This window comes from Heteronotia binoei, chromosome 15, assembly GCF_032191835.1.
Source record: "Heteronotia binoei isolate CCM8104 ecotype False Entrance Well chromosome 15, APGP_CSIRO_Hbin_v1, whole genome shotgun sequence".
Taxonomy (NCBI): Eukaryota; Metazoa; Chordata; class Lepidosauria; order Squamata; family Gekkonidae; genus Heteronotia; species Heteronotia binoei.
The window spans coordinates 13,640,661-13,755,194 of record NC_083237.1 but is presented as its reverse complement, the minus strand read 5'-3'; the positions used below and the strand labels follow the sequence as shown (position 1 = coordinate 13,755,194).

General features: G+C 43.4%; 4 protein-coding genes and 1 pseudogene across 4 annotated transcripts; all 5 read right to left on the bottom strand.

The window, feature by feature from the left end:
- Positions 1–5,681: 5,681 nt before the first annotated feature.
- Positions 5,682–18,972, bottom strand: LOC132583080 (vomeronasal type-2 receptor 26-like). Its single transcript, XM_060254745.1, has 5 exons — positions 18,806–18,972; positions 18,013–18,304; positions 11,601–12,446; positions 6,993–7,119; positions 5,682–6,583 (listed from the first exon to the last, which is right to left on the bottom strand). The coding sequence occupies exons 1-5, from the start codon at positions 18,970–18,972 to the stop codon at positions 5,682–5,684; spliced, it is 2,334 nt and encodes a 777-aa protein (XP_060110728.1).
- A 7,514-nt stretch (positions 18,973–26,486) lies between these two features.
- On the bottom strand, positions 26,487–38,495 carry LOC132583079 (extracellular calcium-sensing receptor-like). Its single transcript, XM_060254743.1, has 5 exons — positions 38,296–38,495; positions 34,979–35,270; positions 32,371–33,216; positions 27,802–27,928; positions 26,487–27,388 (listed from the first exon to the last, which is right to left on the bottom strand). Exons 1-5 carry the CDS (start codon positions 38,493–38,495, stop codon positions 26,487–26,489), a joined length of 2,367 nt encoding a protein of 788 aa, XP_060110726.1.
- Positions 38,496–43,146: 4,651 nt separating this feature from the next.
- LOC132583078 (vomeronasal type-2 receptor 26-like) lies at positions 43,147–71,540 on the bottom strand. The gene is made up of 7 exons (XM_060254742.1): positions 71,340–71,540; positions 52,068–52,246; positions 51,278–51,455; positions 48,675–49,520; positions 45,579–45,806; positions 44,462–44,588; positions 43,147–44,048 (listed from the first exon to the last, which is right to left on the bottom strand). Exons 1-7 carry the CDS (start codon positions 71,538–71,540, stop codon positions 43,147–43,149), a joined length of 2,661 nt encoding a protein of 886 aa, XP_060110725.1.
- Positions 71,541–73,872: 2,332 nt separating this feature from the next.
- On the bottom strand, positions 73,873–87,038 carry LOC132583077 (vomeronasal type-2 receptor 26-like; annotated as a pseudogene).
- A 5,231-nt stretch (positions 87,039–92,269) lies between these two features.
- Positions 92,270–109,044, bottom strand: LOC132583075 (vomeronasal type-2 receptor 26-like). Its single transcript, XM_060254741.1, has 6 exons — positions 108,878–109,044; positions 107,665–107,842; positions 105,758–106,603; positions 103,181–103,408; positions 93,579–93,705; positions 92,270–93,171 (listed from the first exon to the last, which is right to left on the bottom strand). Exons 1-6 carry the CDS (start codon positions 109,042–109,044, stop codon positions 92,270–92,272), a joined length of 2,448 nt encoding a protein of 815 aa, XP_060110724.1.
- Between the last annotated feature and the right edge of the window lie 5,490 nt (positions 109,045–114,534).

The window sequence follows — 114,534 nt, the reverse complement described above, 5'->3', positions numbered from 1 at the left end:
TGTTCAGGGTTTCTCCCAATAGCTGCTAGTAAATTCTGTGCTGGAGAGTGATTATGGTACAAAACCAAGGAAGTCTCTTTTGTGCTGATGTTGTCACCATAGAGATGCCCGGCTCATCCTTACAACCAGCAGGAGACAACCAGCAGCAACATGAGAGGATGGCTGTTAACCAACAGTTTTACTACAGAGTTTCCGCCAGTTCCTAGAGAGGCTTGATGTCACTTCCAGATTTTACTGAAAGTGATGCCATGCTGTTAGCTAACATTCTTATTTTATATTTTCTCTTGTCATTTTTAGTGGAACCGTATGTAACTACCACAGAGAGAAAAAGTTTCTTTCTGGGTGAAATCTTTTGCTTGCACATTGAGGTGTGTGTGGAGAATGGAAACTGATCATTTGTTCCAAACTCTATGCCCTCCCCACCCATGTCAGGAAGCATCCCTACAGTAAGGGAAAAGAGCCAGACTTTGAGCATAAATGCTAGCAGCATATTAGAACTGCAAAAGTGTGTGTTCCGGGGGGGGGGGTCAACACAGGTGACTAGGTCCTCTTCCCCCCCCCCCCGGCATTCTGCCTGCCCTACAGACTAAGAGAAGAGAAGGAAGCAGAAGTCTTCCCTCCTTCCCCTGGGAAATTAAAGAGCAAACAAATTCACACAAAGCCATGTATAGTTATAAAGCTATGTCTTTGGGGAAAGGAAGATTGAAGACAAAGGATTAGATTATAAAACCAGGAATCCAGCATCATTTTAAGAATGCAGATTTTTTTTTTCATTTATTCATCCTTCATTAGCCTCTCTTTGTTCATATCAGGTTCTCAACACAATAATGCAACACTTGGGACAAAAGATGCAGCCCAGTAACTAGGGTGGCCAGACCATCCCGGTCACCCGGGAAAGTCCCGGTTCTGGCCCCCAATTCCCGGCTCCCGGGCTGGCTATACCGGGACCATTAGAGGTCCCGGTTTAGCCAGCCAGAGAGCCGGAGGGCCGCGCGTGCGGGCGGGGAAGGCGGCAAGTGAGGGAGGGAGCATCCCTGCGTGTGCGCAGGGCGATTGTGGCGGGCTCTGCGCATGCGCGGGGACGCTCCCTCCCTCACTCACCGCCTTCCCCGCCCGCGTGCGGGGCCCGGCGGCGGTGGCGGAAACCGGGGAGGCGGCGGAGAGGCCGGCGCTGGTCACTGGAGGGCCTCCAGCGACCAGCGCCGGCCTCTCCGCCGCCTCCCCGGCCTCTCCGCCGCCTCCCCGGCCTCTCCGCCGCCTCCCCGGCCTCTCCGCCGCCTCCCCGGCCTCTCCGCCGCCTCCCCGGTCTCTCCGCCACCACCGCCGGGCCCCGCGCGCGGGCCTCCACCCGCCCTGGAAGCAGGTAAGCAGGGCAGGCAGGGATGGAGGGGGCTGAAAGCGGTGGGGGGGGCGGCTGGCGGGAGGGGGCGGCCTGCCTTCCTTCCTTCCTTCCTTCCTCCCTCCCTCCTTCCCTCCCTCCTTCCTTCCTCCCTCCTTCCTTCCTTCCTTCCTCCCTCCTTCCCTCCCTCCCTCCCTCCCTCCCTCCTTCCTTCCTTCCTTCCTCCCTCCTTCCCTCCCTCCCTCCTTCCTTTCTTCCTTCCTTTCTTCCTTCCCTCCTTCCCTCCCTCCTCCCTTCCTTCCTTCCTTCCTTCCTTCCCTCCCTCCCTCCTTCCTTCCTTTCTTCCTTCCCTCCTTCCCTCCCTCCTCCCTTCCTTCCCTCCCTCCCTCCTTTCTTCTTCCTTCCTTCCTTTCTTCCCTCCTTCCTTCCCTCCCTCCCTCCTCCCTTTCTTCTCTCCCTCCCTCCCTCCTCCCTTCCTTCCCTCCCTCTTTCCCTCCCTCCTCCCTCCCTCCCTCCCTCCCTCCCTTCCTTCCTTCCTTCCTTCCTTCCTTCCTTCCTTCCTTCCTTCCTTCCCTCCCTCCCTCCCTCCCTCCCTCCTTCCTTCCTTCCTTCCTTCCTTCCTTCCTTCCTTCCTTCCTTCCTTCCTTCCTTCCGTGGCTCTCAAATATCCGATGTTCATGTCTTGCGGCTCTCAAACATCTGACCTTTATTCTGTGTTGCTCTTTTGTTAAGCAACTGTGGCCACCCCTGGAGTAGACAATACTGACTTTGGTGGACCCAAGCACTTATTCAGTGTAAGGGAGCTTTGTGTTTGTGTCTTCTGGTGCAATTTTGTTCTCAAATCCTGTATTTACTTCATCAGTATATGGGATAAGGCACTTTCTCAACTGTGCTGCATAATGCAGCCTATTTATTTTGTCCTGTTTGCTCTGTTGGCTCTATCTGCGCCACCTTCATCACTTTCAGGGTGTGGATCCCCCAGTGGGGTGGTCTCCCGACTCCCTCCGCCGGCTGTTTCTGATAGCCCTGTGCCCCCTCTTTCATTTGATATGTGTCCCGTGCAGGTGCCACCCTCCCACCGGGAGATGCCGCAAAATGAGCCCCTTGAGGCTTATGGCGGCAGGGCTCGGGGGAAGCGAGCTAGACTGCTGTTCTTTGAGGGGTTATAGAGTGTTTCGAGCCCGTCCCTGTGGCATCGGTCCCATTGTTGTGGGGCCCAGGGGGCCAGCGCAGCGGCATGCCGAAGCAGCCTGTCACTAATAACACAGGTCGAGATGCAGGACAGGAACCCAGAAGTGACTGACAGGCTGCTTCAGCGGGCCGCTGTGCCGGCCCCCTGGGCCCCACAACGATGGGACCGATGCCACAGGGACGGGCTCGAAACACTCTATAACCCCTCAAAAGAACAGCAGTCTAGCTCGCTTCCCCCGAGCCCTGCCACCATAAGCGGGAGGGTGGCACCTGCACCTGCACGGGACACATATCAAATGAAAGAGGGGGCGCAGGGCTATCAGAAACAGCCAGCGGAGGGAGTCGGGAGACCACCCCACTGAGGGATCCACACCCCGAAAGTGATGAAGGTGGCGCATTATGCAGCACAGTCTCACTGGACTCTCACTGGAATCTGACTGGCTTCTCAGCGTGGAACCCGTTCTCTCTAGTCTTCTCACTTTGAAAAAAGTAAAAAAAGAGTTTTATTTAACTTTATTTCCCCCTTTCCCTCTCTATAAATAATCTTGGTGTTTCCGGTGGTGATATTTGGGGGATTTTTGGGGACGTCACAGGAAGTGCTGTGAAGTCACTTTCTGTTTCCGGCAGTGGCATTTGGGGGAAATGATGTCATTTGGGGGAAATGATGTCACAGGAAGTGATGTCACTTCCTGCTTCCGACAGGTGGCGCGGGGGAATGATGTCACAGGAAGTGATGTCACTTCCTGTTTCCGGTGGTGGCATGCCGTCACCAGAAGTGACGTCACCGGAAGTGACGTCACTTCCTGTTTCTGGCGGCGCACGCACTCCGCGCATGCGCACACACATTCCTTCCCCCCTCAAGGTGTCCCTGGCTGGCCTGCAGAAATTATGGCCACCCTACCAGTAACCCCAGCACTGGAGGGTGAAATAGAGAAAATCTCCACAACTACCATGTATTTCCCCTTGGTGCCCAAGTAGGTTGAAACAAAGGACACCCAGATATTACAAAAGACCAACATTCTAAAGGTAACTTGGCTTCATTGAATCTGTCAGGTATTTTCCTGGCTAGGAAAGCCACAGTGAAGCTGACAATGGCCAGGAAGCCTATGTAGCCTAGGACACAGAAGAACTTGGTGACTGACCCATCATTACATTCCAGTACAATTTCTTCAGTCATTGAATGCATGTCAGAATCTGGGAATGGAGGAGAGGTTGCTAACAACACAGTGCAAATCATGCCTTGAGCAAGGGAGCAGGAGATAACTGTGGAGCTGGCCAGTCTTTTCCCCACCCATTTTCTCATTCTTGATCCTTAATTGATCACCATGAAAGCTACAGTGATTGTTTTGGCCAATAGGCAAGAAATGGCAACTGAGTAGATGATGCACAGACCTTAAATCTCTACTACCTGGCATTACATTTTATGACACACATGGCCCAGCCCAACAAGGTCTCATTTATGTGAGATCTGGCCCTCATAAAGAATGAATTTGACAACCCTGGTTTAAAAGTTAATGAGTGGCATCCTTGTGTTTCTCCTTCATTCCCATCTTGAGTTCCAGCACCTCTTTTTCCAAAATAAAGCGCTAATATTATTGTTGTTGTTGTTGTTGTTCTTAGCAGCAGTATATCATCATCAAATTTATAAACAACCTTCCACCAAATGGCAGTGTACATCATATCAAATATACAACAGATTAAAATACAATAAATAATAGATAATTAGTAGCAAATAAAATCAGTACACATCCTCCAGATAATCAATGGCAGACACAGGACTTTTTTTGTAGCAGGAACTCCTTTGCATATTAGGCTACACATCCCTGATGTAGCCAATCCTCCAAGAGCTTACAGGGCTCTTCTTACAGGTCCTACTGTAAGCTCTTGAAGGATTGGCTACATCAGGGGAGTTTAGCCTAATATGCAAAGGAGTTCCTGCAACAACAAAAAGCCCAGGGCATACATAAGATTTCACTCCCTCCATAGGGCAGATTGCAGACCAAGTATGGTGAAGGCCATGATAAAGGCAATTGCTGTTCTCAAGAGGAACCTAGAGGAACATCTCTGTTTTATATGCCCTGTGGAACTGAACTAGGTCCTGCAGGTCATGGATGTCATTGGGCAGAGAGTTCCACCAGGCCAAGGTCAGTGGCATAAGAGGCTACTCATTTCATCCTGAAATCTAATCAACATGAATAGCAAATTGAAGAAGCAAGAGGAAAATTAGAACACTGCACGTACACAGTTTAGTAAATGTACCACCATACATGGAGAAGAATTGAAATCTCAGGGCTACCTCACCTAAGAACCCAGATACCACCTAAAAACCCAGATACCACCACCACCACCCCTATGAATAGAAGGGCTCACAATAGAACCTTCCAGTTTAGCCTTTCAATCTATCATGAAATATATGACGCATAGCTTTACAACATATTTCCCTGAAAGAGCTATACACATCAACAGAAGCATAATGAAGTTGATGTCGAAGCAACACCAGCCTTTAAAACAAATGAAAGCTGATATTCACAAATGTGACAGAGTAAATAACATAGTGCAGTGAATATAATAACTATGGCAGCAAAACAATAAAATATGGAATTTTAAAATTAAAACCCATTTTATGTAATTCCAACCCAGGATCAAAAAATTCAGACACTGGGTCCAGGGTACATTTTCTACAAACCCAATGGAAGGCTCAAGTATGCAGACATCTTTGAAAATACAGTAACAGTGATAGCAAGAGTGATAACAACAACAAAAATGACAACAATAATAATAGCAAGATGCACAACTGTAATACCTGAAAGATCACCAAGGCCTTGAAACACCGTGTTCCGAAAGCTTGGAGACCATCTTGAGAGTTGGTAGTCAAAGTCAAAATTTGGATTTATCAAAGTCAAAGATTGAAGAAAGGGAAAGAAGCAGTCAAATTGTCAGAGAAGATGAAGTGAAGAAGTTCTGTGAGTGGAAGAGAAGAAAAGAAAGTGAGCTGCCATGGAAAGGGAATGAGCAAAACCTAAAGAATAGAGGACAAATGAAAGTAGGTTGGTTGGAGAGTGGGAGGGAGGGAGAGAAAAAATCAGAGAAAGATGAGGATATGCAATCCTTGAATTACAACTTAGAACAACAGAGATAGAAAAGCTTAATTTTATTGGTTTCGGTTAATTAAATGCTCCCTCCTATTTAAGTCAGGTCTACAAACAATAATAAAGCATTTTGGGGAAAATATACAACTCAGCAGCCCACTGCTTGAGGCCAGGATGGAGAAGATCTCCACAGCCACCATGAATTTCCCCTTGGTGCTTAAGTAAGTTGGAACAAAGGACAGCCAGACACTGCAAAAGACCAACATGCTGAAGGTGATGAATTTGGCTTCATTGAAACTGTCAGGTAAGTGCCTGGCTAAGAAAGCAATGGTGAAGCTCACAATGGCCAGAAAGCCCATGTAGCCCAAAACACAATAAAACATGGTCACTGATCCTTCATTACATTCCACAATGATTTCTCCAGTTACTGAGTGAGCATCAATATCTGGGAATGGGGGACATGTTACTAGCCACACAGTGCAAATTGTGGCTTGAACTACAGAGCAGAATACAACTATGGAGGCTGTCACTCTTTCCCCCATCCACTTCCTCATCCTTGACCCCGGTGTGGTGGCCTTGAAAGCTACAATCACAGTGATGGTTTTGGCTAACACACAAGAAATTGCCACGGAGAAGATCATGCCAAAAGCCGTTTGTCGAAGGAGACAGGTCACCTTGTGAGGCTGGTCAATAAATAGCAAAGCACAAAGGAAGGAAAGCAGAAGAGAGATGAGGATAGCATAGGTGAGGTTCCGGTTATTGGCTTTGACTATGGGAGTGTTCCGGTTCTTGATGAAGATCCCAAGCACCAAAGCTGTGATGAAAGAAAAGGAAAGGGCCAAAATGGACAGACTGAACCCCAAAGGTTCTTCATAAAACAGGAAGCTTAACACTTTGGGAAGGCATAATTTTTGTTCTTGATTTGGATAATGATCTTCTGGACATTGAAAACAGTCATCCATATCTGAAAAAGAAAAAGAAAAAAAAATGCAGTCATTGGGCTGACATATTAATTTGAATGAGTGCTGCTAAATCAAATGATGACAGACCAATCTGCATTTTTCTCCAGGAGTTACACTTACAGAATACTACTAATCTGGAACTGTGAAATTTAGGGACAACTCTGACAAATGGATGGTCAACCAAATGGAAGGAGTCTACTCATTCCTGATATCAAAATACAGGGGTCAGGAGGACTACTTCTATTTTGTCTTGATGTGCTGCTATTAGTTTTATTCTTTCCGTCATTGTGCACATAACCACACACCTAACAATGATTGAATCACACTGTATAATCTCACCAACAATTACCACCGTTACTTTATTTTTTTTAATGAAGGTCAATAGACTTTGAAGAATGCATGCCGCCTTACCCTTGTGGTTGGAAATCATCCCAACAGGGCACGGAAGACAATCATAGCAGCAAAATGGCTTTCCTTCTATCTCTCTCCTACCATAACCAGCACTGCACTTGTCATTACATATGGAAAGTGGGGGTGTCTGTCCAAAAATTCAAGAGGAGAATTTCATTGTATGTTTTTGACTTCATCCAGCATTATATTCTTTAAAATAGATTTCATAGGATTTTGGCACCATTTTTTAGCATTAGATGCCATGTGTTAATATTGTTTGATGCTGTTTATTTTCTGATTGTGCTTTGATGTATTGCTTCAACAAGTTCTGCCCTCAACATGGTTGCCGGGGTTCCTCTTGGTAAGACCAAACATATCTCATCAATTTTTGTTGGATTATTTCCAGATTTCTGAATGTACGCTCTTTCTGTGCCCACATCTCAATACCATACAGAAAATGAAGGCTAACTTTGTAAACAGAGCCCATACTGCCTATGAGCTCCAAACTGATAATGGCTGCTCGTACCTGGGAATTTCCATTTAAGAAGACTTTATTAGTTCTTTTTTTACTCTTCCTGCTGCTGAACAAACTGAAATAACAACAAAATTGCCTTGGCTTAAATCAAAACTTTTAGGGACCAAGAAAACTTCATTGACAGACATTAACATGCCATCTAGAGACTGAAAAATTTGCAACAAATACTAAGCAGTGAGTTACACCAAATTCAAGGGTTCTTTCTGCATACCTTCAATGTCTTGCCTGGTATGAATCTAGAGTTAAAAATTATCAAAGGAACATATTTCATCTAACTCAAAGAATACAAACTCTGACATATTTCACTGTCTTAAACAACCAAAGCACTCTTTGAAGAAATGAAATGATAAACCCTAAAATTTACATGCTCCACACCTGTTTAAAGGCCTGAGGCCATATAATGGCTTCTTCACAGATGGTGAACATTTTTCCTATGGATGGTTGGGGGATTATGTTCCCAACTTTGATGTGCAGAAAAGACTGGTTTGGGAATGTGACCCAGTTGATGATATCATATCCAGCTATTATTTCCCCATTTTGATCAAAGGAGATCATCTCTCCAGCACTGTTGTTAAATGAGATGCCTCTCAGGAAGTGGTGGAGCTGAAGAAAGAAATAAAGAAAGAAAGAAAGAAAGAAAGAAAGAAAGAAAGAAAGAAAGAAAGAAAGAAAGAAAGAAAGAAAGAAAGAAAGAAAGAAAGAAAGAAAGAAAGAAAGAAAGAAAGAAAGAAAGAAAGAAAGAAAGAAAGAAAGAAAGAAAGTAAGTGTCAGACACTGGAGAACTTTAATGTGATATTATGCTGAATTAGATTAAACTGTAACGTGCCTCTTGACATGACTAACCCCATTTTGAGCATTGGCTACTAACCATGAGACAGAGACCTTGCATATCAAACAGCTCTACAGATGTTACTAATTCCCACTGTGAATTCCTCTACATAGTACTAACAAAAGCAACAGTTCTTTGAAGATAGCATGCCTCAAGGAAAGCCAGCAGGGCTCCTCCGTGAAAAGAGGAACCACAAGCGATAAGGAGGGGAGAAGGTGTCTCTTCAGAAGAAGCTAAACTATATTTATTTATTTATTTGATTTATATCCCGCCCTACCCCACCAAGGCGGGCTCAGGGCAGCTCACAATACAAAGATTCTAACATAAAATTCAATTTAAATATAATAACAATTTACATAATTAAGAAATTAAAACATTAAAAACATTAAAAGCAGTGCATCCGTCAACAACGTGCAATCCAAGCACTTACTTCAGTTTTTGGTACTTTAGAGGTTTGGTGCCGGTCAGTTATAGGCCAAGTGGAAGAGGACTGTCTTACAGGCCCTGCAGAATTGTTCGATATCCCGCAGGGCCCTGACCTCTTCTGGTAACTGGTTCCACCAGCAAGGGGCTGTTATTGAGAAGGCCCTATCCCTGGTTGACTTCAACCGGGCCTCCTTAGGTCCGGGGATTACGAGCAGATTTTGGGAGCCAGATCGCAGTACTCTCTGGGGAACATATGGGAAGAGACGGTCCCTAAGGTAGGCAGGTCCTAGACCATATAGGGCTTTAAAGGTAATAACCAGCACCTTGTACCAGACTCGGTATATTATCGGCAGCCAGTGCAGTCCCCGAAGGCCCGGCTGAATGTGCTCCCCTCTAGCAGCGGCGTTCTGCACTAGCTGCAACTTCCGGGTTCAGCACAGGGGCAGCCCCATGTAGAGGGTATTACAGTAATCCAACCTTGAGGTGACCGTTGCATGGATCACTGTTGCTAGATCGTCCCGCTCCAGGAAGGGAGCCAACTGCCTCGCCCGCCTAAGATGAAAGAATGCGGACTTAGCAGTAGCTGCTACCTGAGCCTCCATAGATAAGGCAGGCTCAAGTAGTACCCCCAAGCTCCTGACCCTGTGTGCCATTGTCAATGGCACACCGTCAAGGGCTGGAAGGGGAATTTCCCCCCCTAGACCATGGCGACCCAAGCAAAGGACCTCTGTCTTCGCTAGATTAAGTTTCAGCCTACTCAGCCTGAGCCATCTAGCTTGTAATGCCTGGTCCAGGTTTTCTGGGACACAGTCGGGCCAGCCGTCCATGAGTAGATAGAGCTGGGTGTCATCAGCGTACTGGTGACAACCCAGCCCATGCCTCCGGGCAATCTGGGCAAGGGGGAACATGTAGATATTAAATAACATTGGGGAGAGAACTGCCCCCTGAGGCACCCCACAATCCAGCGCGCGCCTCTGGGACAGCTCATCCCCAACTGCCACCCTTTGTCCCCGACCATCGAGGAACTAGGAGAGCCACTGTAAGGCCAACCCCCGAATCTCCACGTCGGCAAGACGGCAAGACAACAGCTGGTGGTCGACCGTATCGAATGCCACCAATAGGTCCAACAACACCAGCACCACCGAGCCGCCTCGATCCAGATGCCGCTGGAGGTCATCCATCAGGGCGACCAGCACCGTCTCCGTCCCATGACCTGGACAGAAACCAGACTGATGGGAGTCAAGAACGGAAGCATCCTCCAGAAAGCTCTGCAACTGCAACGCCACTGCCCTCTCAATGAGTTTACCCAAGAAGGGTAAATTCGAAACCGGCCGATAGTGTGTCAATTCGGCCGGGTCTAAAGTTGGTTTCTTCAGTAGAGGGCGGACCACAGCCTCTTTCAGAGGTGCTGGAAAATGCCCTTCCATCAGGGATCTGTTTATGATATCCCATACAGGATATCTGAGCTCCCTCTGGCAAGCTTTAATAAGCCAGGAGGGGCAAGGGTCCAGATTGCAAGTTGTAGGGCGAGCAGATGCGAGAATCCTGTCAACTTCCTCCAGACTGAGAGCGCTGAAACCATCCAGGACACACTCTGAAGACAGGCATGGAGCCTCAGGTTCCCATACTGTCACCAATATGGCGGGAAAGTCGTGGCGGAGCGATGCGACCTTATCTGCAAAAAAGTTTGCAAAAGCCTCACAGCCAATCTCCAATTCTTTAGAATTTGGTCTGCCTTGTGGCAGAGTTGTAAGGGTCTGAATTGTATTGAACAGTTGTGCTGGGCACGAAGTTGCAGATGCAATCTTAGCCGCAAAGTATGCTTTCTTTGTGGCCTTGACTGCCATCTCATAGGACTTCATCACTTCTCTATAAGATGTTCTAATCGCTTCGTCTCGAGTATGCCGCCATTGCCTCTCTAGCCATCTGAGTCCACGCTTTAATTGCCGAAACTCCTGGTTATACCAGGGTGCTGACTTTCGGCGGGGGCACAGAGGACGTCTAGGTGCGATCTCATCGATGGCCCTGGAGAGCCTGTCATTCCAAGACTCTACCAGGTCATTTAAGGAATTGCCAGGGAGCCAGGGATCCCGAAGAGCTGTCAGGAACCGTTCTGGGTCCATCTGACTCCGCGGGCGAGCTAAAATACGCTCGCCGCCTAAACATATTTCTGAAGAAATTCCATTAAGAGAAGCACACAGAAATATTTTATTTAATTATTTCTGTGTCTTCTACAGGTTGTCCTTTGTATTCCTGAAATGTTTACATAATCGCCCCTAAGAAACTAGTCATCGCGCCAGAGAAGCAGGCTTCTACAAGAAAATTATATTGGAAACAAACCCATTGAAAAGTTTTCAAGCTGCCAGAACAACAGACTTCCAATAGAAGCAGTGATGTGCCCAATGAAGCATCTGATAGAGAGCCAAATTAAGCACTGAGATCTCTTGTATTAGACTGATCAACATATCAATGGATATTATACTATGATGCACAGAAAAATCCTGAAAGTATAGCTGCTTTATTTATCCATACATTTCCTTTTCCCATGGCTCAAGGCAGTTTACAAATCCCAACATAGGACATGCAAAATATAATGCCCCCTCTAATAACCACTTATATCCAAAATGTCTGCAAATGAGAACCCATTTAAACACTAGCAAATGAAATCTTTGTGCAAGGCATCCCAAAAACCTCTAGAAAGAGCCTCCTCAGGATGACTGTTCCATACGATGGAATCTGTGGTCGGAAAGTATGTGCTCCTATTGATATTGAGAGAGCTGCTTTAATTGAAGGAAAAGTCAAATGCTGGATCTTAACCTAAGTGTGCTCAGATCCTTACCTGCCACAGCTGATTCAGAAGAACCCTTGGCTCATGTTTCATACGGGATAAACGCATAGCATCCAAAGCATGCACCACTGCATAGACAGCATTGTAGATGCTATAGCTGTGGCCTGTCATACTCATTTCAAAAACCGATCCAGGAACAGTTTCCAGTTTCTCCTCCCCTGTGCAGACCTTCTCATTGGTGTTGTCTGCCATCATTTTGGGGAATAAGCAGTTAAAGGTCTGTTGCCAGAAATCCAGGATAAAGCCATCTTCCTTTTCTGAGGTTGGGCTTCTCATCTGAAGGAACTTCTGGAATCCTAAGAGCTCCTTGGAGTGACTTGCAAAGGATATGGCACCATGGAGGAAATGGATGTCCCTATTTCTTTGGATGGGGAGAGAAGTGAAAGCCATCTGAGCTGTCAGAATCCAGACTTTACCTTTTGTCTTCATTGACAGGCCCTCAAAATCTGAAAGATCGAGCAACATTCTCAAAACAATCATGGTGTCACTTTCACCATATACGAGCACAACATTTGTTGAGCTTCTCATGATAATGCTGCCTATTTTACGGATGCTGATTTCCGTTTCATCAATCTGCGTGGAAAATGATAATATGGGGGTTCGTTCTATAAAGTCAAAGCAGATGCCACTTTGGGCAAAGATGGGAAGTACATTCTGAACAAACTGCTCCGCATATTCATTAATCTCATTTTGAGAGATCACTCCAACCCAAGTCCACTTGAAATGGATCAATAACTGGAGAATCCCAACATGCTGAAGGGCTTCATTTGGAAATGTCTGGTAGAAGAAAACTGCCTTATCTCTGTGAATTAGCATTGGAGCACAGCCATATGTGAGCTAAAGAAATACAGAAAAGAGGAGATGAGAAAGGAAAGAGATTTCCGAAATGAAATGTTTGCAGGTATGTCTGTTATTGTGGTAGCTCCAGATGTTTTACTGTCTTCTCATAAACATTACCTGAGATCCTAGACAGATTCCATTTTGAGTATTCAGCATGCATTTCCAGCGATGGAACTGGGAAGATTCTTCCAGTTACAGCCTGCTATCCTCTCAAGTGGGCTCAAGCGGGTTAAAAGATCACACAAAAATATCTTGACAATAAACACTATCAAGTTCATGCAATATCTTAAAATCAGCAAGTTAAAACTTAAAATTTAGTACCAGAAAACCAGAGTGAAAGTTTACACGGTAGCTATGCTAGGAATGGTGTTGTTGAATGTGTTGAAATTGTCTCCAGGGGTCTTTTTGCCCCTTTGTAAGGAGGAGGAGCGGGCATGGCATTATGGGAGGTGAGGGCAGAGCAGGCATGCCTTAACGGCTGCCTCCGCTTCTACCTCCCAGTCTTCGCCTCATGCTCGGCCCACCCTCCCACTTTTGAGGCAGTGTAGGCAATAGCTGGTTGCTCTTAATTTATAGGGGACCGGATAGAAATTTTTTCACCTCTTCCTGTTTGGCTGTTGGAAGTGGTGTTTTTTGCCTACCTCACACTGCTTGTAGAAGAGATTGTGGAATTGGCTAGGGTGTGGCTGGTTTAAGTAGGCTGGTCACTTTCAGGTTGGCTGGGTTTTTTGCCTAACTTCCATTATGCAGCTCGGTGAGCACCAATAGCACCCCAGTTTTGGGGCACGGGGTTTAGATAAATTATTCCTGGCCTGTGCAGACTAGTTGAGTGATGAAGTGGACTGCCTCGGGCTTGTATGGATTGATCCGCCCTTCAGCCGTGCAGATGGGGGCTGGAATTCCAGGACATACACTTTGCTAGGCCGGCCGGGTAAGAGCCATGCATTTTGGCTATACCTAGGGGCAGGGTGGCTTGCCCGTCATGCAGCAGGGGAGGGGTATTTCGTCCCCTGATCCTGCCGTGCTGCCTGTTATGTTTATAGCCCTTGTTGTTAATTTAATAATAAAGAAAGTGGCTTTTAGTTACCCAAACCCTTGTATCCGACTCTTCTTTCCATCTATTGGGGGGGGGGGCAATTGATTCTGGGGCTTGAAGTACTATTTCTACATTTCTTTGTAGTGTCGTGAATATTACAGCTCTCAGAGATCTCTTTCACACTGTTGTTTCCTTATGCTTTTTATTTGTTGCTGCCTCATATTTTTCTCATGCAATGTAGTAATTGTGGGAACAGGACTTTCAGACAGAATGTAAATCCAGTTTATAGGTGGCTACAAATTGCCGTTTTCAGACCATAGAGAAGTTTCCTGATCCAAACACTTTTCTATGTTTTTCCTAAGAAGTCTAGGATTTTTTGTTCTCTCCATGATAACCCACCACACTCTACTGAGCTTACCATTTGAAAACACACTTGTTTCCAAGCCCGTCTGGAGAAGGAGGCACCAGAGGATAAATCGGTAGCAAGGGCTGATAGCCCAGGGGAGATTAACCAGGGAACTGGGGCCGTAGGAGTGAAACCCTCCTTGCCTACAAACTTAATTCAATTTTCAGGGAGGACAAATGAAGTGAGCCCCACCTTGGAAAAGGATTGCCACTATGGATCTTGTCCCCATTTGTCAGGTAATCCTGAGGTCATCAAGCAAAAGGCTAAAGAAGGACTGAAGAATCATAGCCACAATGGATGTGTATTCCAGGACGTCAGTGGGGCCCTGGATGCAATAGAGACAGATTGACTGATCCCTAGTCAACAGAAAGAGAGTCTGACATTCCACTCTCTCTCAGTAATATCATGGAACATCATGGGATGGGCGGCTAGATCTAGGGAACCAGATGCCAAAAATCTTGAGAAAATATGATGTTATACTCCTCCAGGAGACCTGGTCCTTAGATTCTTTGACTCTGGATGGATAGAACATATTTGAAGCGCAGGCTGAGCCGTCGATGAGAGGTAGAGCCAAGGGAGGACTAGGAATATTGATATCGACAGCTCTGAGAGTCCAAGTCATTCAACCACCTCTCTATATTCGAATGGCAATGGCTCTGATCCTCAAATTTAAAGAAATTGACTGTTTGATTTTGAATGTCTATATCCCTCCCACTAAAACCAAAGCCCATACAGAGCTTGCCTGGAGAGATCTGGAGACCTATATGGAGGAGTTATTCAGGACATACCCGACAGCACATGTCATAGTGGGAGGTGATTTTAATGCTAGATTGGGAAAGGATGACAAGACTTTAAATAGGGGACACGATGTCTGTCTTCAGTATCCCGAGTTGCCCTATCTGCCCCATGAAAGATTATCTAAAGATTAACTTTGCGGGCCGTCTATTAGCTCGTATGGCTATGGTCTTGGACCTAAAAATTTTAAATGGTTCCCATACTAACGACCACCCTGGGGAATACACTTACTGGTCTGGAACAAGGTTAAGCGTAATTGATTACATCCTTGTTTCAGGGAACCTAGTGCCATGTGTTGAATCATTCAAGATGGCTACCTACTGTGGCAGCGATCACATTCCTCTTACCCTGAATATTGTAATCCCCAGTCTTCACCCCCGCATTGAGGATCATTTCCTGAGGAATAACGAATTTGGGGGGCAACATGTTAGGATTAAATGGGACGACCAAAAGAAGAAATATATGCAGGAATTTCTTGAGCAAGAGCACATATCTAAATTAGCAAATGACATCAGGCTTTCGGAGGAGGGGGGAGAGATCATCAAATTATATGAGGATCTCATTCGGCATTTCCAATCTCCATTAGAAGGGCAAATATCTAGTTCAGTAAGGAGGGGAGGGAAGAACAACGGTTGGTTTGATAATGAATGCTTGATGGCAAAGAAGGAGTTTAGTAAAATCTATTTGAGATATAGGGCGGATCCAGAGGCAGTTAACAGAAAACAATTAAAACAACAGAAATCTAGATATAAAAAGTTAATTGTTAGGAAGAAGAAAGAGGCAAAAGAATTAGCGTGGCTACAGCTGGGACAGGCCGTCAAATTCAAAAATCCGTCATTATTCTGGAAGTTGATAAATAGCGGTTCTGGTAGACTCTCCTCACAGGTTACTAATACCATTCTTCCAGAAGTATGGGAAAACTATTATATGGCACTGTATGGGACATCAGATGAGGTGGTTTCCCCCCCCGGAAGATTGTCAGGAACTGCCAGAGTGGCCTCCGGTTGAGCCTTCAGAAATAAAATCTTTAATTGGAGCCCTGAAGCCTAATAAAGCTCCAGGACTTGACTTAATCCCGGCTGAATTAATTAAAGAAAATGCTGACTGGTGGGCTCCAGTACTTGCCAAATTATTCACTGAAATAGACAGGACAGCGAGGGTACCTACGGGCTGGGATACTGGAATTATTGTACCTATTCATAAGAAAGGAGATAGAAATGACCCAAATAACTATAGACCCATCAGTCTCTTAAGTATCCTAAACAAATTATATGCCAGCCATCTTAAAGAGAAACTGTGGGAGTGGATTGAGTGTAATAACATCCTGAGAGAAGAACAGGCTGGGTTTAGACCGGGTTGTTCCACTCTGGATCATTGTGTAGTATTAGACCATCTTATTTCCAAATATTCCTCTAACAGCACCTCTGCCCTATACGCTGCCTTTATAGACTTTAAATCTGCCTTTGATATGGTTCAGAGGGACATACGGTGGGAAAAATTGAGAGGGATGGGAATTGATCAGAGGCTACTGGCATTGATAAAAGCATTATATAGGAATACCAAGATCAGGACAAGGATAAATCCGAAGGGACATCTCACGAAAGCCATTAAAGAAGGGAAGGGAGTTAAGCAAGGTTGCATCTTGGCGCCACTTTTGTTCAACCTCTTTATAAACGATCTGGGGGAACATTTAAGTGGTCCAGAGGTGCATGCTCCAAAGATTGCAAATAGGCATATCCCGCTCCTGCTATATGCGGATGATGCAGTGCTGGTCTCTAGGACCCCAATTGGGCTAAAGAGAGCAATGAAAATTCTTGTGCTTTACTGCCAAGCTAATCAGGTTGAAATAAATTATTCAAAATCCAAAATTTTAGCCTTTGCAAATAGACCCAAGGTACATCATTGGAAGATAAATGATAGGGCTATTGAACAGACACGCTGCTTTAAGTACCTAGGGGTAGTCTTTCAGGCCTCAGGGGCCAGGAAGGCACATGTGGAATATGTTACAACAAGTGCAGCAAAAAGTTCAGGAGCCATAGAGAAATTCTATTGGACCTCCGGGGGGCAGAACATGGCGGCTGCAGTTAAGGTCTTTAAGGCCAAGGCCCTCGCCCAAATTCTATATGGGGCACCCTTGAGTATAACATCATATCAGCATCTCTGGTATTTAGCGGAGAAAGTGCAATCAAAGTACCTTAGGCATATACTACAAGTCCCTCCATGTGCTTCCAACTCATTTATCAGAGTAGAAACGGGTATGGTCACTGTGAAAGCAAGACTGTGGATTGCTGCTATTCTTTACTGGTATAAACTAATGACTCAGCCCACCAGTTTGGCGGGGCTGATAGCAAGAGACGCGTTTGTGCCTCCAAGGATTAGAGAAACGGAGTCCAAGTTGGGTTATTATGGACTATCTAAACAATATTTGCTCAACATGGAGTACAATCTGGTTAAACCCTTTCTTAAACAGAGAATCTTGGATGTCGAAAGACAGCATGATTTGAATCAGCTTAAAGGTTATTTACCAGGAATAGAGGAGCTACATAAAATAACACCGATGCCATACTTGCGTAATCTTGATAAAGTTGAGTATAGGAGAGCATTTACCCTTCTCAGACTTGATATGTTACCATCAGCTATTATTGAAGGCAGATACACAGGACAACCATACGAGGAAAGATTGTGTATTTGTGGGGACAAGAAACCGGAAGATAGGGAACATGTATTATTCCAGTGTAAATTATATCAGTGTATTAGGTCCGACTATATACTCCCGATCTGTTCCAGTGTCCCTGGGAGAAATATTAGATATCAGCTAGACAAATTATTGGCGGATAGGAATAAAAGAACCACTTTATGTGTGGCAAAATTTGCTTCGCGAGCTATAAGTCTCTGGAAGCAATTCCTAAGGGAAATATCCAACTGAATGCCTTGGCTATGGAACCTAACTAGTATTCTGGAGGGAAATTATATCATACTGTGTATGATTTATTCTGATTATTGTTTTACCTGAAAGTATTTTATTAAGTTATTTGTATTTAATTTGACTGGTCTATGACCGCATTAAACTTGACTGACACACTTGTTTCCTTCTGAAATCACAAAACAAATCTTACAAATCTACCAATGTCTTTAATACTTGCCATGACTGGAATGTTGATTGTTCATTAGCCCACTTATTTCAATGTAGAAATGGACAAATATAGTTTTCCACACCCCTGATTCATGAATTAACCCTCAAACAACATACAGGATGGGTTTTAAATTTCAGTCATATCTCTTCAAACTAAAAAATTGCATCACAGATGTAGAGGTTTGTATCATACCTGTGGGACCTTGTAGGCTGATAGGATGGTGGCCATGTGGACACAGGTTTCAGATTGAGGTCCACCAATAACTGCTACTAGATCATGTTTGGTGTTGCAGCTGTAGTTAGGGATGAATTTGCCCTGTGTGGAAACCATTTCCATGGAGGATTGATAGGTCCTGCTTACACTGAAATAGTCATTATAGATGTGGAAGCCAAGGGTGAAATTGGGCAGAATCTGGGGGTTTTCATTCACCTCCCTAACAGCAAACACCAAGGCCAGGATATGCTGGTAGAGATGAGTCATTACTCTGCAATGAGAGTAACATGCTCTATCACCATATGCACTTCAAAATAGGATACCTGCTGCATTTTAATGCTGTGCGTGTTTTCAAAATATCTTGCACTAAAAAAGATTGCTTGGGATGCTTGAAGTAATACTATCACACAAAGCAAACTTATGGTGTCTCCTAATGAAGAGGAATATTAATCTGAAAGACAACCCCCCCCCCCCGCTGCATATTATCAGAAGCATTTACAGAGAGGCATAACATTGACAAAAGAGTTGGAGATGTTTGCTGGATTTGGGGGGTACTGTTAGAGTCTTTTGCATTTTAGACAAAGGCCAATGAGAAATTGTCCTTTAGATGAGAAGACAGTTGAACCAAAAGACATGTAAGTTGTCTTCCTATGGGAAGAAAGGAACAGACATACCTCACAGCCCTGAAGCTAAAACCAATCAACAGTATCAAGGCTATTATGTGGACAAGATATATTATTTGGATTTTTTCTTTTTAAAAAAAACTTCTTACATAAGGTCATCAAAGTTATCATTAGAAGGAAGTTTTTCAAAGGTTATTTCCCTGAACCAAATGTAGATCTGAGACAAAATCGCAGCAATAATGTGCTCTCCTGGTTGATAATACTGGTGAAGAATAGAAGGAGGATCACTAGTGGTGTTGCAATCAGCAATTCTCATCTTGGACAACACCTGAGGCAGGAGGACTCAAATTAACATAGCAGATACCACCATCTGGCAAGAAAAACTGCCTTTCAGATCCAGGTTCCTCTGTTCCCACGGTATAATTCAAGCTTCCCTGATTTCTACAGCCTTGTGAGGAATGACCCTTCTCATAGAGTGAGCATACTGGGTAAAAAAAAAAAGTTCAAAGAAAGAACAGTGCTCAGTTTGCTGGAGTCCAACTTCTGGTTCTAAAAGGAACAAGACTATGGGAAAAGCTCTTGTCTTTGTAATATTTTTTGTGATCACTGGCATGCTCTAGGGACAGGGAAGAAATAGAAGAAGTCAAGGTCAATAGGATAATTAGAGGGAAGGGCAACTCTAGTATAGTATTATAATTTCTCTGCAACATTGACTGAGAAAGTAACATGATAATCATGTTGTTGACTGAGAAAGTAACATGATAATCATGTTGCCGCAGAAATTTTGTTGGATCTTTCTTAGGGGGATAACAAAAGAAAAGTGGCGTCATCCGTCTGTTTGTATTCCAAAGTGGAACCCTTAGCAATGCTACATCCATCTGAGCCCATTGATTTTTCTACATTCAGAATGTATAATGCTGATTCATATTTCATTGAGGGGTGGTCATAGCCAATGGACAATGGTGGTGACAGCTGCCCTGAGCCCTACATAGGGGAACCCCCTGACTGTGTATGTCCCCCAATTGGGGAAGATGAAGAGTCGGCTCCTAGGAACCCTCATATTTGCTCTCCCCTATAATATAATTCTCCGGACAGTCTGTCATAGGTTCACCTAATCACCCATTGGCTGAGCTGCCTGTCACTGGCTGAGCTGCAACTCCACCCTCAAGCCATTGGCTGAGCTGCTTGTTGCTCAATCTTAATGGAAAGCAACTCCCAACGCCCAGTCCCAGGTCAGACAAGGATTGAGCCATGGCTTCACAGCAGAGAGAAAGAAGCCCTCCCTCATTTGGCTAAGGAAAGGAGGAGGAGAGAAAGTTGACTGAGGGCTCCTTCCTCTCCTTCTCTGGAAGGGAAGCAGCCAGAGACAGGGGAGAAAATATTGTCCTGGTGCAACAGACCAGATACACAGAGAGAGGGAGAGATAGGGAGGGAAAGTGAGAGACCGGGAGACTGAAGTCCTGTGCTTAAGACCAACAACATTACCAGAGAGAGAGAGTTGATCTGAAAGATTTATTTATTTTATTTATTAATCAGATTTATGTCCCGCCCTCCCCCGACAGGCTCAGGGCGGCTAACAACAGTTTAAAAACATTAGCAATTTACAACATATTAAAATTAAATATATAAAAACATTTCCATACATATTAAAAATCTGAAATGGCAAGCTCCTGATTTCCATTATATTAATTCAGTGAGATTGTCGTTGCTGAAGATATCACTAAAGGCCTCTGAAGGAGAACTCATTGGGGCCAGTCCTGACTAGGACTGCCAGTTCCAGGTTGGTGGGAAATTCCTGGAAATTTCTGGTGTGGTTTGAGGAGGGAATAGGAATTAGGGCTTCCGAGTGGGGTCTGCTAGACCCAGTTTCTTGCTGTGGAAGCTGACTGGATGATTTTGGATCACACAGACTTTCAGCAACCCTATCTCACAGGGTTGTTGTGCAGAAAGAGGGGGAAAAAAGAATGATGTAAGCTGCCTTGGCTCCCCCGCCACACACACACACACACACTGTGGAGAAAGACTGTTCTTTTCCTATGTAGAAGCTGCAGGGTGGGATGAGATGATCAAAAGTTGAAGTCAGAGGGGGAGGTAGAGGGAAAGAAATAGGGTTACCAACTCCATGTTAGGAAATTCCTGGAAATTTAATTTACTTCTATAGTAAAAATCGATTCACAAAACGCATTATTTAGTGTACTGTTGACGCAAACGATAAGTCGTTTTGACATGGACTCTCACCGTAAAGGCCACATTAGTCTCAAATTCGAATGTGTTAATTATTAACAACATCAACAAACGTCATCATCATCATCATCATTTGATTTGTATACTGTCCTCCCCCCACAATGGAGCTGGAAGCTGACATGCAGATCAGCAATCAAATGTTAGTCAATATAAAATGATATATATAAAAATGTCTACACTTGTATGAGATCCACAACACATATCGCATCAGAGTAATGCCATTGCAGCAATGGCATTGCTTTATGCCCCCCTCAGAATTTCACAGGTTGCCAGCTTCTGACGAACCTAGATGGAAGGAAGAAGAAAAAAATCCACTATATGTAAACCTTGAGTTACAATCTAAAGCAGAGATAGAAAAAAAATTATTTGTTTCAATTTCTTAAATGCTCCCTCTTATTTAGGTCAGGCCTACACACAATGATAAAGCATTTGGGAGAAAATATACAACTCAGCAGCCCGCCGCTTGAGGCCAGGATGGAGATCTCCACAGGAACCATAAATTTCTCTTTGGTACTCAGATAGGCTGGAACAAAAGACAGGCAGACACTGCAAAAGACCAACATGCTGAAGATGATGGATTTGGCTTCATTGAAACTATCAGGTAAGTGCCTGGCTAGCAAAGCAATGGTGAAACTCATGATGGCCAGAAAGCCCATGTAGCCCAAGACACAATAAAACATGGTCACTGATTCTTCGTTACATTCTGAAATGATTTTTCCCATTACAGAATGTGCATCAAAATTTGGGAATGGGGGACATGTTACTAGTCACACAGTGCAAATTGTGACTTGAACAATGGAGCAGAAGACAACTATGGAGGCTGTCACTCTTTCCCCCATCCACTTCCTCATCCTTGACCTTGGTATGGTGGCCTTGAAAGCTATAATCACAGTGATGGTTTTGGCCAACGCACAAGAAATTGCCATGGAGAAGATCATGCCAAAAGCAGTTTGTCAAAGAAACAGGTCACCTTGTGAGACTGGCCAATGAATAGCAAAGCACAAAAGAAGGCGAGCAGAAGAGAGGTGAGGATAGCATAGGTGAGGTTCCGGTTATTGGCTTTGACTATGGGAGTGTTCCGGTTCTTGATGAAGATCCCAAGCATCAAAACTGTGATGAAAGAAAAGGAAAGGGCCAAAACAGACAAGACTGATCCCCAAAAGTCCTTCATAAAACAGGAAGCTTTTCAGTTTGGGAAGGCATAATTTTTGTTCTTGGTTTGGATAATGATCTTCAGGACACTGAAAACAGTCATTCATATCTGAAAAAGAATTTTATAAACAGATGCAGTCATTGGACTTCTGTTAATTTGAATTGGTACTGCTAAATCAAATGATGGCAGACCAATCTGCATTTTTCTCAAGGAGTCACACCTACGAAATACCAATAATCTGGAACTGTGACATTAGCGACTACTGTGACAAATGGATGCTCAGCCAAATGGAAGGAGTCTTCTCACTCTTGATATCGAAATACAGGGGCTAGGACTACTTCTATTTTGTCTTGATTTGTTGATATCTGTTTTATTCTTTCAGTCAATTGAGGCGTTGTGCACATAACCGCACACCTAACATGGATTGAATCACATTGTATAATTTCACTGCCAATTACTACTGTTACTTTATTTTTTTAATGTGAGTCAATAGACTTTGAAGAATGCATGCCGCCTTACCCTTGTGGTTGGAAATCATCCCAACAGGGCACGGAAGACAATCATAGCAGCAAAATGGCTTTCCTTCTATCTCTCTCCTACCATAACCAGCACTGCACTTGTCATTACATATGGAAAGTGGGGGTGTCTGTCCAAAAATTCAAGAAGAGAATTTCATTGTATGTTTTTGAATACTGTCACACTGGGGTTTTTTTGGTCATGTTAAGAAACATGTTGCTGTTTAAACAGCATAAGGAACTAATCTGGGCAACACAATTCATCAGAAAATTTGAACCTTCACATTTACTGGAGATGCCCATACAATAAAAGATTCTTAGACAATATACAACTGTCCTCAAGGCTTAATCCAGTGCTATATTCTTTGAAATAGATTTCACAGAATTTTGGCAACATTTTTTAGTATTAGGTGCCATCAGTTTTGTTCAATGCAGTTTATTTCTGATTGTTCTTTCACATAGGGTTGCCAAGTTCAGTTCAAGAAATATCTGAGGACTCTGGGGGTGGAGCCAGAAGACATTGGGGTGGAGTCTGGACCAAGGGTGTGACAAGCATAATTGAACTCCAAGGGAGTTCTAGACATCACATTTAAAGGGACAGCACACCTTTTAAATGCCTTCCTTCCATAAAAAATAATGAAGGATCGGGGCACCTTCTTTTGAGGTTCATAGAATTCGACCCCCTGGTCCAATCTTTTTGAAACTTGGGGGGTATTTTGGAGAGAGGCACTAGATTCTATACTGAAAATTTGGTGCCTCTACCTCAAAAAACAGCCCCCCCCCCAGAGTCCTAGATACCTCCAGATGAATTCCCCATTATATCCTATGAGAATCTATCTACACATAGGGAATAATGAAGTGCCCAGAAGACATTTCCCTCCTCCCCATTTCTGGCGACTCTGGATTGGCATCTCTGCTCACAAGTTGCTGCCAGCTTCTTCAAAGTAACACAGACAAACCATCCCAAGAGGAAGTCTTTCAATCGGAGACTGAAGTCTCCCGAGGTGAAAAGTCACGTGGTGGCTGTAAGGGGGGGGCTCCCCCCCACCAGCCAGCTGACTGGGGCGGGAAGGAGTCTGGGAAAGCGGAAGAACCCCCGCTGGGACCCGGGGATTGGTAAGCCTACCTTCACAAGTTTCTCTTATCACAGTTTAAGTTCTCGCTTGGATGCTGGTTTGGCAACTTAATGAATATTATGGATTGGTGTTCTGTTTTGCAATTTTTGTCCTGAGCGTATCTAACTGTGCAGTCCTGAGGTCCACATCCAAGAGGGCTCAGGGACTTGTGTGAATGTTCAAGCAGTGAGGGAGTGTTTCAACAATATATCTCGGAGTTACACCAGTTTATGCCAGACTTTAAGTGCTGGATCAAAAATTTGCAGGTGCTAAACTAAGCAATGAAGCTGCTTTGGCAACATAGAAAAGAATAACACTGAGGTCATAGCAGGAGGCAATTGGCTCTCTAAGCTTCTCTAACCTGAGAACAACGTGTTCGTTTTCGCACTCACCTTCCGCCGGCGCGACCCCCCTCTTCACCGCGCAGGATCTGCGCGGATTTCGCACTAAACGCTGCGGAGCAGCCAGAAAAGCCGGAAGCTCCCGTCGCAAAAGCCGCGCAAACGCCAAACTGCTTTTTGGCGGTTTCAGTTTGAGCGGCTTTTGTGCCGGGAGCTTCTGGCTTTTCTGGCTGCTCCACAGCGTTTAGTGCGAAGTCCGCACAGATCCTACGCGGTGAAGAGGGGGGTCGCGCCGGCGGAAGGTGAGTGCGAAAACGACCCATATGAAACTTGTAGTAAAGTTGTACTCGCAAAAGTTGAGGTTTTACCTATAGGCACCCACCCAATGGGAAAATCCAAGCAACACCCTTATTGCTGTGGTCCTACCCACAGGCCCCAGAACAATTCAGAATGCTGATGCCTCTGGTCTTTCACAGACCCTTTTCTAGACACTGAGACTTAGGGAATACAGCATTGCACTAGAGTGTTGAGGAAAGCACAGAGAAGGCACCTTACATCAGTGAGGGACCATTTAGCAATAATACCCAAATGATGACAAGTGCCTAACGCATCTTGGTTCACAACACTACAGTTACCTCAGCTCTGGAAACACATATAATGCCTCTGCACCCAAAGTGTGGCAAGGCACTGTATCCTGACAGGTAAGTAAAAGTCAGGGTTCATCAGCCTCAGAATGGAAGGCTGTAACTGCTCATCCCTCTGGGTACTGCCTCAATAATGCATAGGCCTATATCCAAGGGTGTGTGTGTATTAAGACAAGTGACAGCTTGTCTGACAAACTCTACAATCAGAAAATGGATGATACTAAGGCAGAAAGCGGAAGAGCTGGCAACCTGGTAAGGATGCTGGCAACCCCATAAGAAGCTGTAAGTATGGTTCTTTATCAGGATGCCTATGTCCTAGAATCATAGAGTTGGAAGGAAACTCCAGGGTCATCTTGTCCATCCCCTGAACAATGCAGGAAATTTGCAAATACGTCCCCCTATGTCCTTCCAGGTGAGAGACACACAGCTTTCAACTGGAATTGGGAATGACTGGCACCTACTTTACCGGCCAAATACGTATGGAAGCCTATTTCCTTTTAGGATGGTTTGTTGTGCAATATGCTAACAAGCAATGCCTTTGCTATGGTGGACTCTTGCAACTGAAGCTATGCTACAGCCAGCAGGCTCTTTGGTTTGTGCTGACAAGATCAGGGTAGCTTGGGCTATCCAGGGCAGGGCAGACTGGTAGTGAGAAGTGATGCATTTTCACTAAGCATTGAGTTACCCCAGATTTAAATTCAAGGAAGCTTTCTTCAATTTTCAGCATCTTGCATGGTATGAATCTGGGGCTGAAAATTATCAATGGAACATATTTCATTTAATTCATAGAATGCAGACTCTCACATATTTCGCTTCCTACTCCAAACAATTCACTTTTTGAAGAAAAGAAATTATAAAACCCTAAACTCCATGTGTTTTACACCTGTTTAAATGTCTCAGGCCATACAATGGCTTATTTATAGATGGTGAACAGTTTTCCAGTGGGTGTTTGGGGGATTATGTTCCCAATTTTGACTTGCAGAAAGGACTGGTTTGGAAATGCGACCCAGTTGAGAATATCCCCATTATTTCCCCATCTTGATCAGAAGAGATCTTCTCCCCAGCACTGTTGTTAAATGAGATGCTTCTCAGGAAGTGGTGGAAGAAAGAAAGAAAGAAAGAAAGAAAGAAAGAAAGAAAGAAAGAAAGAAAGAAAGAAAGAAAGAAAGAAAGAAAGAAAGAAAGAAAGAAAGAAAGAAAGAAAGAAAGAAAGAAAGAAAGAAAGAAAGAAAGAAATGTGGTATGTTTTGAGATATATATATATCACATAAAGTAAACCACAAACTTTCAAAGAAGGGAGAGCTGGGAAGGAAGTAGTTTTAACTGTTGTTAGCCACCCTGAGCTCATTAGGGGAGGGCAGGATATAAATGCAATAAAATAAATAAATGAATGAATGAATCATTTTAATATCTTCCTGCTAGGGCAGAAGATCTCCCATCCCCAATTCTCATTGCATACCGATACGCCTACGGCCACCAGGGAAAAAAAGAAAAAAATTAAAATCACCATCAGTCTGATAGAATTACATCACTTCCAAGGAAACCAAGAGGTGACATCATACCGTTTTACAAAACACTGGAAATTCTAGGGTTTCATCATAGATATTTGGTGATTCCTACAGTGGATCAAAGTTACTTCTAGGTTTCCCATGGAAATGAAATAATGCCATTGCAGTGATGGCATCGCTTTATGACCCCAACCTTGATTTTTGCTGGTTGCCAGTTCCCAATAACCCTAGATGGAAGCAATCAAAATAATTTCACTCTAGGCAAACCTTGAATTACAAGCTAAAACAAGAGAGATAGAAACCCATAATTTTATTTGTTTCTGTTTATTAAATGCTCCCTCTTATTTAGGTCAGGCCTACACACAATGATAAAACATTTTGGGAAAAATATAAAACTCAGCAACCCACTGCTTGAGGCCAGGATGGAGAAGATCTCCACAGCCACCATGAATTTCCCTTTGGTGCTTAAGTAAGTTGGAACAAAGGACAGCCAAACACTGCAAAAGACCAACATGCTGAAGGTGATGAACTTGGCTTCATTGAAACTGTCAGGTAAGTGCCTGGCTAGAAAAGCAATGGTGAAGCTCATGATGGACAGAAAGCCCATGTAGCCCAAGATACAATAAAACATGGTCACTGATCCTTCATTACATTCCACAATGATTTCCCCTGTTACTGAATATGCATCAAAATCTGGGAATGGGGGATAGGTTACTAGCCACACAATGCAAATTGTGGCTTGAACAACAGAACAGAAGACAATTATGGAGGTTGTCACTCTTTCCCCCATCCACTTCCTCATCCTTGATCCCGGTATGGTGGCCTTGAAAGCTACAATCACAGTGATGGTTTTGGTCAACACACAAGAAATTGCCACAGAGAAGATCATGCCAAAAGCCATTTGTCGAAGGAGACAGGTCACCTTTTGAGGCTGGCCAATGAATAGCAAAGCACAAAGGAAGGAGAGTAGAAGAGAGATGAGGATAGCGTAGGTGAGGTTTCGGTTATTAGCTTTGACTATGGGAGTGTTCCGGTTCTTGATGAAGATCCCAAGCACCAAAGCTGTGATGAAAGAAAAGGAAAGGGCCAAAATGGACAGACTGAACCCCAAAGGTTCTTCATAAGACAGGAAGCTTATCACTTTGGGAAGGCATAATTTTTGTTCTTGGCTTGGATAATGACCTTCTGGACATTGAAAACACTCATCCGTATCTGAAAAAGAAAAAATGATTTCTATAAAGTGATACAATTTGTCTGCATCTCATTTAGCAGCACTAATTCAAATTAATATGGCAGTCATATTAGGTGATGGCAGGCAAACCTGCATTCTTCTCAAACTACATCTACAAAATATCACTAATCTCGAATTGTAAAATTTTGGGGACTACTGCAACAAAAAAGAAGCTCAACCAAATGGATGGCATCTACTCACTCATGATATTGCTGCTTTTATTTTGTATTGCTCTTTAGCTATTTGTTTTTTTGTCCTTCTATCAAGTGTGGCACTGAGCATATCACTACACACCTAACAATCATTGAATCAAACTGCATAATCCCACCACGAATTATACCTGTTACATTATTCTTTAAATGAGGGCCAATAATCTTTAAAGAATGTTGCTTACCCTTCTGGTTGGAAATCTTCCCCAGAGGGCATGGAAGACAATCATAGCAGCAAAATGGCTTTCCTTCTCTCTCTCTCCTGCCATAACCAGGACTGCATTTGTCATTACATATGGAGAGTGGAGGCATCTGTCAAAAAATTCAAGAGGAGAATTTCATTATATGTTTTTGAATGCTGTCACACAATGGTTTTTTAAAATGCTAAGAAACATATTGCTATGCAAACGCCCTAAGGAACTAATCTGGACAACTCAAGAGATAATTTGAACTTCCACATTCACTGGGGATGACCATTAGACAAAATACATATATCCTCATGACTTCATCCATCACTGTATTCTTTGAAATAGGTTTCACAGCATTTGGGCACCATGTTTTATTATCATTAGATGCCATATGTTAGTATTGTTTGATACTGTTTATTTTCTAATTGTGCTTTGATGTGTTGCTTGATCAAGTTCTGCCTTAACTTGGCTGCTGGAGTCCATTTTGGAAAGACCAAACACATCTCATCAATTTTTTAGATTATTTCCAAATTTCTGAGTGTTGGCTCTTTCCATCCCCACATCTCAATAATTTTTAAAAAGGTAGTCCCTGTACAAGCACCAGTCATTTCTTTACCACTCTGCACCATGGGGCTTTTCCACATCTCAATACCATACAGCAAATGAAGACTAACTTTGGAAACAATGAGCTCATACAGTTTATGAGCTCCAAACTGATAATGGCTGCTGATATCTGGAAATTTCAATGAGAAGGCCTTGTTAGTTCTTTTTTTACTTTTCCTGCTGCTGAACAAGCTGCAATAACAACAAAATTGGCTTGGCTTAGATCAAAACGTTGAGGGATCAAGAAAACATCATTGACTTAGACATTAATATGCCATCCAGAGGCTGATAAGTCTGCAACAAATACTAAGCAGTGAGTTACACTAAATTCAAGGGTTCTTTCTGCAACCTTCAGCGTCTTGCCTGATATGAACCTACAGTTGAAAATTATCAAAGGCATGGATTCATCTAAAAGAATGCAAACTCTGACATATTTCACTGTCTAAATCAACCAAAACACTTTTTGAGAAAAGAAATGATAAGATCTAAAATTTACATGCTTCACACCTGCTGAAAGGTCTGAGGCCATACAATGGCTTCTTCATAGATGGTGACCTCTACTTCTGTAGGTGTTTGGGGGATTATGTTCCCAACTTTGACTTGCAGAAAGGACTGGTTTGGAATGTGACCCAGTTGATAATATCATATCCAGCTATTATTTCCCCATCTTTATCAAAAGAGATCTTCTCCCCAGCACTATTGTTAAATGAGATGCTCTCAGGAAGTGGTGTAGCTGATGAAGAAAGAAAGAAGAAGAAAGAAAGAAAGAAAGAAAGAAAGAAAGAAAGAAAGAAGAAAGAAAGAAAGAAGGAAAGAAAGAAAGAAAGAAAGAAAGAAGAAGAAAGAAAGAAAGATAAGAAAGAAAGAAAGAAAGAAAGAAAGGAAGGAAGGAAGGAAGGAAGGAAGGAAGGAAGGAGATTTAATATTTCGAATACTGAAATATGAAATACTGTTGTTGGTCTCTTAAAAAGCCTTGTGCATGGATATAATTATAGCATTAGCAACAGCTGTTAGGGGGGGAAAAGGCTTGGTTAGTGACATTTTCTAGCCATTCTACTCTTTTTCTGCAATAAGTGTATATTGTTCAAATGGCTCTTTCAACCCTGCGGAGGAATCCTATGGAAGTGGATTATTTATATGGTAGAAGGGAGATGTTCACCAAACAGGAGTCTTTTTCAAATGAAAACTTCTTGTCTCCCTTGAGTAAAGTCCTCTGCCATGGAAAATTACTTGTGAAGAAGAGGGAAAACATAGGGGTCCATCTACATTTCAATGCCACCAACAGTGAATTATCCTCCACCACAGGGAGCCTTCTGTGGATAAAAGAGGCACTTCTGCTGGTTGAAGGCTCCCAGTGTAGGCGGAAAATTCCTCTTTTGCTATAATTTGTCTGTGGTCATTCCATCCAGTCCATTATTCTTTAATAGCACCAAGATCCACTTCACTTGAAGACTTTTTGAATTCCATATGTAACAGCCATCAATTCAGAACATATAGGGCGTTTTTGCACTGACCTTCAAGTGGCGCGACACCCTCTTCACACCGGAGGATCTGCCCGGATTTCGCACAAGAAGCGCCGGCGCACCCAAAAGAGCCGGCTACTTCCGTCGCGAAACCCGCTCAAACGTTTTCCTGCTTCTTGGCGGTTTCCGTTTGAGCAGGTTTCGCGACGGAAGTAGCCGGCTCTTTGGGTGCGCAGGCGCTTCTTGTGCGAAATCCGGGCAGATCCTCCGGTGTGAAGAGGGTGGTCGCGATACTTGAAGGTCAGTGCGAAAACGCCCATAGTGATCCCTGCAAGGGACTTTCAAGGCAAGTGAGAAGCAGAGGCAATTCACCATTGCCTTCTTCTGCAGGATCTTCCTTAGTGGTCTTCCATCCAAGTATCAACACTGCTTAGTTTCTGGTCAGGTCAGGCTATACCATGCCATTCCACTTCTAAATTCTTGGATTAGCAAATTCCAAAATATCTATAAATTGTGACCTTCTGGAAATGTCACTTTGGTCACTTAGATGACTTGAAACACTTACCACAAAGTACAGGGGAGTTACAACAAAACCCCAAACATGTACTGAATTGGGGGAAATAGATGAATTATTGATTCAATAGAAGTAATGGAGACCCAGCTCCACTGACTATGCATATCCAGAAGAGCCAAAATACATTTCTGAACAAATTCCATTAAGAGAAGCACAACAGAAATATTCTGTTCCATGATGTCTGCATCTTATTCAGGATGCCCTTTGTATTCCTGAAATACAGGCATTCCAACAGAAAATGATATTTGAAAAAAAAAATACGTATTAAAAGTTACTAAGCTGCTAGAACTACAGACTTGCTAAAGAAGCAGTGATGTACCTATTGTAGAGTCTGATAGACAGCCCAAATAAGCACTGAGATCTCTTGTATTAGACTGGATCCACATATGAATGGATATTGTACTAACATCGTACAGGAAAATGATGAAGGTGGAATATTAAGGTATAATTTTATTATCGAGTTAGTCAGTCAGTCAAAGTTTATTATATATATAGCCATTGGCATTTACAAAACAAACAGAATTCAATTTATGTATCCATACATTTCCTTTTTCCATGGCTCAAGTAGGGTTGCCTAGTGCAATTCAGAAATATCTGGAAACTTTGGGGGCAGAGCCAGGAACAAGGGTGTGACAAGCATAAATGAACTCCAAGGGAGTTCTGGTCATCACATTTAAAGGGACAGCACACCTTTTTAAATGTCTTTCTTCCATAGGAAATAATGAAGGATAGGGGCACCTTCTTTGGGAGCTCATAGAACTGGACCCCCTGGTCCAATCATTTTGAACTTGGAGGTATTTTGAGAGGCACTAGATACTATACAGAAAACTTGGTGCCTCTACCTCAAAAAATAGCCTCCCCCAGATCCCCCGAAACCTCTAGATCAATTCCCCATTATACCCTATGAGAAATATTTCACATAGGGAATAATGACGACGTTTCCCTCTCCTCCACACACACCCCTTCTCGCAAATCTGATGTAGGGGATTGGCTCTCTACTCACCAGCCAGCTTCTTCACAGTAACAAAGACACAGACACAGGCACAGAAAGTTGAAGCCTTTCACCACCTCTGGAGGTGCAAAGGCACATGGTCCTTTGGGGCGGGGCAGGAAGCAGCCTGGGAAAGCTCCGGCTGCTGCGATGGAGCTGGGTGGGAAGGGGAGGGGCAAGGAGAAGCTGCTGCAATCGGAGGTGAGAAGGGAAGGGAGGAGGAGAAGCATCAGGGATCGGTGGAAAGGGGAGAGGAGAAGCTGCTGGGTTCTAGGCTGCGTAGGAAGGGCCGCCATTCCTCTCGCTTTCTGGATTTTTGCCAAGCGGGGGGAGGAGGCTCCAAATCGGGGGTCCCCTGCCCAGGCGGGGGATTTGGGAAGCCTAGGCTCAAGGCAGTTTACAAATTCCCCAATATAGGACATGCAAAATACAATACCCCCTCTAATAACCCCTTATCTGCAAAATGCCTGCGAACAGTAACCTATTTAAAGCACTTATTATTTATTACTTTAAATATCTATTCTGCCCTCTCTGCAAGCGGACTCAGGGCTAACAACATTCATATTTACAAGTTAAAACTAATAAAACATAATTACAATTTAAAACCATTTTGTGGTGCTGTACCATTACAATATAAGCAAGCTCTTTTTTCTGATGGTGATCATATAGTAACTCTATAATGATGTGGGGTGGCAGTTTTCTCCTGGTTAGATATCAAAGGCCTGTTGGAACAGTTCGGTCTTACAGGCCCTGCAGATGAAATGGTTCCGCAGGGCATCCCAAAAACTTCTAGAAATATCCTCCTCAGGGTGACTTTTCCACCGGATGGAATCTGTGATTGATAAGTATGTGCTCTCATTGATGCAATCAGAGCTGTCTTAAATGAGGGAAGAGTCAGTTGCTGGATCTTAACCTAAGTGTGCTCAGATCCTTACCTGCCACAGCTGATTCAGGAGTACTCTTGGCTCATGTTTCATATGGGATAAATGCATAGCATCCAAAGCATGCACCACTGCATAGACAGCATTGTAGATGCTATAGCTGTGGCCTGTCATGCTCAATTCAAAAACTGATTCTGGAACCGTTTCCAGTTTCTCCTCTCCTGTGCAGACCTTCTCATTGGTGTTGTCTGCCATGGTCTTGGGGAATAAGCAGTTAAAGGTCTGTTGCCAGAAATCCAGGATAAAACCATCTTCCTTTTCTGAGGTTGGGCTTCTCATCTGAAGGAACTTCTGGAATCCTAAGAGCTCCTTGGAGTGACTTGCAAAGGATATCGCACCATGGAGGAAATGGATGTCCCTATTTCTTTGGATGGGGAGAGAAGTGAAAGCCATCTGAGCTGTCAGAATCCAGACTTTACCTTTTGTCTTCATTGACAGGCCCTCAAAATCTGAAAGATCGAGCAACATTCTCAAAACAATCATGGTGTCACTTTCACCATATACGAGCACAACATTTGTTGAGCTTCTCATGATAATGCTGCCTATTTTACGGATGCTGATTTCCGTTTCATCAGTCTGCGTGGAAAATGATAATATGGGGGTTCGTTCTATAAAGTCAAAGCAGATGCCACTTTGGGCAAAGATGGGAAGTACATTCTGAACAAAATGCTCTGCATATTCATTAATCTCATTTTGAGAGATCACTCCAACCCAAGTCCACTTGAAATGGATCAATAACTGGAGAATCCCAGCATGCTGAAGGGCTTCATTTGGAAATGTCTGGTAGAAGAAAACTGCCTTATCTCTGTGAATTAGCATTGGAGCACAGCCATATGTGAGCTAAAGAAATACAGAAAAGAGGAGATGAGAAAGGAAAGAGATTTCCAAAGTGAAATGTTTGCAGGTATGTCTGTTATTGTGGTAGCTCCAGATGTTTTACTGTCTTCTCACAAACATTACCTGAGATCCTAGACAGATTCCATTTTGAGTATTCAGCATGCATTTCCAGCAATGGAACTGGGAAGATTCTTCCAGTTATAACCTGCTATCCTCTCAAGTGGGCTCAAGTGGGTTAAAAGATCACACAAAAATATCTTGACAATAAAAACTGTCAAGTTCATGCAATATATTAAAATCAGCGAGTTAAAACTTAAAATTTAGTACCAGAAAACCAGAGTGAAAGTTTACACGGTAGCTATGCTAGGAATGGTGTTGTTGAATGTGTTGAAATTGGAAATTGCAGCTCCCAACCGGAGGCAGGCTGCACAGCCTTGTCTCCAGGGGCCTTTTTGCCCCTTCGTAAGGAGAGGAGCGGGCATGGAATTATGGGAGGTGAGGGCAGAGCAGGCACGCCTTAACGGCTGCCTCCGCTTCTACCTCCCAGTCTTCGCCTCATGCTCGGCCCACCCTCCCATCTTTGAGGCAGTGTAGGCAATAGCTGGTTGCTCTTAATTTATAGGGGAGGGGATAGGAATGTTTTCATCTCGTCCTGTTTGGCTGTTGGAAGTGGTGTTTTTTGCCTATTTCATACGGCTTGTAGAAGGGATTCTGGAATTGGCTAGGGTGCGGCTGGTTTAAGTAGGCTGGTCACTTTCAGGTTGGCTGGGTTTTTTGCCTAACTTCCGCTATGCACCTTGGTGAGCACCAATAGCACCCCAGGTTTGGGGCACGGGGTCTAGATAAATTATTCCTGGCCCGTGCAGACTAGTTGAGTGATAAAGTGGACTGCCTCAGGTTTGCGCGGATTGATCCGCCCTACAGCTGTGCGGATGGGGGCTGGAACTCCAGGACATAAACTTTGCTAGGCCGGCCAGGTATGAGCCATGCATTTTGGCTATACCTAGGGGCAGGGTGGCTTGCCCGTCATGTGGCAGGGGAGGGGTATTTCATCCCCTGGTCCTGCCATGCTGCCTGTTATGTTTATTGCCCTTGCCGTTAATTTAATAATAAAGAAAGTGGCATTTAGTTACCCAAACCCTTGTATCCATCTCTTCTTTCCGTCTATGCGGGGGGGGGGGGGGGGAATTGATTCTGGGGCTTGAAGTACTATTTCTACATTTCTTTGTAGTGTCGTGAATATTACAGCTCTCAGAGATCTCTTTCACACTGTTGTTTCTTTATGCTTTTTATTTGTTGCTGCCTCATATTTTTCTCATGCAATGTAGTAATTGTGGGAACAGGACTTTCAGACAGAATGTAAATCCAGTTTATAGGTGGCTACAAATTGCCATTTTCAGACTATGGAGAAGTTTCCTGATCCAAACACTTTTCTATGTTCTTCCTAAGAAGTCTAGGATTTTTTGTTCTCTCCATGATAACCCACCACACTCTACTGAGCTTCCAATTGAAAACACACTTGTTTCCTTCTGAAATCACAAAACAAATCTTACAAATCTACCAATGTCTTTAATACTTGCCATGACTGGAATGTTGATTGTTCATTAGCCCATCTATTTCAATGTAGAAATGGACAAATATAGATTCCCACCCCCCTGATTCATGAATTAACCCTCAAGTAACATACAGGATAGGCTTTTTAAATTTCAGTCATATCTCTTCAAACTAAAAAATTGCATCTCAGATGTAGAGGTTTGTATCATACCTGTGGGACCTTGTAGGCTGATAGGATGGTGGCCATGTGGACACAGGTTTCAGATTGAGGTCCACCAATAACTGCTACTAGATCATGTTTGGTGTTGCACCTGTAGTTAGGGATGAATTTGCCCTGTGTGGAAACCATTTCCATGGAGGATTGATAGGTCCTGCTTACACTGAAATAGTCATTATAGATGTGGAAGCCCAGGGTGATATTGGGCAGAATCTGGGGGTTTTCATTCACCTCCCTAACAGCAAACACCAAGGCCAGGATATGCTGGTAGAGATGAGTCATTACTCTGCAATGAGAGTAACATGCTTTATCACCATATGCACTTCAAAATAGGATACCTGCTGCATTTTAATGCTGTGCGTGTTTTCAAAATATCTTGCACTAAAACAGATTGCTTGGGATGCTTGAAGTAATACTATCACACAAAGCAAACTTATGGTGTCTCCTAATGAAGAGGAATATTAATCTGGAAGACAACCCCCCCCCCCCCCGCTGCATATTAACAGAAGCATTTACAGAGAGGCATAACATTGACAAAAGAGTTGGAGATGTTTGCTGGATTTGGGGGGTACTGTTAGAGTCTTTTGCATTTTAGACAAAGGCCAATGAGAAATTGTCCTTTAGATGAGAAGACAGTTGAACCAAAGGACATGTAAGTTATCTTCCTATGGGAAGAAAGGAACAGACATACCTCACAGCCCTGAAGCTAAAACCAATCAACAGTATCAAGGCTATTATGTGAATAAGATATATTTTTGGATTTTTTTTAAAAAAAAACCTCTTACATAAGGTCATCAAAGTTAACATTAGAAGGAAGTTTTTCAAAGGTTATTTCCCCGAACCAAATGTAGATCTGAGACAAAATCGCAGCAATAACATGCTCTCCTGGTTGATAATACTGGTGAAGAATAGAAGGAGCATCACTAGTGGCGTTGCAATCAGCAATACTCATCTTGGACAACACCTGAGGCAGGAGGACTCAGATTAACGTAGCAGATCCCACCATCTGGCAGGAAAAACTGCCTTTCAGATCCAGGTTCCTCTGTTCCCACGGTATAATTCAAGCTTCCCTGAGTTCTACAGCCTTGTGAGGAATGACCCTTCTCATAGAGTGAGCATACTGGGTAAAAAAAAAAAAGCTTCAAAGAAAGAACAGTGCTCAGTTTGATGGAGTCCAACCTCTGGTTCTAAAAGGAACAAGACTATGGGAAAAGCTCTTGTCTTTGTAATATTTTTTGTGATCACTGGCATGCTCTAGGGACAGGGAAGAAATAGAAGAAATCAAGGTAAATAGGATAATTAGAGAGAAGGGCAACTCTAGTATAGTATTATAATTTCTCTGCAACATTGACTGAGAAAGTAACATGATAATCAGGTTGTTGACTGAGAAAGTAACATGATAATCATGTTGCCACAGAAATTTTGTTGGATCTTTCTTAGGGGGATAACAAAAGAAAAGTGGCGTCATCTGTCTGTTTGTATTCCAAAGTGGAACCTTTAGCAATGCTACATCCATCTGAGCCCATTGATTTTTCTACATTCAGAATGTATATTGCTGCTTCGAATTTCATTGAGGGGTGGTCATAGCCAATGGACAATGGTGGTGACAGCTGCCCTGAGCCCTACATAGGGGAGCCCCTGACTGTGTATGTCGCCCAATTGGGGAAGTTGAAGAGTCGGCTCCTAGGAACCCTCATATTTGCTCTGCCCTATAATATAATTCTCCAGACAGACTGTCATAGGTTCACTTAATCTCCCATTTGCTGAGCTGCCTGTCACTGGCTGAGCTGTAACTCGAGCCATTGGCTGAGCTACCTGTTGCTCAATCACAATGGAAAGCAACTCCCAACGCCCAGTCCCAGGTCAGACAAGGATTGAGCCATGGCTTCGCAGCAGAGAGAAAGAAGCCCTCCCTCATTTGGTTGAGGAAAGGAGGAGGAGAGAAAGTTGTCTGAGGGCGCCTTCCTCTCCTTCTCTGGAAGGGAAGCAGCCAGAGACAGGGGAGAAAATATTGTCCTGGTGCAGCAGACCAGATACACAGAGAGAGGGAGAGATAGGGAGGGAAAGTGAGAGACCGGGAGACTGAAGTCCTGTGCTTAAGACCAACAACATTATCAGAGAGAGAGAGTTGATCTGAAAGATTTAATTTATTTATTTATTTATTTATCATATTTATGTCCCGCCCTCCCCCGACAGGCACAGGGTGGCTAACAACAGTTTTAAAACATTTGCAATTTACAACATATTAAAATTAAATATATAAAAACATTTCCATACATATTAAAAATCTGAAATGGCAAGCTCCTGATTTCCATTATCTTAATTCAGTGAGATTGTCGTTGCTGAAGATATCACTAAAAGCCTCTGAAGGAGAACTCATTGGGGCCAGTCCTGACTAGGACTGCCAGTTCCAGGTTGGTGGGAAATTCCTAGAAATTTCTGGTGTGGTTTGAGGAGGGAATAGGAGTTAGGGCTTCTGAGTGGGATCTGCTAGACCCAGTTTCTTGCTGTGGAAGCTGAATGGATGATTTTGGATCACTCACAGACTTTCAGCCTAGCCTACCTCACAGGGTTGTTGTGCAGAAAGAGGCGGAAAGGAGAATGATGTAAGCTGCTTTGGCTCCCACAAACACACACACACACACACACTGTGGAGAAAGACTATTCTTTTCCTATGTAGAAGCTGCAGGGTGGGATGAGATGATCAAAAGTTGAAGTCAGAGGGGGAGGTAGAGGGAAAGAAATAGGGTTACCAACTCCATGTTAGGAAATTCCAGGAGATTTAATTTACTTCTATAGTAAAAATCGATTCACAAAACGCATTATTTAGTGTACTGTCAACGCAAACGATATGTCGTTTTGACATGGACTCTCACCGTAAAGGCCACATCAGTCTCATTCTAATGTGGTAATTATTAACAACATCATCAATCTTCATCATCATTTGATTTATATACTGTCCTCCTCCCACAACGAAGTTGGAAGCTGACATGCAGATCAGCAATCAAATGTTAGTCAATATAAAATGATATATAAAAAAATGTCTACACTTGTATGAGATCCACAACACATATCGCATGCAGCAATGGCATTGCTTTATGCCCCCCTCAGAATTTCACAGGTTGCCAGCTTCTGACGAAACTAGATGGAAGCAGGAAGAAAAAAATCCACTATATGTAAACCTGAGTTACAATCTAAAACAGAGATAGAAAAAAAATTATTTGTTTCAGTTTCTTAAATGCTCCCTCTTATTTAGGTCAGGCCTACACACAATGATAAAGAGTTTGGGAGAAAATATACAACTCAGCCACCTGCCACTTGAGGCCTGGATGGAGATCTCCACAGCCACCATAAATTTCTCTTTGGTGCTCAGATAGGTTGGTACAAAGGACAGGCAGACACTGCAAAAGAGCAACATGTTGAAGATGATGGATTTGGCTTCATTGAAACTATCAGGTAAGTGCCTGGCTAGCAAAGCAATGGTGAAACTCATGATGGCCAGAAAGCCCATGTAGCCCAAGACACAATAAAACATGGGCACTGATTCTTCATTACATTCTGAAATGATTTCTCCCATTACAGAATGTGAATCAAAATTTGGGAATGGGGGACATGTTACTAGTCACACAGTGCAAATTGTGACTTGAACAATGGAGCAGAAGACAACTATGGAGACTGTCACTCTTTCCCCCATCCACTTCCTCATCTTTGACACCGGTATGGTGGCCTTGAAAGCTACACTCACAGTGATGGTTTTGGCCAACACACAAGAAATTGCCATGGAGAATATCATGCCAAAAGCAGTTTGTCAAAGAGACAGGTCACCTTGTGAGACTGGCCAATGAATAGCAAAGCACAAAGGAAGGCGAGCAGAAGAGAGGTGAGGATAGCATAGGTGAGGTTCCAGTTATTGGCTTTAACTATGGGAGTGTTCCGGTTCTTGATGAAGATCCGAAGCATCAAAACTGTGATGAAAGAAAATGAAAGGGCCAAAACAGACAAGACTGATCCCCAAAGGTCCTTTATAAGACAGGAAGCTTTTCAGTTTGGGAAGGCATAATTTTTGTTCTTGGTTTAGATAATGATCTTCAGGACACGGAAAACAGTCATCCATATCGGAAAAAGATTTTTATAAACCGATGCAGTCATCAAATGATGGCAGACCAATCTGCATTTTTCTCAAAGAGTCACACCTACGAAATACCAATAATCTGGAACTGTGACATTAGCGACTACTGTGACAAATGAATGCTCAGCCAAATGGAAGGAGTCTTCTCACTCTTGATATCGAAATACAGGGGCTAGGACTACTTCTGTTTTGTCTTGATTTGTTGATATCTATTTTATTCTTTCAGTCAATTGAGGCGTTGTGCACATAACCGCACACCTAACATTTATTGAATCAAACTGTATAATCTCACTGCCAATTACTACTTTTACTTTATTTTTTTAATGTGAGTCAATAGACTTTGAAGAATGCATGCCGCCTTACCCTTGTGGTTGGAAATCATCCCAACAGGGCGCGGAAGACAATCATAGCAGCAAAATGGCTTTTCTTCTATCTCTCTCTTACCATAACCAGCACTGCACTTGTCATTACATATGGAAAGTGGGGGTGTCTGTCCAAAAATTCAAGAGGAGAATTTCATTGTATGTTTTTGAATACTGTCACACTGATTTTTTTTTTTGTCATGTTAAGAAACATGTTGCTGTTTAAACAGCATAAGGAACTAATCTGGGCAACACAATTCATCAGAAAATTTGAACCTTCACATTTACTGGAGATGCCCATACAATAAAAGATTCTTAGACAATATACATCTGTCCTCAAGGCTTAATCCAGTGCTATATTCTTTGAAATAGATTTCACAGAATTTTGGCAACGTTTTTTAGCATTAGGTGCCATCAGTTTTGTTCAATGCTGTTTATTTCTGATTGTTTTTTCACATAGGGTTGCCAAGTTCAGTTCAAGAAATATCTGAGGACTCTGGTGGTGGAGCCAGAAGACATTGGGGTGGAGTCTGGACCAAGGGTGTCACAAGCATAATTGAACTCCAAGGGAGTTCTGGCCATCACATTTAAAGGGACAGCACACCTTTTAAATGCCTTCCTTCCATAAAAAATAATGAAGGATAGGGGCACCTTCTTTTGAGGTTCATAGAATTCGACCCCCTGGTCCAATCTTTTTGAAACTTGGGGGGTATTTTGGAGAGAGGAACTAGATTCTATACTGAAAATTTGGTGCCTCTACCTCAAAAAACAGCCACCCCAGAGCCCTCGATACCTCCAGATCAATTCCCCATTATATCCTATGAATCTATCTACACATATGGAATAATGAAGTGCCCAGAAGACATCTCCATCCTCCCCATTTCTGGTGACTCTGGATTGGCACCTCTGCTCACAAGTTGCTGCCAACTTCTTCAAAGTAACACAGACACACCATCCCAAGAGGAAGTCTTTCAATCGGAGACTGAAGTCGCCAGAGGTGAAAAGTCACATGGTGGCTGTAAGGGGGGGGCTCCCCCCCACCAGCCAGCTGACTGGGGCGGGAAGGAGTTTGGGAAAGTGGAAGAACCCCCGCTGGGACCCGGGGATTGGTAAGCCTACTTTCACATGTTTCCCTTATCACAGTTTAAGTTCTCGCTTGGATGCTGGTTTGGCAACTTAATAAATATTATGGATTGGTGTTCTGTTTTGCAATTTTTGTCCTGAGTGTATCTACCTGTGCAGTCCTGAGGTCCACATCCAAGAGGGCTCAGGGACTTGCGTGAATGTTCAAGCAGTGAGGGAGTGTTTCAACAATATATCTCGGAGTTACACCAGTTTATGCCAGACTTTAAGTGCTGGATCAAAAATTTGCAGGTGCTAAACTAAGCAATGAAGCTGCTTTGGCAACATAGAAAGGAATAACACTGAGGACATAGCAGGAGGCAATTGACTCTCTAAGCTTCACTAACCTGAGAACACCATATGAAACTTGTAGTAAAGTTGTACTCGCAAAAGTTGAGGTTTTACCTATAGGCACCCACCCAATGGGAAAATCCAAGCAACACCCTTATTGCTGTGGTCCTACCCACAGGCCCCAGAACAGTTCAGAATGCTGATGCCTCTGGTCTTTCACAGACCCTTTTCTAGACACTTAGACTTAGGGAATACAGCATTGCACTAGAGTGTTGAGGAAAGCACAGAGAAGGCACCTTACATCAGTGAGGGACCATTTAGCAATAATACCCAAATGATGTCAAGTGCCTAACGCATCTTGGTTCACAACACTACAGTTACCTCAGCTCTGGAAACACATATAATGCCTCTGCACCCAAAGTGTGGCAAGGCACTGTATCCTGACAGGTAAGTAAAAGTCAGGGTTCATCAGCCTCAGAATGGAAGGCTTTAACTGCTCATCCCTCTGGGTACTGCCTCAATAATGCATAGGCCTATATCCAAGGGTGTGTGTGTATTAAGACAAGTGACAGCTTGTCTGACAAACTCTACATCAGAAAATGGATGATACTAAGGCAGAAAGCGGAAGAGCTGGCAACCTGGTAAGGATGCTGGCAACCCCATAAGAAGCTGTAAGTATGGTTCTTTACCAGGATGCCTATGTCCTAGAATCATAGAGTTGGAAGGGAACTCCAGGGTCATCTTGTCCATCCGCTGAACAATGCAGGAAATTCACAAATACGTCCCCCTATGTCCTTCCAGGTGAGAGACACACAGCTTTCAACTGGAATTGGGAATGACTGGCACCTACTTTACTGGCCAAATACGTATGGAAGCCTATTTCCTTTCAGGATGGTTTGTTGTGCAATATGCTAACAAGCAATGCCTTTGCTATGGTGGACTCTTGCAACTGAAGCTATGCTACAGCCAGCAGGCTCTTTGGTTTGTGCTGACAAGATCAGGGTAGCTTGGGCTATCCAGGGCAGGGCAGACTGGTAGTGAGAAGTGATGCATTTTCACTAAGCATTGAGTTACCCCAGATTTAAATTCAAGGAAGCTTTCTTCAATTTTCAGCATCTTGCCTGGTATGAATCTGGGGCTGAAAATTATCAAAGGAACATATTTCATTTAATTCATAGAATGCAGAATCTCACATATTTCGCTTCTAGTCCAAACAATTCACTTTTTGAAGAAAAGAAATTATAAAACCCTAAACTCCATGTGTTTTACACCTGTTTAAATGTCTCAGGCCATACAATGGCTTCTTTATAGATGGTGAACAGTTTTCCAGTGGGTGTTTGGGGAATTATGTTCCCAATTTTGACTTGCAGAAAGGACTGGTTTGGAAATGCGACCCAGTTGAGAATATCCCCATTATTTCCCCATCTTGATCAGAAGAGATCTTCTCCCCAGCACTGTTGTTAAATGAGATGCTTCTCAGGAAGTGGTGGAAGAAAGAAAGAAAGAAAGAAAGAAAGAAAGAAAGAAAGAAAGAAAGAAAGAAAGAAAGAAAGAAAGAAAGAAAGAAAGAAAGAAAGAAAGAAAGAAAGAAAGAAAGAAAGAAAGAAAGAAAGAAAGAAAGAAAGAAAGAAAGAAAGAAAGAAAGAAAGAAAGAAAGAAATGTGGTATGTTTTGAGATATATATATATCACATAAAGTAAACCACAAACTTTCAAAGAAGGGAGAGCTGGGAAGGAAGTAGTTTTAACTGTTGTTAGCCACCCTGAGCTCATTAGGGGAGGGCAGGATATAAATGCAATAAAATAAATGAATGAAGGAATGAATGAATGAATGAATGAATCATTTTAATATCTTCCTGCTAGGGCAGAAGATCTCCCATCCCCAATTCTCATTGCATACCGATACGCCTACGGCCACCAGGGAAAAAAAGAAAAAAATTAAAATCACCATCAGTCTGATAGAATTACATCACTTCCAAGGAAACCAAGAGGTGACATCATACCGTTTTACAAAACACTGGAAATTCTAGGGTTTCATCATAGATATTTGGTGATTCCTACAGTGGATTAAAGTTACTTCTAGGTTTCCCATGGAAATGAAATAATGCCATTGCAGTGATGGCATCGTTTTATGACCCCAACCTTGATTTTTGCTGGTTGCCAGTTCCCAATAACCCTAGATGGAAGCAATCAAAATAATTTCACTCTAGGCAAACCTTGAATTACAAGCTAAAACAACAGAGATAGAAACCCATAATTTTATTTGTTTCTGTTTATTAAATGCTCCCTCTTATTTAGGTCAGGCCTACACACAATGATAAAACATTTTGGGAAAAATATAAAACTCAGCAACCCACTGCTTGAGGCCAGGATGGAGAAGATCTCCACAGCCACCATGAATTTCCCTTTGGTGCTTAAGTAAGTTGGAACAAAGGACAGCCAAACACTGCAAAAGACCAACATGCTGAAGGTGATGAACTTGGCTTCATTGAAACTGTCAGGTAAGTGCCTGGCTAGAAAAGCAATGGTGAAGCTCATGATGGACAGAAAGCCCATGTAACCCAAGATACAATAAAACATGGTAACTGATCCTTCATTACATTCCACAATGATTTCCCCTATTACTGAATATGCATCAAAATCTGGGAATGGGGGATAGGTTACTAGCCACACAATGCAAATTGTGGCTTGAACAACAGAACAGAAGACAATTATGGAGGTTGTCACTCTTTCCCCCATCCACTTCCTCATCCTTGATCCCGGTATGGTGGCCTTGAAAGCTACAATCACAGTGATGGTTTTGGTCAACACACAAGAAATTGCCACAGAGAAGATCATGCCAAAAGCCATTTGTCGAAGGAGACAGGTCACCTTTTGAGGCTGGCCAATGAATAGCAAAGCACAAAGGAAGGAGAGTAGAAGAGAGATGAGGATAGCATAGGTGAGGTTTCGGTTATTAGCTTTGACTATGGGAGTGTTCCGGTTCTTGATGAAGATCCCAAGCACCAAAGTTGTGATGAAAGAAAAGGAAAGGACCAAAATGGAAAGACTGAACCCCAAAGGTTCTTCATAAGACAGGAAGCTTATCACTTTGGGAAGGCATAATTTTTGCTCTTGGCTTGGATAATGACCTTCTGGACATTGAAAACACTCATCCGTATCTGAAAAAGAAAAAATGATTTCTATAAAGTGATACAATTTGTCTGCATCTCATTTAGCAGCACTAATTCAAATTAATATGGCAGTCATATTAGGTGATGGCAGGCAAACCTGCATTCTTCTCAAACTACATCTACAAAATATCACTAATCTCGAATTGTAAAATTTTGGGGACTACTGCAACAAAAAAGAAGCTCAACCAAATGGATGGCATCTACTCACTCATGATATTGCTGCTTTTATTTTGTATTGCTCTTTAGCTATTTGTTTTTTTGTCCTTCTATCAAGTGTGGCACTGAGCATATCACTACACACCTAACAATCATTGAATCAAACTGCATAATCCCACCACGAATTATACCTGTTACATTATTCTTTAAATGAGGGCCAATAATCTTTAAAGAATGTTGCTTACCCTTCTGGTTGGAAATCTTCCCCAGAGGGCATGGAAGACAATCATAGCAGCAAAATGGCTTTCCTTCTATCTCTCTCCTGCCGTAACCAGGACTGCATTTGTCATTACATATGGAGAGTGGAGGCATCTGTCAAAAAATTCAAGAGGAGAATTTCATTACATGTTTTTGAATGCTGTCACACAATGATTTTTTAAAATGCTAAGAAACATATTGCTATGCAAACGCCCTAAGGAACTAATCTGGACAACGCAAGAGATAATTTGAACTTCCACATTCACTGGGGATGACCATTAGACAAAATACATATATCCTCATGACTTCATCCATCACTGTATTCTTTGAAATAGGTTTCACAGCATTTGGGCACCATTTTTTAGCATTAGATGCCATATGTTAGTATTGTTTGATACTGTTTATTTTCTAATTGTGCTTTGATGTGTTGCTTGATCAAGTTCTGCCCTTAACTTGGCTGCTGGAGTCCATTTTGGAAAGACCAAACACATCTCATCAATTTTTTAGATTATTTCCAAATTTCTGAGTGTTGGCTCTTTCCATCCCCACATCTCAATAATTTTTTAAAAAGGTAGTCCCCTGTACAAGCACCAGTCATTTCTTTACCACTGTGCACCATGGGGCTTTTCCACATCTCAATACCATACAGCAAATGAAGACTAACTTTGGAAACAATGAGCTCATACAGTTTATGAGCTCCAAACTGATAATGGCTGCTGATATCTGGAAATTTCCAATGAAGAAGGCCTTGTTTGTTCTTTTTTTACTTTTCCTGCTGCTGAACAAGCTGCAATAACAACAAAATTGGCTTGGCTTAGATCAAAACGTTGAGGGATCAAGAAAACATCATTGACTTAGACATTAATATGCCATCCAGAGGCTGATAAGTCTGCAACAAATACTAAGCAGTGAGTTACACTAAATTCAAGGGTTCTTTCTGCATACCTTCAGCGTCTTGCCTGATATGAACCTACAGTTGAAAATTATCAAAGGCATGGATTTCATCTAAAAGAATGCAAACTCTGACATATTTCACTGTCTAAATCAACCAAAACACTTTTTGAGAAAAGAAATGATAAGATCTAAAATTTACATGCTTCACACCTGCTGAAAGGTCTGAGGCCATACAATGGCTTCTTCATAGATGGTGAACTCTTCTTCTGTAGGTGTTTGGGGGATTATGTTCCCAACTTTGACTTGCAGAAAGGACTGGTTTGGGAATGTGACCCAGTTGATAATATCATATCCAGCTATTATTTCCCCATCTTTATCAAAAGAGATCTTCTCCCCAGCACTATTGTTAAATGAGATGCTTCTCAGGAAGTGGTGTAGCTGATGAAAGAAAGAAAGGAAGGAAGGAAGGAAGGAAGGAAGGAAGGAAGGAAGGAAGGAAGGAAGGAAGGAAGGAAGGAAGGAAGGAAGGAAGGAAGGAAGGAAGGAAGGAAGGAAGGAAGGAAGGAAGGAAGGAGATTTAATATTTTGAATACTGAAATATGAAATACTGTTGTTGGTCTCTTAAAAAGCCTTGTGCATGGATATAATTATAGCATTAGCAACAGCTGTTAGGGGGGAAAAGGCTTGGTTAGTGACATTTTCTAGCCATTCTACTCTTTTTCTGCAATAAGTGTATATTGGTTCAAATGGCTCTTTCAACCCTGCGGAGGAATCCTATGGAAGTGGATTATTTATATGGTAGAAGGGAGATGTTCACCAAACAGGAGTCTTTTTCAAATGGAAAACTTCTTGTCTCCCTTGAATAAAGTCCCTCTGCCATGGAAAATTACTTGTGAAGAAGAGGGAAACATAGGGGTCCATCTACATTTCAATGCCACCAACAGTGAAATTATCCTCCACCACAGGGAGCCTTCTGTGGATAAAAGAGGCACTTCTGCTGGTTGAAGGCTCCCAGTGTAGGCGGAAAATTCCTCTATTGCTATAATTTGTCTGTGGTCATTCCATCCAGTCCATTATTCTTTAATAGCACCAAGATCCACTTCACTTGAAGACTTTTTGAATTCCATATGTAACAGCCATCAATTCAGAACATATAGTGATCCCTGCAAGGGACTTTCAAGGCAAGTGAGAAGCAGAGGCAATTCACCATTGCCTTCTTCTGCAGGATCTTCCTTAGTGGTCTTTCATCCAAGTATCAACACTGCTTAGTTTGTGGTCAGGTCAGGCTATACCATGCCATTCCACTTCTAAATTCTTGAATTAGCAAATTCCAAAATATCTATAAATTGTGACCTTCTGGAAATGTCACTTTGGTCACTTAGATGACTTGAAACACTTACCACAAAGTACAGGGGAGTTACAACAAAACCCCAAACATGTACTGAATTGGGGGAAATAGATGAATTATTGATTCAATAGAAATAATGGAGACCCAGCTCCACTGACTATGCATATCCAGAAGAAGCCAAAATACATTTCTGAACAAATTCCATTAAGAGAAGCACAACAGAAATATTCTGTTCCATGATGTCTGCATCTTATTCAGGATGCCCTTTGTATTCCTGAAATACAGGCATTCCAACAGAAAATGATATTTGAAAAAAAATACGTATTAAAAGTTACTAAGCTGCTAGAACTACAGACTTGCTAAAGAAGCAGTGATGTGCCTATTGTAGAGTCTGATAGACAGCCCAAATAAGCACTGAGATCTCTTGTATTAGACTGGATCCACATATGAATGGATATTGTACTAACATCGTACAGGAAAATGATGAAGGTAGAATATTAAGGTATAATTTTATTATCGAGTTAGTCAGTCAGCATTTACAAAACAAAACAGAATTCAATTTATGTATCCATACATTTCCTTTCCCCATGGCTCAAGTAGGGTTGCCTAGTGCAATTCAAGAAATATCTGGAAACTTTGGGGGCAGAGCCAGGAACAAGGGTGTGACAAGCATAAATGAACTCCAAGGGAGTTCTGGTCATCACATTTAAAGGGACAGCACACCTTTTTAAATGTCTTTCTTCCATAGGAAATAATGAAGGATAGGGGCACCTTCTTTGGGAGCTCATAGAACTGGACCCCCTGGTCCAATCATTTTGAAACTTGGAGGGTATTTTGGGGAGAGGCACTAGATACTATACTGAAAATTTGGTGCCTCTACCTCAAAACATAGCTCCCCCAGAGCCCCCGAAACCTCCAGATCAATTCCCCATTATACCCTATGAGAAATATTTCACATAGGGAATAATGACGACGTTTCCCTCTCCTCCACACACACCCCTTCTCGCAAATCTGATGTAGGGGATTGGCTCTCTACTCACCAGCCAGCTTCTTCACAGTAACAAAGACACAGACACAGGCACAGAAAGTTGAAGCCTTTCACCACCTCCGGAGGTGCAAAGGCACATGGTCCTTTGGGGCGGGGCAGGAAGCAGCCTAGGAAAGCTCCGGCTGCTGCGATGGAGCTGGGTGGGAAGGGCAAGGAGAAGCTGCTGCAATCAGAGGTGAGAAGGGAAGGGAGGAGGAGAAGCATCAGGGATCGGTGGAAAGGGGAGAGGAGAAGCTGCTGGGTTCTAGGCTGCGTGGGAAGGGCTGCCATTCCTCTCGCTTTCTGGATTTTTGCCAAGCGGGGGGAGGAGGCTCCAAATCGGGGGTCCCCTGCCCAGGCGGGGGATTTGGGAAGCCTAGGCTCAAGGCAGTTTACAAATTCCCCAATATAGGACATGCAAAATACAATACCCTCTCTAATAACCCCTTATCTGCAAAATGCCTGCGAACAGTAACCTATTTAAAGCACTTATTATTTATTACTTTAAATATCTATTCCGCCCTCTCTGCAAGCGGACTCAGGGCTAACAACATTCATATTTACAAGTTAAAACTAATAAAACATAATTACGATTTAAAACCATTTTGTGGTGCTGTACCATTACAATATAAGCGAGCTCTTTTTTTCTGATGGTGATCATATAGTAACTCTATAATGATGTGGGGTGGCAGTTTTCTCCTGGTCAGATATCAAAGGCCTGTTGGAACAGTTCAGTCTTACAGGCCCTGCAAATGAAATGGTTCCGCAGGGCATCCCAAAAACTTCTAGAAATATCCTCCTCAGGGTGACTTTTCCACCGGATGGAATCTGTGATTGATAAGTATGTGCTCTCATTGATGCAATCAGAGCTGTCTTAAATGAGGGAAGAGTCAGTTGCTGGATCTTAACCTAAGTGTGCTCAGATCCTTACCTGCCACAGCTGATTCAGGAGTACTCTTGGCTCATGTTTCATATGGGATAAACGCATAGCATCCAAAGCATGCACCACTGCATAGACAGCATTGTAGATGCTATAGCTGTGGCCTGTCATACTCATTTCAAAAACCGATCCAGGAACAGTTTCCAGTTTCTCCTCTCCTGTGCAGACCTTCTCATTGGTGTTGTCTGCCATGGTCTTGGGGAATAAGCAGTTAAAGGTCTGTTGCCAGAAATCCAGGATAAAACCATCTTCCTTTTCTGAGGTTGGGCTTCTCATCTGAAGGAACTTCTGGAATCCTAAGAGCTCCTTGGAGTGACTTGCAAAGGATATCGCACCATGGAGGAAATGGATGTCCCTATTTCTTTGGATGGGGAGAGAAGTGAAAGCCATCTGAGCTGTCAGAATCCAGACTTTACCTTTTGTCTTCATTGACAGGCCCTCAAAATCTGAAAGATCGAGCAACATTCTCAAAACAATCATGGTGTCACTTTCACCATATACGAGCACAACATTTGTTGAGCTTCTCATGATAATGCTGCCTATTTTAGTGATGCTGATTTCCGTTTCATCAGTCTGCGTGGAAAATGATAATATGGGGGTTCGTTCTATAAAGTCAAAGCAGATGCCACTTTGGGCAAAGATGGGAAGTACATTCTGAACAAAATGCTCTGCATATTCATTAATCTCATTTTGAGAGATCACTCCAACCCAGGTCCATTTGAAATGGATCAATAACTGGAGAATCCCAACATGCTGAAGGGCTTCATTTGGAAATGTCTGGTAGAAGAAAACTGCCTTATCTCTGTGAATTAGCATTGGAGCACAGCCATATGTGAGCTAAAGAAATACAGAAAAGAGGAGATGAGAAAGGAAAGAGATTTCCAAAGTGAAATGTTTGCAGGTATGTCTGTTATTGTGGTAGCTCCAGATGTTTTATTGTCTTCTCACAAACATTACCTGAGATCCTAGACAGATTCCATTTTGAGTATTCAGCATGCATTTCCAGCAATGGAACTGGGAAGATTCTTCCAGTTACAACCTGCTATCCTCTCAAGTGGGCTCAAGTGGGTTAAAAGATCACACAAAAATATCTTGACAATAAAAACTGTCAAGTTCATGCAATATATTAAAATCAGCGAGTTAAAACTTAAAATTTAGTACCAGAAAACCAGAGTGAAAGTTTACACGGTAGCTATGCTAGGAATGGTGTTGTTGAATGTGTTGAAATTGGAAATTGCAGCTCCCAACCGGAGGCAGGCTGCACAGCCTTGTCTCCAGGGGCCTTTTTGCCCCTTCGTAAGGAGAGGAGCGGGCATGGAATTATGGGAGGTGAGGGCAGAGCAGGCACGCCTTAACGGCTGCCTCCGCTTCTACCTCCCAGTCTTCGCCTCATGCTCGGCCCACCCTCCCATTTTTGAGGCAATGTAGGCAATAGCTGGTTGCTCTTAATTTATAGGGGAGGGGATAGGAATGTTTTCATCTCGTCCTGTTTGGCTGTTGGAAGTGGTGTTTTTTGCCTACCTCATATGGCTTGTAGAAGGGATTCTGGAATTGGCTAGGGTGCGGCTGGTTTAAGTAGGCTGGTCACTTTCAGGTTGGCTGGGTTTTTTGCCTAACTTCCGCTATGCAGCTTGGTGAGCACCAATAGCACCCCAGGTTTGGGGCACGGGGTCTAGATAAATTATTCCTGGCCTGTGCAGACTACTTGAGTGATAAAGTGGACTGCCTCGGGTTTGTGCGGATTGATCCGCCCTTCAGCTGTGCGGATGGGGGCTGGAACCCCAGGATATAAACTTTGCTAGGCCGGCCAGGTATGACCCATGCATTTTGGCTATACCTAGGGGCAGGGTGGCTTGCCCGTCATGCAGCAGGGGAGGGGTATTTCATCCCCTGGTCCTGCCATGCTGCCTGTTATGTTTATAGTCTTTGCTGTTAATTTAATAATAAAGAAAGTGGCATTTAGTTACCCAAACCCTTGTATCCATCTCTTCTTTCCGTCTATGCGGGGGGGGGGGGGAATTGATTCTGGGGCTTGAAGTACTATTTCTACATTTCTTTGTAGTGTCGTGAATATTACAGCTCTCAGAGATCTCTTTCACACTGTTGTTTCTTTATGCTTTTTATTTGTTGCTGCCTCATATTTTTCTCATGCAATGTAGTAATTGTGGGAACAGGACTTTCAGACAGAATGTAAATCCAGTTTATAGGTGGCTACAAATTGCCATTTTCAGACTATGGAGAAGTTTCCTGATCCAAACACTTTTCTATGTTCTTCCTAAGAAGTCTAGGATTTTTTGTTCTCTCCATGATAACCCACCACACTCTACTGAGCTTCCAATTGAAAACACACTTGTTTCCTTCTGAAATCACAAAACAAATCTTACAAATCTACCAATGTCTTTAATACTTGCCATGACTGGAATGTTGATTGTTCATTAGCCCACCTATTTCAATGTACAAATGGACAAATATAGTTTTCCACACCCCTGATTCATGAATTAACCCTCAAGCAACATACAGGATGGGTTTTAAATTTCAGTCATATCTCTTCAAACTAAAAAAATGCATCACAGATGTAGAGGTTTGTATCATACCTGTGGGACCTTGTAGGCTGATAGGATGGTGGCCATGTGGACACAGGTTTCAGATTGAGGTCCACCAATAACTGCTACTAGATCATGTTTGGTGTTGCACCTGTAGTTAGGGATGAATTTGCCCTGTGTGGAAACCATTTCCATGGAGGATTGATAGGTCCTGCTTACACTGAAATAGTCATTATAGATGTGGAAGCCCAGGGTGATATTGGGCAGAATCTGGGGGTTTTCATTCACCTCCCTAACAGCAAACACCAAGGCCAGGATATGCTGGTAGAGATGAGTCATTACTCTGCAATGAGAGTAACATGCTTTATCACCATATGCACTTCAAAATAGGATACCTGCTGCATTTTAATGCTGTGCGTGTTTTCAAAATATCTTGCACTAAAAAAGATTGCTTGGGATGCTTGAAGTAATACTATCACACAAAGCAAACTTATGGTGTCTCCTAATGAAGAGGAATATTAATCTGGAAGACAACCCCCACCCCCCGCCGCATATTAACAAAAGCATTTACAGAGAGGCATAACATTGACAAAAGAGTTGGAGATGTTTGCTGGATTTGGGGGGTACTGTTAGAGTCTTTTGCATTTTAGACAAAGGCCAATGAGAAATTGTCCTTTAGATGAGAAGACAGTTGAACCAAAGGACATGTAAGTTATCTTCCTATGGGAAGAAAGGAACAGACATACCTCACAGCCCTGAAGCTAAAACCAATCAACAGTATCAAGGCTATTATGTGAATAAGATATATTTTTGGATTTTTTTTAAAAAAAAAACCTCTTACATAAGGTCATCAAAGTTATCATTAGAAGGAAGTTTTTCAAAGGTTATTTCCCCGAACCAAATGTAGATCTGAGACAAAATCGCAGCAATAACATGCTCTCCTGGTTGATAATACTGGTGAAGAATAGAAGGAGCATCACTAGTGGCGTTGCAATCAGCAATACTCATCTTGGACAACACCTGAGGCAGGAGGACTCAGATTAACATAGCAGATCCCACCATCTGGCAGGAAAAACTGCCTTTCAGATCCAGGTTCCTCTGTTCCCACGGTATAATTCAAGCTTCCCTGAGTTCTACAGCCTTGTGAGGAATGACCCTTCTCATAGAGTGAGCATACTGGGTTAAAAAAAGCTTCAAAGAAAGAACAGTGCTCAGTTTGATGGAGTCCAACCTCTGGTTCTAAAAGGAACAAGACTATGGGAAAAGCTCTTGTCCTTGTAATATTTTTTGTGATCACTGGCATGCTCTAGGGACAGGGAAGAAATAGAAGAAATCAAGGTCAATAGGATAATTAGAGAGAAGGGCAACTCTAGTATAGTATTATAATTTCTCTGCAACATTGACTGAGAAAGTAACATGATAATCATGTTGTTGACTGAGAAAGTAACATGATAATCATGTTGCCGCAGAAATTTTGTTGGATCTTTCTTAGGGGGATAACAAAAGAAAAGTGGCGTCATCCGTCTGTTTGTATTCCAAAGTGGAACCCTTAGCAATGCTGCATCCATCTGAGCCCATTCATTTTTCCACATTCAGATTGTATAATGCTGCTTCAAATTTCATTGAGGGGTGGTCATAGCCAATGGACAATGGTGGTGACAGCTGCCCTGAGCCCTACATAGGGGAGCTCCTGACTGTGTATGTCCCCCAATTGGGGAAGATGAAGAGTCGGCTCTCCTAGGAACCCTCATATTTGCTCTCCCCTATAATATAATTCTCCGGACAGACTGTCATAGGTTCACCTAATCTCCCATTGACTGAGCTGCCTGTCACTGGCTGAGCTACCTGTTGCTCAATCTCAATGGAAAGCAACTCCCAACGCCCAGTCCCAGGTCAGACAAGGACTGAGCCATGGCTTCGCAGCAGAGAGAAAGAAGCCCTCCCTCATTTGGTTGAGGAAAGGAGGAGGAGAGAAAGTTGACTGAGGGCTCCTTTCTCTCCTTCTCTGGAAGGGAAGCAGCCAGAGACAGGGGAGAAAATATTGTCCTGGTGCAGCAGACCAGATACAGAGAGAGGGAGAGATAGGGAGCGGAAGTGAGAGACCGGGAGACTGAAGTCCTGTGCTTAAGACCAACAACATTATCAGAGAGAGAGAGTTGATCTGAAAGATTTATTTATTTTATTTATTTATTTATTAATCATATTTATGTCCCGCCCTCCCCCGACAGGCTCAGGGTGGCTAACAACAGTTTTAAAACATTAGCAGTTTACAACATATTAAAATTAAATATATAAAAACATTTCCATACATATTAAAAATCTGAAAAGGCAAGCTCCTGATTTCCATTATATTAATTCAGTGAGATTGTCGTTGCTGAAGATATCACTAAAGGCCTCTGAAGGAGAACTCATTGAGGCCAGTCCTGACTAGGACTGCCAGTTCCAGGTTGGTGGGAAATTCCTAGAAATTTCTGGTGTGGTTTGAGGAGGGAATAGGAGTTAGGGCTTCTGAGTGGGATCTGCTAGACCCAGGTTCTTGCTGTGGAAGCTGAATGGATGATTTTGGATCACTCACAGACTTTCAGCCTAGCCTACCTCACAGGGTTGTTGTGCAGAAAGAGGCAGAAAGGAGAATGATGTAAGCTGCTTGGCTCCCCCCCCACACACACACACACACACAATGTGGAGAAAGACTATTCTTTTCCTATGTAGAAGCTGCAGGGTGGGATGAGATGATCAAAAGTTGAAGTTAGAGGAGGAGATAGAGGGAAAGAAATAGGGTTACCAACTCCATATTAGGAAATTCCTTGAGATTTAATTTACTCATATAGTAAAAATCGATTCACAAAACGCATTATTTAGTGTACTGTCGACACAAACGATATGTCATTTTGACATGGACTCTCACCGTAAAGGCCACATCAGTCTTATTCTAATGTGTTAATTATTAACAACATCATCAATCGTCACCATCATTTGATTTATATACTGTCCTCCTCCCACAACAAAGTTGGAAGCTGACATGCAGATCAGCAATCAAATGTTAGTCAATTTAAAATGATATATATAAAAATGTCTACACTTGTATGAGATCCACAACACATATCGCATCAGAGTAATGCCATTGCAGCAATGGCATTGCTTTATGCCCCCCTCAGAATTTCACAGGTTGCCAGCTTCGGACGAAACGAGATGGAAGCAGGAAGAAAAAAAATCCACTATATGTAAACCTTGAGTTACAATCTAAAACAGAGATAGAAAAAAATATTTGTTTCAATTTCTTAAATGCTCCCTCTTATTTAGGTCAGGCCTACACACAATGATAAAGCATTTGGGAGAAAATATACAACTCAGCAGCCCGCCGCTTGAGGCCTGGATGGAGATCTCCACAGCCACCATAAATTTCTCTTTGGTGCTCAGATAGGTTGGAACAAAGGACAGGTAGACACTGCAAAAGAGCAACATGTTGAAGATGATGGATTTGGCTTCATTGAAACTATCAGGTAAGTGCCTGGCTAGCAAAGCAATGGTGAAACTCATGATGGCCAGAAAGACCATGTAGCCCAAGACACAATAAAACATGGTCACTGATTCTTCATTACATTCTGAAATTATTTCTCCCATTACAGAATGTGAATCAAAATTTGGGAATGGGGGACATGTTACCAGTCACGCAGTGCAAATTGTGACTTGAACAATGGAGCAGAAGACAACTATGGAGACTGTCACTCTTTCCCCCATCCACTTCCTCATCTTTGACCCCTGTATGGTAGCCTTGAAAGCTACAATCACAGTGATGGTTTTGGCCAACACACAAGAAATTGCCATGGAGAATATCATGCCAAAAGCAGTTTGTCAAAGAGACAGGTCACCTTGTGAGACTGGCCAATGAATAGCAAAGCACAAAGGAAGGCGAGCAGAAGAGAGGTGAGGATAGCATAGGTGAGGTTCCGGTTATTGGCTTTGACTATGGGAGTGTTCTGGTTCTTGATGAAGATCCGAAGCATCAAAACTGTGATGAAAGAAAAGGAAAGGGCCAAAACAGACAAGACTGATCCCCAAAGGTCCTTTATAAGATAGGAAGCTTTTCAGTTTGAGAAGGCATAATTTTTGTTCTTGGTTTAGATAATGATCTTCAGGACATGGAAAACAGTCATCCATATCTGAAAAAGATTTTTATAAACCGATGCAGTCATCAAATGATGGCAGACCAATCTGCATTTTTCTCAAAGAGTCACACCTACGAAATACCAATAATCTGGAACTGTGACATTAGCGACTACTGTGACAAATGGATGCTCAACCAAATGGAAGGAGTCTTCTCACTCTTGATATCGAAATACAGGGGCTAGGACTACTTCTATTTTGTCTTGATTTGTTGATATCTGTTTTTTTTTAATATGTATATTTTTATTAATAATACATTATCCGTTTCTCTACATGGTTTCTGATATCCATTTTACATTTGCCCCCAACCCACCCCCCTTAGTCTATTCATCCTTTTCTTCTTCCAGCCAGGGACAAAGGACTCGAAGCTTCCACTGAAGGTCCACTCTCCTTTCTTCCTTCGCCCATTTCAGATACGTCAGCCACTTTTCTTTAATTCTTGATCTTCTTTCTTCCCATGATTCTTCTTGCAACATTATAGCGGCTATATCTGACTGGACAAAATCAAAGAGATAGTTATGCCAAGTACTTTCCTTCCATTTACTTTTATCCTTCCATCCTGCCGCTATTACCGCTTTACCCGCTGATATCATTGCTTTTAGTAAATGTTGGTTGTTCTTCCCTATTTTTTCATTCCCTAATAAACTCATCTGCATTAGTTCAAAGTTAATTCTCGGCTCTACCTGAAAGAATTTCTTTATCATTCCCACTACCATATCCCATAGTTTCTTGGCCTCAGGACACTCCCACCACATGTGGGAATACCATCCCTTTTCTTTCTTACACTTAGGGCTCAACCCAGGAAACATATTGGCTAAAGTAGCCGGAGTTCTATACCATTTAGTGAAAAATTTCAATTCCATTTCTCTAACCTTGTGTATCTTAACTTTTTTTTAAACCTTCCATTATCTTCTCCCCTGTTCGTTTCGTTATTTGGCCTTCTAAACTCCATAACCGTTGAAGGTAGCTTATTGCTCCTTCGTTACCTAAATTCATGCTCCTATATAGGATGCCTACTAATCCTTTTTTTGTTTTATCCATTAATTTATAAAACTTTTCCATAGGTTCTTCTTCATTTAAGTTACTCTTCTCCACTTCCTTCTTAACTTTAGTATACAATCCTGTAGCCTTAAGCCAGTATTGTATTCCTACGACTTCTTGAAATTCATGTAATGGTTTTAACTTATCTAGTATTAACAAATCTTCTACCCTTCTAAATCCTTTAGCCTTAAGTAGTTCGCTCCACCTATGCTCCTTGTCTCCTTCCATCAACATTTCTAATGGTGTCCATCTAGATACCTGATTCAGCCATTTCGGTTGCCATTTCTTCCAAACATTTAGCCCATTTTTCCTTGGTCCCACGTTTAAATTAAGTTCCTTCGCCCCCATGTTCGTAAAGATGCCATGTTTTCCTACCCCATTATTAGCTTCATTCTCAAACCTTATCCATTTCTGGTCCCCTTCCTTCTCTATTTCTAATAATGCTTTAAGCTGAAATGCTTCATAATAATTGACTATATCTGGGACTCCCCATCCAAGTTCTGATTTATGATTGTATGCCAATTTTTTTGGAAATCTAAGTTTCCTACTACCAAATATCCATTCCCTTATTTTAGTGTTCCAGTTAGTCATTTTTTGCTTATCTAACTCCAATGGTATCGTTTGAAAAAGGTACGACAACCTTGGCATCCAAAACATCGATACACTCTTTATTCTAGTGGTCAGGCTCATCGTCCTTTTCCCCCACTGCTGCATATCCCTCTCTATTTTCTCCCAGGTTTTATTATAATTTCCCTCCACTATCCTATTAATATTTTTATAAATTTCTATCCCTAGATATTTAAATTTCTTAACTCCCATCCCCATATTAGTTATCCTATTAATCTCTTTCCTTTCTTCCAAACCAACATTAAAGTACATTATTTCAGACTTTCCCATATTTATTCTTAAACCTGATACTGCTTCAAAATCTTCTAAAATAATTTTCGTTTCCCTAATGGCTTCTTCCGGGTTAGATATTGTCATGATTATGTCATCTGCAAATAAATTGATTTTTATTTCCTCCTTTCCTATTCTACAGCCTTCTATTCTCCCTGAATTCCTAATCCTTTCTGCTAGTTGCTCTATCGCCATTATAAACAGGGATGGGGAAAGTGGACACCCCTGTCTCACACCTCTCTCAATTGGGAGCTGATCCGTATGTTCGTTGTTTACTCTTACCACTGCTGACCCCTCCCTATAGACCTCTTGAATGGCTTTTAAGAATAGTGGCCCAATACCACACTTCTTCATTATGGACCATAAGAATTCATGGGACAGCGTATCAAATGCCTTGTATACATCTAATTTAAGTAAAGCAAGTTGCCCAGGACGTTTATGGTACAATACATTAAATATATTCCTTATAGGATGTGCAATACTCCTATTCTTTACAAAGCCATATTGATCCTCTTTTATTATATGAGGTAATATGTTCCTTAACCTATTTGCTAAAACTTTAGCGAAAATTTTGTAGTCCTGGTTAAGTAAACTTATTGGTCTATATGAACCCACTTCCCGAGGATCCTTCTGGGGTTTTAATATTATGGTTATTTCAGCCATTCTCCAAGAGTCGGGAGCTTTCCCTCCCTTCAATATAGCATTAAACACCTGTTGTAATTCGGGGATCAGTAACTCCTTCATCTCCTTATAAAAATCCACAGTAAAGCCGTCAGGCCCTGGGGATTTACCCACTTTTAAATTGTTCACAACTTCCTCTATTTCTTGAACTGTTATTTCCTTCTCCAAACTCTCTCTATCTGTATCTCCCAACACTTCTCCACTTTCTTCAATATGTTCTGTTATATCCCTCCTAGCGTATAACTCTTTGTAGAATTCTTGAAACACTTGCCTAATTTCTCTTGGGTTCTGCGTGACCTTTCCTTGTCTCTTAATACTTTCCACCTTTTGCTTTTCTTTCCTAGTCTTGAGATAATTAGCCAGTCTCCTAACGGAGTTTATTGAATCTCTTTGAAACTCATTTCTTACCATGGTTTGTTTTTTCCATAATGCCCTCGAATCCATAAAGTCCAATTGTTTCCTAATTTCATCGATCTTTTTTTTCCTATCAGGGCAGAATCTAATACCTTGACTGCTCTGCAGTGCGCCTAATTCCTGGAGTTTCTGTGTCTTGTTAGCATACCATTCTTTTTTTATTTCTTTCTCCTTCATCATACAATGACCTCTTAACACTGCTTTTGCTGCTTCCCACAAGATATTTGTGGCCACTGTTCCCTTATTTTCTCTAAAATATTGTTTTACTTGATTTTCCATATATTGTCTATTTTCTTTTTTTAATAAGACCATACTGTTAAATCTCCAAGTCCTTCTAATTTGTTCGTTTTTTATCACCAGTTCTATAGTTAGTGGGGCATGATCTGAGATCCATATTGGATGGGTTGTTACTTTCCTCACCTCCCAATTATTTGATTTTTTAAGAAATATATAATCTATACAAGAAGCTGTCTTGTGTCTACTTGATAAATGTGTCGGCTTTGGAACCAAGCCTAAGGCCTCATGCGCTTCTACCAAATTCCTTTTCCACCTAGCCTCCTTCTCCTTGGTCATATCTATGTTAAAGTCTCCTGCTATAATAACTTCTCCCTCTGAGAATTTCTGAACTTTTTGCATAACTTTATTCAAAAATCTCCTCTGTCCTGTATTTGGGGCATATATATTTATAAGCGTTATTACTCTATTTTGAAACCTACCTTTGATAAACAAATATCTCCCTTCCCTATCACTAATGAGATCTAGTATCCTAATATCGATCCTTGTGTGTACTAAAATTGCTATTCCTCTCGTCTTAGTTCTACTTCTTGCTTCAGCCAATACTTTCCATCCTGGGTGTTTAATCAACGGTTTAATATCATCCTTTGCCTTATGTGTTTCCTGTAAATACACGATATCTATATTGTGTTGTTTTGCCATTCTTGTTAATCTATATCTTTTCAGGTCTGAACTTAGTCCGTTGACATTCAGTGAGAGCATTTTCAAAGTTTTAGCCATAATCATTCACCTCCTTTCCCTTCCCTGGCTGGATAACAAAGTCTGTTCTGCCTCTCCCCTTTCTCCCTTCCCCCCTCCCACACCCTTTCCCCCCACTCTTCCCCATCATCCCCCCTCCCCTCTTCTGGTATAGGGCTCGCTTTTGGGTTGATCTCTCCACCCTCCCTATACCTTTAGGTGGGCACACCTCCCCCCCCCCTGGATCTTTTATTATTTCCTTCCTTCACTTAAGACCGTGATATTCCCTCCCTCTTATTTGTGGGGTACTTCCCTTTTTTTTTTGAAGTTCCTCCTTTTCCTTGAACGTCTTATAGTCTCGTCCTCTGTCGTTTCTCCTGACGTGTAGAAGGCCCCTCCTCTGGTTCGTCGACATTAAGCTCTTCCTCTGGTTGAGTTCCTGTTTCTCCTGGGTCCAGACCCATCTTCTCCAAGAGTTTCCTTGCTTCAGCTGGGTTCCTTGCTGTGAGTCTTTTGCCTTCTTTGTAAATCACAATAGTGGCTGGGTAAGCCCATGTAAACAATATCTTGTTCTGAAAGAGTTTATCTGCAAATGGCTTCATTTGTCTTTTTTCTTCCAGTGTTTCACTGCAAAAGTCTTGTCTCACATATACCCTTTTCCCTTTAAATTCCAGTGCCCTCTTCCTCTTCAAAGCCAAAAAGACTTGCTGCTGCACTTTTTCTCTTGTGAATTTGACTATTACTGGTCTCGGAGATCCTCCTGACCTTCTAGATCTAAGCCTATGGACTCTCTCGACCTGGTCAGCATTAATCAAAACACCTGTTTGCTGTTCTGAGAGCCAATTTATTATCCCGTCTTCCAAGTGTCGTGAGTCAATGTCTTCTGAAATACCATGAATGATAAGGTTTGCCCTTCTTGCTCTGTCGGAGAGGCTTTTAATCTGCCCCTTTAAATAAACTATTTCCTTCTGATTTGTTGACGCTGCCTTATCAGCTTTGTTGGCCAGCTGCTTAATATCTTGCAGATCCTTGTTTATCCGGCTAACTTCATTTTTAATTTCAGCAACAGTCTCCTCTATTTTGTTCTGAGACTGCATCATTAAAGCTTGAAACTGTGCTATCTGTTCGGAAAGCTGTTTCACTGTAGTGGCAGCCATTTTAACGGTGCTAATCACTGCCTCCGGTTCTTATCTGTTTTCCAAAATACTCCCTTTTTCTCAGTGCTAGCTGTCTTCTGAGCACGCCTTTAACTTCTTTGACTCTCTAGCTTCACTGCCAAATATTATGACCCCAAAACTTCAATATTTACTTATCTTTCAGTCCTAATCTCTTTTCTTGTCCGGAGAGGGGCGAGCCGAGGATGCTACTCTTCAGAGCGTGCGCATTCCACCTCCCGATTTGTTGATATCTGTTTTATTCTTTCAGTCAATTGAGGCGTTGTGCACATAACCGCACACCTAACATTTATTGAGTCACACTGTATAATTTCACTGCCAATTACTACTGTTACTTTATTTTTTTAATGTGAGTCAATAGACTTTGAAGAATGCATGCCGCCTTACCCTTGTGGTTGGAAATCATCCCAACAGGGCACGGAAGACAATCATAGCAGCAAAATGGCTTTCCTTCTATCTCTCTCCTACCATAACCAGCACTGCACTTGTCATTACATATGGAAAGTGGGGGGGGGGGGGTCCAAAAATTCAAGAGGAGAATTTCATTGTATGTTTTTGAATACTGTCACACTGGGGGTTTTTTTGTCATGTTAAGAAACATGTTGCTGTTTAAACTGCATAAGGAACTAATCTGGGCAACACAATTCATCAGAAAATTTGAACCTTCACATTTACTGGAGATGCCCATACAATAAAAGATTCTTAGACAATATACATCTGTCCTCAAGGCTTAATCCAGTGCTATATTCTTTGAAATAGATTTCACAGAATTTTGGCAACATTTTTTAGCATTAGGTGCCATCAGTTTTGTTCAATGCTGTTTATTTCTGATTGTTCTTTCACATAGGGTTGCCAAGTTCAATTCAAGAAATATCTTGGGACTTTGGGGGTGGAGCCAGGAGACCTTGGGGTGGAGTCAGGACCAAGGGTGTGACAAGCATAATTGAACTCCAAGGGAGTTCTGGTCATCACATTTAAAGGGACAGCACACCTTTTAAATGCCTTCCTTCCATAGGAAATAATGAAGGATAGGGGCACCTTCTTTTGAGGTTCATAGAAATCGACCCCCTGGTCCAATCTTTTTGAAACTTGGAGGGTATTTAGGAGAGAGGCACTAGATGCTATACTGAAAATGTGGTGCCTCTACCTCAAAAAACAGCCACCCCAGAGCCCTCGATACCTCCAGATCAATTCCCCATTATATCCTATGAGAATCTATCTACACATAGGGAATAATGAAGTGCCCAGCAGACATTTCCCTCCCCCCCATTTCTGGCGACTCTGAAGTGAGGGATTGGCATCTCTGCTCACAAGTTGCTGCCAACTTCTTCAAAGTAACACAAACACACCATCCCAAGAGGAAGTCTTTCAATCGGAGACTGAAGCCTCCGGAGGTGAAAAGTTACATGGTGGGGGGATGGTACGCATGCGCTGAGAAAGCCGGCTGTTTGCTCGTCCTCCTCTTCGGATTGGAATTTTAAACAGCTCAAAAGAATGTAAATAGCTCTTTGGCAAGACTAATTGAAGAAGGAGCTTACTTACGAAGGTCTGAAGAACGTAAGAAATCCTTTCTGAGGTCCCAGAGGGTAAGATAACAACTTTTATTATCAAATTAAGGAGGCAACGCCCAGGTTAATTACTCAGCAGTTGCGTGTAACTCCAGAAGAGTGAGAAACTATGGCTAAATCCATTAAGGAGTTATCAGAGCAGATGTCTGCTTTCCAGGCTTTAATAATGTCGTCCCAGGACCAGATAAGATCCGAAATTAAGTCAGTGAGAGAGGCAGTTTCAGAACTTGCAGCTGAACTCAAAGAAACATGGAGCATTGCTGTCTCGGCTAACGAGCTGGCTTTATCTAACAAGCAGAAGATAGCCCAGCTGAATACGCAGCTTACAGAACTGTCTGACCGTAACAGAAGAGCAAATTTGATTCTGGGTGGAATTTCAGAGGAAATAAATAATAAACTGCTGGAAGGAACTCTTATAGACTGGATGGGTGAGCAAGAAGTTACTCTGCAATCTCAGGACATTGAGAGGGCTCATAGACTGCAAAGGAGACAAGATGGAGGTGCCCCAAGGGAAGTTATAATTAAATTTTCAAGGGAAAAGACTCAGCAGACTGTTTTCAAGACTTTGAAAAAAAAGAAAGATCTCTCTTTTAGAGGAAGGAAAGTCTGGGTGAGGGAAGACTTTTGCCAGGAAACCATCAGAAAGAGGAGGCTAATGAGACCCTTTGGGCAAAAATTATATGACAATAAGATTAAATTCTTTTGTGGGTACCCTTCCTCAATAATTATTTTTAAAGAGGAAAGAAGGCTGGTGGCTCGCAACCCTAAGGAAGCAACAGATCTCCTTACTCACCTGGGCATCGCCACAGACGACCTGAGAGACTCAAGAGAGGAAGAAGAAGAAGAAACAGTGGATGTCGATGTGGACCCGGGAGAAGGAAGCTCAAGTAGACAAGAGAAAAGGCCAAGGACGGACTACTAAAGGGAAGTATAAAACAATTTGAGCTAACTTTAGGTAGAAGCTAGAAGGGGAGGGACGGGGTGCGTACTCCCTGGAAGGTGGAAGACAGGATGATTGTCTCATCCAGAAAGTTGTCTGTGCCACAGGGGAAGGGAATGGGGGGTGGGTTTTTAGTAAGAATTAAAGTAAAATACCCTCAGCCAGTAGGGCCCAAGTTTGTTACAAATAAGGATAATGGATAGGTCTTTAAGAGTCCTTTCACTGAATGTGAATGGCTTAACATCAAATCTTAAGATATTCAGAGTAATTAAAATGGCTAAAGAACAAAGAATTGATCTGTTGTGCCTACAGGAAACTCACAAAAAAATAAATGATAGAAAACCATTGATAAAAGACTTGAGGTGGCAGGTTTTAGCAGAAGCAAGAGGGTCTTCCAAAGCCAGAGGGGTGGCTACATTGATTCGTAGGGATACTAAAGTGGAGGACATTGAAAAATTAGTAGATAAGGAAGGTAGATATCTGTTAGTTAAGTTTAAGCTGGAAGCCATAAAAATCACTAAAGTAAATGTTTATGCACCAAATAAAAGACAAAGGAAATTCTTAAACTTGGTTTTTAAGAAGATACAACAGTTTTCAGAGGGCGAACTAATTGTAGTGGGTGATTTAAATACGGACATAACCAAGAACAATAGTATTAAGCTAAGAGATTGGGGCTTGAAGGACGCTCATGAGTTTACCGACACGAGACCCAGCCCGACACATATTTCTAGTAGACATAAAACAGCATCCCGCTTAGATTATATAATTTTGGAAAAAAATAATAATATGGCGGTTAAAGAGATTAAGACCCATCCAATTTTGATTTCTGACCATGCCCCTATAAGCATAGAATTAGAACTAAAACTTCCCTCGACAAACAGACCTTGGAGATATAACAACTTGGTAATGGCAAAAGAAGAGGATAGGGAATACTTAATGACAAAGCTAAAATTATATTTTAGGGGAAATAGAGGCACTGTGTCAATCAATATATTATGGGACGCTGCTAAAGCGGTAATAAGAGGCCATTTGGTTAGGAAAGAAAAAGACATAAAAAGAGAATGGTATAAAAAAAGGCAAACGAAACTTAATGAATTGGAGGAGTTACAAAAAGAAATAATGGGAAAGTGTAATCCTAGCTTACAGATCAGAATTAAAGAGATTCAAAAACAGTTGGAGGCTCTAGACATGGCAACAATGTGAAAAAAGGAAATAATGGTTAGGAACAACTTCCAGAGGAATAGTATTAATACAGCAAAAAGGTTAGCCAATTATTTGAAAGTTAAAAAGGCAAAAGAATCAATTAGAAGTATAAAAATTAATAATAATACAACTCAAAACTCTAAGGAAATCACTAAGACATTTGAGGATTTCTATAAAAAGTTATATATGAAAAAGAATATAATGGAGGTGTGGGATGCACCTATGCTAACCATAGAGGAGGAAGCGAAAGCCTTACTGGGGGGTGAGATTACACTCCAAGAGATAAAGGAAGTAATAAAAGCGCTTAAAAAAGGTAAATCACCAGGGCTGGATGGCTTTACTTCTGACTTTTATAAAGAAATGGTAGAAATCATAGCACCCGAATTGCAGGTAGTTTTTAACAAAGTCTTGGAAGGAAAGAAAGCCCCGGACTCATGGAAGGAAACAGAAATAATCTTGATATTAAAGCCCCAGAAAGACCTGGAAGAAGTAGGTTCGTATAGGCCCATTAGTTTACTAAATCAAGATTATAAGATCTTTGCTAAGGTTTTAGCAAACAGACTTGAGAGAGTTATCCCGTCAATTATAAAAGGGGACCAATACGGTTTTATTGAGGGTAGATCTATTGCTCATCCCATTAGAAATATCTTAAATGTATTGCACCATGGCCAACAGAAAAAAATAGCTCTGTTAAAGTTGGACGTTTATAAAGCCTTTGATACTCTCTCACATGAATTCTTGTGACAAATATTAAAGAAGATAGGTTTAGAGGAACGGTTCTTACACGCCATACAGGAAATATGCAAAGGTGGTAAGGAAAAAGTTAGAGTCAACACTGATCATTCACAAGCGTTTCCAATTCAAGGGGGGGTAAGACATGGCTGTCCACTATCCCCGCTCCTATTTATAATAGCTATAGAACAACTAGCAGAGCGAATTAGGAATGCGGGGAGAATAGAGGGGTATAAGTCAGGTAATGAAGAAATGAAAATTAATTTATTCGCGGATGATATCATAGTAATTATGTCCAACCCCAAAGACGGAGTTAAAGAGATTAAGATAATTTTAGATGATTTTGAAAAGTGTTCAGGGCTAGGAGTGAATATGGCAAAATCAGAAATTCTATACCTTAATGTTAATAGAGAGGAAAAACAGGAAATAAATAGGATTACGAATATAGGAATGGGGGCTAAGAGACTTAAATACCTAGGGATAGTCCTGCAAAAAATATGGACAAAATGATAAAGGAGAACTATGGTAAAGTATGGAAGAAAATAGAGAGAGAGATGAATAAATTGAAGCATAAAATACTAGGGATATCAACTAGAATAAGATCCCTTAAAATGTTCTTGATACCAAAGTTAATGTATTTATTCCAAACGTTGCCCTTAGGTTTGAGGAAAAATCAAATTGAACAATGGAATAAAGCAATTAAAGTGTGGATTTTTAATAATAAAAACTGTAGGTTTCATAAGAGAATTCTATACAACCTTAAATCAGAATTAGGTTGGGGAATCCCAGATTTAAGTAAATATTATGAGGCCTTCCAACTAAGAGCGTTACTAGAACTGAGTGAGGATAAGATACAGAAGTGGATTAATTTCGAGAATGCAGTTAACAATGGTATTGGAAGATTTGGTATTTTTTCCACAGTGTTGACAAAAGATCTAAAATCACCAGAAGAGCATCACTAGAAACCTGGATGAAATGGTACCCACAGTGGCTAGGAAAGGTTTCAAGATGGACCCCCCTAGAAGCTATTGTTAAGGAGGTGCATGCTATAAAATGGTGGGAAAGGCTTAAAAACAAAGGCTATTATAGAGTGGGCGATATGTTTAGGGGTAGTAAACTAAAACCTTTACAGGAAATTACAGAAGATTTAGGTAATCAATACTGGTTAAATATAGCAGGCTTACATAAGATAGTTAAGAAGATCAGTGAAAAGGGAGAGCTTTGGTTAGACGCTCCAATGGAAGAGATATATAAAGTAATGGCCAAACAAAGGAAGGGTCTAGTGGGGTTATTATACAGAAAAATGATTTCAAATAAAGATAAAATAATAGTATATTTACAAAAGATTTGGAGTCATGAAGGTCAGTTACCAAAGAGGTTGGCTGGGAAAATCTTGGAAGGACTAGAAGGGATTAAAGTAATCAAATTTAAAGAACTGGAATATAAATTTCTCACAAAATGGTATAAGACACCCGCACAAATAGCCAATATATTCCCAGGAATGAGTTCCAAGTGCTGGCATTGCAAACAATTTAAGGGTTGGTTTGCACATATGTGGTGGGAGTGCGAAGAGGTTAAGCCCTTCTGGGGAGAAATTATTGAATTTATTAGAAAAGTTTGCAATATACCATTAACCATTGGCTTTAACATGATGTTGTTTACAATAGGAAATCCGGCACTAAGTAGACCCACTCAAAACCTTGCCAAGGCAATGATATTAGCGGGGAAGGCGGTCATCGCTTTGGGGTGGAAAGATCAAAGTAAATGGTCAATAGAAATCTGGCACAACTATTTGTTTGATTACATACAGTCTGACATCGTGGCCACAATCAACAAGGATTCCACATGGGAAGATAAGGTCAAGGAAATCGAGAACAGATGGAACCCTTATTTAGAATGGATCTCGGGAGAAACAAGGAAGGACATTCAGTGGAAGATCAAGACTTTGTGCCCTTGGCTGAGGGGGAAAGACTAAGAGTAGATGCGGAGGGTTGAGGGAGGGAAGGGTTATTTGTAATTCTAACAATCATATCTTGTAATGGTCAATTTTATAAGAATCAATAAAACATAAAAATATTTATTTAAAAAAGTCACATGGTGGCTGTGGGAGGGGGCTCCCCCCCACCAGCCAGCTGACTGGGGGCAGGAAGGAGCCTGGGAAAGCGGAAGAAACCCCGATGGGACCTGGGGATTGGCAAGCCTACTTTCACATGTTTCCCTTATCACAGTTTAAGTTCTCGCTTGGATGCTGGTTTGGCAACTTAATAAATATTATGGATTGGTGTTCTGTTTTGCAATTTTTGTCCCAAGAGTATCTAACTGTGCAGTCCTGAGGTCCACATCCAAGAGGGCTCAGGGACTTGTGTGAATGTTCAAGCAGTGAGGGAGTGTTTCAACAATATATCTCGGAGTTACACCAGTTTATGCCAGACTTTAAGTGCTGGATCAAAAATTTGCAGGTGCTAAATTAAGCAATGAAGCTGCTTTGGCAACATAGAAAGGAATAACACTGAGGACATAGCAGGAGGCAATTGACTCTCTAAGCTTCACTAACCTGAGAACACCATATGAAACTTGTAGTAAAGTTGTACTCGCAAAAGTTGAGGTTTTACCTATAGGCACCCACCCAATGGGAAAATCCAAGCAACACCCCTATTGCTGTGGTCCTACCCACAGGCCCCAGAACAGTTCAGAATGCTGATGCCTCTGGTCTTTCACAGACCCTTTTCTAGACACTTAGACTTAGGGAATACAGCATTGCACTAGAGTGTTGAGGAAAGCACAGAGAAGGCACCTTACATCAGTGAGGGACCATTTAGCAATAATACCCAAATGATGTCAAGTGCCTAACGCATCTTGGTTCACAACACTACAGTTACCTCAGCTCTGGAAACACATATAATGCCTCTGCACCCAAAGTGTGGCAAGGCACTGTATCCTGACAAGTAAGTAAAAGTCAGGGTTCATCAGCCTCAGAATGGAAGGCTGTAACTGCTCATCCATCTGGGTACTGCCTCAATAATGCATAGGCCTATATCCAAGGGTGTGTGTGTGTATTAAGACAAGTGAAAGCTTGTCTGACAAACTCTACATCAGAAAATGGATGATACTAAGGCAGAAAGAGGGGGAGCTGGCAACCTGGTAAGGAAGCTGGCAACCCCATAAGAAGCTGTAAGTATGGTTCTTTACCAGGATGCCTATGTCCTAGAATCATAGAGTTGGAAGGAAACTCCAGGGTCATCTTGTCCATCCCCTGAACAATGCAGGAGATTCAAAAATACCTCCCCCTATGTCCTTCCAGGTGAGAGACACACAGCTTTCAACTAAAGTTGGGAATGACTGGCACCTACTTTACTGGCCAAATACGTATGGAAGCCTATTTCCCTTCAGGATGGTTTGTTGTGCAATATGCTAACAAGCAATACCTTTGCTATGGTGGACTCTTGCAACTGAAGCTATGCTACAGCCAGCAGGCTCTTTGGTTTGTGCTGACAAGATCAGGGTAGCTTGGGCAATCCAAGGCAGGGCAGACTGGTAGTGAGAAGTGATGCATTTTCACTAAGCATTGAGTTACCCCAAATTTAAATTCAAGGAAGCTTTCTTCAATTTTCAGCATCTTGCCTGGTATGAATCTGGGGCTGAAAATTATCAAAGGAACATATTTCATCTAATTCATAGAATGCAGACTCTCACATATTTCACTTCTTAGTCCAAACAATTCACTTTTTGAAGAAAAGAAATTATAAAACCCTAAACTCCATGTGTTTCACACCTGTTTAAATGTCTCAGGCCATACAATGGCTTCTTTATAGATGGTGAACAGTTTTCCAGTGGGTGTTTGGGGGATTATGTTCCCAATTTTGACTTGCAGAAAGGACTGGTTTGAAAATATGACCCAGTTGAGAATATCGTATCCAGCTATTATTTCCCCAGTTTGATCAAAAGAGATCTACTCCCCAGCACTGTTGTTAAATGAGATGCTTCTCAGGAAGTGGTGGAGCTGATGAAAGAAAGAAAGAAAGAAAGAAAGAAAGAAAGAAAGAAAGAAAGAAAGAAAGAAAGAAAGAAAGAAAGAAAGAAAGAAAGAAAGAAAGAAAGAAAGAAAGAAAGAAAGAAAGAAAGAAAGAAAGAAAGAAAGAAAGAAAGAAAGAAAGAAAGAAAGAAAGAAAGAAAGAAAGAAATTTCAACCAAGAAATACAATTCTTGGTCTTTTAAAAATAATTGTGCATGGTTATCATTAGAGTATTAGAAATAGGTGTCAAGACAAAAAAAAAAAAGCTTGGATAGTGACATTTTCTTTCTATTCTACTACTATGTTTCTGAAACACCCAATGCAAATCGGATCAAATGGCTTTTTCAACCATGAGCAAGCATCCTGTGGGAGCAGACTGTTTCTGTAGATGAAAGGAGACCTTCCCCAAACAGAAATAATCTTTCTCCAATGGAAAAATTCTTGTATCCTTTTAATATAGTCCGTCTGCATTGAAAAATGACTTGCGGTGAGGAGGAAAAGGTAGAGTTTCTTCTCACAGCTCAGTGCCACCAACACTTGCTTTCTGTAAAGGCAAGAGGCTCCTCTGTTGGTTGAAGGTTTCCGATGTGGGTGGGAAATTCCTCTCTTGGTATAATACATCTGTGGTCATTCCATCCAGTCCATTATTTATGTTCTTTAACAGCATCACTTCGCTTTAAGACTTGTAGAATTAGATACAGAACAGCCATCAAGTCAGAACCAACTTATGGTGATGCCAGCAAAGGGATTTCAAGGAAAGCAAGAAGCAAAGGCAAAACAACATTGCCTTCTTCTGTAGTGTCTTCCTTGGTGGCCACCCATACAAGTATCAATATCTGTGCTGCTCATAGACATAAGAAATAAATTTAATTGAGTTGAAAAAAGTATCAACATTGCTTAGCTTCTGATCAGATCAAACTATACCATACTATTCCACTTCTCCATTTTTTAATTAGAATACTCCAAAATTATGACCTTTTGGCAATGTAGGTTTGGTCACTTAGATGACTTAAAGTATTTACCACAAAGTGCGGGAGAGCCACAACAAACCCCAAACATGTACTGAATAAAGGAAAATGAGATTAATTATTGATTAAATAGTTATATTGGAGACCCAGCTCCACTCTCTATATCTCTCCAGAAGAAACCAAAATACATTTCTGAACAAATGCCATTAAGCCCAGGAGCACATCAGAATTAGTCCATTCAATGATGTCTTATTTATTTATTTATTTATTCATTCATTCATTCATTCATTCAATCAAATTTATATCCCAACCTCCCCTGGTGGGCTCAGGCCGGCTTCATCTTATTCACGTTGCCTTTTGTATTCCTGAAATGTTTACACTATCATCCCTAAGAAACTAGTTATCTCACAGAATGTGTTGCACTGGAGAAGCAGACATTCCACCAAAATGATATTTGAAAGCAGAAAGTCCCAGGTTCAATCCCCGGCATCTCCCAACTAAAAAGGGTCCAAGCAAGTAGGTGTGAAAAGCCTCAGCTTGAGATCCTGGAAAGCCGCTGCCACTCTGAGTGGACAATACTGACTTTGATAGGCCCAGGGTCTGATTCAGTATAAGGCAGCTTCATATTTTGGGGAGGGATGGTGGCTCAGTGGTAGAGCATCTGTTTGGTAAGCAGAAGGTCCGAGGTTCAATCCCTGGCATCTCCAAAAAAGGGTCCAGGCAAATAGGTGTGAAAAACCTCAGCTTGAGACCCTGGAGAGCCGCTGCCAGTCTGAGTAGACAATACTGAATTTAATGGACCAAGGGTCTGATTCAGTATAAGGCAGCTTCATATGTTCATATGAAACAAACCCATTTTAATGCTTCCAAGCTGCCAAAACAACAGACTTCCTATAGAAGCAGTGATGTGCCCAATGTAGAGTCTGACAGAGAGCCAAATTAAGCACTGAGATCTCTTGTGTTAGACAGGATCTACATATCAATGGATATTATACTAACATACTAGAGGATGCACAGAAAAATCCTGAATGTGTGGATTCATTATTTTTCCCTACGTGTTCTTTTCCCATGGCTCAAGACAGTTTACAAATCCCAGTATAGGACATACAAAACATCATAACCCCTCATCTCCAAAATGTCTGCAAACAACAATCCATTTTAAACACTAGCAGATGAAATGATTTTGCAGGGCATCCCAAAAACCTCTAGAAATAGCCTTATCAGAGTGACTATTCCACAGGATGGAATCGAAAACTATTTGGCCTTGTTGATTTGATGAGAACTACCTTAACTGAGAGGAGAGGGAGTTGCTGGATCCTAACTTAGAATGCTCAGATGCATACCTGCCACAGCTGATTCAGAAGTACCCTTGGCTCATGTTTCAGATGGGATAAATGCATAGCATCCAAAGCATGCACTGCTGCATAGACAGCATTGTAGATGCTATAGCTGTGGCTTGTCATGCTCATTTCAAAAACCGATCCAGGAACCATTTCCAGTTTCTCCTCTCCTGTGCAGACCTTCTCATTGGTGTTGTCTGCCATCTTTTGGGGAATAAACAGTTAAAAGTCTTTAGGGTTTGTAGAATCTTTCGGGCTCAAGTGCCGTGTTCTACTGGAGAAAGTTTTCCTTCCAGACGTTTTGTTCTCAGCTGCGGAGAACATCTTCAGGGGCGTTGCAGCCAGAGCAGGTGCTCTGACCTTCTTGGCTGCTGTGCATTGAGTTAAAAGTCTGTTGCCAGAAATCCATGATAAAGCCATCTTCCTTTTCTGAGGTTGGGCTTCTCATCTGAAGGAACCTCTGGAATCCTAAGAGCTCCTTGGAGTGACTTGCAAAGGATATTGCACCTTGAAGGAAATGGATGTCCCTATTTCTTTGGAAGGGAAGGGAAGGGAAAGCCATCTGAGCTGTCAGAATCCAGACTTCACTTTTTGTCTTCATTGACAGGCCTTCAAGATCTGAAATATCGAGCAATATTCTCAAAACAATCTTGGTATCAATTTCACCATATACGAGCACAACATTTGCTGAACTCTCATGATAATGTTGAATGTTTTCTCAACACTAATTCCCATTTCAGAGACTTGTGTAGAAAATGATAATATGGGGGTTCGTTCAATGAAGTCAAAGCAGATGCCACTTTGGGCAAACATGGGAAGTTCCTTCTGAACAAACCACTCTGCATATTCATTAAACTAATTTTGAGCGACCACTCCAATCCAGGTCCACTTCAAATGCATCAATAATTGGAGAATCCCAATATGCTGAAGGGTTTTATTTGGAAATGTCTGGTAGGAGAAAACTGCTTGGGCTCTGTGAATTAGCATTGGAGCACAGCCATATGTGAGCTAAAGAAATATAGAAAAGAGGAGGTGAGAAAGGAAAGAGATTTCCAAAGTGAAATGTTCGCAGGCATGACTGGGTAGTGGTAAGCCAAATCAATCATACGCTTTTCTCACAAACATTAACTAAGATGCTAGATGGATTCCATTTTCTGTATTCACCTTGCTATTTGATATGCTGTCTGTTGAACTCCAGGGATTCTCACTGATCTTCTTTATGGCAGATTCCAAGGCCACGATGTTCTGTTAAGTTTCTTGTTACACTAAACATCAGCCATCAATTGTACTGTAGTGCCAGGCTGGTGAATTCTACTGTTGGTCTCGGAGGTTGCAATCTAAAGAACACTTTCTTAGGAGTAAGCCTTGCTAAATAACACAGAACTTGCTTGAGTAGACCTGTTTAGGATTGCTGCTTAGGATTGCTGCAAAAGCTTAGCAGAGTTATGCTGTCATATTGTTAGGGGGTGGGGGGCATGTGAATTTTCTTCCCCCAGTAACTTTAAAATCCCACCAACATGTAGCTGCAGAAATCCCCAAATGAGCCTATATGCAAGAAGGGACATAGAAACTTACTCATCCCCATAACACATTCTAATTTATCATATATGTAATGCTGAGCCTTAGAATGGATCCCATCTGCAGTCTAAGAAAATGCTAGAATTTGAACTTCTCCGAAATTATCTGCATATTATTTTTTCCTTTCATTTCACTGTATGATGAACATTACTGTTACTACTACTACTACTACATTATTATTACTACTATTTTTATACCATCCTCCCACCAATGGAGCTGAAAGCTGCCATGCAGATCAGCAATCAAGTATATATATATATATATATATATATATATATATATATATATATATATATATATATATATATATATATATATATATATATATATATATATATATATATATATATATATATATATATATATATCACATAAAGTAAACCACAAACTTTCAAAGAAGGGTGAGCTGGGAAGGAAGTAGTTTTAACTGTTGTTAGCCACCCTGAGCTCATTAGGGGAGGGCAGGATATAAATGCAATAAAATAAATGAATGAATGAATGAATGAATGAATGAATGAATGAATGAATGAATGAATGAATCATTTTAATATATTCCTGCTAGGGCAGAAGATCTCCCATCCCCAATTCTCATTGCATACCGATACTCCTACGGCCACCAGGAAAAAAAAGAAAAAAATTAAAATCACCATCAGTCTGATAGAATTACGTCACTTCCAGGGAAACCAAGAGGTGATATCATACCATTTTACAAAACACTGGAAATTCTAGACTTTTATCATAGATATTTGGTGATTCCTACAGTGGATCAAAATTACTTCTAGGTTCCCCATGGAAATGAAATAATGCCATTGCAGTGATGGCATCGCTTTTTGACCCCAACGTTGATTTTTGCTGGTTGCCAGTTCCCAATAACCCTAGATGGAAGCAATCAAAATAATATCACTCTAGGCAAACCTTGAATTACAAGCTAAAACAACAGCGATAGAAATCCATAATTTTATTTGTTTCTGTTTATTAAATGCTCCCTCTTATTTAGGTCAGGCCTACACACAATGATAAAACATTTTGGGAAAAATATAAAACTCAGCAACCCACTGCTTGAGGCCAAGATGGAGAAGATCTCCACAGCCACCATGAATTTCCCTTTGGTGCTTAAGTAAGTTGGAACAAAGGACAGCCAAACACTGCAAAAGACCAACATGCTGAAGGTGATGAACTTGGCTTCATTGAAACTGTCAGGTAAGTGCCTGGCTAGAAAAGCAATGGTGAAGCTCATGGTGGACTGAAAGCCCATGTAGCCCAAGACACAATAAAACATGGTCACTGATCCTTCATTACATTCCACAATGATTTCCCCCATTACTGAATATGCATCAAAATCTGGGAATGGGGGATAGGTTACTAGCCACACAATGCAAATTGTGGCTTGAACAACAGAACAGAAGACAACTATGGAGGCTGTCACTCTTTCCCCCATCCACTTCCTCATCCTTGATCCCGGTATGGTGGCCTTGAAAGCTACAATCACAGTGATGGTTTTGGTCAACACACAAGAAATTGCCACAGAGAAGATCATGCCAAAAGCCATTTGTCGAAGGAGACAGGTCACCTTTTGAGGCTGGCCAATGAATAGCAAAGCACAAAGGAAGGAGAGTAGAAGAGAGATGAGGATAGCGTAGGTGAGGTTTTGGTTATTAGCTTTGACTATGGGAGTGTTCCGGTTCTTGATGAAGATCCCAAGCACCAAAGCTGTGATGAAAGAGAAAAAAAGGACCAAAGTGGACAGACTGAACCCCAAAGGTTCTTCATAAGACAGGAAGCTTATCACTTTGGGAAGGCATAATTTTTGCTCTTGGCTTGGATAATGACCTTCTGGACATTGAAAACACTCATCCGTATCTGAAAAAGAAAAAATGATTTCTATAAAGTGATACAATTTGTCTGCACCTCATTTACCAGCACTAATTCAAATTAATATGGCAGTCATATTAGGTGATGGCAGGCAAACCTGCATTCTTCTCAAACTGCATCTACAAAATATCACTAATCTCGAATTGTAAAACTTTGGGGGCTACTGCAACAAAAAAGAAGCTCAACGAAATGGAAGGCATCTACTCACTCATGATATTGCTGCTTTTATTTTGTCTTGCTCTTTAGCTATTTGTTTTTTTGTCTTTCTATCAAGTGTGGCATTGAGCATATCACTACACACCTAACAATCATTGAATCACACTGCATAATCCCACCACAAATTATCCCTGTTACATTATTCTTTAAATGAGAGCCAATAATCTTTGAAGAATGTTGCTTACCCTTCTGGTTGGAAATCTTCCCCAGAGGGCATGGAAGACAATCATAGCAGCAAAATGGCTTTCCTTCTATCTCTCTCCTGCCATAACCAGGACTGCATTTGTCATTACATATGGAGAGTGGAGGCATCTGTCAAAAAATTCAAGAAGAGAATTTCATTATATGTCTTTGAATGCTGTCACACAATGATTTTTTAAAATGCTGAGAAACATATTGCTATGCAAACGCCCTAAGGAACTAATCTGGACAACGCAAGAGATAATTTGAACTTCCACATTCACTGGGGATGACCATACAATAAGGGATTCTTAGACAAAATACATATATCCTCATGACTTCATCTATCACTGTATTCTTTGAAATAGGTTTCACAGCATTTGGGCACCATTTTTTAGCATTAGATGCCATATGTTAGTATTGTTTGATACTGTTTATTTTCTAATTGTGCTTTGATGTGTTGCTTGATCAAGTTCTGCCCTCAACTTGGCTGCTGGAGTCCATTTTGGAAAGACCAAACACATCTCATCAATTTTTTAGATTATTTCCAAATTTCTGAGTGTTGGCTCTTTCCATCCCCACATCTCAATAATAAAAAAAGGTAGTCCCCTGTACAAGCACCAGTCATTTCTGACTCTGGGGTGCCGTCACATCACGACATTTTCACAGTAGACTTTTTTACGGAATGGTTTGCCATTGCCTTTCCCAGTCATCTACACTTTCCCCAAAGCAAGCTGGGTACTCATTTTACTGACCTCAGAAGGATAGAAGGCTGAGTCAACCTTGAGCCAGCTACCTGAACCCAGCTTCCACTGTGATCAAACTCAAGGTCATGAGCAGAGAGCTTAGTCTGCAGTACGGCAGCTTTACCACTCTGCACCACGGGGCTCCTCCACATCTCAATACCATACAGCAAATGAAGATTAACTTTGGAAACAATGAGCTCATACAGCTTATGAGCTCTAAACTGATAATGGCTGCTCATATCTGGAAATTTCCAATGAAGAAGGCCTTGTTAGTTCTTTTTTTACTTTTCCTGCTGCTGAACAAGCTGCAATAACAACAAAATTGGCTTGGCTTAGATCAAAACTTTTAGGAATCAAGAAAACATCATTGACTTAGACATTAACATGCCATCCAGAGACTGATAAGTCTGCAACAAATACTCAGCAGTGAGTTACGCTAAGTCAAGGGTTCTTTCTGCATACCTTCAGCGTCTTGCCTGATATGAACCTACAGTTGAAAATTATCAAAGGCATGGATTTCATCTAAAAGAATGCAAACGCTGACATATTTCACTGTCTAAATCAACCAAAACAATTTTTGAGAAAGGAAATGATAAGATCTAAAATTGAAATGCTCCACACCTGCTGAAAGGTCTGAGGCCATACAATGGCTTCTTCATAGATGGTGAACACTTTTTCTGTAGGTGTTTGGGGGATTATGTTCCCAACTTTGACATGCAGAAAGGACTGGTTTGGGAATGTGACCCAGTTGATAATATCATATCCAGCTATTATTTCCCCATCTTTATCAAAAGAGATCTTCTCCCCAGGCAGTATTGTTAAAGGAGATGCTTTCTCAGGAAGTGGTGGAGCTGATGAAAGAAAGAAAGAAAAGAAAGAAAGAAAGAAAGAAAGAAAGAAAGAAAGAAAGAAGAAGAAAGAAAGAAAGAAAGAAAGAAAGAAAGAAAGAAAGAAAGAAGAAGAAAGGAAGTAGGAAGGAAGGAAGGAAGGAAGGAAGGAAGGAAGGAAGGAAGGAAGGAAGGAAGGAAGGAAGGAAGGAAGGAAGGAAGGAAGGAAGGAAGGAAGGAAGGAAGGAAGGAGATTATTTATTTATTTATTTATTTATTTATTTATTTATTTTAGGATTTATATCCCGCTCTTCCCTTAATATTTCAACTATTAAATACTGATGTTAATCTCTTTAAAAGCCTTGTGCATGGTTATAATTATAGCATTAGCAACAGCTGTTAGGGGAAAAAGGCTTGGTTAGTGACATTTTCTAGCCATTCTACTCTTTTTCTGCAATAAGTGTATATTGGTTCAAATGGCTCTTTCAACCCTGAGGAGGAGTCCTATGGAAGTGGATTATTTATATGATAGAAGGGAGATGTTCACCAAACAGGAGTCTTTTTTTCAAATGGAAAAACTTCTTGTCTCCTTTGAATAAAGTCCCTCTGCCATGGAAAACTACTTGTGAAGAAGAGGAAAACATAGGGGTCCATCTCACAGTTCAATGCCACCAACAGTGAAATTTTCTTCCACCACAGGGAGCCTTCTGTGGATAAAAGAGGCACCTCTGCTGGTTGAAGGCTCCCAGGTGTAGGCAGAAAATTCCTCTTTTGCTATAATTTGTCTGTGGTCATTCCATCCAGTCCAGATTGCCCGGAGGTTTGGGCTGGGTTGCCATCAATATGCAGATGACACCCAGCTCTATCTGCTAATGGACGGCCGACCCGGCTCCGCCCCAGGGAACCTGGATCGAGCTTTACAGGCTTGTTGTGACGTGGCTCAGATTGAGTGGGGCTGAAGCTGAACCCAGTGAAGACAGAGGTCCTTTGGGTGGGTCGTGGCGCACTAGGAGGGGAAATAGCTCTCCCAGCCTTCGACAAGCGCGCCATTGAAACCAGCGCGCCAGGTAAAGAGTCTGGGTGTTTTACTGGAGCCTTCACTATCAATGGAGGCCCAGATAGCAGCCACTGCCAAGTCAGCATTCCTCCATCTGAAGCGGGGCAAGGCAGTTGGCCCCTTTCCTGGAGCATCGTGACCTCGCAACAGTGATCCATGCAACGGTCACCCTCAAGATTGGACTACTGTAATGCCCTCTACTTGGGGCTACCTTTGTGCCGGACCTAGAAGTTGCAGCTAGTGCAGAACGCGGGACGGCCAGGCTACTGTTGGGGCTCCCGAAATGGGAGCACATACAGCCAGGGCTGCGCGAACTGCACTGGCTGCCAATTACATACCGGAGTCCAGTACAAAGTGTTGGTTATTACCTTTAAAGCTTGTATGGCCGAGGAGCAGCCTACCTTAGGGACCGTCTCTCCCCATATGAACCCCAGAGGGCACTGAGGTCAGTCGGAAAAAAATAAAATGACTATCCCTTGGGCCGAGAGAGAGGTCAAGCTCCAGAACACCAGAGCACGGGCCTTCTCAACTGCGGCCCCGGCCTTATGGAATCAGCTTCCGGAGGAGGTGCGGGCCCTGCGGAACCTTGACCAGTTCCGCAGGGCCTGCAAAACTGTCCTTTTTAAACGAGCATACACCGGCTGCTGAATTATTGTGTATTATTGTGAATTAAGGACCCGCCGCCAGTATGGTCCTGTTTCAAGGACCTACATTATCATAGAATTACTTAAACTGGCAGAACCAGCGTCAGAATGCCACCATGCTGCCAGATTAACTTAAATTTAACTTATGAATTTTAAAATATTAACTGGTTTTTATAATGTTTTAAATGTTTTTATTGTTAACCTTAAAGTTTTTTATTTACTATTGTACATGTATAAAAGGTTGTTAGCCGCCCTGAGCCGCCTCGGTGGGGAGGGCGGGATACAAATAAATTTTTTATTATTATTATTATTATTATTATTATTATTATTATATTATTATTATTTAATAGCACCAAGATCCACTTCACTTGAAGACCTTTTGAATTCCATATGTAACAGCCATCAATTCAGAACTTATAGTGATCCCTGCAAGGGACTTTCAAGGCAAGTGAGAAGCAGAGGGCAATTCACCATTGCCTTCTTCTGCAGGATCTTCCTTAGTGGTCTTCCATACAAGTATCAACACTGCTTAGTTTGTGGTCAGGACAGGCCTATACCATGCCATTCCACTTCTAAATTCTTGAATTAGCAAATTCCAAAATATCTATAAATTGTGACCTTCTGGAAATGTCAATTTGCTCACTTAGATGACTTGAAAACACTTACCACAAAGTACAGGGGAGTTACAACAAAACCCCAAACATGTACTGAATTGGGAGGAATAGATGAATTATTGATTCAATAGAAGTAATGGAGACCCAACTCACTGACTATGTGTAGAATAGATGAATTATTGATTCAATAGAAGTAATGGAGACCCAACTCCACTGACTATGTGTATCCAGAAGAAGCCAAAATACATTTCTGAACAAATTCCATTAAGAGAAGCACATCAGAAATATTCTATTCCATGATGTCTGCATCTTATTCAGGATGCCCTTTGTATTCCTGAAATATTTACATTATTATTCTTAAGAAATTATCATCTCCTAGAATACGTTGTACTGGAGACACAGGCATTCCACCAGAAAATGATATTTGAAAAAAACTACATATTAAAAGCTGCTAGAACTACAGACTTCCTTAAGAAGCAGTGATGTGCCTATTGTAGAGTCTGATAGACAGCCCAAATAAGCACTGAAATCTCTTGTATTAGACTGGATCCACATATGAATGGATATTGTACTAACATCGTACAGGAAAATGACGAAGGTGGAATATTAAAGTATAATTTTTTTATCGAGTCAGTCAGTCAGTCAAAAATTTATTATATATAGTCATTGGCCTTTACAAAACAAAGCAGAACTCAATTTATTTATCCATACATTTCCTTTTCCCATGGCTCAAGGCAGTTTACAAATCCCCCAATATAGGACATGCAAAATACAATGCCCCCTCTAATAACCCCTTATCTGCAAAATGTCTGCAAACAGTAACCTATTTAAAGCACTTATTATTTATTTAATATTATTTATTACTTTAAATATCTATCCCGCCCTCTCCGCCCTCTCCGCAAGCTAACAACATTCATATTTACAAGTTAAAACTAATAAAACATAATTACAATTTAAAACCATTTTGTGGTGCTGTACCACAACAATATAAGCAAGCTCTTTTTTTCTGATGGTGATCATATAGTAACTCTATAATGATGTGGGGTGGCAGTTCTCTCCTGGTTAGATATCAAAGTCCTGTTGGAACTAGGGTGGCCAGACCATCCCAGGCACCCGGGAATGTCCCGGTTCTGGCCCCCTATTCCCGCCTCCCGGGCTGGCTATACCGGGACTATTAGAGGTCCCGGTTTAGCCAGCCCCGGAGGCGGTGGGCCGCGGGCGCCGGCGGGAAAGGCGGCGAGTGAGGGAGGGAGCGTCCCTGCGCGTGCACAGGGCCCCTGCGCACGCGCAGGGACGCTCCCTTCTCACTCGCCGCCTTCCCCGCCCACACGCGGGGCCCGGCGGCGGTGGCGGAGCCCTCTCCACGGCCTCCGCTGGTCGCTGGAGGCCCTCCAGAGATTCTGGAGGGCCTCCAGCGACCAGCAGAGGCCGCGGAGAGGCCGAGCGGCTGGCGCTGGTCCCTGGAGGCCCTTCAGAGATTCTGGAGGGCCTCCAGCAACCAGCGCTGACCAGCGGAGGCCGCGGAGAGGCCGCGGAGCGGCCGGCGCTGGTCCCTGGAGGCCCTCCAGAGACTCTGGAGGGCCTCCAGCGACCAGCGCCGACCCGCGGAGGCCGCGGAGAGGCCGGCGCTGGTCCCTGGAGGCCCTCCAGAGACTCTGGAGTGCCTCCAGCGACCAGCGGAGGCCGCGGAGAGGCCGCGGAGCGGCCGGCGCTGGTCCCTGGAGGCCCTCCAGAGACTCTGGAGGGCCTCCAGCGACCAGCGCCGACCCGCGGAGGCCGCGGAGAGGCCGGCGCTGGTCCCTGGAGGCCCTCCAGAGACCAGCGGAGGCCCTCCCCGGCCTCCGCAGCCGCCGCCAGCCTCGCCAGCAGCACCAGCCGCCGGGAGGAGAGGCCGCCACCCCGCCCTGGAAGAAGGTAAGCAGGGAGGGGGGGCGAAAGTGGGGGGGGCTGGCGGGAGGGGGGCGTCCTTCCTTCCTTCCTTCCTTCCTTCCTTCCTTCCCTCCTCCCTCCCTCCCTCCCTCCTCCCTTTCTTCCTTCCTTCCCTCTCTTCCTTCCTTCCTTCCTTCCCTCCTTCCTTCCTTCCCTCCCTCCTCCCTCCCTTCCTTCCTTCCTTCCTTCCTTCCCTCCCTCCCTTCCCTCCTTCCTCTCTTCCTTCCTTTCTTCCTTCCCTCCTCCCTTCCCTCCCTCCTCCCTTCCTTCCTTTCTTCCTTCCTTCCCTCCCTTCCCTCCCTCCCTCCTCCCTTCCTTCCCTTCCTTCCCTCCCTCCTCCCTTCCTCCCTTCCTTCCCTTCCCTCCCCTCCCTTCCCTCCCTCCCTCCCTCCCTCCCTCCTCCCTTCCTTCCCTCCCTCCTCCCTTCCTTCCCTCCCTCCCTCCTCCCTTCCTTTCTTCCTTCCTTCCTTCCTTCCCTCCCTCCCTTCCTTCCCTCCCTCCTCCCTTCCTCCCTTCCTCCCTTCCTCCCTTCCTCCCTTCCTCCCTTCCTCCCTCCCTTCCTTCCTTCCTTCTTTCCCTCCCTCCCTCCCTCCCTCCCTCCCTCCCTCCTTATGTTCTTATGTGACACAGTGTGTTGGACTGGATGGGCCACTGGCCTGATCCAACATGGCTTCTCTTATGTGACGCAGAGTGTTGGACTGGATGCGCCACTGGCCTGATCCAACAGGGCTTCTCTTATGTTCTTATGTGACGCAGAGTGTTGGACTGGATGGGCCACTGGCCTGATCCAACAGGGCTTCTCTTATGTTCTTATGTGACAATACTGACTTTGGTGGACCCAAGCACTGATTCAGTGTAAGGGAGCTTTGGGTTTGTGACTGGAGTGGACAATACTGACTTTGGTGGACCCAAGCACTGATTCAGTGTAAGGGAGCTTTGGGTTTGTGACTGGAGTAGACAATACTGACTTTGGTGGACCCAAGCACTGATTCAGTGTAAGGGAGCTTTGTGTTTGTGTCTTCTGGTGCAATTTTGTTCTCAGATCCTGTATTTACTTCATCAGTATATGGGATAAGGCACTTTCTCAACTGTGCTGCATAATGCAGCCTATTTATTTTGTCCTGTTTGCTCTGTTGGCTCTATCTGCGCCACCTTCATCACTTTCGGGGTGTGGATCCCCCAGTGGGGTGGTCTCGCGACTCCCTCCGCCAGCTGTTTCTGATAGCCCTGCGCCCCCTCTTTCATGTGATATGTGTCGGAAGCAGCCTGTCGGTCACTTCCGGGTTCCTGTCCTGCATCTCGACCTGTGTTATTAGTGACAGGCTGCTTCGGCGTGCCGCTGCGCCGCCCCCTGGGTCCCACAATGATGGGACCGATGCCACAGGGACGGGCTCGAAACACTCTATAACCCCTCAAAAGAACAGCAGTCTAGCTCGCTTCCCCTGAGCCCTGCCGCCATAAGCCTCAAGGGGGCTCATTTTGCGGCATTTCCCGGCGGGAGGGTGGCACCCGCACGGGATACATATCAAATGAAAGAGGGGGCGCAGGGCTATCAGAAGCAGCCGGCGGAGGGAGTCGGGAGACCACCCCACTGGGGGATCCACACCCCGAAAGTGATGAAGGTGGCGCAGATAGAGCCAACAGAGCAAACAGGACAAAATAAATAGGCTGCATTATGCAGCACAGTCTCACTGGAATCTCACTGGAATCTGACTGGCTTCTCAGCGTGGAACCCGTTCTCTCTAGTCTTCTCACTTTGAAAAAAGTGAAAAAAGAGTTTTATTTAACTTTATTCCCCCCTTTCCCTCTCTGTAAATAATCTTGGTGTTTCCGGCAGTGATATTTGGGGGATTTTTGGGGACGTCACAGGAAGTGCTGTGAAGTCACTTCCTGTTTCCAGCAGTGGCATTTGGGGGAAATGATGTCATTTGGGGGAAATGATGTCACAGGAAGTGATGTCACTTCCTGCTTCCGACAGGTGGCGCGGGGAAAATAATGTCACAGGAAGTGATGTCACTTCCTGCTTCCAACAGGTGGCGCGGGGAAAATAATGTCACAGGAAGTGATGTCACTTCCTGTTTCCGGCGCCGCGCGCGGACCCCTACCTTCCCCCCCCAAGGTGTCCCTGGCTGGCCTTCAGACATTATGGTCACCCTAGTTGGAACAGTTCGGTCTTCCGGGCCCTGCAAATTAAATGGTTCTGCAGGGCATCCCAAAAACCTCTAGAAATAGCCTCCTCAGGGTGACTTTTCCACCGGATGGAATCTGTGATTGATAAGTATGTGCTCTCGTTGATGCAATCAGAGCTGTCTTAAATGAGGGAAGAGTCAGTTGCTGGATCTTGAACATATGAAGCTGCCTTATACTGAATCAGACCTTTGGTCCATCAAAGTCAGTATTGTCTTTGATCTTAACCTAGTGTGTTCAGATCCTTACCTGCCACAGCTGATTCAGGAGTACTCTTGGCTCATGTTTCATATGGGATAAATGCATAGCATCCAAAGCATGCACCACTGCATAGACAGCATTGTAGATGCTATAGCTGTGGCCTGTCATGCTCAATTCAAAAACTGATCCTGGAACCGTTTCCAGTTTCTCCTCTCCTGTGCAGACCTTCTCATTGGTGTCATCTGCCATGGTCTGGGGGAATAAGCAGTTAAATGTCTGTTGCCAGAAATCCATTATAAAGCCATCTTCCTTTTCTGAGGTTGGGCTTCTCATCTGAAGGAACTTCTGGAATCCAAAGAGCTCCTTGGAGTGACTTGCAAAGGATATAGCGCCATGGAGGAAATGGATGTCCCTATTTCTTTGGATGGGGAGAGAAGTGAAAGCCATCTGAGCTGTCAGAATCCAGACTTTAGCTTTTGTCTTCATTGGCAGGCCCTCAAAATCTGAAATATCGACCAATAATCTCAAAACAATCATGGTATCAATTTCACCATATACGATCACAACATTTGCTGAACTTCTCATGATAATGCTGCCAATTTTAATGATGCTGATTTCCGTTTCATCAGTCTGCGTGGAAAATGATAATATGGGGGTTCGTTCTATAAAGTCAAAGCAGATGCCACTTTGGGCAAAGATGGGAAGTACATTCTGAACAAACTGCTCCGCATATTCATTAATCTCATTTTGAGAGATCACTCCAACCCAAGTCCACTTGAAATGGATCAATAACTGGAGAATCCCAACATGTTGAAGGGCTTCATTTGGAAATGTCTGGTAGGAGAAAACTGTCTGGGCTCTGTGAATTATCATTGGAGCACAGCCATATGTGAGCTAAAGGAATATAGAAAAGAGAAAATGAGACAGGAAGAGATGTCCAAAGTGAAATGGTTGCAGGTTTCTCTGGGTTGTGGTTGGCCCAATAAATCAAACTGTTTTCTCACAAACATTAACTGAAGTCCTTGATAAATTCCATTTTGTTTATTCAGCATGCATTTCCAGTCATGGAACTGGGAAGATTCCAAAACACTTTGCTATTTGGTACACTCTCTGAGAAATGTATTTATTTATTTTCTTCCATTTATATCCTGCTATCCTCTCAAGAGCCCCATGGCGCAGAGTGGTAAAGCTGCAGTACTGCAGTCTGAACTCTCTGCTCACAACCTGAGTTCAATCCCAGCAGAAGCTGGGTTCAGGTTGCCCACTCAGGTTGACTCAGCCTTCCATCCTTCCAAGATCTGTAAAATGAGTACCCAGCTTGCTGGGGGGAAAGTGTAGATGACTGGGGAAGGCAATGGCAACGAAAAAGAAAGGAAAGGTCCCCTGTGCAAGCACCAGTTGTTTTCGACTCTGGGGTGACGTTGCTTTCACGTTTTCACAGCAGACTTTTTATGAGGTGGTTTGCCATTGCCTTCCCCAGTCATCTACACTTTCCCCCCAGCAGCTGGGTACTCATTTTACCGACCTTGGAAAGCAGAGTCAACCTCAAGCCAGCTTCCACCAGGGATCAAACTCAGGTCATGAGCAGAGCTTAGGACTGCAGTACTGCCGTTTTAACATTCTGCGCCATGGGGGAAACCACCCCGTAAAAAGTCTGCCGTGAAAATGTTGTGAAAGCAACATCACCCCAGAGTCAAAAACGACTGGTGCTTGCACAGGGGACTACTTTTACCTTTATCCTCTCAAGTGGACTCAGGCTGGGTTAAAAGATCACACGATAATATCTTGACAATAAAAACTATCAAGTTCAAGCAATCTATTAAAAATCAGAGAGTTAAAACTTACAATTTAGTACCAGAAAACCAGAGTGAAAGTTGCCTCAGTAGCCATGCTCAAATGGAGCCCTCTGAGTGGTGGTGTTGGATGTTTTCAAATTGGAAATTGGCTCCTGGGGCATGAGATACTGTTTCTACATTTCTTTGTAGCATCATGAATATCACATCTCTCAGAGATCCCTTTCACACTCCTGTTTCCTTATGCTTTTAATTTGTTGCTGCCTCATGTTTTTCTCATGTAATGCGGTAACTGTGGGAGCAGGACTCTCAGAGAGCATGTAAATCCAGTTTGTAGGTGGCTATACATTGCTGTTTTCAGACCACAGTGATGTTTCCTACTCCAAATACCTTTTTATTTTCTTGCTAAGAAGTCTAGGATTTCTTGTTCTCTCCATGACAACCCATCTCACTCTACTGAGCTTGCTATTTGCAAATACTTTTGTTTCCTGTCAGATCACAAAATAAATCTTGCAAGTCTACGAATACCTCTTATACCTGCCATGACTGGAAGGTTGGCTCTTTGTTAACCCATTTATTTCAGTGTAGAGATGGACAAATGCAGGGCTCTTTTTGTAGCAGGAACCTATTTGCATATTAGGCCACACACCCCTGATGTAGTCAATCCTCCTGGAGCTTACAGTAGGCCCTGTAAGAAGAACCCTGTAAGCTCTTGGAGGATTGGCTGCATCAGGCATGTGTGGCCTAATATGCAAAAGAGTTCCTGCTACAAAAAAAGTCCTGGACAAATATAGATAGATTTCCCCCTGATTCATGAATTAACCCTCAAGAAACATACAGGGTGGACCTTTTTAATTTCAGGCATGTCTCTCCAAACCAGAAAACTGCATCTCAAACATATAGGGTTATATCATACCTGTGGGAGCTTGTAGGCAGATAGGATGGTGGCCATGTGGACACAGGTATCGGATTGAGGACCTCCAATAACTGCTACTAGATCATGCTGGGTGTCACACCTGTAGTTAGGGGTGAATTTGCCCCATGTGGAGACCATTTCCATGGAGGATTGATAGGTTCTACTGGCACTGAAATAGTCATTATAGACGTGGAAGCCCAGAGTGACATTGGGCAGAATCTGGGGTTTTTTATTGATCTCCCTAACAGCAAACACCAAGGCCAGGATGTGCTGGTAGAGGTGAGTCATTACTCTGCAATGAGAGTTACATGCTGTATCACTACATGCACTTCAAAATAGGATACCTGCTGCATTTTAATCCTATGTGTATTTTCAAATTGTGCTGCACTAAAAGAGATTGCTTGGGGTGTTTGAAGTAATATTGTCACATAAGCAAACTTACGGTGTCTCCAAATGAAGAGGAATACTCATCTGTAAGACTCACCCACCCATACTAACCAAAGCATTTAGGGAGAGGCATGCCATTGACAAAGTAGATGGAGATATGGGTTGGATTGTTGAGGCACTATTACCCTTTTTCTTGCATTTTAGAGAAAGGGAAATTATCGTTTAGATGAGAGGATAGTTGAACCAAAGGACATGTAAGTTGTCTTCCTATGGGAAGAAAAGGGACAGACATACTTTCGCAGCCCTGAAGCTAAAACCAGTCCACAGTATTAAGACTATCGTGTGGGCAAGCTATATCATTTGGATTTAAAAAAAAACAACCTCTTACATAAGGTCATCGATGATATCATTAGAAGGATGTTTTTCAAAGGTTATTTCCTTGAACCACATGTAGATCTGAGACAAAATCACAGCAATAATGTACTTTCCAGGCTGATAATACTGGTGAAGAATAGAAAGAGGGTCACTAGTGGTGCTGCAATTAGCAATACGCATCTTGGACAACACCTGAGACAGAAGGACTCAGATTAACCACCATCCAGCAGGAAGAGCTGTCTTTTAGATCCCGTTTCATGTGTTCCCACATTATAATTCAAGCATCTCTGAGTTCTATAGCCTGATGGGGAATGGCCAGTTCCACAGAGTGAATGTACAGAATAATAATTTTTAAAAAATTGAAAGAAAAAGATTCAAACTGACAGTGGTCAGTTTGACGGAACTCAGCCTCTGGTTCTAAAAGGTAAAAGACTATTGGAAAAACTTCTGGTATTTGTAATATTGTTCATGATCACTGTCACTCTCTAGGGACAGAGAAGAAGTAGAAGAAATCATGGGCAATTGGATAATCACAGGGAAGAGCAAGTCTTAACATAGTATTATAACTTCTCTGCGATATTGACTGGAAAGGTATCATGTCACTCATGTGGCCAGAGAAATTTTGTTTTTGTTTTTTCTTCTCAGGAGGAATAGCAAGAGAAAAGTGTCCCCATCTGTCTGATTGTATTTCAAAGTGCAACTCTTAGCAATGCCACACAGTTCTGAGCCCACTGATTTCTTTACATTCAGAATGTATAATGCTGCTTCAGATTTCGGTGAGGAATGGTCTTAGCCAATCGGCAGTGGCGATGACAGCCGCACTCAGACTCACATACAGGGAACCCCCTGACTGTGTATGGACCTCAAATGGAGGAAGAAGAATAGCAGGCTCTGTGTACCCTCATATTTGCTCTCCCCTCATTTCCCCTATAATATAATTCTCCAGACAGACTGATCATGAGTAAACCTAATCTTCCATTAGCTGAGCTGCCAAGTGCTGGCTGAGCTACCTGGAGAAAACCTGCCCACCCTCCAGCCATTGGCTGAGTTGCCTGTTGCTCAATCTCAGTTGAGAGCAACCCCCACCTTCTAGCCCCAGGACAGACAAGAACTGAGCCACTGATTCACAGAGAAGAGAAAGAAACCCTTTCCATGATTGTCTGAGGGAGGTAGGAGGAGGGAAAGAACTAGAGAAACCCTCCTTCAATTGACTGAGGAAGAAGGAGAAGAGTGAGAGAAAGCCCTTCCTCATTTGGATTCAGGCTCCTTTCTCTCTTCCTCTGGAAGGAAAACATCCAGAGACAGGGGGAGGGGGGATTGTGTCCTGTAGCAACAGACCAGATACAGAAAGAGAGAGAGGAAGGGAACGTAAGAGACAGAGAGAGCTTGAAGTTCTTTGCTTAAGACCAACAATGTTAGTAGATGGAGACTGTTGGTCTGAAAGGTATCACTAAAGGCATCTGAGGAAGAACTCACTGGGGCCAGTCTTGATTGGGCTGTCAGTTCCAGGTTGGTGGGAAATTCTTGGAGATTTTGTGGTGGAGTTTGAGGAGGGTATAGGAGTTAGGGCTTCAAAGCAGGGTCTGTCTTCTTGCTGTGGAAGCTGACTGAGTGATTTCGGATAGTCACACATCTCTAGCCTACCCTACCTCACACGGTTGTTGTGCAGATCAAAGTGCATAGAGAAGAATGATATAAACTGATTTGGTCCCCCCATTGTGGAGAAAAACTGTTCTTTTCCTAGGTAGAGGCTGTAAGGAGGAGGAAGACGATAGAAAGCTGAAGTTGTAGAAGATAAAGGGAAACAGATAGGGTTGCCAACTCCAGCTTAGGAACTTCCTGGAGATTTAAGGGCTAGAGCCTGGAGAGGGTAGGGTTTGAGGATTGGTGAGACCTCAGACAGGTACAATGTCATGCACTCCACCCTCCAGACCAGCCATTTCCTCCTGGGGAACCACTGTTGCCAATCTCCAGGTGAGGGCTAGAGATCACTCAGAATTACAACTGCTCTTCAGATGGCAGAGATCAGCTCCTTTTGAGGTGAGGGGGAATGAATGCCTTCACTTGGGTGGATGAGAAGATAGCAAGGTTGGGGGGCTTTATTCCAAGTACAACTATATTTCCAGAAAAAAAGAAGATACAATTCAGTGAAGGAATCTCAACTAAATAAGAGAAGATAGTTCTCTTTACCTAAGTATACCAACCTGAGAATAGTCACTCCCACCACTACACTTCACGACTAAGCTATGTTTTGTGTTGACTTATTCTTCCCTCAAATCAAATTCTGCTCAAAGTGGGGCATGTGTTTCTGTGGCAGCATTCAGCCCCATGGGAAATGCTGGCAAGGAAGAAGAGGAGAAAAGGGAGCAATGCAAAGACAGAAGTAGCTGGCATGCAAAAGAACAATCAAACATTGGCAAATATAAAATTTATTTTAAAAATTCCACACTTGGATGAAACTCACAACACATCCCACATCAGAGTAATGCCATTGCAGTAACACATTGCTCTATGGCCCCAACAAAAAAAATCTGCTGGTGCCAGGTCCTAATAACCGAAGATGGAAGCAATAAGAAAAATTCCACTCTAGGCAAACCTTGAATTACAACCTAAAACAACAGAGATAGAAACTCTTAATCTTATTTCTTTCTGTTTATTAAATGCTTCCTCTTATTTAGATCAGGCCTACACACAATGATAAAGCATTTGGGGGAAAATATACCACTCAGCAACCCATTGCTTGAGGCCAGGATGGAGAAGATCTCCACAGCCACCGTGAATTTCCCTTTGGTGCTTAAGGAAGTTGGAACAAAGGACAGCCAGACACTGCAAAAGACCAACATGCTGAAGGAGATGAATTTGGCTTCATTGAAACTGTCAGGTAAGTGCCTGGCTAGGAAAGCAGTGGTGAAGCTTACAATGGCCAGAAAGCCCATGTAGCCCAAGACACAATAAAACATGGTCACTGATCCTTCATTACGCTCCACAATGATATCTCCTATTATTGAATTTGTATCAAAATCTGGGAATGGGGGAAATGTTACTAGCCACACAGTGCAAATTGTGGCTTGAACAACAAAACAGAAATAATTATGAAGGCTGTCACTCTTTCCCCCATCCACTTCCTCATCCTTGAGCCCAGTATGCTAGCCTTGAAAGCTACAATCACAGTGATGGTTTTGGCCAACACACAAGAAATTGCCGTGGAGAAGATCATGCCAAAAGCTGTTTGGCAAAGGAGACAGGTAACCTTTTAAGGCTGGCCAATGAATAGCAAAGCAAAAGGAAGGCGAGTAGAAGGGAGATAAGGATAGCATAGGTGAGGTTTCGATTATTAGCTTTGACCATGGGAGTGTTCCAGTTCTTGATGAAGATCTCAAGCACCAAAACTGTAATGAAAGAAAAGCAAAGGGCCAAAATGGACAGATTGATCTCCAGAAGTTCTTCATAAGACAGGAGGGTTATCACTTTGGGATGCGTAATTTTTGCTCTTGGTTTGGATAATGATCTTCTGAACATTGAAAACTGTCATCCATATCTGAAAAAGGGGAGGGGGAGAGATTTTTATAAACCAGCGCAATCATTGGGCTGCCATATTAATTTGAATGAGTGCTGCTAAATCAAATGATGCCAGACAAATCTGCATTTGTCTCAAGGAGTTACACCTACAAAGTACCAGTAATCTGCAACTGTGAAGTTTAGGGGCAAACAGTTGTTCAACCAAATGGAAGGCTGATATCAAAATACAGGGTTTAGGACTACTTCTATTTTGTCTTGATGTGTGTTGCTATTAGTTTTATTTTTTCAGTCACTGCGCACATAACCACGCACCTAACCGCACACTTAACAAGGGGGAGGCTCCCTGAAGTTTGACAAGATTAGTTGGTCTATCTAATGTAAACCAACTTTAAAAAAAGAAACATAGGTGGGGAATTTAGAGTCAAATCACTATATCATTGTAACACCAGAGCAAACACAATGGGGATGATCCCTGTGGCTGGAACTGGTCTTCACAAGACAATTCTTCTAGCTGGAGTTGTATTATGTAAGCAACTGCCTTGGCTGTCTGGCAGGAAAAGTCTTTGTGTAGGTGAGAAGATGAAATTAGCCAGCCTATTGTCCACTTTAACTTTTTTATATTTGCATCTCCATAGCATGTCCTGGGTGCGTGGACCTCCTGCCTTGTTCTCATGGACATCACAGGAAAATGGCTCCTGCAGAGAGACTGCTTAATGGCTTCCATGGAAAGGAATGCAATTAGTATCTGCATGGCTGAGCAGTTCAGGAGAGAAGCATGATCTGGAGTCCTTCTTGGCAGAGCAGACACAAATAGGCACATACTAATATGCACAAGCAGGGAGCTGGCTGAAGACCAGCAAGAAACACTGCTACATGATTCACACAGTGTCCATATGGAGCTGACACAAATGCCAAATGCTTAAAGTTAAACAGGATTCACTGCCTATAAACAGTAGGCAAGTGGGTATTGGGTATTAACGTCCATATTGGGTTAGTTCTTATAATCAGTGTTTTCTGCTTACCACTGAATGTTCATAAAAACCGTTTGCTTGTGCATGTAGTGGCACAGGTCCATAACACAAGTCCATAACAACTAACAGTGCAATCCTAGAGTCACTTTCTTGGGAGTAAGTCCTATTGAATAGACCTTAGTAGAATTCAGAGTAGACCTGCTTAGGATTGCTCTCTAAGAGCCCTGGGAGCCTGGCACCAGGGCCAGGGTGAACATAGTCCATAAAAGATGGAGGGGGGGCTTGGGGTTACAAGCTGGCAGCCTGGTAAGAATGCTGGCAACCCTGTAAGAAGCTGTAAGCATGGTTCTTTGCCAGGATGTCTAGGTCATAGAATCATAGAGTTGGAAAGGAACTCCAGGGTCATCTAGCCCACCCTCTCTTCACAATGAATGAAATTCACAAATACCTCCTCCTATGTCCTTACAGATGGGAGACACACAGCATTCAACTTGGGTTGGGAATGACTGACAGCTACTTCACGGTGTTCTGTCAAACAACTGGCCGAATATAGATGGCACCCTATTTCCTTGACATAGGACACCCTATTTCCTTCTCATTTGTGTTGTCAGCCATGGTCTTGGGGAATAAGCAGTTAAATGTATGTTGCCAGAAATCCAGGATAGAACCATCTCCTTTTTCTGAGGCTGGGTTTCTCATCTGAAGAAACTTCTGGAATCTGAAGAGCTCCTTGGAGTGACTTGCAATGATCTCGCACATTGGAGGAAATGGATGTCCCTATTTCTTTGGAAGAGAAGTGAAGTGAAAGCCATATGGGATGTTAGAATCCAGACTTTACTATTTGTCTTCATTGACAGGTCTTTAAAATCTGAAATAACCTTGAATTACAGCCTAGAACAAAAGAGATAGAAACCTTTAATTTTATTTGTTCCGGTTTATTAAATGCTGTCTCTTATTTAGATCAGGCCTACACACAATGATAAAGCATTTGGGGAAAAATATACAATTCAGCAACCCATTGCTTGAGGCCAGGATGGAGAAGATCTCCACAGCCACCATGAATTTCCCTTTGGTGCTTAAGTAAGTTGGAACAAAGGACAGCCAGACACTGCAAAAGACCAACATGCTGAAGGTGATGAATTTGGCTTCATTGAAACTGTCAGGTAAATGCCTGGCTAGGAAAGCAAAGGTGACACTCACGATGGCCAGAAAGCCCATGTAGCCCAAGACACAATAAAACATGGTCACTGATCCTTCATTACATTCCACAATGATTTCTCCCATTACTGAATATGCATCAAAATTTGGATATGGGGGAGATGTTACTAGCCACACAATGCAAATAGTGGCTTGAACAATGGAGCAGAAGACAACTATGGAGGCTGTCTCTCTTTCTCCCATCCACTTCCTCATCCTTGACCCCGGTATGGTGGCCTTGAAAGCTACAATCACAGTGATGGTTTTGGCCAACACACAAGAAATTGCGATGGAGAAAATAATGCCAAAAGCCGTTTGTCGAAAGAAACAGGTCACCTTGTGAGGCTGGCCAATGAATAGCAAAGCACAAAGGAAGGAGAGTAGGAGGGAGATGAGGATAGCATAGGTGAGGTTCCGGTTATTGGCTTTGACTATGGGAGTGTTCTGATTCTTGATGAAGATCCCAAGCACCAAAGCTGTGATGAAAGAAAAGGAAAGGGCCAAAATGGACAGACTGAACCCCAAAGGTTCTTCATAAGACAGGAAGCTTAACACTTTGGGAAGGCATAATTTTTGTTCTTGATTTGGATAATGATCTTCTGGACATTGAAAACAGTCATCTGTATCTGAAAAAGAAAAAGGGGAAAATGCAGTCATTGGGCTGACATATTAATTTGAATGAGTGCTGCTAACTCAAATGATGACAGGCCAATCTGCATTTTTCTCCAGGAGTTACACTTACAGAATACTACTAATCTGGAACTGTGAAATTTAGGGACAACTCTGACAAATGGATGGTCAACCAAATGGAAGGAGTCTACTCATTCCTGATATCAAAATACAGGGGTCAGGAGGACTACTTCTATTTTGTCTTGATGTGCTGCTATTAGTTTTATTCTTCCCGTCATTGTGCACATAACCACACACCTAACAATGATTGAATCACACTGTATAATCTCACCAACAATTACCACCATTACTTTATTTTTTTTAATGAAGGTCAATAGACTTTGAAGAATGCATGCCGCCTTACCCTTGCTGTTGGAAATCATCCCAACAGGGCACGGAAGACAATCATAGCAGCAAAATGGCTTTCCTTCTATCTCTCTCCTACCATAACCAGCACTGCACTTGTCATTACATATGGAAAGTGGGGTTCTCTGTCCAAAAAATTAAGAGGAGAATTTCATTATGTGTTTTTAAATACTGTCACACTGATGGTTTTTTTTTAATGTTAAGAAATGTCTTGCTGTTGAAACAGCATTTGGAACTCATCTGGACAACACGATGCAACAAAATTTGAACCTCCACATTCACTGGAGATGGCCATACGATAAAAGAGTCTTAGACAATATACATATATCAAGACTTAAACTAATGCTATATTATTTGAAATAGGTTTCACAGTATTTTGGCACCATTTTCTACTGTTAGGCGTCATCTATTAGTATTGTTTGATGCTTCTTATTTTCTGATTATTCTTTCACACGTTGCTCTATTTCAATTTAAATTCTCCCTTGGACATTGGCTTGGAAACTTATTAAATCTTCTGGACTGGTGTTCTGTTTTGCAATTTCTTCCTGAAGAATAACTCATTGTGCAGTCCTGAGGTCCACATCCAAAAGGGCTTAAAGACTTGAGTGAAAGATACAGCAGCACGGGAGTTTTTCAACAATATACCTTGGAGTCACACCAACTTATGCCAGAGTTAGAGAGGTGGATCCTGGAGTTCCAGGTGCTAAACTAAGCAATGGAGCTGCTTTGGCAACATAGAAAGGAGCAAAGCTGAGGACGTAGCAGGAGGCAATTGACTCTTTAAGCTTCTCCAGCCTGAGAACACCACCTGAAACTTGGGTAAAGTGATACCAGCAAAAATTGTGGTCTTCCCTATAGGCACCCATCCAATGGGAAAGGCCAAGCAACACTCCTATTGCTGTTGTCCTACCCACAGACCCCAGAATACTTCAGGATGCTGATGGCTCTAGTCTTTCTCAGACCCTTTCCTGGACATTTAGGGAATATGACATTGCACTACAGTGTTGGGGAAAGCACAGAGAAGGCACCTTACATCAGCAAGGTACTATTTAGCACTGATACGTAAAGGATGTTCATTGCCTAACACATCTTCGGTGGCGTTCGATACGGTCGACCATCGGTTACTGACTTGCCGCCTCGCCAATGCGGGGATTCAGGGGCTGGCCTTGCAGTGGCTTTCCTCTTTCCTTGAAGGTCGGGGACAAAGGGTCTCGATTGGGGGGGAACTATCCCAGAGGCGCACACTTAATTGTGGAGTGCCCCAGGGAGCGGTTCTCTCCCCGATGTTATTCAACATCTATATGCGACCCCTTGCCCAGATTGCCCGAAGGTATGGGCTGGGGTGTCACCAGTATGCTGATGACACCCAGCTCTATCTACTTATGGACGGCCGACCGGTCTGCGCCCCAGAAAATCTGGATCGGGCACTACAGGCCGTGGCTGAGTGGCTCAGACTGAGTGGACTGAGATTGAATCCTGCGAAGACAGAGGTCCTTTGTTTGGGTCGTCGGGGACCGGGTGGGGAAATCCCCTTGCCAGCTTTTGATGGTGTGCCGCTGACAGCGGCGGATAGGGTCAAGAGTGTGGGGGTACTATTGGAGCCTTCCCTAAAGATGGAGGCTCAGATAGCAACCACTGCCATGTCCGCGTTTTTTCATCTTAGATGGGCAAGGCAGTTGGCTCCCTTCCTGGACCGCGACGACCTAGCAACAGTGATCCACGCTACGGTCACCTCGAGGTTGGACTACTGCAATGCCCTCTACATGGGGCTGCCCCTGTGCCGGACCCGGAAATTGCAGCTGGTGCAGAATGCCGCAGCCCGGCTGTTACTGGGCCTCCCAAGATGGGGGCACATTCGGCCGGGTCTTCGGGCTCTGCACTGGCTCCCAATAACATACCGAGTCTGGTACAAGGTGCTGGTCATTACCTTTAAAGCCCTATATGGCCTGGGACCTGCCTACCTGAAGGACTGTCTCTCCCCACATGTTCCCCAGAGAGTACTGAGGTCTGGGACTCAAAATCTTCTCACCATCCCCGGGCCTAAGGAAGTCCGTCTTAAGACAACTAGAGACAGGGCCTTTTCAACAATGGCCCCTACATGGTGGAACCAGCTGCCGGAAGAGGTGAGGGCCCTGCGGGACCTTGCTCAGTTCCACAGGGCCTTTAAGACAACCCTCTTCCGGCTAGCCTATGCCTGACTGGGAAATAAATGTAGCTTATTAGACTTCTGTGAATCATACTGTATAGATGTGATGTTAAGATTTTAAGGTTTAGGTTTTTAAATGTTTTGACTTTTTTAAATGTTTATATATGTAATAATATTTTAAACTCTGTTTTATTGTTTGCTGTGAGCCGCCCTGAGCCATTTTATGGGAAGGGCGGAATATAAGTCATGGAATAAATAAATAAATAAATCTTGTTTCACAATTCTCACAGTTATCTGAGCTTTGGAGACACATATCAAGGAGAAGGAGGAGGCTTACAATCTCCTTTACCTTCCTCCCCACAAGCCTGTGAGGTGAGTGGCGCTGCGAGAGCTCTCACAGAAGCTGCCCTTTCAAGGACAGCTCTGAGATAGCTATGGCTGACCCAAGGTCATCCCAGCAGCTGCTGGTGGAAGAGTGGGGACTCAAGCCCATTTGTCCCAGATAAGAGTCTGCACATATAACCACTACACCAGACTGGGCATGACTCTACACCCAAAGTGTGACAAGGCACTGTATCCCACCAGGTAAGTAGAAGCAGGGGTTCATCAGCCCCTGACTAGAAAGCTGTAACTGCTCACCCCCTCATACATACTGTTGGTGCTGCCTCAATAATGCATAGACCTATATCCAAGGCTATCAGTGTGTGTATAAAGACAATTGAAAGCTTGTCTGCTCAACTATAAATCAGAAAATAGATTATACTAAGGAGGAAGAGGGGGAGCAGGCAACCTGGTAAGGATGTTGGCAACCCGTAAGAAGCTGTAGGCATGGTTCTTTACGAGAATGTCTACGTCACAGAATCATAGAGTTGGAAGGGAACACCAAGGTCATCTAGTCCATCCCCTGTACAATGCAGGAAATTCACAAATACCTCCCCCTATGTCCTTGCAGGTGGGAGACATACAGCTTTCAACTGGAGTTGGGAACGACAGGCATCTTCTTCACTGCGTTCTGTCGAACAACTGGCCAAATATATATGGAAGCCTATTTCCTTGCAGGATGGTTTGTTGTGCAATATGCTAACAAGCAATACCTTTGCTATGTGGACTCTTGCAACGGAAGCTATGCTACAGCCAGGAGGCTCTTTGGATTGCGCTGACAAGATCAGGGTGGCTTGGGCTATCCAAGGCAGGGCAGGCTGGTAGTGAGAAGTGATGCATTTGCACTAAGCATTGAGTTACCCCAAATTTAAATTCAAGGGAGCTTTCTTCAATGTTTCATTGTCTTGTTTGCTATGAATCTGAAAATGATCAAAGGAACGGAGCCTCCAGGAGCCCGCCGCGGAGGGAGAGCGGTCGATGTGGTGCGCTTCCAGCGCGTCCCGAGGGGGTGGGGCTTCAATGTTGCTATTGAAGCCCCGTCCGTTGCCGAGGCAGTCCTCTCGGCGTTTTTGGGCTGGCTGGGAGCGTGTCTGCACGCTCCTTGTGCGGTCGGGGCTTTGCTGCCTGCATCGGCGTGTGGATCGGCCGGGAGGAGAGGAGCGCGTCGCAGAAGTCATTTCTGTCACAGTGATCGAGTTGGAGTGTTGGAGTGCGAGGGGGTTGATTAGGGCCCTTGGGAATTGCATTCTTTAAGCTTTCTGGGGCAGTTTGAGTCCACTTGTGCTGCAGGGTGCCCTTTGGTCTGGGGGAGGCTTCCCTTGCTGGGGCTCTGAGGGCAGCATTTGGGAGTGAGAGGTTCACATTGATTGCCCTGTGTGCTGTTTGGGGATTGGGTGGCCATTTGTCCAAGTCTGTGGAGAACGGCAGAGCGGGGTGGTCATTTTGCAAGGGCTCCAGTAGCTGGGCTTTTAGGAAAAGCAGTTCATTTTGTGCCCTGTATACTGTCAAAGGTGTGGGTGGCCATCTGACCATAGGCTGCAGTGAGCAGCAAGGCGGGGTGGCCATTTTGAGCAGCGGCTATTTGGCAGAAGTTCGAGGGTGCTTGTGCTCGTACGTCTCACTGGGGCTTGGCGGCCATTTTAGCCTCTTCTTCCCCATACCTTGTGCTTGGGGCAGCCATTTTTGAGGTTTGGTACTTCTGCCTGGTGCTTGGCGGCCATTTTTTACGTTGCTTCTTCCCCATACCTTGTGCTTGGGGTGGCCATTTTGAGGGCCTGTTTCTTCTCCCTGGTGCTTGGCGGCCATTTTGGCCTTGCTCTTTCTTCCCCACATGTTGCTCTTGGGGTGGACATTTTAGGAGGTTTTGTGGCGGCGGCCATTTTAGAGTCCACTGGGGTGGTTGCTATTGGGAAGGCGGGTTTGGTGCCTTATTTCCTTATTTGCCTTTGGCTTGGGTAATATAATTAAAGAAATTCTGCTTTGTGCTGTGCCTTTTTAGTGAGATGTCGGGTCACAAAGGCAGTGGTAAGTCAAAGGGGAAACAGCCTGCCCCTAAGGCTCCTAAGCCTCCTTCTAGGCCCCCGCCGCTCCCTTCATCTTCGGATGATGAAGTGAACGATGAAGTTAATGCAGCCATTTTCCAGCGGCTGCAAGCTCTGGAGCAGGCATCGGGGTTTCCATCTCCTCAATTGCCTAAGAAGGGGCGGCTTTCTAAGGGTGCTTTGCAGGCAGATATATTGACCCACTTATCTCTTTTGGAGGGCAGATCTGCTGTGGCTGCTGCTGGAGGAGCTGTGGGGCCTGCTGGTTCTGATGTCGGAGCGAGCACGTCGTCCGGTGCGGGTGGTACCGGATCAGCGTTGGTGCCTGCTTTCCCTTCTAGTAAGTCGGGGGATGGCTCTTGGCCTCATACTGGGCCTGTGTGGCCTTGGGGGGCTTGGGGGTCTGCTGGGTCTAATGGGGCGGGTGCTCCGTTAGGTGGTGCAGGGGCTCCTTCAACGGTAGGCTTAGAGCAGTAGAGTAACTGTATGTGGCCACAGGGCCAATTCGGTCCGTTTGGTAATTGGCACGGGGTGGGGCAGCAGGGGGCAGCAGGGGCAGCAGGGGTCAGCAGTGGCTTGGCCTGGAGGCTGGGGATTCCCTTCTCCTTACGGGGCGGTCCCCTTTAGCGCTATGCCTTTTGGGGAAGTGGCTCTACCGTTGGGAGATCACTTGCTGCCTGCCACAAGGGAAAAAATTTTAATTCCCTTTTATTTAAGGAATTCCCTTTTATTTAGGGAATTGGAAAAGAAGGACGAGGAGAAGCTGGACGATAAAGAGAAGGAGAAGCTGAGAAAGAGGAAGGTTGATCGGACCTGGGCCAATTGGCTCCCAGGGTTTTTCATATATGCGGGAGTGATTGCACGTGCACAGCCCTGGCGGGCTGCTGCGTTGATTCAATTTATGGACATCATATACAAGGGGTATACGATGTTCAGCGGCCCAGCCTGGATCCAATATGATCAGGAGTTCAGGATGAGGGCCGCTTTGTACCCTTCACTCCCTTGGGATCGGATTCACCAACAGTTGTGGCTGCAGGTGATGTCACCTGCTTGGCCCAATTTGGGGGAACGATCTGACAGTGGTCACCTTGTGGCTAAGGCTTCCTCTTCTCTTTCTGGTGCGTCCTCCTCCTCCCGCAGTGTTGCGGGGCAGGCGGTTCAACCCCGCTTGCTTTGCTGGGAGTTTGGGTCCCAGGGGGCGTGCAGTCGTAAGGACTGCCACTTTAAGCACGAATGCCCCCTGTGTGCAGGCCCACATTCCTTCAACAACTGCCCGAGAGTTCAGCCACGCAAGGGTCAGAAAAGATCAGGCGGGGATCCTTTTCAAACTGGAAAAGGGTCCCAGCCCGATAAAGGTGGGGCCTCTTAAAGAGTGGCTTAGCAAGTACCCACGTAAGGAAGACAGTTTATATTTGTTGAACGGCTTTACGTTGGGCTTTAGAATTCCTTTTCAAGGTTCTTGTGGACCAACTTGGTCCAGAAACCTTAAGTCAGTTATGGGTTTAGAACATATAGTTGCAGCAAAAATTGCTAAGGAGTTGGCGGAGGGCAGGATTTTGGGCCCATTTGCCAGTCCTCCTGTGTGCAATCTTAGGGTTTCCCCATTGGGGGTGGTGCCAAAGAAGGCACCTGGTGAATTTCGTTTGATTCGCCATCTTTCTTACCCCAGGGGTTCCTCGGTCAATGATGGCATACCTGAGGAGTTATGCTCCGTTAGGTACACCTCATTTGATCAGGCCGTGGGCGTCGTTCGATGCTGTGGTCAGGGGGCTGAGCTGGCGAAATGCGATATCAAGTCGGCATTTCGCCTTCTCCCTGTCCACCCGGATGATTTTGAGCTACTGGGCTTTTCGTTCGCCGGGCAATTTTACATGGACAGGGCATTGCCTATGGGTTGCTCTGTTTCATGTGCTGCTTTTGAGTGTTTCAGCAACTTTTTGGAGTGGGCTGTGCACGAGAAAGTGGGTTTGCAGGATGTTGTTCATTATTTGGATGACTACCTGTTTGTGGGCCCTGCTAGCTCGGGTCGTTGCGCTCAGTTGTTAGCCGGCTTTATTGATTTGGCCGCCGAGTTGGGTGTGCCTTTGGCTGAAGAAAAAACTGAGGGCCCGGCTCATTGCCTTGTGTTTCTGGGGATCGAGCTAGATACTTTAGAGCAGTCATCTAGGATTCCCAGTCAGAAGCTGCAGGATTTGAAGGAAAGGATTAAGTCTTTTCTTTGCAAAAAAAAAAAAAAGGTTACGTTGCTGGAGCTGCAGCAGTTGGTTGGGCACCTTAACTTTGCCTGCAAAGTAGTTGCCCCAGGTAGGCCTTTTCTTCGCAGATTCTGTGACGCTATGGCGGGCCTCCACTCGCCACTGCACAGGACCAGGGTTACTAGCAGCATGAGGGAGGACCTTAGGATGTGGCAGGAGTTTTTGGAATCCTTTAATGGGATTTCTTTTTGGAGAGAGGACATGAGGCTCGAGGCTGAGCTTCAGGTCATGTCCGATGCTGCTGGGTCATTGGGTTTTGGGGTCTACTTCCATGGACACTGGTGCATGGAAGAGTGGCCGGAGTCGTGGGTTCAGGCCGGTTTGAGTCGTGACCTCACGTTTTTGGAATTTTTTCCCATTTTGGTTGCGGTTTGGCTGTGGGGGAGTGAAATGGTTAACTGCACTGTTCATTTTTGGTGCGATAACATGGCGGTTGTTCATGTTATTAATTCCCTTACATCCAAATCGCAGCGGGTTATGAGGTTGGTGAGGGCCTTCACTCTGCGCTGCCTGCGGTTTAATACTTTGGCCAAGCATGTTCCTGGGGTGAATAACGGGGTGGCTGATGCTCTCTCTTGCAAACAGATGGAGAGATTTCGTCAGCTGGCCCCAGATGCCGATCTGGATGCGGCGCCAATGCCGCAGGAGCTATGGCTGATTGGAGAGCGATAGGCTTAGCCATTGCACCTAGCACCAGAAAGTCTTATGAGCGTGCCGTGCGGCAGTTTGAGGACTTTAGGGCTGAGGTAGGGTATCGCATTGTTTGGCCCCTCCCAGTGGAGCAGTTGCTCCACTACTGTGTTTCCTTAAGAGGTAAGGGATTGGCCGTGCGATCGATTCGGGGATGCATGTCTGCGCTGGCCTTCGCTAGCAAAGCATTTGGGTTTAAAGAGGAGACAGCAGATTTTTGTATTCGAAAGATGCTGGAAGGGTGGTCCAGGGAGGCTGGGCCCAAGCCTGACGCTAGGACCCCTATGTCTCCTGAGATTCTTCGGGGTTTGAAAGCGGTTTGGAGCGCAGTTTGTGCGTCTCATTTCGAGGCGGTTTTGTTTCATGCAGCCTCTTTGGTGGCCTTTTTTGGGGCTCTGAGGGTTAGTGAACTGGTGGCAAGCTCCAAGAGTGATGTTTCAGGTAGGACGTTGTTACTGAAGGACATTAAGTTGCTGGGGGGTAAGGCGTTCCTGTCTATCCGGCGATCCAAAACGGATCAAGTGGGTAGGGGAACTGTGCTGGAGTTGGGTCCATGTTCAGAAGTGGAGCTTTGCCCAGTTTCCGCAGTGGCTGACTATTTGGCTGTGCGGGGAGGCTGCGAAGGATTGCTGTTTTGTCATGCTGAAGGCAGTCCTCTGACAAAACATCAATTTTGGGCCATGACATCAAAGGCTTTAGCCTTGTTGAGTTTGTCTAGAGTGAGGTTTGGTACCCATTCCTTTAGAATCGGCGCGGCCTCTACGGCTGCCGCCTTGGGTTATCCTGCTTCGTCCATTCAACGCCTTGGCCATTGGCGGTCTCAGGCCTACAAAGGCTATATTCGCCCTTTGCTCCGCTAATAAGTTTTGGTTAGGAGCCAGGGTGGTTTAACGTTCGGGTTGTATAACTTGTTTGTTTTTTCCTTTTAGATGCTGTTGTTCCTGGCCGGAGGAGCAGAGTTCTCATCTGCGGGCACAGTTATGTGTTTTGGGCAGCACATCAAGCTCGGAGAACTGCTGTTGGCTCTCAGCTGGGGCTCAGCAAACATGTTATGATAGAATGGAGGGGCGCCGGGGTCTTCAGTGGCCTGGCTTGCTCCCCTTTTTGTTTCATGGGTGGGGGGCCCTCCTCCGCAGGTATTGATTGTTCACCTGGGAGGGAATGATCTCGGGCTGATTAAGGGCAAGGTGTTGATCTTGCAGGCCCGGGATGATTTCAGGTACATAAGGAACAGATGGCCTGGTACCATTATAGTTTGGTCGGCCATGATTCCACGCTTGGTGTGGCGCAGTGCCTGGAATCCAGCTGGGTTGGAAAGGGCTCGTTACCGAGCGAATAAGGAGCTTCGCAAGGTTCTGGAGGGTGGTTTGGGCCACTATTTGCCCCATCCGGATATTTCTAAGGAATGTCCCGACCTCTACAGAGGGGATGGGGTGCATCTCTCGGAAAAGGGTAATATGCTTTTCCTGAGGGATTTGCGGCAAGGGCTCGTGTTGGCTTTAGGCCTTTCTGTGGGTGCTAAGCCCTAAGTAGAGACTTGGCCTTAGTTGTGGCAGGTTTTTACGGGGTTTATGGCACCAGGCGGCCTGGGGAGGACAGGTTAGCCTCCCCCTTTTGGGGAGTTAGGGGTCTGGCAGGATCAACCTTTGGTGTGGCCCGAGGTTTGTGAATGCAGACTGTCCTGGAGACTCGATTGGATGGGTGTCTTTCGCTGAGACTCGCATCTGGTGTTTGGGCCCTCCAGTGCGAGCCTCCCTGCTGGGCCTGCCTATGGGAGCTGTGGCTCACAGCTCCGGCTGGGGGGCCGGGTCTCTCGCCCGCTGAAAAGGCAGGGGAGCGGTCTGAGGAGACCCCTGGCCCTGACCTGGCTGCAGTTCGGTTGCCCTTGCCGTTGCTGTGTTATTTAATAAAAGTGGCCCATAGTTTCACCAATCTAATTGTGTTCGTCTCTTTATTCCGACTTGGGGGGGCAAAAGATTGCATCTAATTCATAGAATGCAGACTCTGACATATTTCACTTCCTGATCCAAACAACTCACTTTTTGAAAAAAAAAATGAGAAACCCTAAAATTTATGTGCTCCCCACCTGTTTAAATGCCTCAGGCCATACAATGGCTTCTTCATAGATGTTGAACAGTTTTCCTTTGGATGTTTGGGGGATTATGTTCCCAACTTTGACTTGCAGAAAGGACTGGTTTGGGAATGTGACCCAGTTGATAATATCATATCCAGCTATTATTTCCCCATTTTGATCAAAAGAGATCTTCTCCCCAGCACTGTTGTTAAATGAGATGCTTCTCAGGAAGTGGTGGAGCTGAAGAGAGAAGAAAGAAAGAAAGAAAGAAAGAAAGAAAGAAAGAAAGAAAGAAAGAAAGAAAGAAAGAAAGAAAGAAAGAAAGAAAGAAAGAAAGAAAGAAAGAAAGAAAGAAAGAAAGAAAGAAAGAAAGAAAGAAAGAAAGAAAGAAAGAAAGAAAGAAAGAAAGAAAGAAAGAAAGAAAGAAAGAAAGAGGAAGGAAGGAAGGTTTAATGTTTGAACCAAGAAATACCATTGTTGGTATTTTAAAAAGGATTGTGTATGGTTATAGTTAGAGTATTAGCAATAGCTGTCAAGACAAAAAAAAAATTTGGATAGTGACATTTTCTTTCCATTCTATTGCTATGTTTCTGAAATACCCAGTGCATATTGGATCAAATGGCTTTTTCAACCATGAGAAAACATGCTATGGGAGCAGATTGTTTCTGTGGGTGAAAGGAGACCTTGGGCCCCTTGGGCGTTTTCACACTGACCTTAATCGGCAGCGACGCCCCTCTTCACCGCGCAGGATCTGCGCGGATTTCGCACCAATTGCCGCGGAGCACCTGGAAGAGCCACAAAGTCCCGCGGCTTTTGCGGCGCAAATGGAAACTGGTTTTTGGCGGTTTCCATTTGCGCCACAAAAGCCACGGGACTTTGCGGCTCTTCCAGGTGCTCCGCGGCAATTGGTGCGAAATCCGCGCAGATCCTGCGTGGTGAAGAGGGGCGTCGCTGCCGATTAAGTCAGTATGAAAACGCCCCTAAGGAGTCTTTCTCCAGTGGAAAAAACTCTTGTCTCCTTTGAACAGAGTCCTTCTGCCTTGAAAAATGACTTGCGGTGAGGAGGAAAATGTAGGGTTCCTTCTCACAGCTCAATGCCATCAACCCTGAAATGTTCCTCCACCACAGGGAGCTTTTTGAAAGTCAAGAGGCTCCTCTGCTGATTGAAGGCTCTCAAAGTGGGTGGAGAATTCCTCTCTTGGTATAATACATCTGTGATCATTCCATCCAGTCTGTTATTTATGTTCTTTAACAGCATCAAGACCCACTTCGCTTTAAGACTTGTAGAATTAGATACAGAACAGCCATCCAGTCAGAACCAACTTATGGTGATGCCAGCAAAGGGATTTCAAGGGAAGTGAGAAGCAGAGGCAATTCACCAGTGCTTTCTTCTGTAGGGTCTTCCTTAGTGGTCTTCCATCCAACGATCAAGATTGCTTAACTTCTGGTCAGATCAGGCTATACCATACAATTACACTTCTCCCTTCTTAAATTAGGATAGCCCAAAAATATCTATTAATGGTGACCTTCCGGCAATGTCAGTTTGACCATTTAGATGACCTGATATATGAACATATGAACATATGAAGCTGCCTTATACTAAATCAGACTCTCGGTCCATCAACGTCAGTATTGTCTACTCAGACTGGCAGCGGCTCTCCGGGGTCTCAAGCTAAGGTTTTTCATACCTATTTTGCCTGGACCCTTTTAGTTGGAGATGCCGGGGATTGAACCTGGGACCTTCTGCTTACCGAGCAGATGCTCTACCACTGAGCCACCGTCCCTTTGTATATGTAGTACAAAGTATGGGAGAGCTACAACAAAACCCCAAATTTATCCTGAATCAAGGAAAATGAGGTGAATTATTGATTTAACAGCTGTATTGGAGACCCAGTTCCACTCTCTATGTCTCTCCAGAAGAAGCCAAAATACATTTCCGAACAAATTCCATTAAGCCTTGAAGCACATCAGAAATATTCCATTCACCTTGCTTTTGGTATCCCTAAAACACTTACACTAATTAGACTTCTCACAGAATATCTTGCACTGGAGAAGCAGGCATTCCGCCAAAAAATATTTGAAACAAACCATTTAAAAGTCTCCAGGTGCCAAAACAACAGATTTCCTATAGAAGCAGTGATGTGCCCAATTTAGAGTCTGACAGAGAGCTCAATTAAGCACTGAGATGTCTTGAATTAGACTGGATCCACTTATCAATGAGTATTATACTAACATATTAGAGGATGCACAAAAAAATCCTGAACATATGGATACATATTTATCCTTACATTTCCTTTTCCCATGGCTCGAGGCAGCTTATAAATCGCAATATAGGGCATACAAAATACAATACCACCCAATAACCCATTATCTCTAGTGTCTGCAAACAACAACTATTTAAGTCATATGCAAATGAAATGGCTTGGAAGGGCACCCCAAAAACCTCCCAATATAGCCTCTGAAGGCGACTGTTCCATAGAGCGAAATCTATGGTGGAGAAGTATGTTCTCTTGTTGATGCAATGAGAGCTACCTTAATTCAGCAAAGAGTCAGTTGGTGGATTCTAACTTAGTATTGTCAGACTGTTACCTGCCACAGCTGATTCAGACGTACTCTTGGCTTATGTTTCAAATGGGATAAATGCACAGCGTCCAAAGCATGGACCACAGCATAGACAGCATTGTATATGCTATAACTGTGGCCTGTCGTGTTCATTTCAAAAACCGATCCAGGAACCGTTTCCAGTTTCTCCTCTCCTGTGCAGACCTTCTCATTAGTGTTGTCTGCCATGATCTTGGGGAATAAACAGTTAAACGTCTGTTGCCAAAAATCCATGATAAAGCCATCTTCTTTTTCTGAGGCTGGGTTTCTCATCTGAAGGAACTTCTGGAATCCGAAGAGCTCCTTGGAGTGACTTGCAAAGGATATTGCACCATGGAGGAAATGGATGTCCCTATTTCTTTGGAAAGGAAGGGAAGTGAAAGCCATCTGGGCTGTCAGAATCCAGACTTTACCATTTGTCTTCATTGACAGGCCCTCAAAATCTGAAAGATCAAGCAATATTCTCAAAACTATCATGGTATCACTTTCACCATATACAAGCACAACATTTGTTGAGCTTTTCATGATAATGCTGCCTATTTTAATGGCACTGATTTGTGTTTCATCCATCTGTGTGGAAAATGATAAAATTGGGGTTCGTTCAATGAAGTCAAAGCAGATGCCATTTTGAGCAAATATGGGGAGTGCATTCTGAACAAAATGTTCTGCATATTCATTAATCTCATGTAGAGAGATCACTCCAACCCAAGTCCACCTGAAATACATCAATAATTGGAGAATCCCAATATGCTGAAGGGCTTCACTTGGAAAAGTCTGGTAGAAAAAAACTGTCTGGGCTCTGTGAATTAGCATTGGAGCACAGCCATATGTGAGCTAAAGAAATAGAAAGAGGAGATGAGATGAGATAGAAAAGAGATTTACAAAGTGAAATCTTTGCAGGTTTCTCTGTATTGTGGTTGGCCCAATAAATCAAACTGTTTTTTCACAAACATTAACTGGAATCCTAGACAAATTTCATTTGTGTATTCAGCATGCATTTCCAGAGATGGAACTGGGAAGATTCCAAAACACTTTATTATTTAGTACACTCTCTGAGAAATTTATTTATTTTCTGCCATTTACATCCTACTATCCTCTGAAGTGGGCTCAGGGTGGCTTACAAGATCACATGAAAATATCTTGATAATAAATACTAGCACGTTCAAGCAATCTATGAAAAATCAGAGAGTTAAAGCTCAAAATTTAGTACCAGAAAACCAGAGTGAAAGTTGCCTCAGTAGCCATGCTCAAATGAAGACCTCTGAGTGGTGTTGTTCGATGCACTGAAATTGGAAATTGGATCTTGGGGCATGAGGTACAATTTCTACAATTCTTTGTAGTATTGTGAAGATCACAGCTCTCAAGAGATCCCTCTCACACTACTATTTTCCTTATCCTATTTCTCCGTTGCTGCCGCATATTTTTCTCATGCAATGTGGCAATTGTGGGAACAGGACTTTCAGACAGCATGTTATTCCAGTTTGCAGATGGCTAAAAACTGCTGTTTTCAGACCACAGAGAAGTTTCCTGCTCCAAACTCTTTTATTTTTTATCTTAGAAAGAGTTTGGAGCAGGAAATCCAGTTCCATCTCTGGATTTCTTCTTCTCTCCATGATAACCCACCTCACTCTACTGAGCTTAGTATCTGAAAACACACTTGTTCCTTCTCAGATCACAAAACAAATCTTACAAATCTACAAATGCTTTTAATACCTGCCATGTCTGGAAGATCGGTTGTTCATTAGCCCATTTACTTCAGTGTAGAAATGGAAAAAATATAGATAGATAATTGATGAATTAAGACTCAAGAAACATATAGGGTGGGCATTTATAATTTCAGTCATATTACTCCAAACCAGAAAACTGCATCTCAAACATATAGGGTTATATTATACCTGTGGGACTTTGTAAACAGGTAGGATGGTGGCCATGTGGACACAGGTATCGGATTGAGGACCTCCAATAACTGCTACTAGATCATGCTGGGTGTCACACCTGTAGTTAGGGATGAATCTGCCCCGTGTGGAGACCATTTCCATGGAGGATTGATAGTTCCTGCTTGCACTGTAATAGTCATTATAGATGTGGAAGCCCAGAGTGACATTGTGCAGAATCTGGGGTTTTTTATTGATCTCCCTAACAGCAAACACCAAGGCCAGGATATGCTGGTAGAGATGAGTCATTACCCTACAATGAGAGTTACATGCTGTATCACTAACTGCATTTCAAAATATGATACTTACTGGATTTTAATGCGTGTTTTTAAAATAAAGGTACAAAAGGTAAAGGTAGTCCCCCTGTGCAAGCACCAGTCATTTTTCGACTCTGCGCCGCGGTGACATCACATCATGATGTTTTCTTGGCAAGCTTTTTACAGGGTGGTTTGCCGTCGCCTTCCCCAGTCATCTACATTTCACCCCCAGAAACCTGGAGACTCATTTTACCGACCTCAGAAGGATGGAAGGATGGGTCAACCTTGAGCCGGCTACCTGAACCCAGCTTCTGCTGGGATCGAACTCAAGTCGTGAGCAGAGCTTGGACTGCAATACTGCAGCTTACCACTCTGCCATGGGGCTCTGTTTTCAAAATATGTTGCACTAAAAGAGACCGCTTGGAATGTTTGAAGTAATACTGTCACATAAAGAAATGCATGGTGTCTCCTAATGAAGAGGACTACTATTCCGGAAGAAGACACACACCTGTCCATACTAACAGAATCATTTACAGAGAGACATACAATTGACTAAATACATGGAGATATGTGCTGGATTGTTTGGACACTATTCACTTTTTTTTTTCATTTTAGAGAAAGGGAAACTATCCTTTAGATGAGAAGATAGTTGAACCAAGGGACATGTAAGTTTCCTTCCTATGGGAAGAAAGGAACAGACATACCTTCACAGTCCGGAAGTAAGGGTTTTTTTTTTTATCAGGAACGCAGTTGCAACTGGCTTGGTGTTGGGGGTGTTGCCTAATATGCAATTTAGTTTCTGCTGGGCTTTTCCTACAAAAATAGCCCTGCCAGAAGCTAAAACCAGTCCACAGTATTAAGACTATTACGAGGCCAAAATATATTATTTGGATTTTTAAAAAACAGAAACCTCTTACATAATGTCATCAAAGATCTCAATAGAAGGACGTTTTTCAAAAGTTATTTCCTTGGACCACATATAGATCTGAGATAAAATGGCAGCCATAATGTACTCCCCTGGTTGATAATACTGGTGAAGAATAGGAAGAGGGTCACTAGTGGCATTGCAATTAGAGGTACGCATCTTGGACAACACCTAAGGAGAGCCAGTTTGGTGTAGTGGTTAAGTGTGTGGACTCTTATCTGGGAGAACCAGGTTTGATTCCCCACTCCTCCACTTGCAGCTGCTGGAATGGCCTTGGGTCAGCCATAGCTCTGGCAGAGGTTGTCCTTGAAAGGGCAGCTGCTGTGAGAGCCCTCTCAGCCCCACCCACCTCACAGGGTGTCCTGTTGTGGGGGAGGAAGGTAAAGGAGATGGTGAGCCGCTCTGAGACTCTTCGGAGTGGAGGGCAGGATATAAATCTAATATCTTCTTCTTCGAAGGCAGAAGGACTAAGGTTAAGATTATGGATACCACCATCTGACAAGAAAAGCTGTCTTTTAGATCCTGGTTCATTTGTTCCCACGTTATAATTCAAGCATCCCTGAGTTCTATAGCCTGATAGGGAATGGCCAGTCTCACAGAGTGAGTGTACAGGGTAAAAAAAAAAGGTTCAGAGAAAAAAGATTCAAACTGACAATGGTCAGTTTGACGGAACCCAGCCTCTAGTTCTAAAAGGTACAAGACTACCGAAAAAAATTTCTGGTCTTTGTAATAATGTTCATGATCACTGGCACTCTCTAGGGATAGAGAAGAAGTAGAAGAAATCATGGACAATTGGATAATTACAGGGAAGTGTAACATAACATTGTAATTTCTCTGCAACATTGACTGGAAAAATAACACGTGTTTCACATTGCAACAGAAATGTTGTCAGAAATTTTGCCTCATCTGTCTATTTCAGTATGCAATCTATAGCAATGTTACACCCACTGACTTTTCTACCCTTTGAATCAGGCCCGTAGATATGAGAGGGGTCTCACGAGGCAAAGCCCCCTCCCCAATTTATCCAGCCCAGTCAGAAGACTAATTATCCCAGGTCTGCTCTGACAGGAGAGACAGAGAGAGGGGGGGGGGGGACTTTTGTAGTTAAAGGTTGTTTCTGTTTCCCTGCTAGCTCTCAGCTTCTAGCTGGAAGTGTGAACTGACCATTTCATTGTCTCTGATCAGGGAGGTCATTAGCATTTCTAAAGGGCTGTTGGATGAGGCTGGAGACTATGTTAAAAAAGGAAAACCCTTTAAAAAAAATAAAGATGACAGTTTTGAACAATCCAAACCTCCACAGTACTCCACAAGCAGGCCTCGGATTCAGTGGGAACTCACAGGAGCACGGCTCCTGAACCTTTCTGAGAGCTCCACCTCTTTGTAAATTGAATAGTATGTGCAAATGCATAACAATTCCTGGATGAGCTCCACCACCTGTTTTTCTACAAAATGACCCCTGTTCACAAGTAAAGTTAATATTAAGTTTCCTGTAAAAGTTCATTTGCAAGCCCTGAACTGGAATAGACACACATCAGCTGCTCATTCAAAACAAAATAACAGCAACTTCTCCATTCATTTGTATTTGTATGTTCATCGCCATTCATTAAGTATGTTTCCTCTGATGTTGGCAAGGAAGAAGAGGAGAGAGAAAGTTGCAAAGGGCAGATTCAGCCACATTCAGAAGCTTTGTGACCCCCAAGGTTTGCAAACCGTGAACCCAGAGCGCTGCTACGGCTTTCTATGACCACAGTCACTGGGTGCAATCACACAAGGAATCTGGCACGGCAGTATTCCAGCGCTGAAAAAGCCAGTGATCTTTGATGTGTGAGGGGGCATTCACACAGTCCCCCGCCCTGCTGCCTGGAGAGGCACTGGCTGTACACACACAGGAGGAGCATTCAGACTGCTCCAGTTTGGTGTAGTGGTTAAGTGTGCAGACTCTTATCTGAGAGAGCCGGGTTTGATTCCCCACTCCTCCACTTGCACCTGCTAGCATGGCCTTGGGTCAGCAATAGCTCTGGTAGGAGTTGTCCTTGAAAGGGCAGCTGCTGTGAGAGCCCTCTCAGCCCCACCCACCTCACAGGGTGTCTGTTGTGGGGGAGGAAGGTAAAGGAGATGGTGAGCCGCTCTGAGACTCTTCAGAGTGGAGGGCGGGATATAAATCCAATATCTTCATCTTCTTCTTCTCATCCGCAGCCCATAGCCAGAAAATTCCAGATGGGGGGGCCAGGGGAAAAATTTTGGATGGAGGGCCCCCTCTCTGGTGACCCCCCCTCTGGCTCTGATCGCTGCGCTGCTCTGGTGGCCCCTCCCCACTCCATGCGGTACCTACCCCCCCTCCCAGTGCACCAATGTGGTGAAACAGTGAAAAGCAGGCTTCAGGGGCTATTTCAAGGCACCACCCCACCCCTGCCGATCACGTGACTGGCAAGAAAAGCTGCTCTGAGGCCAGCTGTTCCTACGCCGGCTTTCCGGTGCACTCAGCAAGTTCAGCGCTGAACTTGCTGAGTGCATCAGAAAGCCGGCATACGAACAGCCGGCCTCAGAGCAGTTTTTCCTGCCAGTCACATGATAGGCAGGGGGGCACCTTGAAATAGCTCCTGAAGCCCCTCTTCACTGTTTCACCACCAGTGGGGTGGGGTCTGTAACCTGTTGACAGATTGTACCCAAAGAGTGCTCATGGAGAGGAGTGACAAGTGGAGTGCCTCAAGGTTCTGTCCTGGGAGGTGTTTTCTTCAACATCTTTATCAATGATTTGGATGAAGGAATAGAGGGAATGCTTATTACATTTGCAGATGATACAAAATTGGGAGGGGTTGCAAACACAGAAGAAGACAGAAACAAGATACAGGCTGACCTTGACAGGCTGGAAAACTGGGCTAAAATCAATAAAATTAATTTTAATAGGGATAAATGTAAAGTTCTGCATTTAGGTAGGAAAAATCCAATGCACGGTTATAGGATGGGGGAGACTTGTCTTAGCAGTAGTATGTGCAAAAAGAATCTAGGGGTCTTAGTGGATCAAACGCTGAACATGAGTCAACAGTGTGTTGCGGTGGCTAAAAAGGCAAATGCAATTTTGGGCTGTATCAACAGAAGTATAGTGTCCAGATCATGTGATGTGATGGTATTGCTTTACTCTGCTCTGGAAAGACCTCTCCTAGAGTATTGTGTTCAGTTTTGGGCACCACATCTTAAGAAGGATATAGACAAGCTGGAACAGGTCCAGAGGAGGGCGACGAAGATGGTGAGGGATCTGGAGACCAAGTCCTATGAGAAAAGGTTGAAGGAGCTGGGGATGTTTAGCCTGGAAAGGAGGCAGCTGAGAGGTGATATGATCACCAAGTACTTGAAGGGCTGTCATATAGAGGATGGTGTGGAATTGTCCTCTGTGGCCCCAGAAGGTAGGACCAGAACCAATGGGTTGAAATTAAATCAAAAGAGTTTCCAGCTCAACATTAGGAAGAACTTCCTGACCGTTAGAGCGATTCCTCAGTGGAACAGTCTTCCTCGGGAGGTAGTGGGCTCTCCTTCCTTGGAGGTTTTTAAACAGAGGCTAGATGGCCATCTGACAGCAATGAAGATCCTGTGAATTTAGGGGGAAGTGTTTGTGAGTTTCCTGCATTGTGCAAGAGATTGGACTAGATAACCCTAGAGGTCCCTTCCAACTCTATGATTCTATGAAATCGGTGCGGAGAGAAAGGGGGCCAGGCAATGTAGTGGCCATAAAGGCCCAAGTGGGGTTGGGGGGAGATCGTTCCCCACCCCAGCCCCACCCCATGGCTACAGGCCTGGGCAGGTGCATCGAATGCCAGGCACTTCAAAAAGCCAGGAAACACACCATACATAGTTTAGAGATTTGCTACCAGGAAGTAGTCGGTAGCTATTTAATCTGGTCTCAGCGCATTCTAAAATGAGGTAAGGATGGGCAAGACTCAGGAGGCAGTTGTGATCATGCACATTAAATCTGGATCTCTCATGGTTAGGTTGGGCTGAATCTCTTGTGTGATTGCACCCACTGTTTCACACTTCTCTGAACTCTCTAATGCGAGGTCGCTGGGGGGAGGGAAGTATCTTGGGGAAAGCTTTCTATGAAGGCAAGACAGATCCCAGTCTCTGGAAACATGGGGAGAACAGTGCATGCAATCCCTCTGAAGAGTTATTCTGAGAAATCACCCCAATGCACATTAAACCCGTCAGCATCTTATATTGGGTCCCATCTGGAAACATCTATTGAAATAAAAGAGCTTTGTTCAGATTTTTCTCTCTATTTTTGTTCCTGAAGCTGAGCAACATATGAACTAAGAAAATAAAGAGGGGTAAAGTGATGGGAGACTTTTTCAAAATAAACCAAGAGCACCCTTATGTTATGTTGTCGAAGGCTTTCACAGCCAGAGTCCATTGGTTGCTATAGATTGGTTGTTGTGTGGCTGTGGTCTTGGCATTGTGGGACCTCATGTTTCGCCAGCAACTGTGACTGGCATCCTCAGAGGTATAACCCAGAAAACTGGAGTTTTCTGAGAAGAAGTTGGTAGGTAGGTAATTTATATCTCCTCAGGCAGGTGGGGTAGGGCTGAGTCATTATCTTGTGGGTGCTTCTTGGGCTGTGACATGCTAATGGAGGAGCTTACCTGAGGGGGTTCTTTTGTATATGGATCGGCTATTGACATTCTAATCTTATCTGTAGTGCTGTTGTAAGCTGTGGAGCATTTTGTGTTTTTCAGGACTGAAAGCCATGCCCTATTCATTTTTAAACTTCCTTCCTGTTGAAATTGTATTTGTGCTTATGGATTTCAATGGCTTCTCTGTGTAATCTGACATGGTAATTGGATGTGTTGTTCAGCATTACAGTGTCCTGGAATAAGATGTGTCCTGTTTGAGTTAGGCAGTGGTAGTGACTCGGTGCTTGCACAGGGGGCTACCTTTACCTTTTATGGGTAGTAATGCTAGCAAACTCAGTGAGATAATCGTCAGACCTGGGAGGAAACCTTTTGAAAATGCAGGGTTCCTAAGCAGAGAGAAGAGTGTGGAAGGCTTTGCTTATATCATCCTCATGTGTATATGTGGTCTCAAATTTCAACCTGAACCCAGCTTCCACCCATACAGTTGATCAATAAAGCAAACAAATACATCCAACTTCAAAGCTTTAGGTGTGTTTCAGTCTTCTAATAGCCTAAGACAGTGGTTCCTGAGTAACTCATTTGGTTGGTTGTTCTGACTCACTAAGGGTGTTTTCCCACAGAGCTTACCGCGGAGCGACATCCCTCTTCACCACGCAGCTTCTGCGCAGATTTCCCACCGACTGCTCCGAGGAACCAGGAAGAGCCGCGGCTTTTGCGTCGCTAATGTAAACTGGTTTTTAGCGGTTTACATTTGCGACGCAAAAGGCCCGGCACTTCCTGGTTCCTCGGAGCAGTTGGTGGGAAATCCGTGCAGACGCTGCGCGGTGAAGAGGGACGTCGCTCCGCGGTAAGGTCTATGGGAAAACGCCCTGTGTAATCTGCGTTGAGTCCATGTGAGCAAGGCAGGCTACAAATAATGTAAACAAATACATAAGCCACCAACAGTCCACCATGTTTATTAACCTGAGACTTAATATCATCACATGCACTTTGTATTTGTAAGGAAACCCAAAGAAATGGAGTAGAA

Coding starts and splice junctions, on each gene's coding strand:
- LOC132583080 (XM_060254745.1), bottom strand. CDS start 18,972: ATGAGAATTGCTGATTGCAACACCACTAGTGATCCTCCTTCTATTCTT. Junction 7,120..11,600: donor TTCTGAATCAGCTGTGGCAG/GTAAGGATCTGA, acceptor ATTTTTGGACAG/ACACCCCCACTTTCCATATG. Junction 6,584..6,992: donor GATGATTTCCAACCACAAGG/GTAAGGCGGCAT, acceptor TTTCTTTTTCAG/ATATGGATGACTGTTTTCAA.
- LOC132583079 (XM_060254743.1), bottom strand. CDS start 38,495: ATGGGCTTTCTGGCCATCATGAGTTTCACCATTGCTTTGCTAGCCAGG. Junction 35,271..38,295: donor ATCCAGGCCTCAAGTGGCAG/GTGGCTGAGTTG, acceptor CTCTCATTGCAG/AGTAATGACTCATCTCTACC. Junction 33,217..34,978: donor CAGCCTACAAGGTCCCACAG/GTATGATACAAA, acceptor GTATTTCTTTAG/CTCACATATGGCTGTGCTCC.
- LOC132583078 (XM_060254742.1), bottom strand. CDS start 71,540: ATGGCAGACAACACCAATGAGAAGGTCTGCACAGGAGAGGAGAAACTG. Junction 51,456..52,067: donor GATAACTTTGATGACCTTAT/GTAAGAGGTTTT, acceptor CATCTATAATGA/CTATTTCAGTGTAAGCAGGA. Junction 49,521..51,277: donor CAGCCTACAAGGTCCCACAG/GTATGATACAAA, acceptor GTATTTCTTTAG/CTCACATATGGCTGTGCTCC.
- LOC132583075 (XM_060254741.1), bottom strand. CDS start 109,044: ATGCGTACCTCTAATTGCAATGCCACTAGTGACCCTCTTCCTATTCTT. Junction 93,706..103,180: donor GGCCTGAGGCATTTAAACAG/GTGGGGAGCACA, acceptor TTTTTTGGACAG/AGAACCCCACTTTCCATATG. Junction 93,172..93,578: donor GATGATTTCCAACAGCAAGG/GTAAGGCGGCAT, acceptor TTTCTTTTTCAG/ATACAGATGACTGTTTTCAA.